This window comes from Schistocerca cancellata, chromosome 2, assembly GCF_023864275.1.
Source record: "Schistocerca cancellata isolate TAMUIC-IGC-003103 chromosome 2, iqSchCanc2.1, whole genome shotgun sequence".
NCBI lineage: Eukaryota > Metazoa > Arthropoda > Insecta > Orthoptera > Acrididae > Schistocerca > Schistocerca cancellata.
Genome location: NC_064627.1, coordinates 672,865,280 through 673,009,458, shown reverse-complemented (window position 1 = coordinate 673,009,458; position 144,179 = coordinate 672,865,280). Strand labels below are relative to the sequence as shown.

General features: G+C 40.0%; 1 protein-coding gene across 2 annotated transcripts; it reads left to right on the top strand.

The window, feature by feature from the left end:
* Positions 1 to 26,491: 26,491 nt before the first annotated feature.
* On the top strand, positions 26,492 to 136,237 carry LOC126162395 (dolichyl-diphosphooligosaccharide--protein glycosyltransferase subunit STT3A). 2 transcript variants are annotated; one of them, XM_049918873.1, is made up of 14 exons: positions 26,492 to 26,611; positions 37,771 to 37,883; positions 40,990 to 41,157; positions 46,290 to 46,450; positions 68,133 to 68,223; positions 81,866 to 81,972; positions 82,219 to 82,410; positions 93,609 to 93,762; positions 106,147 to 106,385; positions 118,910 to 119,074; positions 127,847 to 128,035; positions 128,506 to 128,725; positions 128,922 to 129,110; positions 135,491 to 136,237. In XM_049918873.1, exons 2-14 carry the CDS (start codon positions 37,787 to 37,789, stop codon positions 135,634 to 135,636), a joined length of 2,118 nt encoding a protein of 705 aa, XP_049774830.1. In that variant the 5' UTR covers positions 26,492 to 26,611; positions 37,771 to 37,786; the 3' UTR covers positions 135,637 to 136,237. The 2 variants fall into 2 exon arrangements, with proteins under 2 accessions (XP_049774830.1, XP_049774831.1); XM_049918874.1 differs by lacking the exon at positions 26,492 to 26,611 and adding an exon at positions 37,242 to 37,260.
* The last annotated feature ends 7,942 nt before the right edge of the window (positions 136,238 to 144,179 follow it).

The following is a 144,179-nucleotide window of genomic DNA, read 5'->3' as shown; positions in this document are numbered from 1 at the left end:
TATTTGACACATTTAAAATTTCTACTATTAATTATGCAATCTTGTACTGTTTATTATGTCTATTTCTGTATTTATTTATGAAATAATAATCAAAACTAATAGAAATCCATTTGTCAAGAAAAACTGTAAACTCTCTGGAATATTGTTATTATTGCAGAGTGAAGTAGTAGTAAGCTTGCCTATGGAGTGATCAGATGTAGTTTTGTCTTTTGGGTGAACAATGTAATTTCGGCTTTGGCAATGTGAAAATTCAAAAGACTGTGTGATATACTAAAATGTGACAAAATAAAGTAATGTAAGAACAAAAATTCTGCAACAACAATCTTCAAAATTATTTAGATCAATTAAACCATGAGGACCTAAAATGTGACAATTTCACTTTCAAGAATCAGACCCCTAGACAAGAAGTGCTGGATGCAACTCCACAAGAAAAGATAAGAAAACTAAAAGTTTGATGTAATCTTGCTCTTCTCAAATTTTCAGAAAAGACTTTTCACATTATTGACAATAGCTGAAACTAGGAAGGAGGTGGTAGATTACAGGTATGGGTGTCGTCCGGGATTAATTGACTAATAATGAAATTTTGTCTGTTGCAAAAAGTGCTTGATTTTGTTAATTTTTGATCACATGGAGCAAAAAACCAAAGGCTGCCTAACAAAGCAAATCATACCAACAGTGACCATGTACTACCGATAATGATGGGCCGGTTCGAATTAAAGTGAAGGGGACTTTACAGCTACAACTAGGGACATCAAAGAGGAAAGATAAGTACAAACTATTTGTTAAGTTAATTCTTTGTGGACTCCTGTGCTTGTTAACAAAATGAATAGGGATGAAAGCAAAAGTGAGGTAGAAATGAAAGCTGTAGAATCCAGTCAGGACATGACTGAGCCAAGGGAAATGATAGTCAATAAAGAAACTGTAAAAACTGATATTTTGCAGTTAATTTTGGCAAAAATAGATTAAATGAAGTCAGATAACAATAGCATATTGGACTGAGTACAAGACCGGATAGAACTATCAAGTTCTAGAGCTAAAAGGTGGGTTGTCAGAGGAATTAAAAAGTGTGAATGAAAAAGTTGATGTTTTAGAAAATAAATTTATTGTTTTGGAAAATGAGTTTGTAGTTGAGTCAGCAAAACAATCAAAGAATGTTGATGACATCAGAGTTGGCAGAAGGCTGTAGGAGAAAAAACCCAACAAAATAGCAACACTTTAAACAAAAAAATTTGAAATGTAGAAAACAATACGAAACTAATGTAACCGTTTTACATCAAAAAATTTCAGCAGTTCAGGAAATTTGTCTGAACCTAAGTCTGTGTGCAAACAATGGTATTGCATGGTCCAAAACTCCTATCAAAAGTATCCCATCAGATAATTTACATCCAGTGGGTTTTCTGCGCCACTGCAGAGATAGTTTTGGGTCGGGCATGAATTACAATCAAAAAATTAAATTTGTTAAAAGATTTTGTGAAGGTGAAGCTCTGTCATGGGTAAATTTAAATTTAAGTCAGTGGGGAACATACCAAAGTCTCGAGAAAAGTTTTTAAAATAAATTTTGGTCAGAAGAAAAAAAGGAGACCATCAAAAGTGAAATTTTGAATGGTGTTAATTATAGGAACAGGGACGGCATTTTGAAAGAGTTTTGTAAGAACCAACTTAAAACCATTTGACAAAATGACCTTGACTGATGTACTTAAAGTGAGATTACCAGAAAGATTGCAGTGGGATTTAGTACACGGGCCTCATCATTGTCTTGAACGATTTTCACAATATGTTGACAGGCACAGTTATGTGAAATTGAACAGAAGGACTATCAGATTTCTCATTTATACTTTGATCAAAAGTTTTGGAGTACTATGTTTAATTATGGTGATGTAAATGCTAATCATAAAGCAGAATGTGAGAGGAATGAGAATTTTGATGTAGTATGTACTAACCATTTCTTCTCTTGGTCAGAAAACAGTGTTAGTGATGTATGTAAATCAGGTGATAACTGTACTGGATCTGATCTAGGTGGCATTTTTTATATAGATGTGAATGAGAGCTGTGAAGTAACTGAGGTTGATAAGTCTAAGACTGGTGGCTTAGTGCAAATAAATGTAGGTGAGGTCAGTGACTCTAATGGAGATGAGACTTATCTTGTTAGTGATGTTGTTGATGAAGTAATTTTGGAAGAATATGATGATGAGTATCAGGTATTTGTGGAGTTAAAGAATAATGAAGTTTGAGAGATATTTGTAAATGATGTTGACAATACAGTTAATGTACGTGATATTGTAAGTGAGAGTCATGGAATACCAAGTTCAGTCAAAACAGTTTTTCTTTATTCTCAGGCAGAGTAATGATCCAAACAATAAAGTTGAGGCATCTGTGAGTCTGGAGAATAAAGATGAGAACTTTTTGATGTTTTTTTTGGGACCAGATTGATGATAACATAGATAAATGTGCATTTTGTAATAAGTTAGCTGCGGTTAGTCAAAATTTGTATCCAAATTAATGGAATGAAATGAAAGAAGATCTAAGTAGGAAATGGAACTTTGACAGTAATATATTTTGTGTTCCTTCTGAAATAAGTGATGTTAGTTGTGCTATGGAATCCATTTGTTGTGTTCAGTCTTTACCTGACAACATGAGTAACCAAAGTAATGGTATGATACCTGTAAAGTTGATAAAACCTTGTGAAGACAGTGTAGATGTAGCATTTGATTAAATTGAAAGTGATCTTTTACATGAAGTGTGAGACAACAGAGAGGAAAATTCAAATTTTGTGTGTCCTTACATTAATCTTAAGATTGATCATTGGGAAAGTAGCTGTTTGATTGATAAAGGTAGCCTGATTTGTGGCATATCTGAACCATTTAGAGACAAAGTCAAGTGTAGTAAGAATTTTGTGGAAGTGCCCATTGTAGGTGTAAAGATAAGAGGAGCTACTGGTAAGCGAAGCTAATTGGTAAAATTTCAGGTGCTGTTAACTTTTAGTATAGAAGACTTCTTTGAACGTGTATGCATAGTGATCCTTAGTCTGGAAGAAAATATACACTATTTTCGCAGGTTCATATAACTATATAATTCTGTTTTGTAATGGATTTGTGCTTTAGAATTTGATACATATATGTCATGTTGTGGTGAAACAAGCACTGTATCATTTGAGAGATACAGAGGTGAGCAAGTGTGCTGGTACTTACCCCAGTTCACTACTACTAGTGCCACGTCACCATAATGCGTCTGTGCGTAGCATGAAAGTTTGCACCATAATTTAAGAATGAAATTAAAAGTTAAAGTTGCTTTTCTAAACTTTGTCAGCATTTGCTTTAGTATATTAATGTTAAACTGTCAAATCGCAGCTTGATAAGAAGAATATCTTTCCCTAACTATACGGTTTTAAGAAAAAAACAAGTGGCACTAAGTAACAAAGCTAAAAAGCCAAAAATTGATCATAATGTGCAGATGTATGTCAAAATTAACTGGTACAAGTCTCAAACTGAACAGAGTAGTATTTTGGTCAGAATCCATATTTTTAAGAAAAATTAAAGACATTAAATATTAGACTTAGAAATGTGAAAACTTGTATGATGCTTCAGTTCAACATAAAAGTAGTAACTACATGCCCCATTGAGCTACCTCTAATAGTTTTCAAGTAATTTACTGAAAATTAAATTTGGAACAGAAACATCCTTATTTGTAGTAGATTAAATATCTGTTATAAAATGCTAGAAAGTTCTGATTACAGCATGTAATGAAACCTATTAAATAATAGAGCTGTAACGAGTTTCAAGGCCATGATGTTAATAACAACCAAAACAAGGTCTGCTAGCCAGGGTGGCCGAGCGTTTCTAGGTGCTACAGTCTGGAAACGCGCGACCGCTATGGCCACAGGTTTGAATCCTGCCTCGGGCATGGAGGTGTGTGCTGTCCTTAGGTTAGTTAGGTTTAAGTAATTCTAAGTTATAGGGGATTGATGACCTTAGAAGTTATGTACCATAGTGCTCAGAGCCATTTTTGAAAACAAGGTCTTTTAAAGTTATAGTTCAGAGGTCATGTTCTACTGTCAGATCCATTTTAAAAATTCTGGATGGCAAAGTTAATATGTAGGTGAGCTAAATCATTTTCTGTGACTACAACCATCACAATTGCACTCAGACAAAAATTATGAATATTCTAAATTAACACGCAACAGTGTTATAAAATATTATGTGTCCAAAAAAGTGGCCATTTAGAGGCTACTACCATGGGTACAGAGCAGATAACAGCCATCCCCTGCACCCATTTATAAAAATGGCCGAGAGGGAATACTTCACTTCACTTCACACCCAGCTGCTGTATGGTCCATGTCAGTCAAACACCAGGGTATGTGATGCCTTGGATAACATCACAGCCAGACTGCAAGTAAACTCATGTTTTCGGAACAAACTGGAAGTGAAATCACAAGGACGGTACACCATCCTGGATCACTTAGATTTCGCAGAAGTAACTGTTAGTGTGCCGCCTGTGACGTTAAGTCTGTGTGGCAAGTGGTGACAATTATTTTCCACTTTTGTGATGGGCAATTATTTAGATTATCAGAAGTCACGCCGAAAGACCATTTAATGGGAACTTACCATAGAGGTCACCTCTGAACTGCTCATAGTGCTGTTTAGGATAGAGACATTTATTATTAGTCTTATCATCAGGAATATTACTATGTTGTGTATGTGAAAGTTGATCAAATATAGCTATTAATTAGGATTCAAAATCCCTAATCCTGCTGAGTAAAAAGAGAATATAAATATTTCTTTCAGTGGGCTGGACAAGAATGTGGACTTGCAGATTGGAAACAATGGTCAGTATATTCTCCATCACTTTCTGGCTGACTGCAGAAATAGTTTTCAGGAGCTGATAAAAGATGGTGCTGATGCCACAAATACAATGGGTATTGGACAGCAAACTGAGCAGTGAAAGTGATCAGTAGAGAACAACGAACTCAGTAGGCACTAACAGGATACCGATGGAGCTGCATGAACCTGCGAGCCACCTGCAAGCTGCTACACATGCTCACCGGTGCCCAGCCCCCCCCCCCCCCCTGGAGCTACAGCAGTAGGTGATACTCACTGCCATTCTCACCACTACAGCTGCTCCTGCTGCCTGCATTATGTCATGATGCATCACATCATGTTTGCTGGTACATTGTGCTGGCATCATTCGTCGAGGTCAAGCAGTTAAGTCAAAAATATTTAAAGTATTTCTAATTGTTGCTAATAGGCTACTAAACATGGATTATTGATGAGAACAATGTGAAAATTAAGATGGACTAGTCTCTAAAAATGAATCCTCAGAATCAGAAACTGAAAATAATGAGGATGGTTCTGTTGAAGCAATAAATCAAAAATTGGATTGTGATTTGTCAAAAATAGCATCTGATTTGAATTTCAATGATACTGTAAAGTTAGAACCATTTTATGATGAAAAAGTGATTGAAGTTGAGTTCAAAAAGGAGAAGGAGGAATTAATAAAGTTGTCAGATTGTGAAACTGAGCTCAATAAGTCTGAAATTCAACCAAGTCAGGGTATGCTAGAATCTCCTTTAAAGTCAGTGGAGATGCCAAGTGGCAATGTGGAGGCTCCAAATTGGATGCAATTACTGTTTGCTAAACTTGAATCACATCATAAATAACTGAGGGATAGTAATAAAGAACTAAAAAGTAGGATTCAATGCAGTAATAAAGAACTGAGGGATAGTAATAAAGAACTAAACAGTAAGATTGATTGGTGGGGTCAATAGGTCATATCGACAATCATTAACACCATCTTTGGACTCTTATTGCTCTACCAAGCCTCCATGTTAGTTTTTAGTTCTGTTCTATATCTCAAGCTGTGTACACGTTTATGACTAACTACAAAATATATCTCTATGTGGAATTTAATGGGGATAGTTATTGCATTCGACCAATAATACACTCCTGGAAATGGAAAAAAGAACACATTGACACCGGTGTGTCAGACCCACCATACTTGCTCCGGACACTGCGAGAGGGCTGTACAAGCAATGATCACACGCACGGCACAGCGGACACACCAGGAACCGCGGTGTTGGCCGTCGAATGGCGCTAGCTGCGCAGCATTTGTGCACCGCCGCCGTCAGTGTCAGCCAGTTTGCCGTGGCATACGGAGCTCCATCGCAGTCTTTAACACTGGTAGCATGCCGCGACAGCGTGGACGTAAACCGTACGTGCAGTTGACGGACTTTGAGCGAGGGCGTATAGTGGGCATGCGGGGGCCGGGTGGACGTACCGCTGAATTGCTCAACACGTGGGGCGTGAGGTCTCCACAGTACATCGATGTTGTCGCCAGTGGTCGGCGGAAGGTGCACGTGCCCGTCGACCTGGGACCGGACCGCAGCAACGCACGGATGCACGCCAAGACCGTAGGATCCTACGCAGTGTCGTAGGGGACCGCACCGCCACTTCCCAGCAAATTAGGGACACTGTTGCTCCTGGGGTATCGGCGAGGACCATTCGCAACCATCTCCATGAAGCTGGGCTACGGTCCTGCACACCGTTAGGCCGTCTTCCGCTCACGCCCCAACATCGTGCAGCCCGCCTCCAGTGGTGTCACGACAGGCGTGAATGGAGAGACGAATGGAGACGTGTCGTCTTCAGTGATGATAGTCGCTTCTGCCTTGGTGCCAATGATGGTCGTATGCGTGTTTGGCGCCGTGCAGGTGAGCGCCACAATCAGGACTGCATACGACCGAGGCACACAGGGCCAATACCCGGCATCATGGTGTGGGGAGCGATCTCCTACACTGGCCGTACACCACTGGTGATCGTCGAGGGGACACTGAATAGTGCACGGTACATCCAAACCGTCATCGAAGCCATCGTTCTACCATTCCTAGACCGGCAAGGGAACTTGCTGTTCCAACAGGACAATGCACGTCCGCATGTATCCCGTGCCACCCAACGTGCTCTAGAAGGTGTAAGTCAACTACCCTGGCCAGCAAGATCTCCGGATCTGTCCCCCATTGAGCATGTTTGGGACTGGATGAAGCGTCGTCTCACGCGGTCTGCACGTCCTGCACGAACGCTGGTCCAACTGAGGCGCCAGGTGGAAATGGCATGGCAAGCCGTTCCACAGGACTACATCCAGCATCTCTACGATCGTCTCCATGGGAGAATAGCAGCCTGCATTGCTGCGAAAGGTGGATATACACTGTACTAGTGCCGACATTGTGCATGCTCTGTTGCCTGTGTCTATGTGCCTGTGGTTCTGCCAGTGTGATCATGTGATGTATCTGACCCCAGGAATGTGTCAATAAAGTTTCCCCTTCCTGGGACAATGAATTCACGGTGTTCTTATTTCAATTTCCAGGAGTGTAGTATCCCTTTCCCATACTGGTGGCCACAAAGTTTCTACATCTTCCGCAATTTCCACGCCAGGTGTTGTAAATCAACAGGTTATGCTCACAACGCCATGGCTACCTCAGCCAACACTTTGTTCAACGATTTGGAGGCCCAACTACGACAACCAGGCCACTCCAATCCTTTGACAACAGCCGGCTCTCCACTAATCGACAGTGATTCATGATCTCCAACCAAGTTAACCTCAAACTTTGTTCTACAATGGTCGAGTGCTACACCGTTAAGTCAAACGATGAACTCAGGTCTCGTGTCACTGGACTGTGCTCGCCAACACATGAAATGTGAAGTGGATAATTTTCAGACTGTGTAACTACCAATCGATCATGTAATGTTCAAAGTGATCTACATTCACACATTTATTTTGTCTCTCAATGGGCCACAATGTTGGTTACAGTTGTGCCATGTGCAACGGCGCCATTTGTGCAAAATGCACATGCTATCAACCTATTCCGGTTTTGCCTCACTCACAAGCTAACAATGGACATTTTTATACACCAAATTCCCCTTTCTCACCTACCAGACCTTTTTCTCAGTTTTTCGACCACATGGGCTCGAGCACATCTTATGGTGCTTCGCCTTCCAGGAACCTTTTGGCGCAACAATGTTATCTTCAGCAAGTTTCACCAGTAATTTATAGTCTGACCACACGAGGTGTGTTCCCAATGTGTACAGAAAACTCAAACTGTTGTCACACAAAGTACCCCCTGCCCTACCAACCCCCCCTCCCCTCCCCCCACATCCATGGGGGGCCCCGATTCCGACCATTCAGACACTCGCCTCTCCCACAGTTCCACCTGTGTCTGTCGCACTGGCCTTTCGCATCATTTCCAAGGTGGACAATTTCAAATCTGTACCTCTAACCTCCAGTCTAGTTTATGGGGCCACAATGCATGTTGCACAACCGCTCGTTCCCACGGTACCAACCGTGCCAGCTGCGTCGTGTTTTCGTGACACGTCAAGGACAATAACAAACCTATGCCTATGGTGCCAGGGTGCAGTAATGCTGCTCCTACCACAGACCAGCAGGCCTTCCAAGATACACCAAAGCCAATTTTGTCCCAACCCACTGGCCGTCTGCTGAAGCAGGAGGACAACCCCGTATCATGGTTTGCACTTGTGGAGTATCTGTTCAAGTTACATCATGTGTCTGACGAGAACTCTAAATTCCTATGTCTCGTCACGCACCTCCATGATCACTCAGACTTAATTTGTAATCTACTCCTCTCACCACTGCCTCCACTGAAGTACAAGTTTGCAAAGATAACAATATTGAACCGACTCGCCTGCTCACCACAAGAATTAATCATCAAGATCTTGTACGAGGAGCACCTGGGAGACCGAACTCCATCACAACTCTGGCGCCGCCTTCAATTACTTGTGAGTGAACATACAATGCTGGAAATTACTCTGTGGGCACTATAGTCCGCCAAGTTACCTACTGACCTACAGAATCACCTGCTACTGCACTCCTTTGAGTCAATCAGCTCTCATCTTCAAATTGCAGACCAGCTGTATGCACTGCTACAACAACACCAACCAGCACACCACTCACCACTGGTTGGCACAACTGCTCCTGTTTGCTGGCCGTCTGAGGGCAGAAGCAGAGCTCTCTCCACCTCCGAGCCATGTACACCGCCTGGCAGTATCCGCTCACTGTCTCCTCTATCCGAGCACTCAAGAATCGCCCATGCACCATACGTGGCAATATACATCCCAGAACAAATCAATGAGGACAAGCCTCCTCCATTGCCGCAATCGCCATCACCACCACCTCTGACTCATCCGTAGTGTTGGTACCACAAGATTTTCTGCAATGATGCCAAGAAGTGTCGATTACCTTGCCACCACCCAAATGCTGACCGCAGGATCTAAAAGACACCGAGCCCTTTGGGGAACCTCACAGGTGTCTTCACACATTGCGCTCTGTCCACTCATCCACCCACCCGAGTGGTCATTTATACGTGACCGAAATTTTGTCATGGCTCATCTTCGTAGTTAACACAGGCGCTGACATGTCTATCATACCCTCATCGTTGGCTCCTCTCACCTTTTCACCGATGAGGTCACTTCTACGAGCTGTCAATGCATCAATGTTACAAACCTCAGGCTCTGTCAAAGTTACGGTGCACCTATCTCCTTCTCTGTGTTTTCTGTGGACTTTCTACATTGCTGACATCGATGAATCAATCCTCGGTATGAATTTTTTGTCACATTACAAACTCTCTCTGAACATAGTTCAGGGCTCAGTGCTATATCATCCCACTAACATTCAGATATTGTGCTCCCGCACTTATGTTCCACATTCTGTTTCTCTTGTGACATGTGAGTTAGTATGCGAGTGCTCCGCTCTTGCGGGTGACATTGTGACCTGCATCACTAACCTACTGTCAGAATATGACTCAGTGACACAACTCTGCTGGGAAAACGACGAGCTGAAACAATGACTAGCACACACACTTACAACGAGCTCGTCGCAGCTCGTACATCGCTGCTGAAACTGCAATCCACAGTGCCACCACCTAATCATGTTTCTCCAGCAGACACCAACTTGGACACTCAGCAGGTTAGTCCAAAAACATTAGTTGTGTGTGACGATTCGCATCCGCTGATGCGCTCGCCACATTCAGTGCCATGTGTTTTAAACAGTGTGTCTAATGACAGTCGCGCGCATGATATGACCATGCCCACTACGCAGGCAGCTGCCCCGTATGTTGATAAACATTCCCCCTCTCTTGCGCACCGGCCACGTGACTCGGCAGCCATCGCTGTTCCCCGCACGACACCAACACCTCTCTCGCCCGCACCGGTTACCCAAGGCAAGGCTGAAGACAGACATTTGCTGCATGTCCTGACCACTCCACGCTGCGCATGCACCCAACCTCTCCAAAGAAGCACACGCCACACTCACGTAATTGGCATGTGACTTTCGTGGTGCATTTTCCCACTTGCGCTAACGGTTACACCTCATCACACCCCACTCGTGCAAAAACCTCATGTAAGGACGTTGCTCAGGCTCATGTGCAATTCTCAGTTTCTTCTGTCACTGATGGAATGATGCACAAGATAGTTAACACTGCTGGCCCTCCTATTAGGCACAAGGTTAGATGCCTCAACCTCATTAAGTTGCGCATGGCCCAGCAGCAAATTAACGATCTTTAGGAAGCAAGTATCCTGAAACCGTCGGACAGCGACTGGTCTTCACTGATTCACCTCATCACTAAACACGATGGTTTTTTTCCGAATGTGCGGTGACTAGAGATGCTTAAATGCTTGTACCGTCATGGACAATTACCCAGTGCCGAACATAAACAATTTCTCTCGTATGTTACCGGGCGCCGCAGTCTTCAGTGTTATTGACTGTAAACGTGCCTATCATCAGATTCCCATAGCACCGGAAGACATTCCAAAGACAGCAATTATCACGCCGCACGGTTTGTTCCAATACAACTTCATGCCATTTGGCCTGAAAACCGCAGCACAAACATGGCAACGTTTCATTGACTCAATCTGATGACAGTTTGAGTTATGCTTTGCATATCTGGATGACATACTCATTTTCAGCAACTTGGCTGAGGAACACTAAAATCATTTATCCAAGGTCCTCCAGACCTTCAACTCCAACGGCGTCAAGGTCAACAAGGACAAATTGCAATTGCGCCAGTCTTCTGTCACATTTTTGAGTTCCACCGTCTCCACAGATGGAATACAGCCTCCCAAATCCTGCATGCAGGCCAGCACATCACTGCCACCTCCAGCTACTTACAAAGAACTCCAACGTTTCTTGGGTACAATAAATTACTACCAACGGCATCTGCCTTGTGCCGCCACCGTGCAGGCCCCACTGACTGACTTGCTGTCAAGCAAACAGACTTCAGGCCTTAAACCAGTTCGCTGGACTGAACCCATGCTGGAGGCCTTCAAGGCCCTTAGCTCATGCTGTGACACTCTCCCATCCTGACCTGTCGCCTGAGTTGTTCATCACTACGGACGCCAGTGACATTGCGGTGGTGCCAGTACTACGGCAACGCAAAGCCAACATGGTTTCTGCCTTTCATTTCTTCTCTAAAAAACTGTCTACAGCTCAGAAGAAACATTTGATAGGGCTCCTTTGGTGGTCTATGAATCCATCAAACACTTTCGCCCCAGCGTCGAGGGCCATTCTTACTTCATCTTTACCAATCACAAACCACTAGCAGACCTCGTCTGCAACCCTCCCAAGGACCCACCCCCTCAGCATTTCTGCCACTTTGATTTAGTATCTCAATTCACAACAGATGTTTGCTACATCAGAGGCACAGAAAACGTCCCTGCTGATTTTTTTCTCACATCAATACTGTGTCACGCATCATCGACTTATCCAACCTGGCCACTCCCCAGGCCTGTGACAAGGAATCTGAAGCTCTCCTCGCAGATCCTCAAACATCTCTTGTGCTTACCAAAGCCAAGTTCCCTGGCGTTTGGACAAGGTGTGGTGTGATTCTTCTACTGGCACCCTGCGGCCATTGCTCCCGCCCACATTGTGCCGGCAAGCCTTCAGCGCCTTGCATAACCTCGCTCACCTTGCCATCCATGTCAGCACATGGCTCGTATTTGAGCATTTCATTTGGAAAAATATTAAACGGGACTGTCAGACCTGGGCATGCAATTTCATCTCCTGTCAAAGCAACAAAATCGGCTGCTACACCTCCCCTCCACTAGGCAAGTTCGACATTCTGCAAGGAAGATTTCATCATGTACATATCGACCTTATCAGTCCACTACCACCATTGGAGGGCCACAAATATATTCTCTCCACAACTGACTGCATGTCTCACTGAGTGGAAGCTGTTGCTTTACCCAACATCACCACTGAAACCATGGCCGAGGGTTTCATCTCCTCATGGATTGCCAGGTTCAGTTGCTGACCATCATCACCATTGACCAAGGTCAGCAGTTTGAGTCTGCTCTGTTCACCATTTTATGTAACATCTGTGGTCTTAAAAAAATTCATACAATAGCCTACCACCTGCAAAGCAATGGGTTACTTGAACGGTGGCACTGCACCCTCTAAACTGCCCTCAGGTACCATGACTTTCTTTGGTCTGAGGTGCTTCCATGCATGTTACTCAGTCTCCGTTTGACCTTCAAACCATCTCTGAATTCGTTTTCGGGGAGAACCCAGTCCTCCCAGGGGAACTTATCCTGCCTCAAACACCTGAGGATTCCCCCCCTCCCCAGATTTCATTAGTTGCATGCACACTCACTTCAAACATTAAACATGCATGGCTACACCCGCCTATCAGCCATTCCCTGCCGGATACTTACTTGCCAACCGCCCTCAACACTTGCTCCCACGTTATGCTCAGGGATGATTCTGTTAGACAACCCCTGCAATCACCCTACTTCGGCCCCTTTAAAGTACTCTGGCGGGGCGAGACAACATTCAACAGTATGGTTAAAGATTGTCCTCAAACTGTTTCATTGCACAGGACAGCCTCAAACCTGCTTTCGTGGACTCCGACACCCCTCTGCTGTCTCAATCGGACCCTCCTGACAACTTTTCCGCCACAGAGCCTCAAAATACTTTGTCTCATCCCATGGTGCTATTTTCTCCAACCCATGATTCATTGTTGCCATTTGCAGGTTTTCCAGGCACGTCGCCATCCACCTCATGGGCGGGTTTCGCCACCACTTAACCGAGTGCGGAGACTCGCTCTCCCACATTCAACCTGTGCTGCAATGTGCCACCACACCGCTTGGATGATGTGTCAATCATCACATTTGATGACTGTGCGCTCGGGCTTCTAACAGACACCACATCCTCGCCCACCAACGGGCAGTTAAATGTCAGTGTAGTGCATAGCCTGCCCCTCCCCCGTGAGTGCAACCCGTCAGAAATTCGCGTGTTCATCTCCTTGGACGTCTTGATCTGCATTTGGGGCGGGCACACCTGCACCATGCTGCAGGCCATTCCACATACCTGCTCTCAGGCCAGCCGACACATCATCCAGCCCCGCTGGTTGACTGACAATGAGGTGGACCTGCCGCCAATCACTCCGCCTCCGCACTCCGCCTCGACCGAGATGGAAATCCCGGTCGTGCACCTGCCGCCTCGCACGATTACTACCAATGCTGATGCCCACATGACCTCCACTCAAGCCTCACTCCGAATGCAGGGGAGGGGACGGGAGGTGAAGGGCTGTGTGGTGTCGATAGGTTGTATCGACGATGATTAACACCATCTTTGGACTCTTATTGCTCTGCTGAGCTTCCATGTTAGTTTTTAGTTCTGTTCTGTATCTCAAGCTGTATACATGTTTATGGCTAACTATGAAATTATCTCTATGTGGAATTTAATGGGGATAGTTATTGCATTCGGCCAAAAATCATATCCCGTTCCCATAGAGTCTAGTAGCAAAGAACTAAAGGATAGTAACAAAGAACTGAAGGATAGTAACAGAGCATTAAAGGACAATATGACCTCAAAACTGAGTAGTTTAAATTATAAAAATTGATGCTAATCACGATGATCTGCAAATCAAAGTTGGGCAACAACTAAATATATTGTATATTATTTCCAAAAGCGAAATTAACAAAGTTTGCAAAGATTTCAAAGATGCAGATGAACTTCTGCAAGGGAGGTTGTAATAAAGAGTAGGCAATGAATCCAAACTTCATTTTAATTGATTTGAAGAAGTAACTTTTAGAGTAAATGCTTGTCAGAAAGATATTAAGAAAGTAAAATCTGACTGTGTAAAATTTTGTGAACATGTTGATAAAAAGACTCTCTGACAGGGTGGAAGCAGTAGAATTACAAGTTGAAGAACTAAATACTAATATTATTAACATAGAAAATAGAGTAACTTCTGTTACTTCCTGTAATACTACTGCATGTGACTTCAGTTGACACCGCTTTCATTGGATGTTGTCAGTTTTTACATTTTGATCCTGACAAACAAATTCACCCATTAGAGTTCTGGAATGATTTTGAGGATGTTTTGCCTAATACATGGTCAGAGAAAAAGAAAATTTCTTTCATAAGGAGTCATTTGTCAGGTGATGCTACGTGATGGCCAGCTGACATTATGAGAAGATGCAAAATTCTTTCCGAATTTAAAAATTAATTTCTTAATGAATACCAATCACACAACAAACAAAACGATGTTTTAAGAGAATTTTGGAGTGGCAAAAAGTTTGCTCCAGGGTGTCAGTCAGTAAAAGAATTATCTAGGAAGTGGGTTTCATGGCTGTCACAGAGCTAAGTTTACATGTATTTGAGGCATTTGTTATCTCAGCTCTTTATACCCTATCTGCTAGGTATGATCAGGGCCAGTTATTACCTGTGCTTCTTATTAGAAATCAATCATTTTGTGTGTGTCTTGATTGCCCAGTGGTAATACAGACACTTTTGCCAATAAATCAACAGAAGTACTAGGTAAAGTCTCAAGTACAAATTTCGGCATAGTTTTATGTGGAGGCATAAACACAAATTTCATGAATAAAATGAGTAACACTTTCATTAATATCCTTTAGAGTTTTGGCATGCCCCTATTGGTTAATAGTGTGACAAGGGTTACTATAATGACTGCATAAATAATGACCATGTGGTCACAAATATGGACAGGGAAAAGAATGGTTTAGTTACAAAAGATCTTGGACTGTCAGACCATTTCTGCCAAATAATAACACTAAAATAAGGTATGGAAAAAATTCGTTAACTGCATGCTCAGATTTATCAGAAAACAAAATCCAAGATTTTTTAAGAGACACCAAAGGTGGGATTGAGGTATATAGAAAGACCAATGTAAATCCAAAATTATCTAAATTCTCAATGATATTTAAATTGAACTTTGTCAATAAGCTTTATTTTCATATAAGAAGTAATAACAAACCAGTCATAAAACATTTAAATGTTACTGCTGGTCATTTGAGATAAAGACACCAAGGAGGACTGCAAATAACAGAATTTTACCCATTGTAACAATATTACAGAAAGGATAGTTGCTACTCACCATATAGCGGAGGTGCTGAGTTGCAGATAGGCACAACAAAAAGACTGTCATAAAATAAGCTTTCAACCAACAAAGCTTTTGTCAAATACAGAAAACACACACACACACACACACACACACACACACACACACACACACACAAGTTGTACACACACACACACACAAACACAACTTGTGTGCAGTGTTGTAGAGTATCAGGAGTGATGCAAGAAGTATTGACCACCACAGAGATACTGCACAGCAAAGCAGCATCCCAAGGTGCCATTGATATTCTAGGAAGAAGCCATGCTTCCTGTAGTTCCAAGGTACCACTGCCATGTCTCTGCCCTGAAATAGCATCAGAAGAGGCCAGGAGGACAACTCTGTTTCATGTTGGATCCTGCCCACTTCCAGGAAGTTCCTCTCAAAGTAACGTATTGTACTGCCTACTCACCATGACACAGCCCATACCAACCATTGGGGAGTGAAGAGACTTCCATCTCCTGTGAACTGTGCCTATGTGTCAAGGCTATCAGAATGGTGTCAACAAGTGTCTATGGATGTGTGTTTTCTAGTGAATGTAGTGAAGTCACAGTACAGGCCATTGTGAACTTGATTCAATTCAGTAATTGTGGTTCGTTTAGTGTTCTGAACTGCAAGTCCATGTGTGGTGTTGCATTGTTACAGCTGAACCTGGTGAGAAAATATAAGTTTCATTGTAATTAATAAAGTAGTACTTTTTTAGAGTGTTCTAATTAACTGTATTATTACTAGCCACCTCATTGTCAAAGAAGTCAAACACAACAGTGTGTAAGCTATGGCAAATACAATCTGTCAATATCTGTTAGCCTCCCAGCCTCCACAGACAGGTAGATCCATCATGATACTATACACGGAACTAGATCTTGTCTGAAAAGATGACAAGGTGCCACTCATGTATTCATTATTATCATTGGTTTACCACTGTTTAAAATATATGTCTTCATGGCAGTTTTTCATATCAACATCAAGGAACCCATACTTGAGGCTGACCTTCTAAGACATTTCCACCTCACCCCTTATCTGGCACTTAGAACTCTTCTACATTATGGTAATGGATGTTGTGTAACTAGGATCACTGGCAGTCCACTGCCATCCTTGCTTTCCATCTTCCACAAACTCCAATGACAAACCCTTCTTTCTGCCAACACACAAATAGGATCAACAAATACTCTGAGACTGCATGGCATCATCATTAAAATTGCAATAAATCTTTCAAGACTAATTCTCCATCAAACAACAAACACTTTGCCTACATGAAGAAAACCACTCTATATGTGATAAAATTTGTGCATCTTTGGACAAGCTCATGGATGCATGTGTATACTTGGAGCAGTTCACTAGAGAACAACCTCATCATTCTGACATCATCACCATGAATGAGTCAGTGATTGTGGGGGACCTAGCAAGTTAGATGTCCACCATCAGAGCAACCTGCACCATCTATACTAGCCACAACACAGGGCAGTCCAATGTACCCTTCTGCAGGTGCCTGTGCACCTACTGTCCTCCACTCCCCAACCTAAACAGATTTGCTTGTGCATACAACATGCTATCCACAGTGGAACTCTTCATACAATCAACACTATGCAGGTCTCTCCAGTCAGACATAAGGTGCATTTTATGAACTCCAGATAAACTTTGCTTGGACAAGTTGGTTATAGAGGAATTATTACAAGCCAGTATCATCAGACAGTCCAATAGTCCTTGGGCCTCACCCTTTTATCTTGTAGCTAAGAAAGATGACACATAAGGAGTGTGTGATGTCAGTCGGGCTCTCAACACCCACACTAACCCACACAGTTATCCATTTCCAAATATTCATGACTTTAGTTATAGTTTAGCAGGCACCTCTGTAAAAAAGCTCATTTGGATTTTACAAACTTCCTTACATCTACATCAACATAGACACTCCGCAAGCCACCATACAGCAAGTGGTGGAGGATACCCTGTGCCACTACTAGTCATTTCTTTCCCTGTTCCTCTTGCAGATAGAGTAAGGGAATAATGACTGTCTATATCCCACTGTAAGAGCCCTAATTTCTCACATTTTACCTTTGTGGTCCTTATGCACACTGTATGTTGAGGGCAGTAGAATCATTTGGCAGTCAGCTTTATGTGCTATATGGGCTCAAAAATGCAGCACAGACTTGGCAGAGGTTCACAGACACAGTTCTTTCAAGTTTTCCTTTTGCTATACCTACTTACAATTAGATGATATTTTAGTTCTCTCTACATCTCAGTATGAACATGGCGAGATCTCAAACTAGTTTTCAGTGCCTTATACAAACTCGGTGTTGTAGTCAGTAACAATAAATGCCAATTGCTACAGTTAGTAGTTACCTTCCTTGGACATTCAATGAAGGCATATGACTTATAACACAATGGACTGAGATCATTAGTCAAATACCATGACCATGGAATTTTCAGGATGGGCTGGTAAATTTTTATCATAAACATCTACCTTGGGCAGGTGCCATCTATACACCACTGCTAAATGTATTAGCAGGCAAGCACACAATGAGCAAAAGAGACATTCAATGTACTTCTCAGTTGCAACAGGCATTTGAGAAAATTATAGGCTTCCTTTCTCAGTCTGTGGCGTTAGTACACCCACTACCCATTGCAGACCTGTCCGTTACCTCAGATGTGAGTGATTCCATGATTGGAGCTGTTCTCCCACAGTTAATAACAGGAATAAAACAACCACTATACTTTTTCCAGTAATTTTTGGGTCTGCAGCTGGGTTCCATCAACATTCTGCCACAATATTTCAACCCAGAGACGTCAGGCCATCCTCAGGTGAATAGACAAAATACTGAAGAGACCTGATGCAGTCATGGTATTTATAGCAAATTCCATGCATGCGAATCATACTGGCGATTTACGGTGCATGTTTTAGGATGTGACATGCATGAGGCAGCCAAGTTGAGCAGTCCACAAACGCTGTGTAGAACACGAAAGACACACCAATCTGCGACAACCTTTAAAATCAGCAGTGGCAGAAAATTGCATTTCCATAGGACTTTCAATGGAATACAACAACACCAAAAATTTAGCACCAGTTTCCAGCTTCTGGGACTCTGTAATTAAAGAATCCATGGAAATACATCTTTCTGATAATTTAATGATTTGTAACAATAGCTTTCAACTTGATAAAAATTGGAATCCTATTATTAAAATGATGTGGTCACAACATAATCGGCATGCTCAGTCAATACTTAGTGATTAATTTGTTCTTACTTCACCACTGAGGGCAACACACACAACTTGGCTGCCTTGTGCATGTCACCTTCTAACGCATGCACCATAAACTGCCAGTACAATTTGCATGCACAAAATTTGCTATAAACACCATGACTGCATCAGGTCTCTTCAGTACTTCGTCTACTCACCAGAGGGTGGCCAGATGTCTCTGGACCGAAATATCATGGTAGAATGTTGATGGGATCCGGCTGCAGACCTGAAAATTACTGGAAGAAGACATATGCCAGGAAAATTTCAGAAACCACCATACTTCTTTCCCAAAAAGCTGACTTACACCCAATGTATGTGATCTTTCACAGAGCCCAAAGAAATACTGGTCATATGTAAACGCTGGTTAGCAGCACCAAAGTTAGTGTCCAGTCCCTAGCGAATCAGACAGGAACTGGAACTGAGGATAGCAAAGAAAAAGCTGAAATACTTCACTCCATTTTCAAATGTTCCTTTACAAAGAAAGACCCAGGAGAATTACCCCAATTTAATCCACATACCACTGAAAAGATGAATGAAATAAGTATTAACGTCAGTGGTGTTGAGAAACAGCTGCAATTGTTAAAACTGAACAAAGCTCCAGGTCCCAATGGAATCCCTGTCAGATTCTGTACTGAATTTGTGGCTGAGTTAGCTCCTCTTCTAACTACAATCTATCACAGATCCCCTGAACAAAAAACTGAGCCCAGTTCTTGGAAAAATGCACAGGTCACACCTGTCTACAAGAAGGGTACTGGAAGAGAGCCACAAAACTACCATCCAATATCCTTGACATTGACTTGTTGCAGAATCATAGAACATATTCCAAGGTCAAACATAATGAGGTATCTTAAACAAAATGACCTCCTCAATGCCAACCAGCTTGGATTCTGAAAACATCGATCACGTTAAACCCAACTGACACTTTTCTCATGTGACTCAGAAAGCTTTGGATCAAGGCAGTGAGGTACATGCAGCATTTCTTGATTTACAAAAAGCATTTGACTCAGTACCACACCTGCACTTATTGTCAAAAGTATGTTCATACGGGATATCAAGTGCAATTTGAGACTGGATTGAGGACTTTTCAGTAGGGAAGACACAGCATATTATCTTAGATGGGGAGTCATCGTCAGATGTAGAAGTAACTTTGGGTGTGCTGCAGAGAAGTTAACAGTAAAATCAAGCTTTTTGCAGGTGATGCAGTTATCTGTAATGAAATGCTATCTGAAAGGAGCTGCATAAATATTCAGTCAAATCTTGATAAGATTTCAACATAGTGCAGAGATTGGCAACTTGCTCTAAATCTTCAGAGATGTAAAATTATGTACTTCACAAAATGAAAAAACATAGTGTCCTATGACTATAATATCAAAAAGTCACTGTTGGGATCGGCCAACTTATACAAATGCCTGGGTGTAACACTTTGTATGGATATGAAATTGAATGATAACATAGGTCAAGTGATGGGTAAAGTGGGTGGTAGACTTCACTTTATTGGTAGAATACTGGGGAAGTGCAATCAGTCTACAAAGGAGATTGCTTACAAATCTCTCATGCAACTGGTTCTAGAATATTTCTCATGTGTGTGGGACTCGCACCAGATAGGACTAACAGGGTATATTGAACATATACAGAGAAGGGCAGCACAAATGGTCACAGGTTTGTTTAATCCTTGGGAGAGTGTAACAGAGACACTGAAGGAACTGAACTGGAAGACTGTTGAAGATAGACATAAGCTATCCTGAGAAAGTCTATTTACTAAGTTTAAAGAACCAGCTTTAAATGATTATTCAAGGAATATACTGCAATCCTTTATGTATCGCTCACATAGGGATCGTGATGATAAGATCAGAATAATCACTGCGTGTACAGTGGCATTCAAACAATCATTCTTCCTGCACTTCATACGTGAATGGAATAGGAAGAAACCCTAATAAATGGCACAATGGGACGTACCTTCTGCCATGCACCTCACAGTGGTTTGCAGAGTATAGATGTAGATGTAAGTGGATGGCAGGGATTTTTTGGTACTGTGCAAAGCAGTATGGCACTTTAACAATATTGTGGAAGGCAAGCCTTTGGGAGAATCCATTTGCAATACTGTGAAAGTAGATTATATTGTGCAGTTCACAACAGATGTTCGACAGCTTCATTGCACAGACACAGCCATGCCTCCTTACCTCTGCAGGATCAACACACTCACAATGGATAATGACTATGACAAACTAGCAGAAGCACAATAACAGGACACGCAATTATACAAACTCTTACTTGAAACTAAAACCAGGTTACACAGACAATGCCACACTATCCACAGCTCCTCAAACCAACTACTATGTGATCTTTCACAGAACTGTCTTTGAGCCCTGGTACCTCCCAACAAGTGGACACTCATCTTCAATAAACTGCAGGGGTTGCCATGTCCACTGATCTGTCCGACAATGAAACTTATCAAATTAGCACTTTATGGGAGCAAATGTCAAAAGAGATTATAAAACCAGGATGTAAGCATGTGCTGCTTGTCAACAGCTTAAAATAGGATGGCACATGTAACCATAACAGAGTTATTATTCAATCCCTAAGTGCTGCTTTCAGTATGTCCGCCTAGACCTCAATGGACCCCTCCCTGCCTCAGGTAGTTTTCGCTTAAGTAACCGGCCACAACGTGGCTTGTCATGCACACCCTCGTGAAGCAGAGGTCAATGGATGCTGTCATCTTTCTCCTCCCCCCCCTTCCTCCCCTCACCCCTTACCCTCCCCCCTTCCACCAGTGCTCCACACTACCAGGAGAAGGGGGGGGGGGGGGGGGGGGGGCTAATCTAGTGACTCAGCAGCAATGTCATAAGTTACAACTTGGTTTGTTCACTGTCACATTTAAAAAAAAAAGAGACTCTGTTCACCCACAAAGTAATTTGTGCTATGCAGAAAGCTTTATCTTCCAGTCATTATTCTACCACCATTTGAAATTGATTTCCATGCAATTCCCTTGAGGCATATGACGTACTACTGCAAAATATTCAACTAACATGTAAAAAATTGTTTTTGCCTATAATTGAGTCCAAGGACTAGCCAGTAAATTTCTGTTCCAGGCTCCATGTGGGTTATATACAATTATATACAACATAACTTCTTCAACTTCTTCCAACCTCAGGTACGCGGATGGTACGATCCTGTTGGCAAAAAGTGAAGAAGAATTGAAAACACTCTTGCTGAAGGTGAAAGATAAAAGTGAAAAGGCCGGTCATAGACTGAATGTGAAGAAAACGAAAATTATGGCAACTGCACCTACCAATTCTTGAGATATAGCAGGAGAAACCATGGAGGTAGTGACCACATTCAGTTATCTCGGTTCCCAGATCTCTGTTGATGGCGACTGCAGCCATGAAATCCGGAGACGCCTGTTGCTCGGTAGACAGGCGATGTTAAACCTTGACAAGGTTATAAGGTCCAGAGATATAACACTAGCAACAAAGATCCCTATTGTGAGGGCTATGGTCTTTCCAGTTGTGATGTACGGATGTGAGACCTGGACCATTAGAAAGGCAGAATGGTGAAGAATTGACTCCTTTGAATTGTGGTGTTGGAGGAAACTTCTTAGAGTTCCATGGACTGCAAAGAAAACCAACAGACCAATATTGGAGCAAATAAAACCAGATTTCTCCCTGGAAGGTCTAATGTTAAAACAAAAGCTGACCTACTTTGGACACACAATGCGAAGGCATGCCTCGCTGGAAAAAACATTAATGCTGGGGAAGATTGAAGGAACTAGAAGAAGAGGACATCACAGGATGAGATGAATCGATGGCATCACAGAAGCAATGTGTTCCAACCTGGAAGGTCTGCGGGAGAAAGTGCAAGACAGGAAAAAGTTGCGTGATTTGGTTCATGGGGTCACGAAGAGGCGGAAGCGACTAAACGAATAGAGAGAGATAGAGAGAGAGAGAGAGAGCTTCTTCACAATTTCAGTGCAGTAATGTGTTCATTGTAAATAAGTATTATAGTAGCTATATTACATGTTTGTTACCTTATAAATAAATAAAAACTTTTTTTAATTTTAAATTCAGTGCATTAGTGTTTGTAAAATGATTCTTTCACATAGTGTTCATCAAGAAAGTTACATTCATTCCACTTGGGACCTGTGGAAGGTACATTAGCTTATTTGTTTCAGCTGTAAATATTTGTCATGTATTATTGTTTTTCTGACATGTTCTACATCCTGGAGGACCTCCTCACTATGGATCAATTGCAACGAAAGTAAATCTAATCTAATATACATTCATACATGTGGGCATTTTGTTTGATGTGGATAAGTACTATGAGTATGTGCAGCCTGGAGGCTACATATTTTGTGCACAACAAAATATTTTCAGCAAAAAGTTGAGTTACTTAAGCCAAAAATCCACCCAGTACCTTTTCTTACAGAGGACAACTTCCTTTGCCCCAGCAGCTTTTCTGCCAAGTGTAAGTCTGTATAGAAAGGGGATAGAATGCCATAAGCATTAAATATTTACTCGCACAATCCTTCAGTTTCCAAAGGAAATATAGAACTCTTACCAATTTACTGCAGAGTATTTTTGTATGGGTATTCCAGCATAATTTTCTGCCCATGTAGATGCCAAAATTTTTTACAAAAGGCTTGAGTTCATTTTGTCCATTATTAATATATTTAATATTAAAGAGGATTTTTTTGTTATTTCATGCCAACCTATTTTTGTGGGACCAATGAGCAGCCTTTTCCATAATGGAGCTGTTCAGTTGTTCTGCATCTTCCACGTCATTCTGTGATGTGATAAAAGTTGTATCATCAGTGTGATCACGGATTTTTATGGCATTATGTTAATTAGTTAATCAATCAGTTAGCTAGTTAGTTTCATGTTCCATGGATCATTTGCACGATAAATTGTAATGATGTGGTACGAGTCATTTTACGTACATATTGCAGCTTAATTTTTAAATATGGCTACATGCAGAGCATTTATAAAGTTTTTTTTATTTAAATTTGTACAGATGTGAGCTTTAGTTTGATTTCAAATTTTACTTTGCTGTCTGTTCAACATTTTATATCTTTGGATAAGTGATCAAATATTTTTTGTTACACTATTGTGCACCCCTTTTTGAGCTAAAGACAACCTTAATGTGGGGTAATTAATATCATTTTTCCTTCTGATATTGTAATTACATGCCTTACAACAAGCTTTGTGAGGAAATAAATACACTTTAAAGCAGTAGTCAGAATACCCAACTCCTTAAACAGATGTGTACAAGATGATGGTAAGTGAGCATCACATATTATTCTTATGGCACATTTTTGAACAACGAACACTTTCTTTCTTAAAGACGAGTTACCCCGAACATTATTCCAATAATATTATTGAATGAAAATATGCAAAATATGTCAACTTACTGGTTTGCATCTCTCCAAGGTTTGTAATGATTCTAAGTGCAAATGTGGCTGTACTAAGATTTTTAGGAATTCCTAAATGTGTGTTTTTTTAATTTTAAATTCTCATCAATATAAACACCTGAGAATTTTGAATTTTCCACCATATTTATTATTCCGTCACTATGTGTTACACTTATCACTGCTATAATACTTCTAGATGTGCAGAACTGAATACATTGTGTCTTCTTAAAACTGAGGCTGAGAATATTCACAGAAAACCAGTCAATGATACTTATAAGAACTTTGTTTACTATTTCTCCTGTTTCTATATATGTATGCTTGGATTGATCACAATACTAGCGTCATCTGCAAGCTTGTTGTTTATTATATGGAAAGTCGTTTACATATGAGGAACAGTAGTGGACCTAAGATTAAACCTTGGGGAACCCCATGTGTTATTTCTCCCCAGACAGAATTATGTCCCTGGACTATATTGCTCGAATAATCATTCTTTTGGTTAGACACGGCATTATAAGTTTGCTGGATATACAATTATCTTCATAAAACCTCAATTTATCTAGGAGAATATTGTGATTTACACAGTAAAACGCGTTAGATAGTTTGCAGAAAATATCAGCCGGAGCTATTTTATTATTTAATGCTCGTAAAATTTGGTGAGGGAACATACAAATGGCATTATCAATAGAATAACTCTTCTGAAATCCAAACTATGGAGGATATGATTGTTTTCCAAGGTGAGATCCTGTTCTAGAATACATCATCATCTCAAAAATTTTGGACAATTATGTCAACAGTGATACAGTTTGGTATTTATTTATTTTTTATTGATTTATTTATTTGGTCCTGTTGATTACATATTATACAGGTAGTGTACAAGTAATATAGGACAAGTCAATTGATGCAATTACAGTAGTATATTGACATTTATATATCACATTGCACAGACATTGGTTTATTTTACAAGAACAATTACTTGCATGCCGTATTAAAGCCTGCATTATGCCAAAAACAGTTTAAGTGATCGTTTAAAATAGTAGAATAAGTGACAGTGCATATTTTTATGCTACTGATATATATAAGGAAGTAAATTTTATTCATGGTCATGGTTTGAATGAATACATGTTTTAACTGCATTCCTTAAGAAGAGACTTAAGTGAATGCTCAAGAGAGTCAGATACATGGGAGTTCACATTTTCTCATAATGAAACAGATAAATTTACATTTTATCACCACAATTTCAGTTAAACTACAAGTAACAGCATCACACTTTATCTTTAAGGGAGTGCTTTTCTTAGGCCGTTTCCCTCACTCTTGTACATCATAACTCTAAGTATTCATTCATTTTATAAAAAGTTTGTTCGATGAGAAATAATTTTAGTTTCCTTTTGAAAACCTGTACATTATTTATTTCCTTTTTTATATTGACATCTCTCTTCTCACCCTTCCTAAAGAGGGGTTTAACAGCCGCATATTTCTCTGGATAAATACCTTGAGTTAGAGATTCATTACATGTTTCAGATAAGACTGTGCTTACTACATGGTAACAAATTTTTAGTAATGTATTGGAAACATCCAATCCAGATGAACTTTTATTTTTGAGAGAATGTATAGTCTTATTAATTTCAGAGGGATAAGTTGGTAATACATTCATTTGGGCAGGCCATTCACTTAAATAATAAATGAGAAACGTGAGAGTCCATATTATATTGAAAGTCAATTGGTTTATTTAATTTAACAACAACCGTTTGGTATCTGTTCGTCAAATACGACCCAAGTAGTGCTATTTTTGTTTTAATTATTCCATATCTTTCAAGTTTCTCAATTACAATGCTATGTGAGACAGTGTCAAAGACCTTCATTTTATTAGTGTATAATTTTCTATTCTATATAACTCAGAAGAAAATATGTATTCTTATAGCTATATAAAAATTGAAACTTCCTGGCAGATTAAAACTGTGTGCCGGACCGAGACTCGAACTCGGGACCTTTGCCTTTCGCGAGCAAGTGCTCTACCACGAAAGGCAAAGATCCCGAGTTCGAGTCTCGGTCCGGCACACAGTTTTAATCTGCCAGGAAGTTTCATATCAGCGCACACTCCGCTGCAGAGTGAAAATCTCATTCTGGTATATAAAATTGATTGAAGTTTTAACAGTGTTTTAAGGCCATACATTGTTGGTTGTAATGTTGCTGTCTTAAATGAACGGAGTGGCATCATCGCGTTCGTGTATTCGATGCATACTGTTTTTGAGTTCCATACCCAACACTTGTTTTACAATTTTTTAAGTATTCTTTAATAATGGTACCTGCTGCATATCGCTTTCATCTTCACTGAATACCTGAAAATCGAATGCCCAAATGTGTAGATCTCTGAAATTCATGTTATCGATTCTAAACAAACCTACTTTGTGTTGAATATCTTTGAAATATTGTTGTTTCTCTTTCTGGGGAAGTTGATAAACGCTGCCAACTGCTGATGTGGTGAAACGTGTGCAAGTACTTAATTTTTCCATGAGTTGAAGTACACATTCCTTGAAGTGCAATTATTGGTGTTGCGAGCTATCGTAAGTGTTGTGATGATTAGTATTAGTATAAAGCGATGAAAGCGGTTAGAAAAGTTAAATATATCTACGTGTTAGGTGGATGTGCATGTGTTCCGACTACCGGCTTGCCAATTGCCTTGTATGTTGTTAGTACGTGTCATACCGGGTTGTTGTAATGGGTTAATTTCATGGTTGTACATGCGTTTTGTAATTCTGCAAGCTACCTGCTGTGGGGAATTCCAATTTGATTATATGCGTGTGTTTGTACATTGTTTGCAGCTGTCCACTTACACAGCATTTCTTTGTGAAATTCGAACATCTGGCAAGCCCAGGGTTGGAATATAATTCTGAAATATAGCGTGTACGGTGCAGGATTATTGCACGTTACCAGAAAAACATCACTACCTACTAGAAGGGGAGAGTGAGTGAGAAGTGGAATGAGATACCCCTCAAAGTTTTGGAGAAACCAAGTAACAATTCAGGTCTACATTTTCGGTGCACGACAGTGACGATGTCTGAGGCTGATTGTATGGCCTTATGGGTTTTTGGTTTGGTACCAACATCCGGACTTGTATACCTGGTTGATCTGCAGATACTATACATTGTTAGATATAAATTCACCGATTTATGGTGTTTTGGAAACACTGTTTTTGTCACTTGTTGGTTGGTTATTGCATTGATTACAAGAAGTCCATTCAGGGTGAATTGTTGACCCATTATATACATGCTGTCTTTAGTCACCCTTACTGAGTGCCCAGTCTTACTATACTTCTTTTGAGCTGAAAGATATAGCCAACAAAATTATATCATGTCTCTCTTACGCATTATAAAAATAATGGGAGATTTGTCAGTATGGTTATTTATTGGAATTTCTTATAACTTTGTGGTGCACTGACAGACATAGTTTGAAAAGGACAATGGGGCAATGAAAGATTTTGAAATATGAACAGAAAGCAGATTTTTTTTTAACGTTAAGTATCTGCTTTGCGCCAGTGTATTTGTAATGACCATTCCTATGGTGTTTTGCTGGAAATCAAACATTTGTACTGAATCAAAATGTTTTAACTCCTTGCAACAGATATGCTACAAAGGGAAAGTAAGAGCTCTTCTGTGGTTTGCTACATAGTGCCTATTAATTGAGATGAAGCAGTTGTCTCATGAACAATGCAAGCCATCATTCTATTCTTCAAGTTGTGATGTCATTGGTATCTGGAATGTTTTTGTTTGTATGTTTCAATTGTTGATCTCCGTTTGTGTGTGTGTGTGTGTGTGTGTGTGTGTGTGTGTGTGTGTGTGGCTTCTTTTTTTTCCCTACAATGTCACTTGATGGTTCTTGTTGAAAGTGCATTTTTCAAAAGGCCAATAGTGTATAGGTAGGCCTGCAGTTGGCGTTTCATTGAGGGGAATGATGTCTTTGTTTTGTGTATTATAGATATAGGCTAAAAGTTTTTTTTAAAATGTGTCATTTATTTCATCCAGAGGTTATTCACAGTAAGATTTCCTATCTCAATAGTTGAGTAAAACTCAATAGTTCAAAGCTGAACACTTAAGTATATTAGGCCTATATAAGGGTAGTTATATTTGTGTCCCTGATAAAAACCCGTATTTCCTCACTGTGATCCCATATTTTCAACTAGTGTTGTGAACTAAACCGCATTGGTTAAATTTTTTTAGTGTTAAAATTTAATGTTAGAATTTGTATCTATCCATCTGTTTAACGAAGAGCATAATTCTCACTGTGGTTGTTAAAGGAGCTTATATGCTTGTGCGCATTGTTTCAGCGTGTTCATTGGTACTTTGTATAGGCCTGCAGACTTTACATTGTTTCGTGTTTCTACAGTTTTACCAACTTTGTGATCTGTGGTTGATAATAAGATCAATGTACTTGCTGTATAATTACATAAAGGTGTTGTTTGTAGTTGTTGTGGTCTTCAGTCCTGAGACTGGTTTGATGCAGCTCTCCATGCTAATCTATCCTGTGCAAGCTCCTTCATCTCCCAGTACCTACTGCAACCTACATCCTTCTGAATCTGCTTAGTGTATTCATCTCTTGGTCTCCCTCTACGATTTTTACCCTCCACACTGCCCTCCAATGCTAAATTTGTGATCCCTTGATGCCTCAGGACATGTCCTACCAACCGATCCCTTCTTCTAGTCAAGTTGGGCCACAAACTTCTCTTCTCCCCAATCCTATTTAATACCTGCTGTACTGTTGTAATTTCTCTGCAGTACGTGGAAAAATGGTCAAAACTTACAAAATGGGTATTTTATATTAGGGTTAACTCCATTACTTATATGTATGTTCTTATGTAATTGTCTGTCCCTGTTTTGTGGTAGTATCCTGTAGCTTCGCCCCTCAGCAGTTAGCACCGTGCTATAAATAATTTGTGCCTGAGATATAAATTTAAGAGTTATTGCTTATTCTCACTATTCTTCATGAAATTGAGGATTTTGAGGGTCTGTGATGACTACTACTCATTGTGGTGTGCTAGTGAGAACTAAGATGTTTGATGTATTCTGCACAGAGGGTGCCTAGTGTACTTTGTGGAATTGCCAGAGTGTTCTCTGCCTGTCTCACATCCAATGCTTTATTTCTTGTGGAATTGCCAGAGTGTTCTCTGCCTGTCTCACATCCAATGCTCTATTTCTTGTCTGCATACTGGTGTTTGGTGATCGTGTGGTGTGTGCCATATTGGATACTGTTAATGCTTTGATGACTCCACCTTGTAAAGTATTACATTTGCATTAAACCATCATTATCACTTGTTAGAGTAATATGTGTCTCTTTCTTATAAGTCTTCCACAGTGAACACTACGGTAGTCAAATATCCTGACCATAGCCTAATTAATATCAAAACGCATAGTAAGGCTGAATGTTATACATGCATCCTGAAGTGAATCAACATCAGTTCAGTGACTGAACTGTTGTACAGGTTATTTAATATTCATCAGTGACTCAATCGTTCCACATGTGTGGACTTTTTTGTTTGGCTCATTTTCTTTCTTGTCATGGAAAAGGGATGAGGATTAAGGTTTAACCTCTTATCATAGAGCTGTCTCATCTGGAATATCTTGTTGAGAAGGAAAGTGGATGAAATGCCTGTCTGACAGTCACACTTTAATTTTTCTGTGGTTTCCTTGAATCTCTGGGGGCATATTTATGGATGTTTTTTCTGAAAGAGCTGTACCTCTAATGACTTTTTGTCTAAGAAACATTAAATCCTAATCTTCATTCCTTGATCTGGAATAATGTGTTGCTGCTAAATGGGCCCATATTATCCCACAAAACACGATTTATTTATTTTTTAGATTAATACTCTGTAATAAAATTAGCATTTAATGTAGATATCCACATAGCAGCAGTCAAGCTGTATTTATTGAACCCAGTCACTGATGCAAATTATAATTATATATTGAATATTTGTTTCAGATTTCCATGTACATTGCTTCAGCACACACCGAATTGCCCAGCAATCTGCTGCAAAATCTCAGCTTCAATATCACTCCATTGTACAATCATATACAATCTCTCTCTCTCTCTCTCTCTCTCTCTCTCTCTCTCCTTTTTTACACAATGCAGATTGTGATAACACTTTTATACACCGTTATTGCACATACTGCTGCTGTAGTACAGCATACCGAACCAAAAACAATGTGTCTTGGAGTTACCTTTAATGTGGTTAATCATTGAAACTATAGATTTTTCTTAATTCAGAAATATTAATAATGATGGCTGCCAAATATGGCATGTTAGCTTTTAAGGGGTGATATCAAGATGACAGCTGCTAGATTGGCTGAAAGAAGCAAATCGCAGTGGGCACAAGGGACACGAGTCAGCCAGTCACCGCTAACAAAGGACATATGATCTGGTCAGCCAATCACAAATTGACTTCTTTGTTGGATCAGCATGTAAATTAATATACATACAGCATGGGAACTAGTAATGCTACCTTAAAGGTGACGTATCACTGAAACAACATATTTATATAATACACAAATATAAATACAAAATCCACCCAATATGGGGATTAAGCTGGGAGCTAAGACCACAGTTTAAATTGCTGTGGGTGAAGTAATGACATTTCTATTCTTGGTTGTGAGAAATGTTTGGCCATTTTTTTTCCAAATATGTTGCTGTTTACAAAATCTCGATTTCTGAGGGTGTGATCAGGTTCGGAAGTAATGGCACAGGTTAAATTGTTATGAGTGCAGCGGTCACATAGACATTTTTCACTGTCGCAAATATTTGTATGTTTTTTTCTGAATATATCATGCTTTCTGAGATTGTGGCAAGGCAGGCACCAAAGAGAACAGCTTCAGTTGTCACAAAAAATCTGGTTTTGGTGACTGATTGAGCTGCAGCCTAGCAAAGTGTAGGATACATTGGGAAGGTAACAGTTTTGTTGTGAATTGATGAAACTAACAGATTTGAATGTTTGTGGAGACAGATTGATGGTAGATTAGACTGCACTAGTGAAATTTATAATATTGCTTGTAACATATATTTGACAATTTTTTCCCTGAATATGTATGTGGTTGACTGTGAGCCAAGAACACAGCTTAAATTGCCCCAGTCGAATATTTGTGACGACCAATATTATAATATTGTTTCTTATAAATATTTGGTATTTCTCCCCAGAATAATTGTGCTTGCTGGGGGTGTGTATAGACAAAAACCTTTGAGCACAGCCTAAATTGCTGTGCGTGAAATGAGCAGCAATGATATTTGGGAAATATGGAAGCGTCTGATCTCGCCCGTCTGCTTTGACCCATGACGTCACAAATATGGCAGAACCGACCATAAACCACGATTCCAATATGGCGCATATAAAGTCATTACCTACACATTATGAGGATGAAAATACATCGAAAAACAAACACACACACGTTCTACAAAAAGCCTAATGACACCAACGGGACAACTGCGGGAAATGGGGGTTTTTTGGGTGGGGACAAACTAAATATAAACAAATTTAGACACCCACCCCCATACAAAATGACGAAAAAAACAGACATCACAAAACTCCCCAAATACCACTAAACACAATATCATCTGGAATCTGACACTTCCCTTGACCTATATAGCTCAACAGCAGCTCCCGATCCCATTAATTGGGACCTAACACTTCCCTTGACCTATATAGCTCAAAAACATCTCCCGATACCAATACCAACATTCACAGCCACACATTAGGATCGAACACTTCCCTTGACCTGTTATCCTTGCGGCATCTCCACATACAGCCGTCCATGGTCGAGACGCCGGAACTTTAAGTAAGCCTCATTTCTTCACGACATACTGAACACTTCACGACTTCATCCAAAAATCCGAATAGTTGAAGAAATTTTATTAGAGACAATGCACTGTCCCCTATCATAGCCGACAACCGAAAACTGTTGACCCTGTCAGTCATATCCATACCTCCCAAAGACGTAAAAAAAAAAAAAGATTTATCAAAATTCACACACGACGCTACACTCGCGAACTAAACCAAAAACATCACCTAACACACCACTTGAGAGCACCACCGATCACATCAAAACGACACCTACAAACACGCCACTCTCACAAACTAAATTCCGTGCCGTCGTGATGTCACACACCACAACAGCCTTACGTCGCGGGTCAAAGCCGACGGATGGGATCGGATGCTTCGGTCGAACCCAATATTAGTGTTGTTGCTTGTCACAAATATTTGGCACTTTTTAACTTCTGCCATCCTGTTATTCCCAGTTGCTTGTAATACTTTATTGTTATTATTATTATTATTTTACACTAAATCATGTGTCCTGTGCTCTGATTGACTGACAGAAACAAATTGAGTCTGCAAATATTATTTAAGTGCCTTAAAAGCTAATGTGCCATATTGGGTGGATTTTGTATTTATATTTGTGTATTATATAAATATGCTGTTTCAGTGATACATCACCTTTAAGGTATCTCCAAAACACATTGTTTGCAGTGAGGTTTGTTGGGCTACAGTGGTGGGAAGACTGATAATAGTACATAAAACAATACACAGAATACATTTATATTTTATGAGTAAAACCAAGAATAAGTGCAAACACTTGATTGAAATGGGAATAGAACACAGTAAAAGTTGAAAAGGCAGCTGTGAGAGATGAAATATTGAACGTAGCCTAGAAGATCAAATGTGTAAAGAGACAAGATCTAGTAGAAATTCTTGGAAAATACAAGGGATATTGAATTCAACTGATGAAAGGAGGAAATATGAAAATGCAGTGGACAGTACATATGTCTAAAACATGAAATTAACCGAAACATTGACAGAAAAGAGAAGAAGCTGTATGAATATCAAAATCTCACCTGACAAGCCAGTACTGAACGAAGACTGAAAGGTGAAACAAGTATTGGGCCAGTTTAAAGCACAAGCATCACAGGCGACTGCTTGCAGTGCCAGATTGAGAGGGGCATCAGAGGCGCCACTACTGTAAAATTTCTGTGCAGGGGGGGGGGGGATCATTTGCAGTGGTCACTTGGGCACCAATCAGAGAAGTGTGCCAGCACCACTCGTATGCAAGATTTGTACACAGCGTGTATCACAATTAATTGTGAAACCCAGTATGAGTGAAAATGTGCGAAATAATAGGAGGGAGACGGCAGGGGTGTCAGATAAGTTGCTTGTGCAGACAAATGTTTTTGAATCGGAATTGAATATATACTGAAGAGCCAAAGGAACTTGTACACTTGCCTAATATTGTGTAGAGCCCTCCCGAACATGCAAAAGTGCCAATGTAGCATGGACTCAACTAATGTCTGAAGTAGTGCTGAAGGGAAATGACACCATGAATCCTGCAGGGCTGTCCATAAATCCATAAGAGAACAAGAGGGTGGAGATCTCTTCTGAACAGCATGTTGCAAGGCATCACAGATATGCTCAATAATGTTCATATCTGGGGAATTTTGTGGCCAGTGGAAGTGTTCAAATGCACAAGAGAGTGTCTATGTAGCAATTCTGGACACATGGTGTGTCGCATTGACCTGCTGGAATTGCCCAAGTCCATCGGAATGAACAATGGACATGAATGGATGCAGGTGATCAAGACAGGATGCTTACATACGTGTCACCTATCAGACATATCAGATTTCCCATATCACTCCAACTGCACAAGCCCCCCACAATTACAGAGCTGCCTCCAGCTTGAACTGTTCTCCGCTGACATGCAGGGTCCATGGATTCGTGAGGTTGTCTCCATACCCACACATGTCCATCTGCTTTATACAATTTGAAATGAGACTCGACCGACCAGAAAACAAGTTTCCAGTCATCAGCAATCACTGTCGTCGTTGACAGACCTAGGCGAGGCATAAAGCTTTGAGTCATGCAGTCATCAAGGCTACACGAACGGGCCTTCGGCTCCAAAAGCCCAAATCAATGATTTTGTGTTGAATGGTTTGCATGAGAGACTTGTTGATGGCTCAGCATTGAAATCTGCAGCAATTTTTGGAAGGGTTGCACTTCTGTCACATCGAACGATACTCTTCAGTTGTCATTGGTCCCATTATTGCAGGATCTTTTTGTGCTCGCTGTGACGTCGGAGATTTGATGTTTTACCGGATTCTTGATATTCATGGTACACTTGTGAAATGGTTGTATGGGAAAATCCCCACTTCATTGCTACCTTGTAGATGCTGTGTCCCATAGCTCATGTGCCGACTGTAACACCACGTTCAAACCATTTAAATCTTGATAACCTGCCATAGCGGGAGTAATCGATATAACAACTGCACCAGACGTTTTTTGTTATATGTGGGGGTTGCTGGCTGCAGTGCCGTATTCTGCCTGTTTAGATATCTCTGTATTTGAATACACATGCCTATACCAGTTTCCTTGGCACTTTAGTGTACATATGGACTATACAAAGGAAAGAAACTTAGCAGTGCTATGGCAAGAGAAAATAGATGAAGAAATGCGATACTGCAGTAAGTGTTTGACTGAGCATTGAAACACCTAAGCCAAAACAAGGCAGCTGTCTAAATGAAATTCTCTTTTGTGAATCTTGGTAGAGCAAGATATATGAGAAAATACACTCACACATTCAAGAAGAGTGTACTAATTCCAGTTTCAAAGGAGACAGATGTGAGTATGTCCAAACTATCAGTTTAAGAATTCATTGTTGCTAAATGCTGACAAATTATTTATAGAAAAATGGAGAGATGGTAGAAGGCAGCCAAGGCCGTTTGAGTTCCGTTGAAGTACTGGAACACATGAGGCAGTACTGACCGTACGACTTACCTTCGATGTTAAATTGAAGAAAGGCAAACTATGTTAATAGTATTTGTAGATTTAAAGCTTTGGACACTGTTGACTAGAATATACTCTCAAATTCTGAAGGTATAAAATACAGGAAGTGAAATGTTATATAAAGCTTGTTCAGGAACCAGACTGCATTTTTAAGAGTTGAAGGACATAAGAGGGGAAACAGTATTTGAGAAAGGAAGGATCCTTTATTGTATGATTATATGATAGCGGAACAAACACTGGTAGCAGTTACTTCTGTAAAATGTCTGGGAGTATGCGTGCGAAATGATTTGAAGTGGAATGATCATATAAAATTAGTTGTTGGTAAGGCGGGTACCAGGTTGAGATTCATTGGGAGAGTCCTTAGAAAATGTAGTCCATCAACAAAGGAGTTGGCTTACAAAACACTCGTTCGACCTATACTTGAGTATTGCTCATCAGTGTGGGATCCGTACCAGACCGCGTTGATGGAGGAGATAGAGAAGATCCAAAGAAGAGCGGCGCGTTTTGTCACAGGGTTATTTGGTAAGCGTGATAGCGTTACGGAGATGTTTAGCAAACTGAAGTGGCAGACTCTGCAAGAGAGGCGCTCTACATCGCGGTGTAGCTTGCTCGCCAGGTTTCGAGAGGGTGCATTTCTGGACAAGGTATCGAATATATTGCTTCCCCCTACTTATACCTCCCGAGGAGATCATGAATGTAAAATTAGAGAGATTCGAGCGCGCACGGAGGCTTTCAGACAGTCGTTCTTCCCGCGAACCATACGCGACTGGAACAGTAAAGGGAGGTAATGACAGTGGCACGTAAAGTGCCCTCCGCCACACACGGTTGGGTGGCTTGCGGAGTATAAATGTAGATGTAGAGGGACAGGGTTGTAACTTTCTCCCAATGTCATTCAGTCTGCACTTTGAGAAATCTGTGAAGGAAGCCAAGGAGAAATTCAGAAAGGGAATTAAAGTTCAGGAAGAGGAAAAGAGATTTTTTTTTTTTTTTTTTTTTTTACTTTTGCCAGTGACTTGGTAATTTTGCAACAGATGGCAAAGGATATGAGAGATCAACTGATCCAATTGTGTAGTGGCTTGTGAAGAGGTTATTAAATGAACGAATGAGGCCAAATTTATCTAAGTGATGCCAAGAGAATTAGATTACGAAGCAAGACCCTGAAAATAGTATATACGTTTTGGTGTTCGGGTAGCACAATAATTGCTATAAAATTCAGATTGCCAATAGCAAAAAAGTATTTCTGGAGAAAAAAAAAATTGTTGAGCAAAAAATGGTTAACATTAACACATTCCATTCACATAACAGTGACTGCTGTGTTCTACAAAAATCTGTTAACTTTTTTGGCTTCTTAGTGTGGTCCTGCTTATAACATGAAGAAAAAAAAGTAGATTAATGTTTGTTTCGGAAAGACTAATTGGTTTCAAAACCATCATTCTCAGTTTCAGAATCATATTCTTCAAGCAGCACCGGAATTTTTACTTCTGTCAGATTGTATTCCATTTTATGACAAACTTTTGCAATCAAGATTACTACAGAAGCACACTGTTATCAGCAAATGTGTGTAAACTGACGACATCTGTAATATGTTTTTCAAGTTTGGTATCACTTTGTGGAAACCGGAACATCCATCTAACAACTCTCTGAAGCACTGAAAGACAACTGTCTTCTATCCATCACTGCTCAGAGAGTCTTCGAGCACTGGCATGTTAGGGAAATCATAACATGCTCTTTATTGCTTAAAATTAGACGGGTAGACTGGATGATTAATGAAGTGGTTCTGAATCAAATCAGAGAGAAATTAATTCATGCAAAATCTTGACTAAAAGAAGTGATAACATAATAGGGCACATCTTCAAGAATCAATAATTTTGTCAGTTTGGTAATGGAGGAAAGTGGCAGTGAATTATGGAGGGAGACCAAGACTTGAATATAACAAGTGAGTTCATGTGGATGTAGATTTTGGCAGTTAAGCAGAGATGATGAGACTCTCACAGGACTGACTAGAGTGTAGAGCTGCAGCAAACCAGTCTTTGGATTGAAATCTGCAGCAGTGGCATCAACAGTGGCAACAACCACCACAGACATAGTTGCAAAGTGTCGACACAAATTATATATTATTGGCAAGAGTCATTGCCCCCACCCAAAAAAAATTCATTCCATAAATTAACATTGAAGCAAAATAAACAATGTTCTGTTCTCTCTCTGTTCACTTTCAAACATTTGTTCACAGACAGACAAAAGTATTCGTAAATTAGCTCATGTTGATTGCTCTTTGTTTATTTTTCCTTATAGGACAGTATGTGATGGCTGCACATGCTGAAACATGTCACAATAAGGAGAAACAAACACATCGTATATTTCTGTGTAACACAAGGGTCTATCACAAATAAACCATCTGTGCTGGTTAGTACAGTTTCTGTAAGAGGTACCTATTGTACTCCTAAATAGTTGACAATTTTTCTTCTTGTCCTTAATAATAATCAAGTGTAACCATTTAAAAAAAATTAGATACGCAATAGTGCCTGTGAACATAATGTTCACAGAAAAGGAACTAGAGGTTGGATACAACACAGAGTATGTTTGTATTGTTAACAACCAGTTTGATGTAGAATGGTGTAATGTTATCAGTCACATTACAGATAATCAGTGTAACTAAAGAAGCTGCTCAAGATCTACCCACAAATATGCTGGGAAATTTTCAATCATCAAAATGAAAGGTTTTGTAATATGTTAGCTGTTACAAAAGCTTTAGAAGCACGAATTTGTTTGCGAATCAATTGGTCATCCGTTGATTCATCCCACATTGGTAGAATTATTTGTGTTGAATTTTTTGCTGTGAAATGCTTCAGTTTTCAGACATGTTGTGTGCACAAGTAGCAATTATAATGACGTTAATGTGTTCCTTTTTTACAGGTCACCTTATAGCACAATGGGGCTACTTGTCAAGTCTCGTGCTTTTCGTATGTCTACGGATAAGCAGGAGACATTGTTGAAGCTGAGTATTTTATCTCTAGCAGCCATTCTATGTAAGTTTCAACAGTATACTCACATTAATTTTATTTTGATTTTTTAATTTTGCACTTTTGTGGAAACTTTGCAGTGAATTCGTGTTTGTTTTTCATGTTTAAAAGAGCTTCATGTCTGTTTGGAAAATTTAGAGAGCTCTGAAATGATAAACGTCCTGTGCCTGTATGAGCACAACATAACCACAGGGTTAGATAAGTTATGTATGAAAGATTACACTATTGCAGCTTACTCATGCAGAAATAACATGGGGAAAGGAGTTGCTACATACATTTAAGACAGAAGTGAAATTCAAAAACACTGAGACTATTAGATTTGTAATGATCAGCACATAGATGTGTGCACTTGTAAATTAATGCTGAAGATCCCCACTGGGAAATTTTGAACTATTTATGAGGAATCTGGATTCCTTACTGTGCTGTCCATCGTAGAGCAGGAAGCAGTTACTAGTTTGGTCACTTCAGTGTATATTTGCTGAAGGATACTGATAGCAAAAATGATCTGGAAACCTTATTTGGGCCCTACAATTTGATCTCAGTAATTAACTTTCCATCATGGGTGGATAAAGACAGTAGGGCCCTAATCAATAATATTTTCTTTGATGAAGCTCAAAGCAAGAAACTAACTGTTTACTTAATAACAAATACTGTCTCTGATAATGATGCACAGTTAGCGTAAATAACATAGCACCTTCCTGTGTCGATAGTCCTCACTGGAAATCAGTTAGAATAATTAATGACTCCAGGACAAATGTTTTTTAAGAATAATTTACGGGCGATAACATGGGATGTAATTTATAATGAACCAAATACTGCCATTAAATTCAATCTATTCCATGATAAATTCATATCATTATTTGAAAATAGCTTTCTGCCTAAGCTAATCAGAAAGGACATTAAATGGCCATGTAAAAAAGCATGGGTCACTAGAGGGGTTAAAGTATTATGTGAAAGGAAAAGGGAAATGTATCTTTTGGCAAGAAAAAGTAGGGATCCTGCAGTAGTTGCACACTACTCAAAATTACTAAGAAAGGTTATTTTTTAAAAATCAATAAACTTGCACCTAATGTGAGAAATCAGTACTTCTGACAGCTGACTTAAGGACACACGGAATATATTGAAACGAGAACCAGGACAACCAGCCACAGATTAGGACAACATCACTATTGATCTGAATGGAAGGGCTATAAATGATACTCACAAGTAGCAAATGTGTTTAAGAACAAGCAAAATAAGTTCTTTTTGTAGATGACACTAGTATTGTGATCAATCCAAGCATACGTATAGAAACAGAAGAAATGGTAAACAGAGTTCTTAAAAGTATCATTGACTGGTTTTCTGTGAATATTCTCACCCTCAGTTTTAAGAAGACACAATGTATTCAGTTCTGCACATCTAGAAGTATTACAGCAGTGATAAGTGTAGCACATAATGAGGGAATAATAAATATGGTGGAAACTTAAAAAAATTCTCAGGGGTCTATATTGATGAGAATTTAACTTGGAGGAGTTATTAAAACCTCTTAGTACAGTGACATTTGCACTTAGAATCATTGCAAATCTTGGAGAGGTTCAAATCAGTAAGTTGACATATTTAGCATATTTTCATTCAACAATAATGGAATAATGTTCAGGGTAACTCATCTTTAAGAAAGAAAGTGTTCATTGTTCAAAAATGTGCCGTAAGAATAATGTGTGATGCTCACCCATCATCATCTTGTACACATCTGTTTAAGATTGGGCATTCTGACTACCGCTTCACAGTATATTTATTTCCTCGCAAAGCTTGTTGTAAATAATCCACTACAGTTCAAAAGGAACAATGAGGAACTTAATTACAATATCAGAAGGGGAAATGACATTAATTACTCCATATTAAGGTTGTCTTTAGCACAAAAAGGAATACACAATGCTGCAACAAAAATGTTTGATCATTTGCCAAAGTGATATGAACTCATTTTTCTTTAAAAAAAAGAGAGAGAAAGAAAAAACTTGGAAATGTTCAGAATGTAACCGCATGTACAAATTAATTTGCAATGTGAATGTCAAATGACTTGTTCCACGTCTTTAAGATCTACCGTGCAAAATGATTCATGCAACATGTAACTAACCAAACCTTTCACAAGGTGTGTATCTACACATGATTAACTTCCAAAACTGTCATTTGTTGACATTTTAATTTGGAGGACTGTTAGGGCAGTACCCTAACAAACACAGTAGCGGTTGTATTCTGTCTGGAAATTCCTGAAGCTGATGAAACAGTGCACTAATCTATCTATTCCTGCTACTTGCTATGTAATTAAAAGACGGAAAGCATGCTCTCATTTTGTTTGCTTTGGTGGTGTTTTGTTGTTGACCAGGAATCAAAGTTAAAACTGTCGATTTCTAAATATTTAGCATAAGAAATAGCTTCTGGTTCATCAGCTTTCACTACTTTTGATAAAAAGCAGTGGTCAGGATAGTGCAGTAGGCATGAAAATGTCTGAAAACTGCGTAGGTGCTAATGGAGCTGTTAAGGTGTAATCTCACTTTTACTGCTGTTTGAAATGCAAATTGTATTGTGTGTCAATAAGAGAGCTGTTTGTTTTCTTTGTTCATCATGTTCCACCGTGTCACCATTTAAACCAAATATAAGGTAACACACAAAGAACTTGTATAAGGACTTTAATCTTGGTTCTTTTGGACAGTAGTAGACTATGCCTCAGCATTGACTTTAATCCTGTTTTCTCTCTCTCTCTCTCTCTCTCTCTCTCTCTCTCTCCCTCCCACACACACACACACACACACACACACACACACACACACACAGCTGATACATTGTTACAGAAAGATTCTTCTATGTATGTGAAAGAAAACCTACTCAATTAGTCTGCTAAACTTGCTCCTTTGGGTTTAAAAAGTAAGTATTTGTAGCTAACATGGATGACATTCCACAGAGTATACTCTTTCAGCACAGTAGGTGATCTTGTAATATGTTTTTAATTTTATGTTTATGTAATGTACACAAATGATAGAACATGAAAGCACAATATCACAATATATATGCTAATTTACAGCATCAAAATTTTAAGGTATTATTCTATAAAATTGTAATAATTCTGTTTTTACAGCATTTGCAACTAGATTGTTCTCAGTATTGAGGTTTGAAAGTGTCATACATGAGTTTGATCCATATTTCAACTACAGAACAACAAAATATTTAGCTGAGGAAGGCTTTTACAAGTTTCACAATTGGTTTGATGATCGAGCATGGTATCCTCTGGGGAGGATAATTGGAGGTAAGCAATATTAGCCCCTCCGGGCCAATCATTATGGATATTTGCTTTTCAGAGGCAATACTGTTTGTGATAGCCTTTATCCTTCATTTCCAAATCTGGAATCTGCTTCAAATCTAGAATAATATCTTGCTGAATTTGTACATTTCATCGTGCCCTGCTATTCGGTCTGTCAGTGTTGTGTGTTTCTCAAGATCTCAAGTGAAAATTGCCATGTGAGTTTGCAACTAATTGTAAAACTTGATAGTTTTTGTAATAAAATTGGAACTATTAAGGGTAGATTTTACAAACATTTTACTTGAGTTCAATTTTGACCTTAGTTCAAGAAACTGAACTGTGATCAGGACTTAAGTTCTATTGTATAACACTAAACTTTGACACACTGAAAGAATGATCAATGTTGATCTAAATTGGCACAAAACATGCTTGGCAACTCCCATAAAATCAGCTATTGATACAATTACCACACTTTGACTGCAGGTATTACCCATGCATCGTAAATACAAAGCAACGAAATGGCCTGAAAATAAGTTGCTGTTGACTTTAATTCACAGAATGTACAGACAAATTGTGACTGGAAATGTTTGAAAATTCATTATGGCAATATTAATAAAAGAAGCAAGAAAGCATCCACAAATAACAAGGTGTAATTTTAAGATGCACTTCCCACTTGCTATATTTCATCCCTATGTAATTAATGTACTGTGTAAACTGGGGAAAAAACAGTATCATAATGCATAAAACTAGAAGTGGTAATTTCATCACGCTTATTGTTATGGAAAATGAGCAGAAGCTAATTACAGGCCTGAAGCCACAATTTATTGTTATTTCCAATGCTACGATGACAATCCGGAAGTTATATGTGGTGGTTTGTGTGCATTTAATATTAACAGATAAATTTTTTGAATCAATTTGCTGTGTAAAATGAATTCAAGATATTATTTTTTATATTCTTGTTCATTTCTTGTTTTTAATGCGGATGCAAATAAACACTGAATGTTGCAGTTCATTCAGAACACCAGTAAATGAGCAGATGAATTTTTCATTTGTGTAACCTTATTGCACATAGTTGCCTTTGAATTCCTGAAGTTATTTTTGTTCTGTCGCCGCAACTACAAGAAAATGTGTGTTTTGTCATCAGATGCATTTCGCTTTATTGAGATAAAACATCATGAGTGGTCTGTAATTAAAGATATTTGCAATTAGATTTTTTTTAAGTACTTCCAGAAATTAGTAGAAGACAGTAACTTCAAATTAAAATATTGTTCTCATTGATGACAGTGGAAATGAAGACAATAGGAAAGAGTGTTTTCATTGAGTTGGAAAGAATGATAGTGTAACACAACTGACAGTAATACGACACATTTTGAATTAAAAATAACTGAACCTCTAATTACAGGCAGATGCACAACACACAAACTTTCGCTCTGCTATAGAACATACAACATCAAAACTGTGTCCCGGAATCATAAAGAAAAATGTTCTCCCAGTGCAATATCAAAGCTACAACAGAAGATTACAGTGCATAGAGAATGAACTTAAAATAAAAACACGGTGGTGCTTGGGAAACATGAAATGAGAATAACAACACTGAAAGTGTATAGAGAAATGAAAGAACTGGAACTGAAAGAAATAAAAAGAAAATTGTGCTGTTCAAGCCTCGAGTTTTGAAAGAAGTGTTCCATTGATTATAGCTACTGTTGAACTTCTTGTACTTAACTTTTCACTGCAAATATTTTTGAATAATAGAGAATTAATGTGAAGGAGGTTCAATGTACCCTCTGCCAGACAATTAAATGTGATTTGCGGAGTATTGATGTAGATAGATGAATCACCTCCAAGAATTGTTATGAGATAAGTTGTTATCTGCACTCACTACTCACATAGCTGATAATTTCTTAACCTAACCTTACAGATCAAAAACAAAAAATAGTGTTTCAGTAGTGTGAAAGTTGTGTATTCAGATATATACATAACATTGTTTGTTTTAATAACAACTTCTTTATTGTTTTTTGACTTGTAGTTGCACGAAACAAAAGCATTGTTTAGTAGTGGCACTGATAATTGCAGCTGAACTAGACACAATCCTTGAAATTTTCCCAAAGTTGACACTACTTAATGGCAATATAATCTTAGACTTATGTTTAACATTGAGCGTGGTGAGTAATATAAGTGAAACACTAAGATTTAATTCACTCAAATGTTATGTATTACAGATGGGACGTAACCTACGTTTACTATAATGACACAATATTCTTGAGCATTGCATTTGTTGCTTTACAGAACAAATACTCCATAACCATGACTTTCTCCCAGTTGCTACTCCACACGTTCATGGCAGATGTGTACTGACGCATTGGACAATAGATTTTTTTATATATAAAACTATTCGTAGGAAGGTTTTGGGTGACAATACTTTCGGTATCAACCAGATCAGTAGTTTCTCTCATGGTTGGCTTTCATCGCACAAGACGTAAATTTTCAGTAACTTCCTGCAAATATCGGTAAAGGGTACTTTCTTATACATGTTTATATTCCTTTAAGTTAGATAACATGCCATAGGTGAAGAAAGACTGCCACTCATTTACTTATAGAAGTTGTTTTGTTATTGGCTTTTGGTGATGAAGTAGAGGCTTCTCAGTCTAGTAAAGTAAGAGAGAGAATTAATTGGAAGAATCAAATCTGTCTGTGGCTTATTTAGTTTTAAAACTACTGATGAAAATAAAGACATACCTAAAATTTTATCTGACTAACAACATATTTGAATAGGAGACTGTTTAGGAGAAATTCAGATTTCTTCAAATTTTCCCAATGAGGTACATGTTGGAAACTTCCCGCAACACAGATAACGATTAAGTTTTTTACATAACATTTGGAAATTTTATGCATATAATTATTAAAGGTAAGTAATTTTATGCTCTCTCAGTATGAAATTGTTCCATCCATTTTGGTATTGATTATGCGGCCAATTTTTAATTATTTCTGCCATTCCATATTTCTCAGTCATTTTGGTAATCAACAAACAGCTTCTACTCTTTTGTGGAATAAATGCTGTATTACAATGCTGTATTACTTTTGGATACATTGTGGGAGTGAACAGTAATCGATGTGTTACAAATATGTGATTTACCACCAGGAGGAGGTTCTTGCTCATTGGTCTGAAGATGACCACAGTAGTGGTCAAAACCGGTCACCGTAATAAATAAATTGTGACCAAGTTGTATTGCTTGTATGTGCTAGTTCTTTCCTTAAAAAACTAGTTTTTCTTCTGAAAGTATTTGACATATATTGAATAGCTACATCATACTGCATGCATTGTTGTTGTGGTCTTCAGTCCTGAGACTGGTTTGATGCAGCTCTCCATGCTACTCTATCCTGTGCAAGCTTCTTCATCTCCCAGTACCTACTGCAACCTACATCCTTCTGAATCTGCTTAGTGTATTCATCTCTTGGTCTCCCCCTACGATTTTTACCCTCCACTCTGCCCTCCAATACTAAATTGGTGATCCCTTGATGCCTCAGAACATGTCCTACCAACCGATCCCTTCTTCTGGTCAAGTTGTGCCACAAACTTCTCTTCTCCCCAATCCTATTCAATACTTCCTCATTAGTTATGTGATCTACCCATCTAATCTTCAGCATTCTTCTGTAGCACCACATTTCGAAAGCTTCTATTCTCTTCTTGTCCAAACTATTTACCGTCCATGTTTCACTTCCATACATGGCTACACTCCACACAAATACTTTCAGAAATGACTTCCTGACACTTAAATCTATACTCGATGTTAACAAATTTCTCTTCTTCAGAAACGCTTTCCTTGCCATTGCCAGACTACATTTGATATCCTCTCTACTTTGACCATCATCAGTTATTTTGCTAACCAAATAGCAAAACTCCTTTACTACTTTAAGTGCCTCATTTCCTAATCTAATTCCCTCAGCATCACCCGACTTAATTCGACTACATTCCATTATCCTTGTTTTGCTTTTGTTGATGTTCATCTTATATCCTCCTTTCAAGACACTGTCCATTCCATTCAACTGTTCTTCCAAGTCCTTTGCTGTCGCTGACAGAATTACAATGTCATCGGCGAACCTCAAAGTTTTTATTTCTTCTCCATGGATTTTAATACCTACTCCGAAATTTTCTTTTGTTTCCTTTACTGCTTGCTCAATATACAGATTGAATAACATCGGGGAGAGGCTACAACCCTGTCTTACTCCCTTCCCAACCACTGCTTCCCTTTCATGTCCCTCGACTCTTATAACTGCCATCTGGTTTCTGTACAAATTGTAAATAGCCTTTCGCTCCCTGTATTTTACCCCTGCCACCTTTAGAATTTGAAAGAGAGTATTCCAGTCAACGTTGTCAAAAGCTTTCTCTAAGTCTACAAATGCTAGAAACGTAGGTTTGTCTTTCCTTAATCTTTCTTCTAAGATAAGTCGTAAGGTCAATATTGTCTCACGTGTTCCAGTATTTCTACGGAATCCAAACTGATCTTCCCCGAGATCGACTTCTACTAGTTTTTCCATTCGTCTGTAAAGAATTCGTGTTAGTATTTTGCAACTGTGGTTTATTAAACTTATTGTTCGGTAATTTTCACATCTGTCAACACCTGCTTTCTTTGGGATTGGAATTATTATATTCTTCTTGAAGTCTGAGGGTATTTCGCCTGTTTCATACATCTTGCTCACCAGATGGTAGAGTTGCATGCATGTGAAGTTTAATTTCCTCCTCATCTTACTCAACTGCCTTATTGTGGGAAGATTTAAGTAGTAGACTCGCCTTTGTTAGGCCATCCAGATGCTGATTTTACGTGTTTTATCAAATCTTTAAAGTGATTGCCATTGTAATTCCTTTAAAAATGACTTGGCAAATTTCCCCTGCATCCTTGTATTTCTAAGCTTGTGCACTGTCTAATGACCTCGTTGTTGGTGGTATGTTAAAACCTATCTTTGCCTTTTGTAAATGTAAGATGATGAAAGAGGTATTTCTTCACAATAGATTTCTTTATGTTGGTAATTAGTCTTATCAACCCTTCAGCATAGTAATGACATTGTGTTAAAGTATAGTGTAAAAAAAGTTGAAAATATCCTGGTACTTACAGATGAATTCTGTTTTCATTCTGCTATAGGAACCATATATCCTGGGCTGATGGTGACTTCTGCTGTCCTGTACCACTTAGCTCAGCTAATAAATGTCACCATTGACATAAGGAATGTTTGTGTGTTTCTTGCACCATTCTTCTCAAGTCTTACTACAATAGTCACTTACCTGCTTACAAAGGAACTTAGGGTAAGTAATGCTTGATCGTATGGTTTTTCTAATTAGTAGTGCTGATTTTTTTCCCATAAGGAAGTTATTCATTGACTAAAAAAAGTAAGCTCAGGTGTCATATTTCTGTGTTGTTTGTTCCTTTGGCCTCTCAAATTACATCAAACAATACATATTTATGACACTTTGTGAGGATCAGTTCCTGTAGTTTAAGGAGCTATAGCCTAAGAATAATAGTTTGTCGGTTCACGTTTGTTGTAGATTCATTATAGTGATCCTGTGTGTGTGTGTGTGTGGGGGGGGGGGGGGGGGGTGTTGCAGACAATACATCAGACAGGGAATTAACATATATTGACAGTTGGGTGACATAGTGATTTTATTACACAACTAATACTATAAAAATGACCTTCAGGCGCAAGTACATGACATGTGGACAGCTGAAATGTAGAAATCAATGGAAACTGTATGTACCTGCAACCTAAATTAGTAGTTTATTTCACCTCCATAATGTTGTTAACTTTTTGGCAGTTACTCCGAATGTTTCCATGTGCTACACAGTGTTGTTATGCACTATGTTAATCTTCTTTTCTCTAATCATTATAAGCATTGGAGAATATGAGAGATTGAATAGAGCATTAAGAATTTAAGCTATATCTTTAAGATATGCAATAACCTAAAATATTACAGTTCGCTTACACTTATATTATTATAAAGTAACTGTGGCAGTTAATTGCAAATATATGTATTGATAAATTCACATAAATTGCTTTGTTGTGTGTCACGGCCATTGCACCCTAGGCGCAAAGTAGTATCATCTACTTTATAATGTGAAAAAAGCTGTCTGTTAAAAGAAAAATTTCAATTTGTATCATATTTGTTGATCTGTTTCTGCAAACCACTAAATCCTTGTACCTACCTTTCTTTTTGTTTAAATAGAACTGTAAGTATTCTAGTAGTTATTAGCAACTTACTACCCGAGATCAGTAATTTAATATGATGGGTAAACAAACCCACTTAAATAAGAGTAAAAAATGACAAAACAGTAGAAGGTTAAAATGGTGTTGTTATGGAAAGATAATAATGAAGGATATCAATGGGCTAACAAAGGAGAATAATGGGAATTCTAACACAGTGTATTGGGTGGTATGGTTTTTTGTTTGTTGTTTAAGCTTAGGTAGTGATTTGAACACAAAAGTAAGAAAGCAACTATTGAAGTGCCTGATATAGTGTGTGGCCTGTACGGAGCAGACACGTGAATGTTGAGAAAGTGGGACAAGAGGAAAATTGAAATTTGTGAAACATTAATATCGCTCAGAATAGAGGAAGTCAGCTGGACTGATAGTCAGCTGTGAGGAGGTACCATGGAGAGTTGAAGCAGACAGGATGATGTTGCTAACAGTGAAGCTAAACTGGATAAGACATAATTTGAGATGAGATTGCTGTCTAGTAGAGGCAGTTATAGGTTTTATTCCAAGGGAGAGAGGGAAGAGCGTAAGAAGATACTGGATGCTGAATGAAGTTACTAGACTGCAAGGAGGTTAACAAAGAGGAAAGCGGAGGGCAGAGAAGTGTTGTCCACTCTGAAGTCTAAACCTGCCACAAGGCATGTAACCAAATGATGATATTGTTTTTATCGTTTTTCACCTCTGGAGTGGGGAGGGGGGGGGAGTGGCAGAAAATTGTTTACAAATTGACTGTGGCTTCCTTAAGGCCCCCACAAACAATCAAACATTTTGTCAAACTTAACTTTGCTTGCCCAATATTTGACCATGTATGGTGTTGTTTGACATGCTTGTCAAGCATAGTGTGTGTTTGACGTGTTTTGTTAGAAATTCTGATTAGCGGAAAGTTTGATAAGATGGCGGATATTGTTTGTGTTGGTAATTCACCGCACATGTTTGATTGTTTTATTACAATTTATCTCACTGTATCGTTAGTTTCCCCATTGTGGAAACTATGGCCAAGGATAAAATCAAAACAGCACTGACAGTTCCCAAAATGGTTGAGGTATCACATTTTTTCATGTATTACTCTGGAAGAGGTTACAAACAAAATCAGTTTTACACCAAGCATACAAGTGGTAGTGCAATGAATTAAAAGAAGTTGAAATTCTCTGGTTGTTCCACGGACGATGTGGGCTACAAGTTCCTATGTTGTGGTACATATTTAATGAATTGTCATTAGAGGAGCTGGTAGAAGGGAATATTTTTTCACATACATAAGTCTTCTTTTTCAGTGTGAGGGCTAAGTAACTCTACACAAATTATTAAATGTTTCACTGTTCATCTGCAGGAAGTTGATGTAATCTTGATGTTCTGAGTGTAACATTTCCATTAACAGTTTTTCACATATATATTTCTCTCTCCTTTTAAACCATTCCCTGGACCCGTGTCTTGTTTTCTTCTTCTTTAAACACAGTGTCAAAGTCAGTGCCAGGACTGCTTTGCTTGCGTTTGTTGCCATTCTCATTACTGTTAAAATACTCACATACATGAACAGCATCTGCTTCAAAGTGAGCTGAAACTGACAAACCTTGTTTGTATGTGTATGGACTTTTCTGATAAATCTATGGCTAGACAAGGGCTCATCTGACAAACAGGTTTGCTCATTTATGGAGACCTTTATGAAAAGAACAGATTGCTACTCATCTTATAGCGGAGATGTTGAGTTGCAGGCAGGCACAACAACAAGAATGTAGCAAGTGAGATTTTGGACAAAAAGCCTTCATCCACAGTAGACAACACACACACACACACACACACACACACACACACACAAGCACTGAGGCTGGACTGTGAGCAACAGCACCTGGTGGGAGAAGCAGTCTGGGTGGTGGGGGTAAAGAAGAGGCCGGGGTGAGAAGGGGGAGGGATAGCAGGGTGGGAATAGGGAATGATGAAGTCCTGCTTGTGGAAGCATACAGGAATGTGGTGGGGACAAGTTACTGCAGCTAGGTGCAATATGAGTGTTAGACCGGGAGGGGGGGGGAGGGGTAAGGAGAAGTATAAAGACTGGATCAATAGGGGGAATAAAAGACTGTGTACTGCTGGGGTGGGTGCAGATAAGGGGGTAGGGGGGGGGGGTGAAGGACAGTGACTAACAAATTTTGATGCTGGAACGGGTACAGGAACATGGGATATATCCTCCCCTTCCCTGCTCCCACTACACAGCCTTCTAGTCTACCTAAGCACCCAAAGTCTTTTTTATGTGTCTTGTTTTCCTCTCCCTTCCCCCACCACCGCCCCCACCTCCACCCCTCACCTCCATCTAACTTCCAGACCGCACCTAACTGCCCTATTCTGTCCCCTCTGTCTCTGTATGCTCCCACAAGCAGCATCTTACCTAGGGTTGCCACAGGTTCTGGAAATCGGGGAATTTCAAACATGTCAGGGAAATTGGAAAATCTTCCTACCCTCCCCTCGGCTTGCAGGCAGTACTGCCACCACTTCTTGCCGCTGGACTAGCAGCTGCCAAAGAGAGGCAATGAGGCATGAGGAGTGATTTGTATGGATCTGTTTCTCAGAGATTGTTGACGCCACGGCCGGAGATGGCAGTCATGTGCGCATGAGTTGTGTCTGTATGGTTGTGTGAATACGTGTGCGCTCTCGTTTTCTGGCAAAGGCTGTGGTCAAAAATTTAGTTGTGATATGTGATAGTCTTTTCTAGAAGCCTGTCTGCAGCTCATCGATCATATTTACAGGGAGTTGCTACCTATACTTGTTAATATTGATTCTCAGAGTGTTTGTGCAAGTTATCTGTTGCATGGATTGATCACCGTGCTCTCATCTCATCAACATGGCATCTGTAATGCGTGAATAGCTGTCCAAATGAGTGAATTTCCACAATGGGCCAAAACCGTAGGCAGTTTCTGCTGGTATTTCTAATGGATCGGGCATGCCCATCTGAAGCCCATCAGTCCGTCGAATCAAGTCTCACTGATCTGCCTCCAGGACAGGTCTGCTTGTGTGCGGCATAATGTGGCAGATAGGATTGATGACATCTTTACCATATGGATTCATGGTGAGACAGACCTGCTAAAAATCTTAGAATCTTTGAATACCTTCTCCCAATTAAATTTCACATGGTCCTATTCTGAATCCCATGCCACCTTCCTTGATGTTGATCTCATCTCTCCTGACGGCCAGCTACACATTTCCGTCCATATTAAACCTACCAACAAACAACAGTACTTACATTTTGACAGCTGCCATCCCTTCCATGTCAAACGTTCTCTCCCATGCAGCCTTGACATCTGAGGCATAGCTATTTGTTCGGATGCAGACTCCTTACAGCAATACACCAGCATTCTCACCTCAGCCTTCACAGCACATAATTACCCCACCAGCCTAGTTAAAAAGCAGATTTCCTGGGCCATCACGTCCAATGCTGTTACTGCTGACCCCTCCACAAAACAGCTTTGGAGCACACCATTGGTGACTCAGTATTGTCCTGGTCTGGAGTGAATTAATCAGCTACTTTGAAAGAGCCATGACTTCCTAAAATCATACCCTGAAGTGAGATCCCTTCTGTCTGAAATTTTGCCCACCACACTTAGAATAGCTTTCCGTCGCCCTCCCAATCTCCGCAATATTCTTGTCAGACCCTATGCTCCTTCCGCACCCATCTCCTTACCCTATGGCTCCAACTCCTGTGACCATCCCGCTGCAAGACTTGCCCTATTCACCCTCCTACCACCACCTATAATAGCCCTGTAACTGGCAAAACATACACTATCGAAGAGAGAGCCACCTGCGAAATGACAAGTCATATACCAGCTATTATGTGAACACTATTTGGCCTTCTACATCGACATGACTACCACCAAATTATCAATTAAGATGAATGGTCATAGGCAGAAGGTGTGTAATGGCAACACGCAATAGCCTGTTGTAGAGCATGCTCTACAATATGACATTCTTTACCTCGGCATCTGTTTCACTACACGTGCCATCTGGATTTTTTCCCCCCAGACACCGGTTCCTCAGATCTCTGCAGGTGAGAACTTGCACTACGCCATGTCCTTGGTTCTCGCCACCCAACTGGCCTTAACTTAGGTTAATTTCTTCCATCTCAGCATTTCTTCACTGTAACTACTCTTTGCTTCACTCTGTTTTAGTTTTCTACATCTTTCATTGTTATTCCTATCTATTTTTCACCCCTCCCCCTCCTCCCACCTCTGTTACGTACAATGCCCTTAGCTTTTCACTCTAATTAACTCGTGCAAGATGTTTCAGTAGTAATCTCTGTCTTTCATATTACCCTGTCTTCCACCCTTAAAGCTCTCAGGTTTTCAAATCACATCCAATGCTGTCCCCATCAATCAATCTTTCCTTCTCATCCCGTACAATAAGTCTCCCCTGACCTGTGGTTCTGGATGAATTTCCAGAAATCTACCGCTTTTCCTAGACCTCCCCAGGCCTTTCCCTTAACCTTTCTCCCTTCTCCTTCAATGTTTCTGCCTAAAGAAGGAGCCACTGGCTCTGAAAGCTTGCCAATTACTACAGTCTTTTACATGTGTGTTCTGCCGCCGATTGGCGAGTACATTTTTTATCTGTCCAATTAAATAATTTTGTAAAATCATTATCTGTCATTTCAAGTGGAGAAAGAAAGGTTCCGTTGCATTGCAATCTTGCCATGTTCTATGCACACAGCCTTTCTCACTGATGTGCCAAGGCAGTTAAATAACATAATGTAACTTAAAATTATACTTCATGTGACAGTCAGCTGTTATTGACATCTACAATAAGATTAATGCCTTCATCAACAAACTGCATCTATTTGACAAGCAGCTTAGTATAGGGAACTTAACTTTTTCCCAATGTCTTTCATCTTTACAATTATCTCCAGTGCCTAACTTCATTAGAATATTGAGAAAAGATTTGAGGGCTGCCAGAACTTAGAAAATGAATTGAAATTATTTAGCTCTCCTCTTTAAATTTGACCTGATACTGTACCTTTAGAAAAGCAACTAGAAGTGATTGATTCGCAAGGTTGCCATCAGTTCAGAACAAATTTTTTGTTATGGTATTGTGATTTACATGTGGAAGAGATCCCCAAGCTACACAGAAATGTGTTCCAACTTTACGTCGGGGTCAACATTTTGTTGTGGACAACTTTTTTCCGATGGGGGGAGGGGGGGGGGGGGGGGTGTCTGCAGAAAGGTTCCAGCTTCACATTACATTTCTAAAGAGAATTCTATGTTCTGTGATAGCATGGGATCTGACACCAAACATGTCATCACTTACTAATGAAAAGAAACATTGTGTTTAACAAATTTAGTAAAATGCTACAGTAAAACCCCAAATTAACAAACCTCTTTTTAAGGAAATCTTGCGTTTAGTGAATATTTCTGGTGGGTCCAATAAAACGTCCATAAGAACAGTTTTATTCCTCCCCGCTTTTAATGTACCCCACTTTAAGAAAAAAATTGCTTTTGAAGAGTAAACATGAAAAATTTCTCAAATTAAAATCCAGTTTTTATGCAGTTTCTAACATGTCCAATTGAGTTTCAAATTCCTTTTATTTTTATACTTCATACATTGGTCATGTAATGTTGTAAATGGTAATAGATTCATTCATTTGTCACATACCTAGAGCATAGTCAATAAATTGAGTATCCATGAAGTGTTACTGGCAGATAAATTGAATGAATCAGAATTGATTTCCTCACTGCCTTACATGCGACTTTGGTCACGTGATCTGACATCACATATACTGAGTCTGCAAAGGGCGAGAATTGTAGTTATTTCTTTGTTGGTGTCAAATTTTATCAGTTTTACTTGTTTGTGAGGTTATGGTCTGCAAACATAGAAAGCTTACAATTTACCAAAAGCTTATGACCACCTGTGATGTCAATGACAATCATAACATGGCAAAGAAATATGATTCAGCACAGTCTACATGTGTGGCACTGTCAAAAGTAAGGAGGCATTTTAACTGCATAATCTAACAATTCCAGTGGATACAAAAGGAAGAACATTCAGTAACATATAAAATATTCTTTATAGTGATTTCAGGGAGTGATAAGTGGGAGCAATCCTATTTTTCTACAGACCTTAAGCATTCCTATTAGCAGAAACATACTGCAAGAGAAGGCTAGTGAAATCATTCTGAAGATTTACATTGAAAATTTTAGTGCATCAAACAGCTGGTTGTAATGTTCTAAAAAGTCATAATCTATTGTTTCAAATTGTAAGTGGAGAAGTTGAGACTACAGCCATAGAAAGTGCAAACTGTTGGAAGAACATTACACTCTACTATTGATACATGACTATGAGCCTAGAGACATTTTCAACACTGATGAAATTGGTCTCTCTATAAATTATTTTCTGAAGAAATCAGTCTTGTTAAGGGAGAAAAATGCCATGGACGTTATAAAAAGTAATGCAAGGATGGCTGCACCATTGTGTATAAATAGCAATGAAAGTGAAAAACTGCCTCCTCTAATAATAGGAAAATTTAAAATTCCCAGGTGTTCCAAAAACATAGAAGTGCTACTTTGTACTTTAAGAGTACAAGACCTGTGCCTGGGTGACATCAAAGTCTCTGAGATTTTTCAATCATTTAAATACGAAAGTGGATCCACCAGGAAGGAAACTTGTACTTATTATTAACCAGTGCCCTTTATATCCCAAGGAAACATAATTTCTGAGGAATGTAACTTTTGTGTTCCTTCCTCCAAACTGCTCAAGTTACCTGCAGCCTCTGGACCTGAGCCCAACAGACTCTGTTAAAGCCATGTACAGAGTAGCAATTGTGAGAAGCCAGTTGCATTCCTTGAAAGGAAGTGATTGACTCGACATTTCAGCATTCTACAGACTGTCCATATGTTTGTTGCTGCCTGGAATTCTGTAACGTACCGGACTGTTAAATTGTTTCACAAAGGTTATTGTTAAAGGTGACATTGTTCCAGAAGAAGAATGGAGTAGAATCAATGATTTCTGAAAATGTGACAGTCCAGGATGTTGTTTGTAGTGATGATGATGTCTTTACTTTCACACCTGAAATTGATGCAGCTGAAATGTCTGAAATGTTGTGAAGGAATGCTGACATAGGAGAAGGTGGTGACGATGAAGAATAAGAAGAAGAAGAAGAAGAAGAAGAAGAAGAAAAGGAGGCAATTACACTGAATTCTGCAGGGTAAGAATTGATACTGTCAGGAATTTCTTTTCCTCTTTTAATGCAGATAAATCAGTTCTAACTTTAAATCCATCAAATGGAGCGACAACTTCTTTCACCCTGATATTCTGGAAGAACTAAACAAGTCATCTGCAGTTTTTAAGTAAAGGTTGTGTTATGTGAAAAGTGTAATAATTATATATTTACTTATTTAAACTGGTAGCCCAAGATACTGGTAATATTGTTATTAAATAACACTTACATCATCTAACTTGCTTGAATTAAGATTCTGGGTCACTACTTCCATATACTCTGGCAAAACCCAGCTTCAAGAAGAAGAAAGTCCAGGGTGGTATAACAACAATATAATGAAGGGTAGATAAATACTCACTATATAGAGATAAAGTTGCGCTGCAGACAGGCCTAGCGAAGAGACTGCTATACATTAAAATATGCCAGCAGGCTCTTGTTTGCACACACATGGACACTTGCGTAGGAACAGCCTGGGCTATAGAATCCACAAAGAGTACAACCTTCATGGGGGCACAGCTAAAAGGGGAGTGGCCATATTTATCCCTCTTACCCTCAACACCGACTTGATAGCATTTAACCCTTTCGCTGTTACAGATATGTCCTCTGAATTCCAAGCTGTGCGCAGCTTTGTTGTGGCTGTACTGCTAGCCAAATGCTATTAGTTGGGGAAAAAAAAATATTTTTACACATCGTACAATCTGATATCGTGGCTTGGTAAAGGACTGAATTTCTTTTCGTTGTTCATAATAGGTATTGGACTGCATCAGATTGAACAAAGATTGCATGAAATTTTAAAGAGTTTGCAGAGGTAAAAATGCTTTATGTAAACTTTTCATGTGATTGATTTTAGCGAGGCTTTTTGCATGTGGTAGGAGGCAGAGAGGTGTATGATAAATACTCAGTAAACTTTTTATTCACTAAGATATGGAAGCGGCTCTTCTGCAGTGGTGAGAAGTCGTCAGCTCCAGACACATACAGATGCCAATAGCAGTGGAGGAAAACCCAAGCGGCACATGTATATACGTCCACAGCACCTGGGGATGGCAGAGCAGGACGTGTATACATGCCCACATCAGCAAAAGGGTTAATGCAACAGTGTGTGCAGGGTATTGGGTGACATTGTACTCATTAATAGCCCTTGAATGAAGTTCTCAACAATCATTTGAACTCTATTATGGAGACTTAAATAAAAATTTATGGTACTATAGGGCTTCACTGCTTAATATCCCCACAGGTCTGAAGTGAAGTGCCTAATTACATATATGATGGGGAATTGTTGTAGGAATTTGGTCATGATCGTCCCTTGGCCACTTTGAATTAGTTTCATGTGTGCCTGATTTCAAGGCATAATGAGCCATTTTCAGATACATCATAACCCACTTATCTTTGAACCCAAAATGGTCATTGTTCAGTAATCAACATATTTAGTAAGACTTTATACACAATTTCATATTATGTAGTTAAACTAAATACTGAGTACTTGTCAGTAACCAGGAAGAGTGAAGTCTTGTTAACCCACTTCTAAGTTGGGCATTGCTACATGTATCATGGATTCTTTTACTGGGTGATGTATTAGTATCTGTACTACACATTGAGCTTTTCAGTTGAATTGATTTTGTGCAAGATCTTACCTGTTAACTATTTCAGAATGGGGTACATACATATAGCATGTAAATTTGACTACAAGCGCTATGGGTTATAGTGTAACATCTTCCATAGATCACCTGCTTGCTAGTTTGCTGTGGTGTTTGTGCACAAATGCTAGAGCATTGCTAAGGGAAACAATCTGCTGGTCATAGCCTATTTCTCTTAAACATCTTTTAGAGCTTCACATAGTTTAATTTTCAAATTTCATCTTTCCGCATTCCTTTGTTTCATTTTAATTCTAATGCTTACAGTTCATCATTTGTTGGTAAGCAGTTGAATGATTTCTTCTGTACTCGTCAGAAGACATGATTTCTGATTGAATTGACTTTAGTTCCAACACATTGCTTTTATTTTTTTGTGTTTGATCTGTTAAGGAATTGATCCTCCTTTTTTCATATTCTTATGAAGAATTGATATCTCAGAGATTAATAAAATCATTACTCAGTTATCACAATGGGAGATGTAAGTATAATATTGTTAAACACAGCTGTAATGGAAGTGTTAGATCTGTAGTGTTGCATCTTCTTTAGACCGTCTGCTTGCTGATTTGCTTTGATGGTTACGCAAAGATGCTACAGCATTGCTGAGATATAATCCACTTGTTTGTTGTTATTCAGACATAGTCTAGTACCTCTCATACAAAAATATTCTGCTGAGTAATGCATAACATCCTGTGGTTTGACCTTTTTCAAATTATTTTTTAAGATGTCTGCTCATACAATATCTGATTTCAGTTTTAGAGTTGAAGTATTATTATTATTATTATTATTATTATTTGCTTGTGTTGATTGAAAGACTACTTGTTATGTTTTAATGTCATAACTATAGTGCACTGTCTGCTGCTTTTAATCAGTTTCACAATTTTATCTTTACTTGTTAAAAGACATGATTTCATATTTACTTTTCTTAAATCCCAACCCATTGCTTTCCCACTTTATTTATGATTGATTAAAAGAATTGATGTAGAGTAATAACACTATCCCCCTCATGTTGGGGGCTGAGGGACATGCCCTTTCTTTACAACCTATTGTTTTTTCCTTACCAAGGAAGGATCTATTAGTTTTAAAAGGTAGGATAGTTTGTTTAGTTTTTGTACATGTGTATTGGCTGTTACGACATTTCTCCCGTAAGTAAGAACTGTTCAGTAATTCTCTCACACTCTTATAGATTTATAGTTTCCCCATAATTTTGTGTTTTAATGAAGTCTCTATAGCTCTGAGATTAACCCGTCAAGCCCGTAGTCAAAGTATGTACTGAAGTGCTATGAGCATCTGCACGGACAGTATCTCAACCATGTACTCACCAGTTGCAGTCTTGCAGGTAAAATATATTACTCTGCCATCTGTCGATGATGGGCAATAAATTCTGCAGCTGAAGTGCTCAAGCTGGATTTTGTAGAAACAATTGTGTGCAAAACTAAGTACACTCTTCATCAGCTTTTAGCAACTGCAATTTGTAAACAATGGGGAACTGCATTCATTTGAGGGGGGGGGGCATTGTTTAAGTTTTGGGAAGAAAGGCTGACAATAGAAACCTAAAACCTCTAAAAGTAGTGAAATGTGGAATAAAGTTCGTTTGAGATCTGCGAATAATCTACAAGGTATTGTCAGGTTACTTCTCATGTCAAAATAGCTGGAATTCATGGAGTGTAGCTTCACCCCATTGTAGGCAGCCTCCAAAAATTGCTGTGCCTGAATGGCTCATAGCAAGATATTGCACTGAGAAGATTCTTCCCACGGAGAAGAAGAACAAGCCTACAAATAGATGCACAGTGAACTGCAAGGGTAAACAAAAGGCAGCATTGTTTTGGAGCAAAGTCTGAGGTATAGGACTTTTGATTGTTTCAAGGTATATCCACTGTATGTTTTAATCATAATAAAGTTATGTAGTTAACAGTTCCTGAAAATTTCATTACTTCTGTATAAATTATTCACACAGTAGACCAGTTCTCTAAAATGCTGCATACCTGTACCAACTGACTGCATAAACTGCTAAAGGTGGAGCAGGCATGTGCACAGAAACTACCAACTTCAAGGTTTAATAATTCCTTTACTCACTGGTCACAATGGGAGGCATCTTCTCTGACCATCTTCTTGTTAATTTGCTTTTGCTTCAACACTTTTATTTACATGTTAAAACAGGGTGTATACGACCCGGGAAAAACCCGGGAATTTTTTCATCCGGGAGAAAACCGGGAAAAACCCGGAAATTTTTCGGAATTCCGGGAATTTTTCATTATTTTAGCTTTCAGTTAATTTTTTTAAATTTTGGCTGCAGAATTGATTCTCTAGCAAAGAATGTTTGTAATCTGCTGCTGGAGAATGATACTGCAGCAATAAAATATAAACGAGAGGGGGAAACAATAAAACTTTAGTGACAAAGGAAATGTGCAATTTATAACAACAAAAAACCGTGCACCCACAAGCGTTTGCAAGTAGCAAAAATATGTCAAAGGCCGTAGGGCGCAGACTGTAATTCTTCATAACAATAAACTGCATGCTATGAGCATGACGTCACAACTGTTCACATTAGGTTCGTTTGACCAATTGCCAGCGGTCTGTTGCGCAGGCTCATTTGACTCGCGTCTAAGCAGTACCTTCTCCCGCTACTTGAAGTTTGGCTGTTAGCTATATCGGTAGCAGCAGCAAGCAGCCAGATGCAAACGAGAAAGTTTTTTCTCGCGCGCCCTAGCTGCCAGATTCACGCTTGCACAGAGTTGTAGTGGGGAGGGGGTTAACCTCCACGTGACACGTGTTTACATTAAGTGATTTCGCTGCTTCTCTTCGTGTACAGCTCCCAAGTCAAATGAAAACCAAACGGATTTCCGTGGCCGGGAGCTATCAAGTGAATTAAAATATTCACATAATTACGGAGGGCAGAAATATATTATTAATTTCAGTTTTCTGATTTTATTTTATTTCCAAGTTAGTAGCAGTAAAGCATTAATCGCCTTGCAGAACAGTGAAGTTATTTTTGCAAGTTTGCTAAAGAAATTTAGCTTTATTAATCTTTCCGCTGAGGCAATCATTTTATTTGAAACGAAGTGTTTCATTCTACAGTATTGGCTAGTTCCAACTTTTCGCTGAATTTCAAGTGCACGTTATCTTCTGCCATATATGGCATTATGCCGTAGTAAAGAACCAAAAATGAGATCATAGAGTACTGGTACTCCAAGAAAATTTACATCCCAAAAACCACACTGAAAAGCTTAATATCAGATGGGACCTACTTCATTGTGAATCTGGAAAAAGCCAGTTCACACTTCAAGCCGAATTATGCATTTTAGTATGGTTTACGAAATTCCGATGCTCTTTGGAGCACCCTCTGATGCCCTGTTTCTTTTATGGTGCAATGTAAGCTCTTTCAGTGCTTAATACAAACGAACATACGGGCTTCCTACACCACTGCAGTTGCACACGCACAATAATGCCTGTTTTCTGGCGCTCTCTGGAAACATAAATCGAACCTATTTCTAACAGTCTTCGGATAGTATTGCGAACGGTGGTTAGAAAAGCGTTACTTTCAAAGTAAATTTCTTTTTACGCAAGATGAATTATGTTACGTGTGAGAAAGTGGGATGGATATCTAAATCACAGAGCGTTCGAAAATGAACAGTTTGAGGACTAGCCACTTACAATAATTTCGACCCGAGACATTTATGTCATAGTTTTAAATTTACTGGCACATTTGTGTGATGTATCTTAAAATATAACACACGCAGAAAAGATCAATATTACATGTGAAAGCTTAGCTTCTGTTGTAGCGTATTAATCCTAGAGACTAATATTATATGTGAAAGCTTAGCTTTTCTTGTAGATATACGCAGCGCCGGCTTTAGGGTGGGGCGACCCGGGCCCAAGGGGCGCCACATACTAAACGCATGTATAAAAAAAAAAAAAAAAAAATACAATTTACAATCACCCATTTCGCGAAACTAAAATATTATTCAGTCTCATTCAACATACGTCGCTAATCTCACGAATGCGCGATGAATTCGGGGTAGCAGAAGAGAAATCATGCTGAATGCAATTTTCGTATTGTCTGCAACCATCCATGTTTGACGCGGGCTAGCACGGGCTCTACCAAAGCGCCTCTCTTATTTGTTTCAAGAACTGCAACAAGGAAGAGCCCATGCAGCCGCACCATCTCTTGTTCACAACAGAAACTACCGGTCGCTCCAAATAAAAGAAAATACAGACTGTGAAATATACATTACATTATGATTTAATTAATACGAATGTATTTATAACGAATATATAATGATCTAATAACTGACCCAAAAAAGAAGTTTAAACTAGAGTTTTTCAATGCACTGTTGGACACCATGCACATATCCATGAAAGAAAGATTTGAACAGATGCAAGAATTTTCTGCGACATGGAGTTTCTTGTTTGACATTAAAAAAAAATCAAAATAAAGAAGAACTAATACAATGCTGTTCTAAATTACAAGAAAAGTTAACTGTCAACATGAAGTCAGATATTGATGGAAATTTGCTGTGCGACGAAATTTTAGGCCTGCAACACTATCTCGAAGACAGCCAGGCAACGCCTATTGAAGCCTTAAACTTCATAAAAAAGCATAATCTTCAAGAGTTATATCCCAACATCTGGATAACGTTACGTATTTTGCTAACAATACCAGTGACTGTCGCAAGCGGCGAACGCAGTTTTTCCAAACTGAAGTTGATAAAAACGTACTTGCGGTCTACAATGTCTCAAACAAGACTAACCAGTTTGGCCTCACTGTCCATTGAAAATGAAGTTGCAGAAAACCTGGACTTTGCTAATCTGATCAGAGACTTTGCCGACAGAAAAGCGAGAAAAGTAAAATTTTAGTTGTTTATAATTGTTTTTCATTAGGCGTAATATGTTTTGTGTTCAGATGACTGACTGAAAATATAGGTTTATGGCTTACAGTTCAATAAAAATATGGTACCCAATTCAAAATTAGTGTTTTTTCGTTATACATATTACCTCCTATATATAAAAATCAATTGTTGTGTGTTAGTCTCACCAAAACAAAGAAATGGCTTGACCAATTTGAATAATTTTTGTTTTGTTTTGTTCGCTTTAGTACAGGGGTGCTTCAGAAAAGAAAAGAAATATTTGGGATATATGAGCCTCTTTCAACCACATTTTACGCATCTTTTCTTTGTTTGGAACACACAAAAACAATTTTCTGGAGTTTTTGTAGATGTACAGTGCAGTACTACGCAATATTTTTAGACAATTTCCCAAAACGTGAATGCCCAAACAATATATCACTGCTATACTGACAGTTACGGCAGCGACAGCAGAATGCTGGACTGACGTCACAGGCTACACAAGACTCACATGGAGCGTCTTAGCGGGCTTTCAGATTATTTGGATTTCATTTCCATTTAAAAAAAATAAAATACTCAAATTTACGATGGAAAAAACCATGTTATGATCATAAGATGACGCCATTAACCACTTGAGACGATTTCTAGAAAACAGTCAAATACCGTGTTGCAAAGCACTGCCAGGTTCGCTATTTATACAATAAAGGGCGCCAACTGGACGACTCGCCCGGGGCACCTGGATGGCTAAGGCCGGCCCTGGATATACGGTAATGTGTACATTAATGTAAACCGTTAACTTTTCCTCTTGCGTGTTCGCGCTATGTAACCAGTGATCTTGCTATTGGCTGACTATAACATGTGTCCTATGCTCTGAATAGCTGCTGCCATCGGCTGACGAGATCTCGTGGCTTGAGATATGACTCGCTTACAAAAGGACATAGCAACCTCGGTTTCAACGCTCCGCAAACTAACGCGCTGTGTTTGATGTAATTCGAATTATACTTCCGTAATATGAAAATATGGAACGTATATGTTGCTTCAAATCTTTCCAACACTTCTCTCCTTCTTTTTAAATTAGAAGTCTCTCCAAAACTTCTCTGCCCGTCTTTTCTTTTCTTTTCCGGGAAGTTCTACGTGATTGTATAAAACGTTAACCATTCAAAGAATTGATAGGTTTTACAGTTCTGAGGGAAAATCTACAGAAAACCTACTGTCACTTAGCACAGAAAAAGTGTATTTTCGCCCGGGAAAAAGCGTATTTTTTAAACGGGATATCCGGGAGAAATCCGGGAATTTTTTTTTCCTTGTCCCTGTATACACCCTGTAAAAGATTTATTTTACTTGGAGTTAGACAGGGCAACATAGATTATTGAAGCATTCACTTTTTTATAATATCTTTTACCCAGCCGAGTGAACTGATAACCTGGCTAGGACAGACACAATGTCATGTTTATGCTCTAGAAACAGGGAGGCAGCAACAGTGTGCACTCGTGCATTCTTGCAGGTGGAGCACTATCACACGTTACATGTCTGTACGTTAATGCCTTGCACAGCACAACCAATAAATGTCGACGGGCACTTCTGTTTGATAACACTCTTCGGACAATATCACTTTAACAAAATTAAAATGCAGAATAATATACATAAATCCACATTTTATTTAAACCATTGGCCACTTTAATTCATATGCGTTTTTTTGTAAAATTGTAATGAAGTTTGCCTTTTTAGACTTGTTTGTTCATGGTAACTTGTTTGTTGAGGCACAATTTAAAAACAGATTTCACACTAAGAGCAGTTTTTTCTTAAATTCCGTAAATAGGGATTATATTATTCACTGTGCATTATTAGATTTTGTTTATGTTCTTTCCTAAGATTATTTCCTTAACTTCATTTCAAGGAGGTGACTGCAGTTTAGCACTACTAGACTGAAAATGTTCTCACACTTACACATAAGCTTTACTCTACACGTTGACAGGCATGTTTCATAAATTCCGTCCCATGGGCTGAATAATAGACTAATGACCATCGATGATTAGTCTCTGTAAAACCCATAATGATCATCATAATATACCAGATTGTTATGTTTGCTTTACTTACTCGAGTTTGAAAATTTGAAGCTAACGGCTGTTAAAATTCTTAACTTTGGTGTCAAGATACAACGTACAGAGATAAGACCTTTTCTGCACAAGAAATATCTGATTTTTTTCTATAAATTCTTTTAAATCTTTCAGTTATGAGTAATTTAATGAACAACAAACAGCATCTTGAAATACTGGATGGTGACACTGTTCCTCATAATACACACTAGACCAATTTTTCAAATCTGTACTCATAACCTGTGACACAAATCTCTTGATAAGATTTCTGGAACTGATATCATATTTATGGGACAGTTGCAGTTAATGTTTAATAATTTTAGTAAAATTTCTTGCCCTGGGGTCTTCTCAGCTTGTGGTGGAAGACGTATGTTAGTTCTCTGCTCAAACTAGCAACAAACCATGCAATGCCCAGTATATTTGTTGTATCATCCACACTAACTGCGTAGGAAAAACATAGTAATGTGTTGTCAACTTTCATCTGACCTGGTTACTGATGTGGAATCGGACATGGCACTATTTGGGGCACCCTATCCTCTAACAGCGTCGAGGGATGCCTCCCCGTGATTATTTTGTTCTCCCTCTCAATACAATTATGCTTTGTGGTCTTTGTCTTCCCTCACCCTGTGAGGTGAGTCCATCTCAACCTGGGACTGGATGAACTGTCCCTCCATTCGAACTTGTCCCATTCTCTCTCTCTTTCCTCCCTATGAAAGAACTTAACAGTTCAGAAATCTAGGATTTTCCCCCCTACTTTTATATGTGCTGTAGACAGTACTTAGAATTTCACCCCCCTGAAGGTAGATACCTCTGTTTCCTTGTAATTTGATTGTTTTTCAAAGTGGATTTTCCTTATGATACAATGAACCTGGATATTGTGTATATGACACTTGACAGCAATTACCTTTCCGTAAACTATGTCAGAAGTATATTACGTAGGTGTGGCTGACACTGGATGACTATATTGTTAAATATTTGGAGATATTGTCAGGACTAGACCCAGTACAAGTTATATGTTTAGCATATTAATTCACTAAAAGAATTAATACTATATGAAAGTATTGGGAGAGCCAGTCCTGACAAAACTCTACCATTTGGTGAGCAAGATGTATGACACAGGTGAAATACCCTCAGACTTCAAGAAGAATACAATAACTCCAATCCCAAAGAAAGCAGGTGTTGACAGATGTGAAAATTACCGAACTATCAGTTTAATAAGTCACAGTTGCAAAATACTAACGCGAATTCTTTACAGACGAATGGTAAAACTGGTAGAAGCCGACCTCAGCGAAGATCAGTTTGGATTCCGCAGAAATGTTGGAACATGTGAGGCAATACTGACGCTACGACTTATCTTAGAAAATAGATTAAGGAAAGGCAAACCTACATTTCTAGCATTTGTAGACTTAGAGAAAGCTTTTGACAATGTTGACTGGAATACTCTCTTTCAAATTCTAAAGGTGGCAGGGTAAAATACAGGGAGCGAAAGGCTATTTACAATTTGTACAGAAACCAGATGGCAGTTATAAGAGTCGAGGGACATGAAAGGGAAGCAGCAGTTGGGAAGGGAGTGAGACATGGTTGTAGCCTGTCCCCGATGTTATTCAATCTGTATATTGAGCGAGCAGTAAAGGATACAAAAGAAAAATTCGGAGTAGGTACTAAAGTCCACGGAGAAGAAATAAAAACGTTGAGGTTCGCCGATGACATTGTAATTCTGTCAGAGACAGCAAAGGACTTGGAAGAGCAGTTGAATGGAATGGATAGTGTCTTGAAAGGAGGATATAAGATGAACATCAACAAAAGCAAAACGAGGATAATGGAATGTAGTTGAATTAAGTCGGGTGATGCTGAGGGAATTAGATTAGGAAATGAGACACTTAAAGTAGTAAAGGAGTTTTGCTGTTTGGGGAGCAAAATAACTGATGATGGTCGAAGTAGAGAGGATATCAAATGTAGACTGGCAATGGCAAGGAAAGCGTTTCTGAAGAAGAGAAATTTGTTAACATCGAGTAAGTGTCAGGAAGTCGTTTCTGAAAGTATTTGTATAGAGTGTAGCCATGTATGGAAGTGAAACATGGACGATAAATAGTTTGGACAAGAAGAGAATAGAAGCTTTCGAAATGTGGTGCTACAGAAGAATGCTGAAAAGTAGGTGGGTGGACCACGTAACTAATGAGGAGGTATTGAATAGAATTGGGGAGAAGAGGAGATTGTGGTACAACTTGACAAGAAGAAGGGACCGGTTGGTAGGACATGTTCTGAGGCATCAAGGGATCACAAATTTAGCGTTGGAGGGCAGCATGGAGGGTAAAAATCGTAGAGGGAGACCAAGAGATTAATACGCTAAGCAGATTCAGAAGGATGTAGGTTGCAGTAGGTACTGGGAGATGAAGCAGCTTGCACAGGATAGAGTAGCATGGAGAGCTGCATCAAACCAGTCTCAGGACTGAAGAAAACGACGACAATGAAAGTATATTTCAATACTTTGTGTGTGTGTCAGTCAGCCAGGTTGATTACCTCGTAGACCAACATGTATGATAAGAGGACTGTCTTGATACAGAAGTTGATCATCCATATTGCCAAAAGTTGTTCTGGCCTGCTGCCACTTTCTGTTTGAATAGTTTCACACACTATTTTAAAGGTGGGAACCTTTGAAACAAAGCTTTGGCAACAGTTGTTGGTGTTTGTTAACTCCATTTTTTCTTCTTCTTCTTCTTCTTCTTCTTCTTCTTCTTTTACAAAAAAAGAAAAGAGTACTCCTTTTAAACTAAATCACTACTAAGTAAACATTGCATCATAACTACCATGTAGCATGAATACTAAATGTGCCTGCTAAGTTCATTCAAAAACAGAAAAGAGTAATTGTCTTATTATTTTTGTAAACAGTCACCAGATGTATGTAATGCACCTTCCATACACTTAGCTTTAAAGTTATCACAAACTGAAAAACACGAATTTTTTTTTATCATTGTGAGCTGCTTCTTATGCCATTTGCATCATGCACTTTGAAGTGGTGTTTATTACTCCCATGTCAACATTAAAATTGGAATTACTCGTTAGTAATATCAGAGGCGCTTTCAGTAAGTAATGCTCACAAAGTTTTTACAGCTATTAAAATATGTAGGAAAATGTCCATGTAGGTGCTTCAGCTTTGATGTTTCTTCTGCATGTTTACGAAGTATCGATCAGTTCATACAGGTGGCTGGGCTGTAGTGAGCCATCAAAATTGTCTATACCACAGCATTCATTAGAAACAACATGCTGTAATTGGTAATGTAAAAAGAGACCATGGGGAAGATTTTTGTGCTGTGTTTGGCACAGATGTAAATGAAAGAAGTACTGTTGAGCGATGCATAAAAGGAATTGAAGCACCAGGAATTGCAGAAACTGAGCTCCATGATAGGCTACCTTTAGGCCATTCTGTCACAGCAACTGCTCCCATCATGTTAACTGCATAGATGGCATTACTGTGCAGAATGGCTTATTAAAACTGTACAATTGGCACTACAATTATTGGTGAGCATTGAAATTATGCCTGCAACATGTGAGACTCTTGTTTGGTGGAAAATCCAGGATGGAATAGCGACAATATTATGAAAAATGATAGATTGCTACTCACCATATAGAGGAGACGTTGAGTCACAGACAAGCACAACAAAAAGACTGTGGGTATTCAAAGGTGTATTGGAGATGGGTTCCAGGAATACTCACAACAGATCCCACAATTCAAGTAAAAGTCAGTTCATCTGAACTCTTGGCGAAGTTTGAGGCCACAGGAGAGGCTTTTCTGTCACAGATCATTACAGGTGACTCAACATGGGTGCATCATTTTGAGCCGAACACAAAAAGGCATTCACTGGAGTGTCACCACTCTCAATTACTGGGGAAAAAATAAAGAAGAAGAATTTTGAGTTAACTCCCTCTACTGGTAATGAAATGATGACAGAATTTGGGATAGTGACAGTGTCATTCTTAGCAATGTATTTCCATAAGGGTTAACTGTTAATACAGAGGCATATGTGAAGACTCTGAACAAACTTGAGAACTGTTTCAGGTGTGTCCATTCAGAGAAGAATAAAAAAGAACTATTACTCCAACAAGACAATGCATGCCCACACACAAGTATCGCCAATTTGCATTGGACATCATTGCCTTATCCAACCTATAGCCCTGACCTGGCACCCTCGAACTTCCCTACATGGGATATACGTTGAAAATAAGAGCATGATTCATGCAGTGAAAACATTGTTACAAGCACTGGACTAGAGCTTTTACCGACAGGCATTACATGGTCTTACACTATGCTGGTGTAAGCCATAGAATGTAATGGGGGCTATGTAGAAAAATAATATATATGAAAGAAATGTTGCTTGTGTACAAATTCTAAGAATGGATAGGTTCTGAGGGGGAAAAAATGTGGGACGTTATTTATTGAAGAACCCTCATTTTTAAGTAAATTTTCCCCAACTATATGTATTTGAAAAATGTAATAATGTGTGAAACGGAAAGTTACTACTCACCATATAATAGAGGTGCTGAGTCACAGTTAGGCACAGCAAAAAGACTGTCACAAATAATAGCTTTCGGCCAGTAGCGCCTTCGTCAGAATTAGAAGACACACACACTCACGCAAATGCAACTCGCACACACGGCTGCAGTCACAGGCAACTGAGGCCCAACTGTTTTATATTGTTAGATTTTCCATTGTTTGATATATTTGAAAAAGTTGTGAAGTCACTCACAAAACTCATGTTGTCAGCACAGTTGTTGAGAAACTTGATCGCATTAACATTTCTTGTTTTGTAGATATAACTTCGTATAATTCAGGTTTTTAGGGGTGACACTGGTAGGTATCTCATAGAAAAGATATGGGTACTATGAGAATAACCATTTCCAGAATTGTGGTAATTTATTCATTTTCTCCCTCTTTCCTTTCCTCCTTTTCTGTGTCACTTTAGTCATTTCAGGCTTATTTTTACAGGATTCTGCATCTGGATTGGTGGCTGCAGCCATGATTTCTATTGTACCTGGGTATATCTCAAGGTCTGTTGCTGGATCATATGATAATGAAGGTTTGTGTAGTGATATTTTTAAAATATTTCAAATTATAATATTGAAATATTTGCATGTAAGGATAGGATTTAATACATTTTTGTTTCATTGCAAGCACTGAGAGGGAGTTCAGGATATATACAGGGTGTTACAAAAAAGTACGGCCAAACTTTCAGGAAACATTCCTCACACACAAAGAAAGAAAATATGTTATGTGGACATGTGTCCGGAAACGCTTACTTTCCATGTTAGAGTTCTTTTTATTACTTCTCTTCAAATTACATTAATCATGGAATGGAAACACACATCAACAGAACATACCAGTGGGACATCAAACACTTTGTTACAGGAAATGTTCAAAATGTCCTCCGTTAGCGAGGATACATGCATCCACCCTCCGTCGCATGGAATCCCTGATGCGCTGATGCAGCCCTGGAGAATGGCGTATTGTATCACAGCCGTCCACAATAGGAGCATGAAGAGTCTCTACATTTGGTACCGGGGTTGCGTAGACAAGAGCTTTCAAATGCCCCCGTAAATGAAAGTCAAGAGGGTTGAGGTCAGGAGAGCGTGGAGGCCATGGACTTGGTCTGCCTCTACCAATCCATCAGTCACCGAATCTGTTGTTGAGAAGCGTACGAACATTTCGACTGAAATATGCAGGAGTTCCATCGTGCATGAACCACATGTGTCGTACTTGTAAAGGCGCGTGTTCTAGCAGCACAGGTAGAGTATCCCGTATGAAATCATGATAACGTGTTCCATTGAGCTTAGGTGGGAGAACATGGGGCCCAATCAAGACATCACCAACAATGCCTGCCCAAACGTTCACAGAAAATCTGTGTTGATGACGTGATTGCACAATTGCGTGTGGATTCTTGTCAGCCCACACATGTTGATTGTGAAAATTTACAATTTGGTCATGTTGGAATGAAGCCTCATCCGTAAAGGGAACATTTGCACTGAAATGAGGATTGACACATTGTTGGATGAACCATTCGCAGAAGTGTACCCGTGGAGGCCAATCAGCTGCTGATAGTGCCTGCACACGCAGTACGTGGTACGGAAACAACTGGTTCTCCCGTAGCACTCTCCATACAGTGACGTGGTCAACGTTACCTTGTACAGCAGCAACTTTTCTGATGCTGACATTAGGGTTATCGTCAAGTGCACGAAGAATTGCCTCATCCATGCAGGTGTCCTCGTCGTTCTAGGTCTTCCCCAGTCGCGAGTCATAGGCTGGAATGTTCCGTGCTCCCTAAGAAAGACACTGATCAATTGCTTCGAACGTTTTCCTGTCGGGACACCTTTGTTCTGGAAATTTGTCTCGATACAAACGTACCGCGGCTTGGCTATTGCCCCGTGCTAATCCATACATCAAATGGGCATCTGCCAACTCTGCATTTGTAAACATTGCACTGCAAAACCACGTTCGTGATGAACACTAACCTGTTGATGCTACGTACTGATGTGCTTGATGCTAGTACTGTAGAGCAATGAGTCGCATGTCAACACAAGCACTGAAGTCAACATTACCTTCCTTCAATTGGGCCGACTGGCAGTGAATCGAGGAAGTACGGTACATACTGACGAAACTAAAATGAGCTCTAACATGGAAATTAAGTGTTTCCGGACACATGTCCACATAACATCTTTTCTTTATTTGTGTGTGAGGAATGTTTCCTGAAAGTTTGGCCGTACCTTTTTGTAACACCCCTTTTTTTTTAAAAAAAATGGTAATACCTGAAAATAATTGTGTGAATGAAAGCAAAAGCACAGGGTACATTTAACTTAGTGTACTGACAATAAGTGATAAGGATTGGAGAGAGATGTATTACACCTAAGCTCAGAAGTCTCATTCATTAACTATGTGGTAAGATGAATATTAAAGGCAACTCAGCCAGTGAAATCCTTGTGTTCCTTGTTAATGTCAGAGGGTCCAGTATCACTATGTCAGTGATTGTGAGGCAAAGTGATCATCTCAGGTAAAAGGGTGTATCATGCCACCACCTTTTGGCGTCCGCCGCTCGTGGTCTCGCGGTAGCGTTCTCGCTTCCCGAGCACGGGGTCCCGGGTTCGATTCCCGGCGGGGTCAGGGATTTTCACCTGCCTCGAGATGACTGGGTGTTTGTGTTGTCCTCATCATTTCATCATCATCCAGGAAAGTGGCGAAATTGGACTGAGCAAAGGTTGGGAAATTGTACGGGCGCTGATAACCACGCAGTTGAGCGCCCCACAAACCAAACATCATCATCACCACCACCTTTTGGCTTGTATGGGCATACTGCTTTGGCAATGATGTTTTTGTGACACCAGTGGCTAGAAGAGGGTAATACATGAAGAGAAGCAGGTACTACATCACACAGTGTGGTCAATACATTGAATAATTGTCGTCTAGTATGTATGTTTATAAATGGTTTTACTTTTTAGTGTTGATTATTGTGGATTGCACTAATAGAACACACAGTATTGTATCATCTTCCATTGTCCGGAACTAGAAATGCCTCAGACTGTGGTTGACACATTAACGTTGACATGCAGAAAGGCAAATTGTAGAGCTTTTGCAAGTCAGCCAATCTTTCAGTGATTAGTGTATACATGTTAGGTGCTAGTATGGCAGCCGCAATTTGGCGGCCATCGTTGCTGAGTTGCATAGTGAACAAATGCCAAGTATTGTTTGGATTCAACATAGAACCTTGGTAATCTGAACAACAGGCACAGCAGCAGGGTGGTTTTAGAGCCTAAGGTATTGCCCCTTGTTAAGGCAGATCCAAATATAATATTTCAACAGGGCAATAAGTGCTCAGAAGAGACAAATATCATGTGAACCCTTTTGCACAAACAGCCAGTACCGCTGTTTCCTTTTCTTGCACATTAGTCTCACCTTCTACATTCACACATAAAATTGGAAATACTGTGCTACCTTTTGAATTGTTAGTTTCGTCCCAGAGTAAGAAAGATGTGTAGGTTGGGAAACATTGGAAAGAAGGGGCAGATTTCAGACTACAGATCGAAAGGCCCTCATGTTGGAACAACGAGAAGTGCAGGAGATGAGATATAATACAGTGGTAAACATTGGGTCAGCTTTAGTCCACAGACGCTAGGGCAGAGTGGAACATGACGAGAGATTAAGAGAAACAGGGTAGTGAAATTAAACAAATAGTCCAATTAAGAACTGAGAAGAAAAAAGAAGAGAGTTGGTGAGAGGGGACATTGAAATTAAAAAGCAACAGAGAAAATAATTGAGAAAATAAATAAAGAAATACTACCATAAAAGGGGTGGTGGGGTGTTGCAGCAATGCCGAAGTTGCAGACTCTTGGTGAGGTGTCTAGGGTTTTTAAGTTTTGTGATATGTCTGGACTCGGGCCTAAACTTTTAGGCTGGAGGTTTTAGTGTATTGCAGAGTGGCTGATTCCTCCCTTTTTTCCTTGCAGTCAGCCAGCCACTTCCATCTGCTCCATTGTTTTAGCTCCCTCTACCATTTTCTTTCTGTGTTGTCCATGTTTTACTGCTGATGCCCTGCTTTATCCCACGCTTCGGTGTGAGCGAGCACATATTTTTCAATGATTGTTCCCCGTGTTTTATGTTCCGTTTTATATAACTGTTCTGAGTTTTTTCCTTGACACCCGTCTCACTATGTTACTGAACGGGCGCTGAAGACCTTGCTGTCGTGCGCCCCAAAAAAAAACCTCTTGTTAGAACTTCAAGTTTAACACATATATTTCGGAACGACACAACAACACATATAAGTCACAGAGTAAGTTGACATGTGTACACGTTAGCATTCGAATAAGCACTGAGTCCCAGTCTAGCGGCCGCTTAGGTGGCGCAGCTGCTGCATGGCTGGCAGACAGCACCGCACGTAGAGGACGGGCGTAATTGCGCGGCGGCACTTTGAATGATCGGCGAGTCACAACACTTTTCCCCCCTTTGAAATTGTTGCACTGGTCTTGATGGAGGTGTCCTGGAGATGGCTAATGTCCATAGGCGTTGTTTGACTCGCCGTAAAGTCTCGAGGAGGAGGCTTCCCGTACGGACGGAAGTGTACCTGATGATAACGGGTCAAGATGACAGGAGACGTAGGGGTCGAATCTGCTGGGGCCCCATGCACCAAGTCCAGTTGATATGACAGGAGACATGGGCGATGTGTCGGCGTCCGTTGGAGGAGGAGGCGAGTAGATTTGCTCTGACAGAGGATGGTCCTCCGGTTCCTGCATGGGCACGTCTCCTGGTGGCGTCCGTTCTGGTGCTGGCATCGTGATGACGGTGAGAGGGCTGCGTTGTGAGTATTGAGAGATACCAAGATCCCGAGTGTCAGGTAGAGCCAAAGGTGGTGTGGCGGCATTCGGAACAGGCGTTGCTGGCACCCGAGACCGAAGCTGGTCCGAATGACGCACTGCCACACCCGTGTCCGTCTGGATTTCATACAGGCGTCTGCCGCGGTGTCTTCAGATGTGGCCCGAGCTCCATTTTGGCCGCCTGCCATATCCCCGTACCCAGACGAGGTCGTCGGCGGTGAACCGGCCAAGTGAAGGCACCTGCAGCCGTGAGGTGGGAGGCCGCAGAAGATGAAGTAGTGTGCGGGGTTGTTGGCCATGTAAGAGCTCAGCCAGGCTGTGGTCGCCCATGGGGGTGAAACGGTAAGACGCCAGAAACTGGAGAAGCGCATCATCAGCAGCAGCAGAAGAAGTCAGAAGTTTCTGCATCTGAGCCTTAAATGTGCAGACCAGTCGTTCAGCCTCACCGTTGGATTGTGGATGGAACGGCGGGGCCGTGACATGCGTAACGCCGTGACGAGCACAAAAATCCGCAAATTCGGAAGAGGCAAATTTCGGACCATTATCAGTAACAAGAGTAGAGGGGAGGCCTTCCAAAGAAAAAATGCGGGCGAGAGCACTGGTGGTTGCCGCGGTGGTAGGTGACGTGCAACGGACAATGAAAGGAAAGTTAGAGTAGGCGTCAATTACGAGGAGCCAATAATTACCTAAAAAGGGTCCCGCAAAGTCAGCATGAATGCGCTCCCAGGGCTTCTCAGGCGAAGGCCACAGTGACAAAGATGACTTCGGGGCAGCGGCCTGTGACGCACAAGGGCCGCAGGCAGCGACCATGTGTGCTATTTCAGAGTCGATGCCAGGCCAGTACACATGACGGTGCGCCAGAGATTTTGTGTGAGACACACCCCAGTGCCCTTGGTGAAGGAGGCACAAGACCGAAGCACGCAAAGACGCAGGTACCACAACAGGCGGCGAAGCATTGTCAGTGGAGAGGAGGATAACACCATCCCTAGCCTTGAGGCGGTAGCGCAAAGTGTAGTAGCTCCGCAACGGATCAGAAGTCTTAGCGGACGGGCGATCTAGCCAACCCTTCTGAATACAGCGTAAAACCCGGGAGAGGGTAGGGTCAGAACCCATAGCAGCCGCCAGCCTGTCCCCAGTGATAGGGAACCCGTCCACAACCCGCTGCTCGGCAACATCCAGGTGGAAACACAAAAGTTCGTCCCTATCGAATGCCTGATCAGGACCCATGGGAAGGTGAGACAGAGCATCAGCATTCGCATGTTGAGCCGTTGGCCGGAAATGAATCTCATAATTGAAACGGGACAAGTAAAGAGCCCAATGCTGGAGGCGGTGTGCAGCCTTGTCGGGAAGTGACATTGATGGATGAAACAAGGAAACAAGTGGTTTGTGATCCATAACAAGATGAAATTTTGTGCCATAGAGAAAAACACCAAACTTATGAAGAGCATAAATGATGGCCAAAGCTTCTTTTTCAATTTGAAAATACTTTTGTTGGGCATCCGTGAGCGTTTTGGAGGCATAAGCAATGGGTTTTTCCGAACCGTCAGAAAAATGGTGCGCAAGAACTGCACCGACCCCGTGGTGAGAGGCGTCTGTGGCAAGAACAAGATGTTGGCCAGGTCGATAAGTAGCCAGGCACGGGGCCTGTTTCAGCATAGTCTTTAATTTTTGGAAAGCCGCTTCACATGACGTGGACCAGTGAAAAGGCACGTTTTTATGCAACAGGCGATGCAACGGCTGAGCCACCGAAGCCGCAGACGGTAAAAACTTGTAATAGTATGCTATTTTCCCCAAGAAGGCCTGCAGTTCCTTAACAGATGTAGGGCGAGGAAGGGCATCGATCGCAGCGACAGTTTGTTGAAGCGGACGAATACCATCCCGAGAGAGTTGAAACCCCAAGTACGTGGTAGATGCCTGAAAAAATTGTGATTTCTGAAGATTACACTTAAGACCGGCAGTCTGTAAGACATGAAAAAGTGTGCGGAGATTTTGAAGATGTTCTTCAGTGGTGGAGCCAGTGACAACAATGTCGTCCATGTAATTGATACACCCAGGGACAGGGAGCAATAATTGTTCCAAGAATCGCTGAAAGAGAGCAGGGGCACTAGCAACCCCGAATGGCAAGGGTTGGTATTGATAGAGGCCGAAAGGCGTGTTAAGGACCAGAAACTGCGGGGAAGCAGCGTCGAGAGGAAGTTGATGATAAGCTTCTGACAGGTCAATTTTAGAAAAATACTGGCCTCCACCAAGTTTAGTGAACAGTTCTTCAGGACGGGGCATAGGGTAAGTGTCGATGAGGCATTGAGCATTTACAGTGGCTTTGAAATCGCCACAGAGACGAATATCACCATTTGGCTTAGCAACTACAACAGGAGAGGACCACTCACTGGAAGTGACAGGAAGCAAGACCTCTGAAGCAGTGAGACTATCCAACTCCCGTTTTACCCGATCACGAAGGGCCACAGGAATGGGCCGAGCCCGAAAAAACTTAGGCCGAGCAGTGGGTTTGAGCGTGATATGAGCTTCAAAGTCGTTTGCACGGCCTAACCCAGGAGAAAAAAGGGACGAAAATGTCGTCGACAAGGAATCCAGTTGAGCATAAGGAATAGTGTCAGAGACAATATTGACAGAGTCATCTATGGAGAACCCAAAAACGCGAAAGGCATAGAAACAAAAAGATTTTCTGCGTTGCTCTGGTCGACCACAAATATGGGAACAGTGCGAACAACGGATTTGTAGGATACCTCAGCATTAAACTGTCCCAAGAGAGAAATCTTTTGTTTATTGTACGTCCGTAATTGCCGAGTGACAGGGCACAGGAGTGGAGAACCCAGCTGCAGATACATCTGAGAATTAATTGTAGTGGCAGCAGAACCGGTATCCACTTGCATGCGAACATCTCGACCAAGGATTTGGACAGTGAGGAATAACTTCCCTGAAAGGGAAGAAGTGCAATTGGCAGACAACACAGAATCAGAATCAGCGTCATGTTCATGAACATCATGTATGCGGTTGGATTTACAAACGGAAGACACATGACATTTCTTTTTGCAATTGTGACACACAGTCCAACGTTGGGGACAATCCTCGCGTGAATGTTTCGTAAAACACCGCGGACATGAAGGAAGTTGCCGGGGGTTTTGCTGCAGTTTCTTAGCGGGTTGTTTACAGCTAGGCCGAGGCTGCGCTTGGGAGCGCACTGCGGCCTCGTCGGCCGGCGGGGACGCGCCGCACGCGTCGTCAACAGCGCACAGAGGTTGTATTTCCCCGACATCACCCCACGCTTCAATTTGCGCCCCAGCGGTGCGAGAAATTTCAAAAGACTGCGCAATGGAGAGAACTTCATCTAGAGTCGGAATCGCCAACTGAAGGGCACGTTGCCGGACTTCTTTGTCGGGCGCCGACCGGATAATAGCATCCCGTACCATGGAATCGGCAGAGTATTCTTTGTGAACGTCAGTAACAAATTGACACTTTCGACTGAGGCCGTGAAGTTCAGCAGCCCAAGTGCGATAGGATCGATGTGGCTGTTTTTGACAACGATAAAAGGCAACACGAGAGGCTACCACATGCGTTTGCTTTTGAAAATAGACAGACAGAAGTGAGCACATTTCAGCAAAGGACCAAGACGCAGGATCCTTCAAAGGAGCCAATTGCGACAACAACCGATACATTTGAGGTGAAATCCAGGAAAGGAACAGAGACTTACATGGTTGTTCGTCCGTGACATGGAATGCCAAGAAGTGCTGTCGAAGACGTTTTTCATAATGAGACCAGTCTTCCGCCGTCTCTTCGTAAGGAGGAAAAGGAGGTATAACCAACGACGAGAAACGCGCCGCATTTGACGCCGCGACGAAATCGCGAATCACCGCTGTGAGAAGCGTTTGCTGTTCAAGGAGATTTTGCAATAGTTGCTCGACAGTAGCCATGGAACCTTGTGAGTCAACGGTGAAAAGGAAAAATCCACTACCTCGTCGCCAATTGTTAGAACTTCAAGTTTAACACATATATTTCAGAACGACACAACACATATAAGTCAGAGTAAGTTGACATGTGTACACGTTAGCATTCGAATAAGCACTGAGTCCCAGTCTAGCGGCCGCTGCTCGGCTGGCCGCTTAGGTGGCGCAGCTACTGCATGGCTGACAGACAGCGCCGCGCGTAATTGCGCGGCGGCACTTTGAATGATCAGCGAGTCACAACACCTCTACTACTACTACTACTCTTGGTGAGAACTAAAATTATTTTAGGTCTTTATTATTTTTATAGTCCAAAGCTTGGGATGAGATTATAGCTACAAGTTCCCATGCCTTTGATTCCTTTATGTTTTACTTGGTTAGGTATATTTATTAAATACTATCTTACTTAATTGTTGTGATAAACAAAATGTTTTTGTAATTTTTTTCACAGATCTTAATCTGTAGAAACATATTCTTTGATGGAGCAGTGTGAGGATGTAGTAGAAATGCCAAGAAAGGAAATTGTAAAGTGGCTAATTCTGGCGGTTACTATCCATGTACGAAATTATAAAAAAATGTTCAAATTATATGTTAAGTGTTGAAAATGTTATCCTTGTTTTATTCTATGTATTGTACATCGTTTTTTCATTGTTCCAAATACGGAGGCAAGTGATAAAAGTATATTTGTCACAGATTATTACGAGAGCTACAGTGTGCATTGTTTTAAAACTTCCTGGAAGATTAAAATGATATACCAGTCTAGGAATTGAATTTGGAACCTCACCTTTCACAGGCAGTACCCTGAATTGTCTATCCAGCTATGACTTGTGTCCTCACAACTTCAATTCTGCCCGAACCCCTTGCCTACTTTTTAGATTCAACAGAAAATTTCCTGGGAACCTCACTGCACTAGCATTCTCGAATAAAAGAATACAAGCCACAGCCTAAGGGTTGTTCCTAGAATCAGTCTGTAGTCTGTCAGGAAGTGTCAGACCAGTGCACAGGCTATTGTGTAACTAAAAGGCAAAGTTCGGTGTTTGGATATAGGCCCAGCACATAGTTTAACCTGCCAACTTTTTTCAAATGTAGAGGGAATCCATGATAGCTGGAAATGTGGCTATTATACATTATACAGGGTGATTCAGGAGGAATGTCACATAATTTTTGAGGTCATGTTACACGTGAACATAAACAGAAAAAGTCCTATGAACATGTGTCCAATTTTTGATCATTACAGAACTGGAGCAGGTTAAAGAGTTCACATGTCCATGGACAATTATGAAGGCAAGTGTGAGTATTACTTACCAAAATGCTATGTAAGCACTGTGGTGAACAGAATAATGATGGAACAGGTGACTGATCCATTCTACAGGATGTGTTCAAAAAATTCCCCCTCAATGCACTTGTCATCCTCATTGGAGGATGTGTTGTGTTGCACATCAGTCATCATCTTGGTGAGCTTAATGTCGGTGACGCAAACAATAAGTTTTTCACATGTGTCCACCTTGGTAGTGTACACATCCCTGTTTAACCAACCCCATAAATAGGAGTCTTAATGGGATTAGCTGAGTGATCTGGCAGTCCAGTTAACTGGTCTTCCATGGCCAATGCACTTTTAAGGAAATGTGTTGTTCAGATTCTAGGATACTTGTCTGGTACAGTGAATCTGTAATCCATCGTGTTGCAGGTACATTTGCCATTCCTGCTCTAATTTCACGTCTTCCAAAAGTGGAAATAGGTCTTCTATTAAGAAATGTGTGTATGTTGTGGCTGTCATACAATTGGCAGCAACAAATTATCAATCATACCACACCAGATGTTCACTGAGAAAATAACTTGGAATCTTGTTCCCCTAGTGTCAAGTGGATTCTCTACCCTTGTATGACAATTGTGGGTGTTTGTGATACCATTGGGTGTAAGTGTAGCCACATGTGTAAATAAAGTGTATTGTACAATGTCTGTGTGTACAGATAACCAGTCACAAAATTGTCTGCTTACTGAGTCACCTGGATGCAGATGTTGCATGGACTGCACATGAAATTGGTACAAGCTCCCAAATGTAATGTACGCCTATTCGCTTTTCTGAAATATCAAGCTGACAGCTAAAGCACAGTGTACTGGTGATAGGACTCTATTGTACCATTGCAATAATGTCTTCCCTTTGCTCAACTGACTGGGCAGCCTCATGTTTCCAACATCACGTGTATAGTGGGTACCACTCCAGATTCACATAATGTTCGAAAAACTTTGGGAAATACCCTGGCACAGTGGGTGTGTCAATCAGGGAAACGTCTCTGGTATTCTGTCACAGCTGCACTGCCATTACAGAACCTGAACAAAAACATGTCTGCGTACCCTGCATGGGTGAATGTATGTGGCATGTTGGTTTTCATGGACACAATGGACTTTCTCAATTAAACAACGTTTGAGCACGACATGCACATAGCCTCATGACTGCTCACTGATTCAATTCATGATTGATTGCGCAATGGGTACGCTTCCAGCTGTTGCCTCAGTGTGACATCACAGTGCTGCCATCTGTTTGTGGAACCCTCACACCTCTTGTAGGCTGGATCAGTCATCTGTACCACCATTATTCTGTCCACCACTGCACCTACACAACATTTTACTAAGTAATATTCACACTTTTCTTCATATTCACTCATGAATGCGTATAGTCTTCAAACCCCCCCAGTTCTATAATGATAAAAATTCAGACACATGTTCATAAGGCCTTCACATGTAGAATCAGCTCACAAATTCATTCCTCGTGAATCACACTGTGTGTGTGTGTGTGTGTGTGTGTGTGTGTGTGTGTGTGTGTGTGTGTGTGTGTGTGAATAGTGATGAAAAAATAGGTAACATAAAATCTGCATTTTGTTGAGAGCCTGTTACATCTTGTACAAGAATCTTGTAGCATAGTTGTGTATACTTGCCTTATTTACACATGTAATGTCAATCAGAAAATTTATGTTGGTTTAGTTACATTAACGTTTTGTTTTTTGTTGAAACAAATTATTTTATAATTATTTGGCATAAATACCAACACAGCTGCTTAGACATCTGTGCATTAGTTGTACTGTAATTTTCTTCTGGAGCATGGACCTCTTAAATAGTGATTTGTCAATTATGAAAGTTTCTGATGTAAGTGTAACATTTTTATCATAGTTGCACGAAGATCTATTTGATGTACGGTGTTTGCATCTTCTTTAGACCATCTGCATGCTAATTTGCTTTGTGGTTACGCAAAGATGCTAAAGTATTGCTGAGATCAAATCCGCTTGTTTGTTGTTATTCAGATATAGCCTAGCACCTCTCATACACAAGCGCCATTGCTGAGTAGTGCAAAATTTTCTTTATAGCTATGTGCTTATTTATTTTTCTGTGATATGCTTTCAATGTCTGATTTTAGTTTTAACTGGAAAATCATTTGTATTGACTGTAAGAAAAGTTGTGTATTTTGAAACCTAGGACACTTGCTATTGGTGGAACAAACAAATTCATACAAGTGTGATACAGGTACAAGATATATTCTTATGTCACAGTGTTTTTGGGCAACTGTGAGATCCTACCTATCCATCCAACACCATAAATCCTTAGTCTGATATGTCCCATGAATAACTGCATGATCTAGATGTATGGCAAGGACAGCTTCTGCTCTTCCATTCAGAACCAAACCACTTAGTCTGAAAGAGAAAAGAAAACATAAACTCTGATTTGAAAAATGTATGTTTGACATTTTAATGTGATGAATGGAGTAGTTTTCTATCCATACTTGTTTGCAGTATTATCAATATTGTACTGTTAGAGATTTGCTGACATATTAAATGTTTGGATTGTTCTTTGGTGTAAAGTCTAATGCTGCTGTGGAAACTGTGCAGTATTTCAGTGATGCAGCTGCTTGTCATATTGAGATGTAATGGAAGGTAATGTGTCAATGGTGATACAGTTTATATGCTCGCTTGTGAAGCTGTACAGTATGTGTATATCTTGACTTTTTTTCAATAACCAGTATTTTGAAGTAAGTAATGATTTTATTGGTAGTTCTGTGTATTCCATAGTAGCTAATATTTTATGGAATAATAAATCACTTCAGTCAGCAGTTTTGAAACCAATTTGTTTTTGTAGATATGTAGACAATATCTTTGTGGTGTGCCCACATGGAAACAGAACACATTTTTCGTCTTCAGACCATCTTAGCACTTGTTTCACTACTCAAATGGAATAAAATTCAGAACTTCCTTTTATGGATGTCACGGCTCATAGAAAAGATAATGTCCTCTTAAGTCACAATGTGTGACGCAAATCAACAAATTTTGTACTTTATTTGTGAGCCACTTTTTGTCACAAGTCTTCTCAATACAGTCGTGAAGTATGGACACCTGTTGAGCTGTATAGGTATCGTGTGCATTTGCGAGCTGCTCTTAGCCTTGTCTGCTCTGTGTTTTTTCAAAATGGGTAGTCTGAGAAGCAGCAAAAAGATGTGAAAAATTCAGTTAGCATCATTTTCCTGTTTTATCATAGTTGTGTGGTACTCAGGATTGGCAGGATTTTCAAGAAACACTCAATTAAATCTGTCTTCCGTCTCCAGCATGAGCACAAAGAATACTGTGTCCCATGAAAGCCGACCTCGGCTTAAATAGTCAAGAAATATCCAAGATCCCATGTTGGTGTGGCATATAATAAATTGAGCAAACATGTCACTCAAAAATCTTTTATTGCTCACAAGAGTCTAGATAGGAGACATGGCCTTGAACTACAGAGATCCCAAGCTCCATGTCGACTTCCGAGAAGTAGGGTTCAAAAAACATTTGGTGAACTACTTAATCAGTATATAGTGAGCAAAATAGTATTACCAGCAATGGCTGTGCTAAGATATCAGCAGCTGTAGGGAAATTAATCTGGCAAGAACACCCTAATGAGAGCGTGAAACGACGCCAGGTAGATGAGGACCAACTTACAAGAGGACATACACTGAAGTCATGGCTTTTGGCAGAGCTGCCTACAGTGCATGTTCTGTGGTCTACTTTTTTCGGCAGGTGACAGTTGAGGGCTTCTTCTTGGATGATGGTGAAGTCCCTCCCCTTCCCTTCCCCTGGTGTGTGCAGTGTTCTAGCCAGCAATTCCACGTATTGGATCACCATTACAGCTTCCTCAAGTCGCATTATAAGATTACAGATGAGAACTATTCAATCATCTTATGCTTTATCAATATTATTGTGTGTGTGTGTGTGTGTGTGTGTGTGTGTGTGTGTGTGTGTGTGTGTGTGTGGGGGGGGGGGGGGGGGAAGATGTTAGGTACAACATACTTAACACATTTAACAGCTTCTGCACACCATTGTTTTTTTATTTCATTATTGGTAGTGCCTTATGGATATTGTTCAGTCAGATTTATGTTACACAGGCATTGCCATTTTCTGTATGCTGTTGACGTACTACATGTGGATTAAAGCTGTAAAAACTGGAACAATACTGTGGGCAACATTAACGGCGTTAGCTTACTTTTACATGGTAAGTATAGCACTCGCTAATTTTGATCACCGTATTAAAGAATGAGCATATATTTTGTGTTGTGTTACTCAAGAAAAATGAATTGCATAAGTAATATTCTTGGTGTTTCCTGATTTTTGCTTGCAAATATTTTGTGAATTATTGTCTGAATTTCTTAAGTGTGAACAATAACTTAAATATGTGTGATGTCAGGATTTCCGAGTTTTTATCAGTCTTTACTCAAAATGCACTTTTTTTACCCCTTAGGTGTCATCTTGGGGTGGTTATGTGTTCCTCATCAATCTTATACCACTCCATGTCCTTACTCTGATGGCCACGGGACGCTTTTCTCATAGGATCTATGTGGCCTACAGCACACTTTACTGTGTGGGCACAATACTGTCAATGCAGATTAGTTTTGTTGGTTTCCAGCCAGTGCAGAGTTCAGAACATATGTTGGTAAGTTGCTGCAGTATTAGCCTTTTTACATTGTAGTTAATTGTGAAATTTGGTTCCAGTGGGGTGTAGGCTATTACTAAAGATTTTGGTGGCACACAGTAGCAGAGTTAATCAGCTATAAACCACCTAAATTGGGTGCTTTGTGTAGGAGGCAAATCAGATGAGAACAGGTGTTTGAAAGGGGACATCATGGCCTTTGTATGATCATTAGCCATCATGATGAAAGAAGGCAAGACGAGGCTGAAAATTGCTGTGTTTTAATAAATACTCTTGTTCAGAAATGTCTTCAGCGCTAAAGTGCAACTGAAGTTCTATGTCATTTACTTTGTCAGTTATCTACAGATATTTATATTGGTAGATTGTAGTATCTTTGAAATAATCCTAAGGAAGTATGTAAATATATTGAAAGTATGGCGTGTTAATGTCCTTTCATCACAGTTAGAAAACTTAAACCATTACAGAAAGTGTCAGCACTAATTGCACTTTCAATCACTTTAGAACTTATGATCAACCTGGAAATATCTGGTATATAAAGGATTTAGTTCAGGATTAGCACTGGTGGAGTATGGGGATCGTGTAGGTTAAGCAGGAAATGCATACTAATAGTCTTAGTCAAGTTAACTGCATATGTCTATTATTTCCCCAACATACACAGATACAAGCATGTGGTCAAGACCCTGACTGTTCTCTAACTTAAAACTGGCAAGGATGTCATGGGTGTCACTGACAACTCAACTGGCAACTTTGATCCTGGGCCAACTTTTATTTGCTGCCAGTGACCTCACGTTGGAGTTAGTTGATGCTGCAATGTGCATACTGTGGTGCTGCGAGGTGATGGCTCTGGCACCGTAATTACTTACATGAGCACTTACAGATAAATTTTTTGGAAGGACCTTTGATTCCAGAATGGATCAGCTTGTAATTTTCCAGTTTCAGAGTCTATAACTACCTTTATTGAAATTCATTGAAAGTTTAAGAGGGAGAAGTTTTTGACAAAAAATGTTAAAAATCTAACACTAGTTATGCATGTCGTAGATCTATCTATAAAGAGAAATGGTCAGTATTAAGGATGACAGCAATAATCATTTGAATGAAAGAAACTGCTAAATTCCAAATGTTTCTCAAGATAGAACACACTTAAAATACATTTTATTTATTTTCTGTATTATTTAATACATTGTCCAGTTTAAACATGTATTAGTATGCATGTACAAGAGTACAAGAGTTACATTTTGGACATGCTGTATGTGAAATGGTTAAGAGTTTTCTACATGTAATGTACGCCGTACATGAGTTCGTGGCTGGGACACTGGTACATGCATAAAGTCTCTGTGTGCTGGTTGTAATACTACACTGCACCATTTCAACAATATGTTGCCGTTTCTGCACAGGTTGTTGAACTATATGTTCTGTAGAAAAATGGGAGCTTGAAAGAATATCTGCTTCACACAATGTGCTGAAAACGATGGTAAAATATCTTCAATCAGGGATTAAATGTGTTTGAAAGCACTGATGGTATTTGTGAGCAGCAGCAAGAGCATTACCATCACAGAAGCCGTAAACATACACCGTATCTGTGTGTGCTTCATTAGTGTAAATGTGTGGCATTCTAGCCAGGCCAAGTAGAAACACAGTTAACCAATGCTTTCTAGGATACACTCTCAGTCCCTCACACTAATTTGCTCACAACATGTTATGGACAACTGCGCCTTCAGTGGGCCAGTTTGATGGCAGAAAGGCATCCTGAGCAATGAGGTCGAAAGGGACAAGATAGGTTATGCTAGAATAAACAGTCAAAGAGGTTGGATGGGTAGGACACAAACATACACGCCACTAGCCCAAAAACAAATGCGCATTAAATGTGTTCTACCTCGGAAACCATTTAGAATAGGGCATATGTCCATATGAAGTTTTTCTGCTTCAGATGAGTGTTCTTGTCCTGTCATATCTCCAAATATTGGCCATTCCTCCTGGGAAACCCTGTATATAGTGGCATAGTTAAGAGATACCACCAAATGCCTGGACATCAACTGTCATGTGCTGTTCGCATTGTTTTGCAGTTTCAAAAGTGTTCCGGTAATTGATTGCTTCCAGGAATGTATCACTATTAATACTGCTGTCTTTCTTACCAATCTCACCTGTTCATTAGGCAGAGAATGGTGACACACACATCCTCATAAGAACTGTGTGCTCCCACCTTGACAGTGTTGTTTCTCTCAGTATATAGTGACTGGGAGAGAGATAATGTGGATTTTCCAGAGCTGCAGTAATTGTCATTGAGCTACACCAAAAATTGTTTGTTCAGAAATGTGTGCAGGCATAGATGCATGGGTGTTAAGAGTGTTGTGGCAATTCTGGAACACTGAATAAATGTAATTCCTTTTAGTTTTGGTGTGTGGCTCAGTATTTACCTTTTCTCCCCAATGATGCACAACAGTGATGACGTGGCTGCAGCAGTTGTTCTCGTGTATGTCGACTCTGTCTCCCAAAAGCACTATTTAAAAATACAAGTCCTCATCCAATTGGGAGAAGGAAATTGGGACATAGCTCAGTAGTAGAATTAAAACTTATGACTTCTGCATATTATAACTTTTACTTAACAGTACTGAGACAGCGCTGTTACAGATGTCTTTCTCGCACCATCTCAAGAGACCGACAGACACAAAGATCAGTGAAATAAACAAATGAGGTACATAAAAATCTTGCTATTTTAACCATCAATTTTCAGTTAACTTATTGAGAGGATCATATCTTTGTACGATATCTTTGCCACATAGGGAGGACACACACATTCATTTATATGTGTAGGGCATTTAAGTACCTTAACCCTGTCCAAAAAGGCCTTGGAAGGCCCAACAGCACCGACCGGCCGCCATGTCATCCTCAGCCCACAGGTGTCAATGGATGTGGATATGGAGGGGCATGTAGTCAGCACACTGCTCTCCTGGCTGTATGTCAGTTTACGAAAACGGAGCTTCTACTCCTCAATCAGTTTGCCTCACAAGGGCTGAGTGCATCCCACTTGCCAGTAGCTGTCGGCAGACCGGATGGTCACTCATCCAACCGCTAGCCCAGCCTGACACACTTAACATTGGTGATCTGATGGGAACTGGTGTTAATACTGCAGCAAGGCTGTTGGCATTTAAAGAATCTACACAACTAGAAAGTATGTAAGTACTGGCTGTTACCAACAGCTGTACTCACATATTGGTAGCTTCGTTACAATGAGTGATGGTGAGAAAATTAAATAGCGTTAAACTGACAAAAGAAGATAAACAATTTGTAGTTTAGTGCAGCGCAAATTTTATAATATTTGTAGGTGCAATAATGAAGCTGCCCTCACATGTTTATTCCGACAAGTGTAGCTTGTGATATGCCCCCTCCTCCTCCTCCCCCCAAGTGCCCCAATAAATGGTGATGTGGCACACACAGCATCGCCACCAAGCAGTGAATGCGCATAAACGCGCATCTATACATTGTGCTATTGAAGTAATTGTTCATCATCCAACAGATTATAATAATTTTTAATGTGGTTTATGTTCAGTCAGCTAGCAGCTACAGCAGTTAGTTCACCACTAGCATAATACCTGGCATTTTACTCTACTTGGAAATGGCTTTAAAGTATAATCTACCCAAAGGATTTTTTTAAAGTAAGATTGGTGAGCATGTAAAAAAAATGTTGACTTGGATCATTGTTTGAGAGATGTAAATTAGTTGTTTCCATAAGATCTGCTCTCGTGTAATTGCTGTTCTAATTCCTTTTAAAAAAAATTGTCCTACAAAAACATTTTTTAAGCTAGTTTTCTGTTTAGCTGCATGTTTGTGGTAATTTAAGTTTGTTCAGTGAGGTTCCAGTATTCTTGTACCTCTCTGATAACTGTTTCCTATGAATATTTGAAATAACTGTGCTACAGCCCTATTGTTTTTGTTGAAGGTATTTGTCACTAACCAACTAATTCATTAAGAAGTGAAGGTGAAGTAATTGACGAATGTGGCAGAAGTATTCTATTGAGCAGTGCCAGCTGTAGAAATATAATGAATTGTTCTTGGAAATTTTTACCTATGTCTAGAAATGTATTATGGCAATCAGATGGAAGTAGCAATTATGTCTCTACCTGTCAAGGCCATCAGTTGTTTTCACGAGAACAACTTTGTTATTTTGTTTTTGTGGTGAATGTGACTTCCCGTGCTTTGGTTTGAATGGTAGTTTTGATTAGTGTAGTTTGTATCTCATAAGGACAAAAATTAAATCAAATTGCTTTGTAACTATTTAAAGTAACTATTTATAATAGTTATAACATTTATTCTCATTTCAACATTATTACCACACTTTATTTTCTTCAATAAACAGGATGCTTTGCGCTTTTAACATTTTCTGTTTGTAGTGTGACATAATTTTATTAATAATAATTTGACCTTTTATACATACAGTTGCTTGAGAAAGATGATTACACTTATTAATTATGTGGAAGTTCATAAATCCCCCTCAAGTGAAAGTTGTTATAAAGCTAAATTTTTATGTTTTGCATGTACAAAGCACTTACTCAGTGTACCTAACTTAGTAGGCAGTGTGCTCTGAGGGTGTGCGAAAGAATCAATGAGGAAAGATCTCCTTGTTTCCTGTTAATAGAAAACTAGGTTGAACATTTCTCATACAGTTGTTTAGAATTGTTAGAATTTGCAAACTTTAACAATAGTTAGTATTGAACGGGTAAAATTAGTGTTATTTGAAAAGCTTATGACTGCCTGAAAACAGGTGGATTGTTAAATGCATCTCTCGAAATTTTCATTTAATATGTGCTTAATTTCAGCTATAAGGATTTATCCTGTTTTGTGATATTCTGATTTTCTACATATCAATATCTAGCTGATGTTTCCAATAACCTAGCAATTGTCTTAGATACATGCTAAGAAAATCTAATTTTGTGCATACCGTGTATACTAATAATTTCATTATTAATCATGTCATTCTTGCGAGAAAGGGTATCTCACATTTTTAAAGCTGTGGGAGTTTTCTAATATTTTTTGTGCTTCATAATTTCAAAGCACTCTCTCCATGCAGCCTCAGTTAGTATGCAGGGTGCTTTGAGTGTGTGCAAAAGGATTTGTGAGTAAAGATCTCCTTGTTTCCTGCTCATAGAAAATAAGGTTGAACATTCCTCATACAATTATTTGAAACTATTAAAATTTCCAAACAATTATTGAAGACATAAAATAAGTGTCATTCTAAGAGCTTATGACTGCCTGAAAACAGGTGGATAGTTGTTAATTGAATCTTATTTCTCAATTTTCATTTAACACATACTGTAAGTTTTATGAGCCCAGTTCTTACTTTTAGCTAAAAAAGTTCTTTGCCTTTTTGTAGATGTGGGTTTTTTTTTTTTTTTTTCAGCTCCTTGCATTTATTTAAAAGGAACCATCTAGTCATTATAAAGATACAATTTCCTATAGCCTAATAATTGTTCCAATTATGTAGAGATGGTTTCAACTTGTCACTGAAGTCATGTTACAATGATGACACTATCTCGAAACATTTATTACGGGTGCCTTTGTATTGCTTTCTTAATACTGTTACACTGCATTTGCATGGCTGAGGTTAGCCCCACATATTAATTCTTTGTAAATTATCGTGAATGCCATGACAGAGATCTTATGAGAGACCACTTTAAATAGCAGTAAGAAAAGGGGGGGCGGGGGGATGCCTCTCGCAACCTGGTTCCATTGTGTCAGTTCACACTTCTTTGTTCTCCACATCCATGCTACAGGAGTAGGCAGCAGAAGCTAACAATGATTCCATGTTAGCATATTACAAATTTAAGAGCCAACTTCCTCTTTCAAAACTAAAGAAAGGGATGTAGCCAGACGACAGACATGCCACAGCAGGGATGACCATTACTTTTGTTACGCTTCTAGCATGTTGGACTTCAGAGAAAGCAGTATATGTAGTGTGCCCCTCTAACATTAAAGAAATGCTTATGTCTTCAGAAGAGAACCTAAATAAATTTTATGTCTACAGAACAACAGAATTTTATATGTCAAAATTTGAAGATAGTGACAGGTTTCTTACTTTCTCTACCAGGAGAACTGCTAAACCTAGTGTCATTATACACCAAAGTTATAAAGCGAGTATTTACCCTCTTCCCCACTTTGTTTCATACTTTATCCCTTCATTCTATGCAATCAGAAAACTCCTGTGCCTAGAAAATGAGTTGATTGATTCTTTTTAATCATGTTATCTGCTCCTGTCTTCGTTGAAGTCATCCTGCTAGAATCCCCCCAGGGGGCTCGCCACTCTTCGGCGAGTTCATGCTTGGCTACCATGGGGCCCCAATGTCTATCCTCTTGCTAGGGTATCATTGGGAATGTTCTGCATTGTCTGTGTGCTAACATAAGAACAGTCTCACAGCTGTTTCTTGTTTCCTTTTCCTTTCTTTGTTTCCCTTCTCCTCTCCTCTGCTTCGTCATTTGAGGTTTCTCTTTTTCTTCTTCCTCCCTGTGCGCTCCTGAAGGACAGCCCAAATGTCTGATGTGTAACTTGTGACTGGGTAACATGTAATTCCCAGCCCTTTGTCGATAGGTAGGGTTCACACATACTCCCTGGTACAGGCCAGGCCCAGGGACAGGTGATCGCCTGAGCTGCGTCCTTCCCAAATTGCCGATTGGCCCCTCTGTCTGGTGTTCTGGACGTGTGACCTGAGGTGTGAACAATCACCTAAGGCTGGTGCGCTCCCTTTTGAAGGGAGTCCCCAGTTCGAAGGGACGCGCTATCGGAGACGCTGGCAATCATGTGGGATTTTCTCGCAATGAGCCAATCATCTTCCCAGTCAACATCTACGAAATGTAAACATAATGAGGCTAACTATTCAAAGACCCTTCCCACTGCCCTACAGTTCCTTGTGCTCTCATGTACTGAATTCAGCCAGTCCTTCGCCACAGTAAATCCGTTTATTATTCCGAAAGGTGTTGATGCAATTGCCGCCCTATGAAATCTTGCTCTCGTTTACGGAATGGCACTTTGCTTTTGGAGACTACTTCTGACTCTCAAGCCCAACAACTGCTTGCTGCTTCGCTTCTCCACGGCTACCCTGTTCGTGTCGAGGCTCATAGAACTCTGAATTCTTCCTGTGGTGTTATTTACACTAGGCTGCTCGACAGTCTAACTGAGGCCGAAATCCAATCTTACCTATCTGATCAGCGTGTCATTGCCATTCATTGGGTGATGAAAAAGGTAGATTCCTCCTCAGTGCCCATCTGCACTCTTCTTCCCACCTTTGATAGAGTGGTGCTTCCGTCCAGGATCAAAGCAGGCTATGAAATTATCACAGTCCAACGTTGCAACAAGCCATCAAACTCTCACCTCGAAAGGCGAAACCATGAGCTACACAACCGGGAGGCTGGAAAGGACAGGAGGAGGACTCCCATGAAGAGTTCCTACGTCCCTCCAGCCAAACAACACCCAAGTCTTCCTCTGCTAACCAGAAAGGCTCAAAGAAGTCCACCAATGGCCAACAGTCTTCTCCTTCACTGACTTGAAGATCATCTTCGATGGTGTTGCCACATGATACCTTAGCCTGGCTGGCCTCCGTGTTGCCGGTGTGCGCCACCAACCGTTTTTCAGAATTGGACTACACAGACCAACAGCATGCACAAGCTGATGCTTCTGTGGATCCCATGGAGCAGGATCCTCCTGCTTCTGTGCTCTGTGGCAGCGACTCTACACAGGCTGTCACTCAGCAGCCACTGAGATGAAATCCCTTCATTTTTTCCTCATCATGACTCTCCTCTAATGGAAGGTTCGTGGCCTTTGGTCCTGCAAAGCGAATTTACGGCTGCTTTTAGGATCACAGCGTCCTCTTGTACTCTGCCTCACAGCCGCTTTGAGCTTTCGCATTTATTCCTGGTTCGGTTTTACCATCCTCCTGTGGTCGGCATTCCATCTCATGGGGGCATCATGCTGCTCATATGGGACCTGCATAGTCAACCCATTTCCCTGACTACCCATCTTGCAGCTGTTGCAGTTCGCCTTCTCCTTCCCCACCTGACTTTTTCCCTCTGTGCCATTTATGTCCCTCCCGTCATTCGATGTCATCAGGGCAGACTTCCTTCAGCTTATTAGGTGGCTACCTCCCTCATTTTTGCTACTCAGTGACTTTAATGTGCATTATCCCCTTTGGGATTCTCGCTGGACCTGTCAGAGAGGTGCCCTCTTGGTTGATCTTCTTAACCAACTTAACCTCTTATACCTTAACACTGGAGCACCCACTTTCCTTTCCGACTCCTTGCACACCTATTCCCAATTGGACCTATCCTTCTGCACTGCCCAGCTTGTCCATCGTCTTGAGTGGTCCGTTCTTTCTGACACCTACTTGAGTGACCATTTCCTGTGTGCTGTCCATTCGCTGACTCCTACCCCACCTGCATACACACCCAAATGGCAGCTTTCTAAGGCTGACTGGCAGCTTTACTCCTCCCTGGCGACCTTCGAAGGACAAGATTTCCCCAATTGTGATGACCAGGTGGAATATCTCACAAACGTTATTCTTACTGTTGCAGAATGTTCCATTCCTCGCACTTCCCCTTTACCTCATTGTGTCCTAGTCCCAAGGCAATTTGCGCACATGAGATGTGCTGTCCAAGGAGTTTTTAACTGTCATCCTGCGATGGCGAACTGCATTCATTATAAACAGGTGCATACAAAGTGTTGTTGCATTCTTTGGGATAGCAAAAGAGCTAGCTGGATTTCATTCATTAGTTCTTTTAACAGTTCCACCCCTTCCTCTGTGTCCAGTCGCTAGCTAATGAGACAGGAATTGAAACTGAGGATAGCAGAAATGCTTAACTCTATTTTCAGATCTCAGGAGAGTTGCCCCAATTTAATCCTTGTTCCACTGAAAAGGTGAATTAAATAAATATTAATGTCAGTGGTGTTGAGAAACAGCTGTAATCATTGAAACTGAACAAAACTCCCTATCAGATGCTATTCTGAATTTGCCGCTGAGTTTGCCCCTCTTCTAACTATAATCTATTGTAGAGCCATCAGATAGAAAACTGTGCCCAGTTCTTGGAAAAAGGCACAGGTCACACACTTCTAGAAGAAGGGTAGTAGAAGTGATTCACAAAACAACCGTCCAGTATCCTTGACATCGATTTGTTGTAGAATCTTAGAGCATATTCTGAGCTCAAACAGAATGACCTCAGTGCTAACCAGCATGGATTTTGAAAACATCAATCATGTGAAATCCAACTCGCATATTTCACTCATGATATAATGAAAGCTTTGGATCAAGGCAACCAGATAGATGCAGTACTTCTTGATTGCAAATAACATTTGACTCCGCACCGCCCCTATGCGTATTGTCAAAAGGATGATTATATGGGGTATCAAGTGAAGTTAGCCATTGGACTGAGCTTTTTTTGGTAGGGAAAACACAGTATGTTATCTTGGATGGAGAGTCATCGTCAGATGTAGAAGTAACTTTGGATGTGCCCCAGGGAAGTGTATTGGGACCCTTGCTGTTCATGTTGTATATTAATGGTCTTGCAGATGATATTAATTGTAAAATAAGGTCTCTTGCAGATGATGCAGTTATTTGTGAGGAAGTACTATCTGAAAGAAGCTGCATAAATATTCAGAAATGTAAAGTTTTGCACTTCACAAAACAAAAAAAAGTATCCTATGGCTATAATATCAGTGAGTCACTGTTGGAATCGGACTACTCGCAAATATCTGGGTGTAACACTTTGTAGGGATATGAAATGGAATGATCACTAGGCTCAGTCGTGGCTAAAGCAGGTGATAGACTTCAGTTTATACTGGGGAAGTGCAATCAGTCTACAAAGGAGATTGCTTACAAATCACTTGTGTGACCAGTTATGGAATATTGCTTGTGTGAGGGACCCGTACCAGATAGGACTAACAAGGGATATTGAATGTATACATAGAGGGGCAGCACAAGTGATTACAGATTTGTTTAATCCATGGGAGAGTGTCGCAGAGGTACTGAAGGAACTGAACTGGAAGAATCTTAAAGATTTACGTGAACTACCCCGAGAAAGTCTGTTAACAAAGATTCAAGATACGGCTTTACATGACTACTCTAGGTATATACAACAACCCCCTACGTATCGCTCGCATTGGGGTCATGAGGATAAGATTAATTACTGCACGCACACAAAGGCATTCTTTCTGCACTCCATATGTGAATGGAACAGGAAGAAATCCTACATGAAATGTAATGGAAGGCTCATTTGGAGAGTATAACATGCCTAGTCTTCTCATAGAAATGTTTGAAAGAAGCAGTATGAATTTCGAGAGGGCTTGTACATTTTGAGACACTGACCACCTACCACTACAGAAGTTTGTTAACTTTCCTTTGGGGAACTTGTGCAGGTGATATTGTGTCTCTTTACTGTCTCTCACTGTGAATATAAAATAAAAAAGAAATACAGAAATTTACTGTCAGTTGATTACCATATCTTTTATTTATTCTAGAGCAGGTGGTTGTGTAAAATGCACTTCACAGAGAGAGGTGGGCAATATTTTGTGGCATCATCACTGCAGTTTGTTGCATGTGAAGCACTCCAGTTGTTCTCTTTTTGTCCCACGGTGGAATGAATGTATTAACAGTTACGGTGATTAATTTTTAAATAATAACAGTTTACCTACTTTTTTCCGTCTCTCTTGATTCCATTTGACTGCACCTTATATATATTACTCAGAAAACTGTATTGAACAGTTTCTTACTTAACACTTAACTTTAGTTTTATATCATCCACATTGGATACATAGCCTGACTGTATCTACACTAACATAAAAATCTGTGTCAAATGTTTTATGCTCATCCCTGAGCATATGCCACTGGTAGGATGATGATATTGGAAGGTCCATTGCATGATATACTGCCCATGAATGCTTTCCATTACATCACCACATGCCTTCATATGTGCACATTTCAGTAAATTGTGTCCATGCATTGACGATGTCATATCTGTACTGATACTTAACTTTTTCCATCTATATTTTGTTCTTCTTGGTCACTTCTTATTACTTCGGTGATCTCATTAGAATCATAATTACAGTGCTCATTTATGTGATATACCCACACTATGTCCCATGCTATGGGAGTAATAAAATACACACATACTAAGTGGTAAATGATAAAACGTCTTATTATGTTTTTTTTTATTGTGTTTCATAGGCTTTAGGTGTGTTTGGGCTGTGTCAGCTACATAGTTTTGTGGACTACCTTCGCAGTCGCATGTCTAAAGAAGACTTTGAGACTCTTTTTAAGGCTATGGTTGTGACCACTGTAGGAATCAGTGCTGTTGTTGGTGGAGCACTTACACTTACAGGTAAGGCCAGTTTTCATTCAGTGTTGTGTGATTTGACTTTTTATGACACTTTCAGGGCATGTAGTTTTCAGCCAGTTAATCCTCTTCCCTGTCTTTCTCTTGCAATCAAGAAATAAATTATATACTTGAAAATATACTAAGGGAAGATGTGGCAGGATGTAAATACTTTAAAAGTGAAGGAGAGGCCACTGATCAAATAGCAGAAGCGTTGAGTAATCAACACACACACACACACACACACACACACACACACACACACACACAGAGAGAGAGAGAGAGAGAGAGAGAGAGAGAGGGGGGGGGGGGGTACTGTTCATGTGATGTGCAGCAGAATTGGAAGCACTGCCGTAAGGTATAGTGGAAACATGAGATGCTCTGTCCACAGTTGATTTTAAGTGACTGGTGACTGAACTGTGGCAGATGAGAAATTTTGTAGCCCTGAATGTACGCCTGTGTCCTAACTTACCTGGAATCTCTTGATGTTCAATGTATCCAAGAACATGGTGTTCAGTAACCTGCGGCTGAACTATTAGCCACACTCACTCTGTTCCTTGTGATTAAAGCTGAACTCTGCAAGCAAACTTTAGGTAGAAAATTTTCAGTTCCAGTACTGAAAGCAAACTGTAACTTCTTGCTTTCATTGGTTACCTAAAACTGTCCTCGTGCTGATTACAAAAGCTAATGTGATACCAACCGACAAGCCGTCCTGGTTGGCACTCGGTTACAGGCTGTAGGCGACAAAGATGGATTCCAAACAAAAAAAAGAATGATAGGAAGAAAAATGACAGTAAATAAAAAATTCAATGGGATGATTAAAAGGTGTGACAAATGATGAAAAATAAAAGATTACACCTAAACCAGGTAACTGAAAATAATAGTAGTCATTCTGATGAAGACTTATAAATAAAAAAAAATATTGTATCACCTGATGACATTTGAACCCACGATCTTCTGCACGTTAGAACATAACTTAACCCAGTACAGTACCACTTCATGTCATTGTGTTATATTTATTCCACTATAGAACCAATTGCAACGATGGTTTGCTGCCTTCAAGAAGTACAGCCTCAAGGAATGTCATATGATGCTTATCTACTCTAGAATAATCTCTGTGGTGTGGTGGTGGTGGTGGTGGTGGTGGTGAACTAAATATCAGGTTTTTTGTGAAAGGATCCAGTAGTGTTTTGCTAGTGCTGTGTATGAAATGTTTGTGTTTCATTACCAGCATTTTGTGTGTTGTTTTTGATTTGGTTATCATGTCCGATGAAATGCGAAATAAAAGGGTCAGACCCAGGGTTCGGGTTCCAAACACCTAGAGAAAACAAGTCGGACAAGGAATTAGAGGTGAACAAATGAGTAGTTGTGGCTGTTTGGGAATGGAGAACAGTTTTGGGTATGACATTGAACACTCTGATTGGAGGAAGACAGCTCCAAAACGTGAACTGTCAACTATCAAGTAATTTTAATCGAATGCAAGAGGGAGGGGTGGCTGATACACAAGCTAGGCATGTGGTACACAGGTACAGGGTATGCGGGTAGTGGGTTAATGGAAGCTGAGGCCATGAATGTTATGGGAGTGAAGGATGTGTTGCAAAGATAACCCCCATCTGTGAAGTTCAGAAAAGCTGGTACTGGAGGGAAGGATAATCAGCTATAAAGGAGTACCCCCTTCCCACCCAGTATCACCGTGGACCGGACCAACTGAACCTATCTTTCACCAGAGTTTTGATTATCCATCATCATGCCCAGAAATGAGGAACATCATACCCGAGATGTTCCCACCCTCCTACAGTGGTATTCGATCTCCCATCCAACCTACAAAAGACCTTTGTCTATCCCTATGCCACTCTGACTCCAAACCCCTTTGCCACAGGGATCATATCCCTGTAGAAGATTCGGGTGCAAGACTTACGGACCCAGTTCTTCCACCTAGCACTTACTATTCCACTCTTGTCACTTGCTTATCCTACCAGATGCAGGGACACGTGACAACAGCAATGTCATATACCAACTCAGCTGCAATCACTGCACAGCTTTTTATGTCAGTATGACAACCAAACAGCTGTTCACTGGAATGAATGTCCACTGCCAAACTGTGGACAAGAAAAAAGTTGACTACACAGTAACACAATATGCTCATGTTCAATTGCTGCTTTACAGCCTGGGCCATCTGGATACCTCCCCTCACCAGCATCTTTTCTGAACTACACAGGTAGCAATACATCCTTTGCTCCCATAACCATTCTGGCCTCAATCTCCCAATGTCCCCACACCCTCTACCCAACAGTTTCCTCTTCCTTTGTCCTGTCACCCTCTCTCAATGCACATCTTCATGTTACCTATATTGTGCACTGCACCCCACAGGCTCTGGTACCTGTTTATCACATGCCTAGCCTGTGCATCTACCATCCATCCCTCCCTCCCTACATTCATAGGCAGCAAACCTGCTGCCCCCTCCAACCCGCTAGCTACCAATCCCCAATCCCTATCCCTATCCCTCCCCTATTTGCCCCACCCTAATCCACCTGCCAAAATGCAGTCCCTGCATTGGGCATCCAACTGCATGCATGAGCACATTATTTCTACTGTAGCTTGACAAATTTATTCCGAAAGCTAGTAAGTTTTCTCTCTTTCTATATGTGCATGTTGATGACAACACTTATTTTGTTGTCTGAGTGGTCTCCTTTCCTTCTATTATATTTGATAAAGAAAGACGTAGTTGCTGAGAAGTTTCAGTGAGACTCCGTTTTATCGGTGACTAGTTTTTGAAAGGTACTATACACTTAAAAAGAAACTGTCATTTGTGCAATGAATACATTGTGTAATATTTCATTTATCTCAATTATTAGTGATAGATTGGTTGAATTGGCATTAAATCTGTGAAAATTGCAGTACAGCTTAAAAGTGCAGAATACATTTTGTAAGTACTTATTTTGTCAGATTCAGTTACAGTAATTGTATGTACATCAAGATAACTGTGATTTTTATTTGTGTTGTCCTCAATTTATAGGCATACCCATATTTATTGTGATCAAACACTGAAATTGTGGTGTTCTTCTTGAGAGAGGTTATAGCAGTCAGTCCCTAGCTAACTTTTATAACTGAGGTTTTATATATATATATATATATATATATATATATATATATATATATATATATATATATATATATATCTAAAAACAAAGATGATGTGACTTACCAAATGAAAGTGCTGGCAGGTCGACAGACACACAGACGAACACAAACATACACACAAAATTCAAGCTTTCGCAACAAACTGTTGCCTCATCAGGAAAGAGGGAAGGAGAGGGAAAGACGAAAGGATGTGGGTTTTAAGGGAGAGGGGAAGGAGTCATTCCAGTCCCGGGAGCGGAAAGACTTACCTTAGGGGGAAAAAAGGACGGGTACACACTCGCACACGCACACATATCCATCCACACATATACAGACACAAGCGCTTGTGTCTGTATATGTGTGGATGGATATGTGTGCGTGTGCGAGTGTGTACCCGTCCTTTTTTCCCCCTAAGGTAAGTCTTTCCGCTCCCGGGACTGGAATGACTCCTTCCCCTCTCCCTTAAAACCCACATCCTTTCGTCTTTCCCTCTCCTTCCCTCTTTCCTGATGAGGCAACAGTTTGTTGCGAAAGCTTGAATTTTGTGTGTATGTTTGTGTTCGTCTGTGTGTCTGTCGACCTGCCAGCACTTTCATTTGGTAAGTCACATCATCTTTGTTTTTAGATATATTTTTCCTTCGTGGAATGTTTCCTTCTATTATAACTATATATATATATATATATATATATATATATATATATATATATATATATATATATATATATATATATATATATTTTGATTGTTTCATATGATTCTAACAGTATTTGAGGGATTCATATACCATATTTACCCAGTTATAAGAAAAGGCATTTTCCCATATTTGTCATTCAGTAAACACAGAATTGTCTTACAGTTACTGATTAAGCACTTGCTGCTGAGATCATTTCTATGTTGTGCAATAAACTAATATGGGAGTTGTCTTACATTTACATGTGAAGCTTTGACAGATGAGGTCTCATACAGCTTTATTTTGAAGAATTTTAATGGTTTTGTGGAGAAACAGTGTCACCAGCTTGGGGAATTTAAAGAAGGAAGCAGCAAGAGCAGGCAGGAAATTTTGTATTGCTCCCAACCATCGGAAATATACCACATACCTTAGTTTTTTTATGAATATCTTGCACGTTTAAACTCCAGATTGCCAGATTCAGAATGCAGTCAGAATTGGATTGACTTTAAAATTGGACAACAATTGTATATATTTTTACAAAGGACAATAAAAATCTAGATGGGGCCAGTTGGGCACTAAGAATCAGTCGGATAGTAGCTTTTTGTGCTTTAATGTAGTCAGTGCTGTCTGTGAGGTACGATAGCAAGAAAAGGGTGAGTGCCAGCTGCTGGTTCTACATAGACAGTGAGTGAGCAGCAGGCAGATGTTATGTTTGAGAGCAAGAGAAGAAGGAAAATTGTCACATTCTCACATCAGTAAAGCTAAGGACTCTATATATTTGAAGGGGAACGCCTGTGTTCTCATGTCCCACTGTAATCACAACCTCTGAAATAGCAACATATTCGGAAGAAACAGCCAAATACAGTAAGACCACGATAATCCAGTAGACATGATTAGTCCGGAAAACATCACAAATTTGTCTGTAATTTTAGCCCAATGCTGTTGGCAGCTCTGAGAAGCATATGACCTGTTTGGTGAGCACCTTGTCACTAAAAATTGTCTGCCTAACTGAGCTGTAATATACTTGCCAAAATGAGCCGGTTGCATTGTTAGCTTTGTGCCAGTATCGCTGATTCTTTGTTCAGTTTATCTAAAGTTACAGTACTTGCATTTGCATTAGAGTTGTGTGATTTTATTTAATGATTATTTAATCAAATCATTTGAACTTTATCAATATTCAGCTACTTGTACATAGACTACAGCACAGGAAAAAATTCATACATACAGTGAATATGTTTTCCGAACAGAAAAAATTGCACCTAAAATGGCCAAATGCAAACACATTACATATTAAAAAACCCAATTCAACAGCTGGAATAATTTGTGTTACAGTTGCTTCAGTTAAATCTTAGACGCTGGGCAAACTTAAGAAAAAAATTGTAGATAAAGTTCGAATAAGTAGTTCAGTGCTAAGAGAGGCAAAGGAAAAGCCATAACTGGGCCCACATTAGTTGAAAATGCCAATTTTTTTCACAAGGGATTATATCTGCCCATAGATGAAGTTCGTTCATTTTCAAAAGGGCAATAAATTCTGTGTTCACTAATGAATTGAGTGCATTGTCAGCAGAAGAAGTTGATGAATGCTTTATATTGACAGAAATTCAGCTATTGAAGAAGAGCTGATATTAAAAAGTGTTTTCAACCCCCAGGAGGTACCAGAAACTGAATGACAAAGCAGAAATACCTACACTTCACATCTCTGAGGCTGACTTTCAGAAGCCTTAAACACATTTGTGAAATTTGCTGACAAGGGGAGACCGCCAATTGTGAAATTCAGATTCGATTCATACTGCGCATAATAAAAGCTCATGGCCAGAGGTGTCATGTGGCAAAGCACCAAGATGCACTTCTCAGCGGTTGTCGAGAAAATCGACAGTTAAAAGAAACTGTTGCGGTGAAATACTCTCTACGATTAACGGTTTTCTACAGCGTCGTGGCGCAGCGGTAAGCGCTGGAGTTCGTAATCCTAAGGTCGCCGGATCGAATCTCGCCCCATGCAATTTTTTAATTATTATTTTTTGTGATTATTATTATTATTATTATTATTATTATTATTAATTATATATATATATATATATATATATATACCAAACAAAAGCGCTGTCAGGTCGATAGACACACACACAAACACAAACATACACACAAAATCTAGCTTTCGCAACCAATGGTTGCCTCGTCAGGAAAGAGGGAAGGAGAGGGAAAGACAAAAGGATTTGGGTTTTAAGGGAGAGGGTAAGGAGTCATTCCAATCCCGGGAGCGGAAAGACTTACCTTAGGGGGAAAAAAGGACAGGTATACACTCGCACACACACACACATATCCATCCTCATATACACAGACACAAGCAGACATTTGTAAAGGCAAAGAGTTTGGGCAGAGATGTCAGTCGGGGCGGATGTACAAAGGCAAAGATGATGTTGAAAGACAGGTGAGGTACGAGCGGCGGCAAATTGAAATTAGAAATTAGCGGAGATTGAGGCCTGGCGGATAGCGAGAAGAGAGGATATGCTGAAGGGCAAGTTCCCATCTCCGGAGTTCTGACAGGTTGGTGTTAGTGGGAAGTATCCAGATAACCCGGACGGTGTAACACTGTGCCAAGATGTGCTGGCCGTGCACCAAGGCATGTTTAGCCACAGGATGATCCTCATTACCAACAAACACTGTCTGCCTGTGTCCATTCATGCGAATGGACAGTTTGTTGCTGGTCATTCCCACATAGAACGCTTCACAGTGTAGGCAGGTCAGTTGGTAAATCACGTGGGTGCTTTCACACGTGGCTCTGCCTTTGATCGTGTACACCTTCCGGGTTACAGGACTGGAATAGGTGGTGGTGGGAGGGTGCATGGGACAGGTTTTACACCGGGGGCGGTTACAGGGGTAGGAGCCAGAGGGTAGAGAAGGTGGTCTGGGGATTTCATAGGGATGAACTAAGAGGTTGCGAAGGTTAGGTGGACGGCGGAAAGACACTCTTGGTGGAGTGGGGAGGATTTCATGAAGGATGGATCTCATTTCAGGGCAGGATTTGAGGAAGTCGTATCCCTGCTGGAGAGCCACATTCAGAATCTGATCCAGTCCCGGAAAGTATCCTGTCACAAGTGGGGCACTTTTGGGGTTCTTCTGTGGAAGGTTCCGGGTTTGAGGAGATGAGGAAGTGGCTCTGGTTATTTGCTTCTGTACCAGGTCGGGAGGGTAGTTACGGGATGCAAAAGTGGTTTTCAGGTTGTTGGTGTAATGGTTCAAGGATTCCGGACTGGAGCAGATTCGTTTGCCACGAAGACCTAGGCTGTAGGGAAGGGACCGTTTGATGTGGAATGGGTGGCAGCTGTCATAATGGAGGTACTGTTGCTTGTTGGTGGGTTTGATGTGGACGGACGTGTGAAGCTGGCCATTGGACATGTGGAGGTCAACGTCAAGGAAAGTGGCATGGGATTTGGAGTAGGACCAGGTGAATCTGATGGAACCAAAGGAGTTGAGGTTGGAGAGGAAATTCTGGAGTTCTTCTTCACTGTGAGTCCAGATCATGAAAATGTCATCAATAAATCTGTACCAAACTTCGGGTTGGCAGGCCTGGGTGACCAAGAAGGCTTCCTCTAAGCGACCCATGAATAGGTTGGCATACGAGGGGGCCATCCTGGTACCCATGGCTGTTCCCTTTAATTGTTGGTATGTCTGGCCTTCAAAAGTGAAGAAGTTGTGGGTCAGGATGAAGCTGGCTAAGGTAATGAGGAAAGAGGTTTTAGGTAGGGCGGCAGGTGATCGGCGTGAAAGGAAGTGCTCCATCGCAGCGAGGCCCTGGACATGCGGAATATTTGTGTATAAGGAAGTGGCATCAATGGTTACAAGGATGGTTTCCGGGGGTAACAGACTGGGTAGGGATTCCAGGCTTTCGAGAAAGTGGTTGGTGTCTTTGATGAAGGATGGGAGACTGCATGTAATGGGTTGAAGGTGTTGATCTACGTAGGCAGAGATGCGTTCGGTGGGGGCTTGGTAACCAGCTACAATGGGACGGCCGGGATGATTGGGTTTGTGAATTTTGGGAAGAAGGTAGAAGGTAGGGGTGCGGGGTGTTGGTGGGGTCAGGAGGTTGATGGAGTCGGGTGAAAGGTTTTGTAGGGGGCCTAAGGTTCTGAGGATTCCTTGAAGCTCCGTCTGGACATCAGGAATGGGATTGCCTTGGCAAACTTTGTAAGTAGTGTTGTCTGAAAGCTGACGCAGTCCCTCAGTCACATACTCCCGACGATCAAGTACCACAGTTGTGGAACCCTTGTCCGCCGGAAGAATGACGATGGATCGGTCAGCCTTCAGATCACGGATAGCCTGGGCTTCAGCAGTGGTGATGTTGGGAGTAGGATTAAGGTTTTTTAAGAAGGATTGAGAGGCAAGGCTGGAAGTCAGAAATTCCTGGAAGGTGTACACGATCAAAGGCAGAGCCACGTGTGAAAGCACCCACGTGATTTACCAACTGACCTGCCTACACTGTGAAGCGTTCTATGTGGGAATGACCAGCAACAAACTGTCCATTCGCATGAATGGACACAGGCAGACAGTGTTTGTTGGTAATGAGGATCACCCTGTGGCTAAACATGCCTTGGTGCACGGCCAGCACATCTTGGCACAGTGTTACACCGTCCGGGTTATCTGGATACTTCCCACTAACACCAACCTGTCAGAACTCCGGAGATGGGAACTTGCCCTTCAGCATATCCTCTCTTCTCGCTATCCGCCAGGCCTCAATCTCCGCTAATTTCTAATTTCAATTTGCCGCCGCTCGTACCTCACCTGTCTTTCAACATCATCTTTGCCTTTGTACATCCGCCCCGACTGACATCTCTGCCCAAACTCTTTGCCTTTACAAATGTCTGCTTGTGTCTGTGTATATGAGGATGGATATGTGTGTGTGTGTGCGAGTGTATACCTGTCCTTTTTTCCCCCTAAGGTAAGTCTTTCCGCTCCCGGGATTGGAATGACTCCTTACCCTCTCCCTTAAAACCCAAATCCTTTTGTCTTTCCCTCTCCTTCCCTCTTTCCTGACGAGGCAACCATTGGTTGCGAAAGCTAGATTTTGTGTGTATGTTTGTGTTTGTGTGTGTGTCTATCGACCTGACAGCGCTTTTGTTTGGTAAGTCTCATCATCTTTCTTTTTAAATATATTTTTCCCACGTGGAATGTTTCCCTCTAATATTTTTATATATATATATATATATATATATATATATATATATATATATATATATATATATATATATATATATATATATATATATATATATATTTAAAAACAAAGATGATGTGACTTACCAAATGAAAGTGCTGGCAGGTCGACAGACACACAAACATACACACAAAATTCAAGCTTTCGCAACCAACGGTTGCCTCGTCAGGAAAGAGGGAAGGAGAAGGAAAGACAAAAGGATATGGGTTTTAAGGGAGAGGGTAAGGAGTCATTCCAATCCCGGGAGCGGAAAGACTTACCTTAGGGGGGAAAAAAGGACAGGTATACACTCGCACACACACACATATCCATCCACACATACACAGACACAAGCAGACATTTGTAAAGGCAAAGAGTTTGGGCAGAGATGTCAGTCGGGACGGAAGTACAGAGGCAAAGATGATGTTGAAAGACAGGTGAGGTATGAGCGGCGGCAGATTGAAATTAGAAATTAGTGGAGATTGAGGCCTGGCGGATAGCGAGAAGAGAGGATATGCTGAAGGGCAAGTTCCCATCTCCGGAGTTCTGACAGGTTGGTGTTAGTGGGAAGTATCCAGATAACCCGGACGGTGTAACACTGTGCCAAGATGTGCTGGCCGTGCACCAAGGCATGTTTAGCCACAGGGTGATCCTCATTACCAACAAACACTGTCTGCCTGTGTCCATTCATGCGAATGGACAGTTTGTTGCTGGTCATTCCCACATAGAATGCATCACAGTGTAGGCAGGTCAGTTGGTAGATCACGTGGGTGCTTTCACACGTGGCTCTGCCTTTGATTGTGTACACCTTCCGGGTTACAGGACTGGAGTAGGTGGTGGTGGGAGGGTGCATGGGACAGGTTTTACACCGGGGGCGGTTACAAGGGTAGGAGCCAGAGGGAAGGGAAGGTGGTTTGGGGATTTCGTAGGGATCCTTCGTAACCTCTTGGTTCATCCCTATGAAATCCCCAAACCACCTTCCCTTCCCTCTGGCTCCTACCCTTGTAACCGCCCCCGGTGTAAAACCTGTCCCATGCACCCTCCCACCACCACCTACTCCAGTCCTGTAACCCGGAAGGTGTACACAATCAAAGGCAGAGCCACGTGTGAAAGCACCCACGTGATCTACCAACTGACCTGCCTACACTGTGATGCATTCTATGTGGGAATGACCAGCAACAAACTGTCCATTCGCATGAATGGACACAGGCAGACAGTGTTTGTTGGTAATGAGGATCACCCTGTGGCTAAACATGCCTTGGTGCACGGCCAGCACATCTTGGCACAGTGTTACACCGTCCGGGTTATCTGGATACTTCCCACTAACACCAACCTGTCAGAACTCCGGAGATGGGAACTTGCCCTTCAGCATATCCTCTCTTCTCGCTATCCGCCAGGCCTCAATCTCCGCTAATTTCTAATTTCAATCTGCCGCCGCTCATACCTCACCTGTCTTTCAACATCATCTTTGCCTCTGTACTTCCGTCCCGACTGACATCTCTGCCCAAACTCTTTGCCTTTACAAATGTCTGCTTGTGTCTGTGTATGTGTGGATGGATATGTGTGTGTGTGCGAGTGTATACCTGTCCTTTTTTCCCCCTAAGGTAAGTCTTTCCGCTCCCGGGATTGGAATGACTCCTTACCCTCTCCCTTAAAACCCATATCCTTTTGTCTTTCCTTCTCCTTCCCTCTTTCCTGACGAGGCAACCGTTGGTTGCGAAAGCTTGAATTTTGTGTGTATGTTTGTGTTTGTTTGTGTGTCTGTCGACCTGCCAGCACTTTCATTTGGTAAGTCACATCATCTTTGTTTTTAAATATATTTTTCCTTCGTGGAATGTTTCCTTCTATTATAACCATATATATATAAACTATTAATGAATTGCTTATGCATGTTGGTGGTGAATGCGGATCGCTCTCCAATTGTACCGCCTCCATTTTTCCGTTTGTTTAACAGGGTATACCAAAGGTCTCCCGTCCGCACTGATTTTCGACGATGTTATAAGTTTCGCTAGGGACCGCATCTACCTTCTTTCGAAGTTAGCACGCAACTGCGCTGTTATGCGGCGGCTCGTTTTGGCCCATTCAACGTCTGTCCTTCAAGTGTAACGAGCGAGTAACGGAGTTTATATTTCATGCCTGCCACAGCAAGTTTGTGTCCGTGGGGCCTCTATTCTAATTCGAACGTTTGACTTACGCTATACGTATTCGTTTCGGAATATCGTTTCTACGTCTTCCGTTAACTATACGGGGTTAACGTTATGAAGACAATTAATAACCTTTGTGAAATACAACTTTGTTTGGGGAAAACATAATGATGTTCGAAGTCGCCAGTTTTTCCACGACAAACGACTTTCAACAACTTATTATATGCATAATTGTTGCAACTGATGGCCGGGAATTTTTTATATATATATATATATATATATATATATATATATATATATATATATATATATTTTTGAATTACAAAAAGGAAATACTAAAAAAAATTGTTAAATGGTTCAGGATTCGATCCGGCGACCTTAGGATTACGAACCCCAGCGCTTACCACTGCACCAAACGCTGCAGAAAACTTTTACTCTTAGAGAGTATTTCACCGCAACGGTTTCTTTTAACTGTCGATTTTCTCGACAACGTCTGAGAAGTGCATCTTGGTGCTTTGCCACATTACACCTCTGGCCATGAGCTTTTATTATGCGCAGTATGAATCGAATCTGAATTTCACAATTGCCGGCCTCCCCTTGTGAGAGTAGCCATCAATACAGTGCTCCTGAAGTTATGAATTTATTCTTCAAACAAAATAATTTTTGTCAAAAAAGAGCTCTTTTCAAGGAACAAGTTATCATTTATCCAATTTTCCAGAGGACTCTGAATAAAATTTCAGTTAAACCATCGGTGGTAGATACCAGTGCGCCACATGCCATGCCCTCAATGTCAGATATTTGTGCTATTTCTAAAGACAGATCTTTTGAAATCTGTGGTGCTTATTTTGTAACTGGTATACAAAAAATTATTTATGTATATAGACCTTTTCTAAAACTTCGAAACTTAAACTGATACCTAAATCAATTGTTTAAAAATTACATTTATAATCTGATATATTTGATAATCCAGCATTGACAGATCCCTGCATGCCAGATTAACAAGGTCCTACTGTATTTGTTACGACTACAAAGGTTATGTTGGCACATAAAAGCTTATATTCAATTCTGGTGTGTGTGTTAGCTGCAATAATGTGCCAGAATCATTCAGAATACTACTCCATATTTTCACTCAAAGCACCTTTGAACATATTTTGGTTTCGAGATTTAAAATATTTTGTGCATATTTCTTATCTATGTTAGTCTTAATGACCATGCCAATACAAATAAAAAAGTGTGCTGCACATAATGTTTGTTTTTGTTTTAGGAAAGATTTCTCCATGGACTGGACGTTTCTATTCACTCCTTGATCCTTCATATGCCAAGAACCACATACCCATAATTGCGTCAGTATCTGAGCACCAGCCGACCTCTTGGTCCTCTTTCTATTTTGATCTGCAAATATTGGTGTTCTTGTTTCCTGCTGGACTTTATTTCTGTTTCTCCAAACTTTCTGATGCTAACATCTTTCTGGTGCTCTATGGTGTCACTAGTATTTACTTTGCGGTAAGTAATTGTAAGAAAAAAGGATTGCCTAGATTTTATGTAACTCTTTTTTTTTTTTAACTTACCGTATTTACTCGAATCTTAAGCCGCACTTTTTTTCCGGTTTTCGTAATCCAAAAAACCGCCTGCGGCTTAGAATCGAGTGCAAAGCAAGCGGAAGTCATGAAAAATTTTGGTACGTGCCGCCACAACTAACTTCTGCCGTCGAATATATGTAGCGCTACGCAGGCATGCTTTGTAGGCACAAAGATAAATACTGGCGCCAAAACCTCTGTGTCAGTAAATAAATTTTTTTAAAAAAAGTGGAAGATGAGCTTTTTTTCTCCACCGCGAGTTTCGACCACTGCATTTTCATACATTATCCAACGAAGTAAATACAAATTCCGTATTGTTCATCTTCGAATGTAGCACAATTTCAGTGTACTACGAAAATCTGACTGGCAAGAGTGTTCGGGATGTTTGTCAATATGGCCAACTCTACGTTCTGAATTTTTTCCTATCTGTGAGAAGAAATGGTTGCTAATAGGAACCTGATGAAATTTGAATCACATACAGTATTCTCTTCACCATAAGAATAATACGAATATAAACATTTTGCCATGTATTCTTTCGTGTTTGCTGCTATCATTTAAATCCTGTCTGCCTAATAAACTACGAAACTAGAGTGAGACAACAGCAAACGCGGAAGAATATACGTATCGTGTCATGTTTATATTCGTATTATTCTTATGCCTAATAGTGATACAGTCAGAAATGAAGCACGGCAAGTGACTAGATTTTTAAATCTAAGATGACTCTAATTTCTGTGCAGAATTTGATGTAATAAAGAAGCGGCCGCAAAGATTTTCAAACGGAGAAAAATTTTCGCCTAACTCTCGTTCAGAACATGTTCTATCATACGCAGTCTATTATTTGATTCTTTTTGATCATTATCAAAGAAAGCAGCAGTGTAAGTAACAACAAATAGCAGTCTCTTGCCATTGTTTCGCTAATGAGACGATTCCACTTTTTTTTAAAATTGTACGCGGCGGTAGCGCACACAAAAGCAAGCCATGCCGCGAGCCGCGACAGGCCGTAAACACGCACTATCAGAATGCGACAAACAATGCATGACACAGTGAGTGCAGTAATGCATTTTCAGCTTAAGAGTGACGCAAACACCTATAACAAAGAAAACGGCATTTATCAGATCAAAGCAAAATAAGCAATCGATTCAAACCAGACGAAGCACGTGAAAAAGGAAGGGTACCCGTATAAATACGGACGGAGCGCCTGACGCATAGCAATGGCTACGTGGTAAAGCTTAACTGCTAAGCTTACAACTCGAACCAAACTACTGTAGCTGTATCGTCATTCATTCGACCTAAATTGTGTCTCATATTACAATGGACCAACTTTGTTTAGATTTGGAGGTGCGGCCTAAAACTTTTCTCTCCCCTTGAATTTCGAGTCTCAAATTTCAGGTGCGGCTTAGATTCGGGAATTTTTTTTTTTTCCTTTACTTCGAGTCTCATTTTTCAGGTGCGGCTTAGATTCGAGTGCGGCTTAGATTCGAGTAAATACGGTATTGATGATTTGTATGTAAACTTTCAGAAATATAGAGGCTGCTGAGAAATGATTTGTGATTTCATCATTTTTTTTAAATTCAATTATGTAATACTATTAATGTCAGAAGCTAATTAATCTGTTCTTTGTAGAACAGCTTTTATCACTATACAATACATTTTATTGCAAGTTACATCCTAAAAGTTGCTCATTTCATAAGATACTCCATACCCAAATATTTTTAAATTTGAAGAATTTACTTGATAAATAGAAGATATGTGAATGTTTATTGGAAAAGTATTAAGATAGTTGTGCATTATCTTAAATTCAGTAGTGAATAGGTACTGAAAGTATAAACGAGCATTGCTGCTTGAAGTTTATGGCGTCGAAAATATCAAGTTCTGTTACAATACACGTAGATTTTATAAGACATAGCATGTAGAAAGAGTGATTGAATGAAGAGGAGTAACCACATACTGTAAAATCTTCAGTAAATGTGGGAGGTCGCTTATTATTATTTGCACTTAAGAGACTGTTACTATATATGATTTATCTACTGGAGGCCTATGGTCCAGGAACTGTATACCGAAGTCAGCGTTGCTTATCAATAAGCTTCTGGCTCTTTGTGTCACCAGGATGTTAACTGGAATAGGAAATAAAAGAAGGCACCCATAACAAGGTATTCTGAAAGAAAGGTGTCGGAGCAAAATATAGTTTGTGTGTGGTGGCCTAGAAGCCATTAAGATTTCAGCTGGTTTGTGTAAATAGTTACATTCTCTGTACTGTGTAAGAGATGAATTTGCTTCACTTGTCCACACAAAAATGTATATTTGGTGGACACAGGCTTGCTTCATATTGCAGCAGAGATTTTAGTTACTGGAAGTTTGTGAGTACACGTTCTCGAATAAAACTGTTACTGCTGCTGCTTTGTTATGACGTCCCTTTTAACAGAAATCAAAATGGGACAAAATAAGTGTGATTGCAAACCCAACGAAGGAGACAATGACAAGGACTTGGTAATTTTCAAATCACTCACCATTTTCAGCTACTCTTGTTGCTTTGTGCTTTTCAACAGTAGTCCCTCTGTTTATTGGGGAAATGTTAGGTGCAGTGGTCTCCTCACTATTGCAAGGCAGCAGTGTCATGAAAGAACATTAACAAATGTTGAGTAGAGGCTTAATGTTTCCTCGTAGTACTTCGTATTCCCCTGCAGTCTTCCCTTCAGCTAAATGAACAGTTGTTTGTGTACAATACTTGGGTAGGTGTGATAAATTTCCTACCTTTCCAGTTTCTAGAAGAAATGTCTCAAGAGATATGGTTACTTGAATGCACACATTGGTGGTGATGTGAGTCATTTGTTTTTCCATAGCAGAAACTATTCATTGTCATTATTTCATTATCTGTCTGATGTATTAAATAAATGAGTACTTGTAAATATCCATGTTATAAAAGTAAGGCTGTTCTGTGAAGAGTATCTTAATTTGATGACTCCTTACATAGAATTACTGCTTAAAAAGTAGAATCATACACACTGAAAAATTAATGATTGCTGTTCCGCCTGAAAGTCATCTTACATAATTCTAATTACTGCATCTGCTATCTACTGCCATGTTGGATACTTGTCAACGTGACAGAATTCTAAAATAGAGGGACATCTCTCTCTCTCTGGAATTTGTCCAAATTAGTGACAGATATTCTTTCCTGAAGACTGAAACTTTCTAGATCATAAATTTGACTACTTACACATAACTGCTTTTCGTTTATGCTTTTGGCTTTGGACTGAGGTATTTTAATGTGATAAGGAAGCTGCAGGGCATCAGTAAATGCACAACAAAAATCAAATCCCTCAGTAAATGAATACCACCAGCAAATATTAAATTTGTCAATGATAAGATTGGTCACAACAGAGAAGCAAAATGGTACTATAGTCCGTGAGACGAGTGATTGGTAATGACAGTTCCGATGGGCAGACGGCGCTGTTGCCGAACGTGGCTCACAGCACACGGCGCCCTGTCTGCTACACACATTCTCTAGCAGCAGAAATAAAAGCGAGACAAAATACAAGTCGTATTGGTACGCGTTAATTTATTTAAAGTTGATGCTTGAAATATATTAACTCGGAAACTGATAAGAGCTATTTAGTACAAGTATCTAAGATGCTGAAACATAATAAAGTTATTTGTTAAACTTCACAACTGAAATGAAAACTATTTTCGCAAGTTGTTGAACATTAGCAGTTTTGGTTTCCATTGTTAAGTATTAGCATTATTAATTTGTTCTACTACAAGCTACAGAATAATTGGTCAGTGTATTAAGAGTTACAATCTGAAGAAAGTACTCACAATATGATGATCTGGTTGTAGATCGATAGCAAACTCCCTCCTTACATTCCTGAATATGTTGTAGTTAGTGCAATGGAAAACCACCACTCACATCACTGTCAGAATCTGATTTGACATTTGTCTTCCTCAGCACTACTCGAACTATCACTGCTCTCTCCCAGATGTATAATTCAATTTTCGATGCATTCTTCCACAACCCCTTCGGTTTTGGCCCTTCTGATGGCACTGGCAGTGCTGTTTACAATTTTAGCCCACGTCTTGCTTGTCACTTTATTGATAGCTGCTGGAAGGAGAGTTTCCACTTCAGAGATCGTGAATTTTTTATTGTTTGCAGCAATGTAATTTTTTATCTGCGCCCACACTCCTTCAATTGCATTGAAGTGACAGTGGTATGGAGGAAGCCGAACGATTTCATGCCCGTGCCTTTTAGCAATCTCGTCAATTACATATGTTGGAAATTGGGGTTTCTTTTGTGCCACAATTTCGAGCAGTTCCGCCTTCCTTAAATCTTCTCTGAAATCTACTTTTCGCCGTTTCAACCACTGAATGATATCGTCTTTTTTTGTTGCCAAGGCTGCTGCCTTATCGTGAACAACGGAATGATAAGGCGCATTGTCCATAACAATCACTGATGGACTTGTCAGATTCGTCATAAGCGATGTCTCGAACCATTCTTGAAATACTACACTGTTCATTTCTTCATGGTAATCTCCCGTCTTTTTTGACCGAAACATTTTCAAGCTGTTTGGTACAAAACCTTTCGATGTTCCTGCATGTAAGACAATAATACGCCCTCCTTTGCCAACAGGCACTGCCATTGTCCCCTCGGGCGTGCCATCATTCCAGCCTCTATGTAAAGAATGGCTGGCTTTGACCCAAGTTTCATCTAACCACACTATACTTTCGAATTCCACACCCATGATCCTGCGCAGAAATCTGCACCGCCACGCAACTACATCTGTCCTTTCCATTAATATTTTGCGTACGTTAAACAGTGAATAGCTGAAGCCTATGTCTTTCAACACTGTACGCAATGAAAATTTGCTCCCTTTAAAAAGATCGTCTTTCTGAAGCGATACCAGTAATTTAGACAGAGTGGGATGTTCCCTTCTCTTATAATAGCTGTATATATGACGACGAATAGCGTCTTTCTGAAAATCGTCCAAAGCTGTCACCTGCTTATTTCTCGGTCGCTTCTTTCCTGGTGTGTGCAGCTTTGTTGTGCCACTCTCGTCACAATCTACACTATACTGTTCTTTCCCTAACTTTACAACAGTGTTCTTACTTATTTTCAATGCTGCTTCAGTTCTCTTCACAACCTGAACAACAGGAATTAAGGGCCCACCTTTGTCCCTTCCTTTCTCAAAGTAATCCCTCACAGAGCACACAAATTCACGGGCCTGGGTGTGTAGCACACTTTTCTTCCTCCGTTTCACTTCTTGTGTTGGGCTGGTACTACCCGCCGCACTAGACATTGTTTACAAAGAAACACTAAAAACAACAAAAACGAAATAAACTGCGAATTCAACTTCAGACAAACGACGAACGACCGCACCGCCAGCACGCGAGACACTGGTAAGTTTCATAAGCGCGCGCGACCGGGTTTCAGAGCGGCAACGTGGCCCTTGCTACCCGCTCAAAGTCAGGCCGTCATTGGCTGCCTGCCTGCGGTCGCTAGGCAACGGAAAAACGCTACCGAGCTGTCAATATCAAATACTCGTCTCCCAGACTATAGTGATAGTTGTGTTGCCACAAACATCATGTTGTTTTGTAGTGATTGTTTCTTTATGATGCCACTTGGGCAATGGGCATAGTAGAGATGGTGTTGCAGCAACTGTTTGTGTTTACAGTCATGGGATTATCAAAATCCTCATTTCCAGTTGCAAAAGAAGTGAATGCAGTAAGTGAGACAACTGACGCTCCCCTCCTGTTCGCCACTTTTGCTGCTTCCTTCTGTAACTCAGTTGGAGGTGGATAGGGGAGGGAAGAGAGAATTGAATTGCAAATGATGTTTGCAAATGACCCATCCTCATACTCAGCTTAAATGATCTTTAAAGGAACTACAGAAATTCGAAAATATGAATTCTTTTCTTCCGGAGTGTAATTCCAGTAGCTTAATTGTTGCCACATAGGTCAGCAAAAACACGTTAAATTTATGACTCTTGCTGACACACATGAGGCTATTCAGAAAGAAGGGAATGTTTTGGCATTTTAAAAAACTAAGTACAAGAAATACATTTTACTATATGCACCTGAAAGAGCGAATGACATACTACTTTTCCACATAGTCACCAAACATATTGAGGCACTTATCATAGTGCTGGAAAAGCTTTGAAAGACCGTCGTCATAAATTCTGCCGCCTGATACTTCAGCCAGTGAGTCATGCCTGCCTGGAGTTCCGCATCGTCATGAAAGCGCTGCGTTGCAACCCAATTCTTTATCTTGGGAAACAAGTGTAAGTAACTTGGTGCAAGATCGGGGCTTATAGGGTGGATGAGGGAAAATTTCCCATTTGAATGGATTTAGGAGTTTTTTAGTGCAGTTCGCCATGTTAGGCCGGCCATTGTCGTGCAAAAACAATATTTTGGATGTCAGCTTTCCTCGGTGTTTATTTTGTTCTGCTCTTCTAAGGCTGTGCAAAGTTTGGCAGTACCAGACAGAATTTGGGGTTGCTTCACGTTCGAGAAAATCAGTGAGAAGCACACCTTGCCTATCCCAAAACACTATCACCATCAACTTTCTTGCTGACAAGGTTTGCAAACATTTTCTTGGTTTTTGGGAGACCTTATGTGCCTCCAATCCATGGACTGCAATTTTGTCTCGCAATTAACGTGTTTCACTCAAGTCTCGTCACCGGTTACAATTTGATCCAGTAATGAATCACCATGTTTGTGGTAGGCCTCCAGAAATGTCAATGTTGCACCCATTCGCTGTTGTTTATGGTGCTCTGTCAGCATTTTGGGCACACGTCATGCACAAAATTTGTGGTAGCCTAGCTTTTGAGTGAGAATTTCAAACATAGTCCATGCAACTTGTGGAAAATAAAGCAAAAGCGGCATTATTGTGAAGCGGCGGTTTTCACGAATTGTTTCATCAACTTTAGCAACAAAATTGTCAGTCACAGTGGTCAGGCGTCCACTTTTCTCTTCATCATGAACATTGGTACATCCATTTTTAAACCAAATGCACCATTTGCACACGGAACAGTCAATCATTACGTTGTTTCCGAACACTTCACACAGTTCACAATAAATTTCTGTGCGTTTTAGGTTTTTTGCCAACAAAACTGTATCACATAACTCACCTCCCAACTGGCGGGATTTTCGATTGCAGCGCACATTTCAGATTTGAATATCGAAGAAACCAGATACACAGAGACGTTCCCACTGTCACAAATGGATGCCGACTGAGCTGCCAAGCACGCACATACCAAAATATACGCAATCAGTATGTGCCTAGCGACGTCAGATGGAAATGTTCCCTATTTTCTGAGTAGTCCTTGTATGTCAGCCAATTCACTTCTCTCCGTGCCATTGTGGTATGCTCCATCCACTGAAATTTTGTAATTTCACTATAGTAGTGCTTATTTGAAAGTTTTAGTTTGTCTCCCCCTTACAATATCAATCTGCACATAAGAAGGTGGGTGGGGAAATATGCAGTGGCAATGAGCAGTGTACCACATGACACTTCAGCACAATAGCATCATTGTGCCACGTTTGTGTGGAGCACTTGCTTATGGGTTCATGCAGAACATTCAGTGTTGATTTCATGTTAGTTGAGGTATGATGGGGTTACTTAGCAACTGTAGTGCTCATTATGGGTGACATAAAGCAAACACGACAAGTATTACATTAAGAAAGTGACAGTAACAGTTTACCAAGCATATAAATTCTGTTAGGGATAGTCAGAAGAGAGAGAGAGAGCAATGCAATGCATAACACTGTCACCTTTCTACATCCATGCGACTTTGAATAACGATGATTCTTTCTCGTCAGAGTTCAGTGTCAATTTCTGCTGGGTTTCACAGTTGCTGACAAGCACAGCAGCTCGCATGAACTATCAAGACTCAATAACTCAGAGTAGAGAAAAGGTGAAACACTTTATTTTTCTTTAGAAAGGTAGCATCTGTATTGCAGGCAACATATGCTTTCTTTGGCTATGCTTGTCACTTTCCCTTTCAAATAATATATACACTCCTGGAAATTGAAATAAGAACACCGTGAATTCATTGTCCCAGGAAGGGGATACTTTATTGACACATTCCTGGGGTCAGATACATCACATGATCACACTGACAGAACCACAGGCACATAGACACAGGCAACAGAGCATGCACAATGTCGGCACTAGTACAGTGTATATCCACCTTTCGCAGCAATGCAGGCTGCTATTCTCCCATGGAGACGATCGTAGAGATGCTGGATGTAGTCCTGTGGAACGGCTTGCCATGCCATTTCCACCTGGCGCCTCAGTTGGACCAGCGTTCGTGCTGGACGTGCAGACCGCATGAGACGACGCTTCATCCAGTCCCAAACATGCTCAATGGGGGACAGACCCGGAGATCTTGCTGGCCAGGGTAGTTGACTTACACCTTCTAGAGCACATTGGGTGGCACGGGATACATGCGGACATGCATTGTCCTGTTGGAACAGCAAGTTCCCTTGCCGGTCTAGGAATGGTAGAATGATGGGTTCGATGACGGTTTGGATGTACCGTGCACTATTCCGTGTCCCCTCGACGATCACCAGTGGTGTACGGCCAGTGTAGGAGATCGCTCCCCACACCATGATGCCGGGTGTTGGCCCTGTGTGCCTCGGTCGTATGCAGTCCTGATTGTGGCGCTCACCTGCACGGCGCCAAACACGCATACGACCATCATTGGCACCAAGGCAGAAGCGACTCTCATCGCTGAAGACGACACGTCTCCATTCGTCCCTCCATTCACGCCTGTCGCGACACCACGGGCTGCACGATGTTGGGGCATGAGCGGAAGACGGCCTAACGGTGTGCGGGACCGTAGCCCAGCTTCATGGAGACGGTTGCGAATGGTCCTCGCCGATACCCCAGGAGCAACAGTGTCCCTAATTTGCTGGGAAGTGGCGGTGCGGTCCCCTACGGCACTGCGTAGGATCCTACGGTCTTGGCGTGCATCCGTGCGTCGCTGCGGTCCGGTCCCAGGTCGACGGGCACGTGCACCTTCCGCCGACCACTGGCGACAACATCGATGTACTGTGGAGACCTCACGTCCCACGTGTTGAGCAATTCGGCGGTATGTCCACCCGGCCTCCCGCATGCCCACTATACGCCCTCGCTCAAAGTCCGTCAACTGCACATACGGTTCACGTCCACGCTGTCGCGGCATGCTACCAGTGTTAAAGACTGCGATGGAGCTCCGTATGCCACGGCAAACTGGCTGACACTGACGGCGGCGGTGCACAAATGCTGCGCAGCTAGCGCCATTCGACGGCCAACACCGCGGTTCCTGGTGTGTCCGCTGTGCCGTGCGTGTGATCATTGCTTGTACAGCCCTCTCGCAGTGTCCGGAGCAAGTATGGTGGGTCTGACACACCGGTGTCAATGTGTTCTGAGTCATTCCGGTATACACTCGCACACACACACATATCCATCCACAGATATGTGTGGATGGATATGTGTGTGTGTGCGAGTGTATACCCGTCCTTTTTTCCCCCTAAGGTATGTCTTTCCGCTCCCGGGACTGGAATGACTCCTTACCCTCTCCCTTAAAACCCACATCCTTTCGTCTTTCCCTCTCCTTCCCTCTTTCCTGATGAGGCAACAGTTTGTTGCGAAAGCTTGAATTTTGTGTGTATGTTTGTGTTCGTTTGTGTGTCTGTCGACCTGCCAGCACTTTCATTTGGTAAGTCACATCATCTTTGTTTTTAGGTATATTTTTCCTTCGTGGAATGTTTCCTTCTATTAAACCATATATATATATGAAAGAAAGCAAAAGGTATGCTAATTATAACACCATTTTCAGAAGGTGAAATGATACGTGATTCGTCTATATGCAGCGTAATCCAGGTAGTTCATTAAATATAATCTGTGTAAAGCTGGAAAAACTGAAACAGCAGGAGGCAGTAATTGTATGTCTGCTTCATTTCTTGTCAAATTTAACAGACCATAGATATCCATCCAGTCAGTCTTAAAGCTACTGACTTGGAATTTGACTCCTTGTGGAACAAAACACATTCAAATCAAATTACACAATTTCAGAGAGTTTCCTGATCACATGCAGATACTATTTTGTTGATAGGTGTGAAAATTACAGATCTATCTGTTTAATAAGTCAGCTGCAAAATACTAATGCGAATTCCTTAGAGACAAATGGAAAAACTGGTGGAAGCAGACGTCGGGGAAGATCAGTTTGGATTCCATAGAAAGTTTGGAACACTCGAGGCTATACTGACCCTACAACTATCTTAGAAGATAAATTAAGGAAAGACAAACCTACATTTCTAGCATTTGTAGACTTAAAGAAAGCTTTGGATATGTTGATTGGAATACTCTTTCAAATTCTGAAGGTGTCATTGGTCAAATACAGGACGAAAAAGGCTATGTATAATTTGTACAGAAACTGCATGGCATTTATAAGAGTCAAGGGGCATGAAAGGGAAGCAGTGGTTGGGAAGGGAGTGAGACAGTGTTGTAGCGTATCCCCGATGTTATTGAACTTGACTAAAATAAGCAATCGGTTGGTAGGACACATTCTGAGGTATCAAGGGATCACCAATTTAGTATTGGAGGGAAGTGTGGAGGGTAAAAATCGTAGAGGGAGACCAAAGAATGAATACACTTAACAGACTCAGATCGTTTCATAGCTTTGGTTACTGGTAATAAGTTGACACCAGTACCTATGAGTTTAATTTGTACACTACAACACTGAAGATGATCACTGTGATTGAAAATCGATTTTGCTGTCAGTAAACCATCAAAATTATGACCAACGCTGACCTTCCTTCTAGATTCAGAAGGATGTATGTTGCAGTAGTTACTCGGAGATGAAAATGCTTGCACAGGATAGAGTAGCATGGAGAGCTGCACCAAACCAGTCTCTGGACTGAGGGCAACAACAAAAACAACATATAGATTGAAGTGGTGAGTGAAAATTTGTACACTGGTCGGAGAATTGAACCCGAGTCTCCTGTTTACTGGATAGGTGCGGTAGCCACTAAACCAGCTTGACACAGCGGTTTGCACAACTACATGAATTATCTTGGCATGCCTCCCTCCTTGATCCAAATTCTCACTCTCACTGCAGTCTACTTTAAACTCCCCTTCACATATGAACAGAATTTCTGATGCTCTCCATGTTCTGGAATAGCACCTTAGCATATTTGTATAAGTACCTGTACCTGGGTTTTTGGCTGGATCCCTCATTTACGTTCGATGCTGAGGTGCTGTTCCAGAACATGAGCCTTTGCAATTCTGTTCATGTATAATGGGGAATTTAAAATAGGTTGGGGTGATAGTGAGAATTTGGATCAAGGAGGGAGGCGTGCCAGAGTAATCTGTGCAGTTGTGCAAACAACTGTGCCGAGGCGGCTTAGTGACCACGACATCTGTTTCGTAAGCAAGAGACCCGGGTTTGATTCCCAGCGTTTATACAAATTTTCACTCACTGTTTCAGTGTATATACATAAAGACATTCATAAAAAAAAAGTTTGATGTGATAAAGTGATACTCTTAAGCTTTAGACTGTTTGCTGTTGCTTCAGAGAATCAATCTAAAGTCTCAAATAAACGGTCACATTGGTGGTAGTGAGACAGAACTAGTTAAATGAAAATACAATATCATAGTATCACACTTCAACATTTTAAGGTTAAATTTACTCTATGTTTGACTTGACAAGTCCATTTAAAAACCATTTTATCTTATTTGTTCACTGTAGGCTAAAGGAGTTTAAACTGAAGTATGTACACGTATTAAGCAGAGAAATTCATCTTATTAGGAAGATTACGTGATTGCTGAGAGCCATTGCTAAATTTGATTGCTGAGAGCCATTGCTAAATTTGATTGCTGAGAGCCGTTGCTAAATTATTGTGAATAGAGAATGAAAATTTGTAGTGTGCATATTTAAATAATTTTATCAAAACTGCAGTGAGAAAAAGATTTTCGCCCGCATCTCGTGGTCGTGCGGTAGCATTCTCGCTTCCCACGCCCGGGTTCCCGGGTTCGATTCCCAGCGGGGTCAGGGATTTTCTCTGCCTCGTGATGGCTGGGTGTTGTGTGCTGTCCTTAGGTTAGTTAGGTTTAAGTAGTTCTAAGTTCTAGGGGACTTATGACCACAGCAGTTGAGTCCCTTAGTGCTCAGAGCCATTTGAGCCAGAAAAAGATTTTCATTGTTGCAATTGCTTGGAGTTTGTGCATGATGTTAATGTGGGGAAGAGCCTAATTAAATGATTTGTGAGCTTAAATGAGATGGACATCATTGTGAGCTGTTAATTTATTTTGGCATTAAAATAATGCCATAAGCCAGGAAACAATATTATTTATTTATTTATTAACTGTCCACTTATTTTGTACTATCTGTGATCTATGAAAAACAGTTTTTGACTGTGAGACATAGAGTATGCAAAGTTATTAATTTTACAGAATACTTTTCCTTTTTTTACCAGGGTGTTATGGTTCGTCTAATGCTGGTTCTTGCACCTGTGATGTGCATACTCTCTGGTATAGCTGTCTCTGCCATGCTAACGACATACATGAAGCAGATAGATGCCTCTAAGAATGTGGATAAGAAAAGCAAAAAATTTGAAAGCAACTATGTCATGAAGAGTGAGGTAAGAAAAAAGTTCATTATTAAACCATCAGTATGCTGTGTTATTAATTCCTCATTAATTCCTCTCAACATTTAAGTTTGATTCTCTCATAGGCTTTTGCTACAGATGATCCTTATTTTAGCAGTGGAGAATACTGGAGATTATGTTATTCGTAAAGTTGATTAAATTAATTTTCTGACACAAATGAAAATAATGTAAAATTCTAGCTTTTGAGATAAACTAATAAAAATGATCTTAAAAGAAAAATGTGTGTTTTCCTCTGTCTTACAGACAAATACTGAAGAAAATTATTTGTGTCACTAAAATTCTTGATCGATACTGTGAAAGTTTTCGTTGACTGAGATGTTGACTTATTATGTTCTTATGGCACTGCATTCTGACAGTGTTTCCAGTAATACATCTCTGTGTGCCCCCCCCCCCCCCTCCCTCCCTCCCTCCAACCCTCCCTCTCTCTCTCTCTCTCTCTCTCTCTCTCTCTCACACACACACACACACACACACACACACACACACACACACACACACACCTGAGTTTTCCATGCCACTTATTGTACAATACATAGGAACATAATGGGGAGCAATACCTTTTGAGTTAACACTTAAAACGAACATGGTTTATTTTAATCAAGAAGTAAACATGCCAAGTATCGACTATAGAAGTGTCAAAAGTTATATGAACAAATAATTACAGGAAAACTGCAATGAGAGTAGGTTGCAAAGGAGGTGAAACATTTTCGTAAGGAACAAACAGCTGTTCTGTTAAGAGTACACATTGATAAGGAAACAAATAGCACTATCTAGTCACAAAAAAATCACACTTTTTACAAAGAGGTCTCAGAATAAAATTGAAATAAAAGTTGTACAAAACAATTATAGAAGGAATAGTAACAGACTAGACATACACATTAAACTTTTAAATGAACTGATAGAGCTACGTATTCAATCTGAGAAAGTTCTTTCTCAGTGCTTTTCATGGGTTTTGTTTTCTGACTTTGTGCCTCTTATAGCTGATTTGCTCTAATCTGTTTCTCTTCTCTCATTTCTTTCCAAGAACTTTTCGTTGCTAATGATTCACTGTACCCACAATGTGCAGTGGAGTGTGCACTGATTTGAAACTCCATGGCAGATTAAAATCTACAGAGTGAAAATATTATACTGGAAACAATCTTCCAGTCTATGGCTAGACCATGTAACTGCAATTTCTTTTTCCTAGGAAGTGAAATGAAATGATCATGTGGTGTTTTTGGCAGGGAGACATCATCTGTGATTGTTCAGCCACCTAGTGCAAATCTTTTTATTTGACACCACTTCGGCAGCGTGCACCATTTCCCGGGTGGATAAAATCTCCAATCCTGCCAGGAATCGAACTGCACTGACCACTCAGCTTCGTAGCTGGATTTCCAGGAGTGTTAGTTCCCCAGGGTTTCAGGGGGACTTCTGAGAAGTTTGAAACCTAGGAGATGAGGTACTAGTTGTAATCTTCCAGGAGATTGATGCTGCTATCCTCACTCATTGCAGGAGCCGAGGAAGAACTTAGTGATCTGTTCTCCAGAGTGAAAACTGTTAAGTTTGGATCTGGGAGATAAACATGAAAAAGACCAAACTAATTATTAGTAACTGACAAGGTCTAGATGAGGTATTTAAAGGATCTGGAGGTAGTGAATGATGGTGTATATCTAGGATTTCTGATGAGTGACTTAAGATAGTGTGATATATAAATAAAACAGCGAATCATCTTACGTCAAGCTGCAATGGTTAACCTCACTACCATCTTGCAGAAATAGCAATATCCAAACAATGAAGATGTGCTTGGCGGAATCATTGGTGTTCTTGTATGATTGCAAGACTTGGGCCTTGAAAGCTTAGTGATAGGAGCCGAATTGATGCCTTTGGGGTATGTTGGAGGAAGATGTTAAATGCACCATGGACAAAAAGAACCAATATTTCCATTATAGCAAGACATAGCATCAGCAGAAGTTTGCTACTTCATTGGGCATATTTTGAAAAGAGAAGAGATAATGTAGGAAAGACCATCTTGCAAGACAATATCTAAGGCTGAAGACAATGAAGAAGAGCAGCAGGCAGATAGTTGGATTAAGCAAAGAAGATTAATGACCTTCTTCGCATTATATTAAGAAGGGCAGAAGATTGCAGTGGATGATGACGTGTATTTGAAGATTAAGTTACGTAATACATGAATAAAGAAATTAGGTCACAAGTCAGCAGTGAGTAGACAGATATGATGAAGTCAATGACAATGATTAAATCATAATTCTCTGACTGTGGATTGGAGGGAAGTATAGCGAAGGGAGATAATTGGATATCTGACTGAAATTTTGTCAGAAAGGGTGCTACCTGAGCAAGCACAGTCTCTTGTGCACTGCTTGGTAGCTGTGACTCTTAGGAATTTCAGTAGTAACCTTAGGTTTCGGTTTTATCTCCTTTTGTAACTTCTTTACCTTTCTTACTTTCTTCACATACTTTTTAACAACCATTAATATTTGCTGTACCCCAACTGCCACTATGTTATTTCCACTCACAGAACAGCATGGAACTTATGTGGGAAGACAGAGGTGCCTGTAATATTGTTGAAATCGGCTCTGCAGAAGGGAACTTCTTAAATAAATTGCATAAATCTCTCAGAAACTGGGCAAGGTTCCAATCATCAATAGTACAACCCTTCTTAAAGACACCATGCATAGTGTGTAAGTCACATGCCCATAAGTTCAAGAACACAGGATCCTCAAGATTACCCTCAACTTTGAGCTTGCTTTTCAGTTCTTTCAGGAATGAGTTATTACCATTAAAGCTTGACACTTGAACAACAACTTACCTTTTCAGATTAACATTATATTGGAATGCACCTGGCACAAATCCTTTAACTAAATCTTTTGCAACACTTTTTCCCAAAAATGCTGAAGTCGGGTACCTGCTAGATACCTGGACCAACGCGCTATCCCAGAAACATACAGATCCATCTGCTGGTTCTGCTAGTGCTATTCAAACTCTCATCAAAACAAAGTGCAACAATGTCACGGGGAATAACAGTAGGCTGTAGCTGTTGAATGAAACATGGACTCGTACTGAATGCAATGTTAAAATTGACATTTAACTTCTCGAGCTGCACTTTGAAGACAGTTCATTGCCTGAAAACATATCCAGTAAGATATTATGAAGGCTACCACTGTCGGGAAGATTGGTGTCTCAGCAGGCAACAGACACAAACAGATTTGTGCCTTCATCACGGCATCTCTCTGCACATAATCCAGCTTCATTGGCCATTGTCCAGTTATTGCAATAGGTGGCTGATGCAATTGTGTAGGGTTAGGAGCTGTTGCTGGAACACATCGTGACTGCATGATGCACTCCCCATGTGTGCCCTGCAGCAGACTAAAAATATAAGGAGACTAATTAGAAATAGTATGTTTCTTCATTGAAATTAGTAATTCTATTTGCCATTGCCTCAAGGCACAGTCAGGATTGTTCTTTTCATTACCGGAGTTGTTGATCAACTGGTTGCATCCAGCAGTAGTAAACAGCACCGCAAGGGCTATGCACGATGTAATAGTATTGTGGCAGCAGCCGTTTGTAGCAGTTAGCATGGATATAGGCACTGTCACCTTCCTAGTAGCCGTGAGCCCAACGTGCTTCTTTTCACTTGCATGACCCGACAAGAGCTGCTTGCTCATGTTGCTGATACAGAGGTTTGTTTTACAGAGCGTGCAGCTGAACACTGAATTTTTCAGTAGTCCATGAACTCCCCTATGACACTTGTCTTTTGTGCACAACACCAAATAAGGGAAGCATGGCCCGCACAGTTTGGCTCAGTCGGCTGCAGCCAGATCCAACTGGGTAGCTGGCTGGCTGCTGCAGTGGATTGAGCAAAGGAGGGGGCTAGGGCTGCCGAATCACTGGTGGCGGAAAGTCACACAGCACCTGGTGGTAGATGAACAGTGATGACAGTGCTACATTGAGCCAAACAGAAGGCAAGCAAGTTCTTCTGCTCAAAAGCAAATTGTGTACCATCCTTTTCCAGGGTTTATAGGCAAAAATGCAATAATTCTGAGTTTTCCAGGACATTGGACATCCTGCCAGGTTAAGAAATCTGTACTATGCTGCCCATCTTTTTTCTCTTCATTTAAAATAGAAAGCATTAACACACACACACACACACACACACACAGAGAGAGAGAGAGAGAGAGAGAGAGAGAGAGAGAGAGAGCCTTAGTCTCCCATAAAAAAGAACCACCACTGGAGCAAGCGAAATGCAGTTACTTTCAGGTGAGGATTGTCAGAGCCTTTGTTTGTTACATTAGTTACATAAAGTAATGACTCGGCACAATTCAAATTTATGACGTGTTGTTGTTGGCCTCCGTCCATAGACTGGTTTGATGCAGCTCTCCATCCCTACTCTATCCTGTGCAAGCTTCTACATCTCAGAATAACTACTGCAGCATACATCCTTCTGAATCTGCTTAGCGTATTCATCTCTTGGTCTCCCTCTACAATTTTTACCCTCCATACTTCTCTCCAGTATTAAATTGGTGATCCCTTGATGCCTCAGAATGTGTCCTATCAATCGATACCTTCTTTTAGTCAAGTTGTGCCACAAATTCCTCTTCTCCCCAATGCTATTCAGCAACTCCTCATTAGTTACGTGATCTACCCATCTAATCTTCAGCATTCTTCTGTAGCACCACATTTTGGAAGCTTCTACTCTCTTCTTGTTTATTTATCATCCATGTTTCACATCTATACATGGGTACACTCCATACAAATACTTTTAGAAAAGACTTCCTGACAGTTAAATCTACCGTATTTACTTGAATCTAAGCCGCACCTGAAAAATGAGACTCGAAATCAAGGAAAAAAAAATTCCCGAATCTAAGCCGCACCTGAAATTTGAGACTCTAAATTCAAGGGAGAGAAAAGTTTTAGGCCGCACCTCCAAATCGAAACAAAGTTGGTCCATTGTAATATGAGACACAATTTAGGTCGAATGAATGACGATACAGCTACAGTAGTTTGGTTCGAGTCGTGAGCTTAGCAGTTAAGCTTTACCAGGTAGCCATTGGTATGCGTCAGGCCCGTATTTATACGGGTACCCTTCCTTTTTCACGTGCTTCGTCTGTTTTGAATCGATTGCTTATTTTTCTTTGATCTGATAAGTGCTGTTCTCTTTGTTATAGGTGTTAACGTCACTCTAAGCTGAAAATGCGTTGCTGTACTGTGTCGTGCATTGTTTGTCGCATTCTGATAATGTGTGTTCACGACCTGTCGCCGATCGCGGGATGGCTTGCTTTTGTGCGCGCTACCGCCGCTTACGATAAAAAAAAAGAGAGAGGAATTGTCTCATTAGCGAAACAATCGCAAGAGACTGGTATTTGTTGTTACTTACACTGCTGCTTTCTTTGATAATGATCAACAAGAACCAAATAATAGACTGCATATGATGATGATCTGAACGAGAGTTTAGCTAAAATTTTTCGCCATTTGAAAATCTTTGCAGACGCCTCTTTTGTACATTACATTCTGCACAGAAATTAGTCATCTTAGATTTAAAAATCTAGTAAATTGCCGTGCTTCATTTCTGACCGTATCACTATTAGGCATAAGAATAATACGAATATAAACATGACATGATATGTCTATTCTTCCGGGTTTGCTGTTGTCTCACTCTAGTTTCGAACTTTATTAGGTAGACAGGATTTAAATGAGATAGCAGCAAACACAAAAGAATACATGACAAAATGTTTATCTTCGTATTATTCTTATGGTGAAGAGAATACTGCATGTGATTCTCAATTCATAAAAGTTCCTATTAGCAACCATATCTTCTCACAGGTAGGAAAAAATTCAGAACGTAGAGTTGGCCATATTGACAAACATCCCAAACAGTCTTGCCAGTCGGATTTTCATAGTACATTGAAATGCTGCTACATTCGAAGATTAACAATACGGAATTTGTATTTACTTCGTTGGATAATATATGAAAATGCAGTGGTCGAAACTCGGGGCGGAGAAAAAAACTCATCTTCCACCTTTTTTTAATTTATTTACTGACTCAGAGGTTTTGGCGCCAGTATTTATCTTTGTGCCTGCAAAGCGTGCCTGTGTAGCGCTACATATATTCGACGGCAGAAGTTAGTTGTGGCGGCACCTACCACCATTTTTCAGAACTTGCGCTTATTTTGCACTCGATTCTAAGCCACAGGTGGTTTTTTGGATTACAAAAACCGGAAAAAAAAGTGCAGCTTAGATTCGAGTAAATCCGGTATACGCAATGTTAACAAATTTCTCTTCTTCAGAAATGCTTTTCTTGCCATAGCCAGTCTACATCCGACCACCACGTTGTTTTGCTCCCCAAATAGCAAAACTCATTTACTACTTTGTCTTATTTCCTAATCTAATATCCACATCATCATCTGATTTAATTCAACTACATTCCATTATCTTTGTTTTGTTTTTGTTGATCTTCATCTTATTTCCTCCTTTCAAGGCACTGTCCATTCTGTTCAGTTGCTCTTCCAGGTCCATTGCTGTCTCTGGCAGAATTACAATGTCATCCGGAAACCTCAAAGTTTTTATTTCTTCTTTGTGGATTTTAATTTGTACTCCAAATTTTTCTTTTGTTCCCTTTACTTCATGCTCAATATACAGATTGAATAACATTGGGCATAGGCTAGAACCCTTTCTCATTCCCTTCTCAACCACTGCTTCCCTTTCATGCCCCTCAACTCTTATGACTGACGTTTAGTTTCTGTAGAAATCGTAGATAGCCTTTCGCTCACTGTATTTTACACCTGCTGTCTTTGTCATTCGAAAGTGAGTATTCCAGTCAACATTGTAAAAACCTTTCTCTGTCGTATAGGATTAGTCATAGGGTCAGTATTGCCTCGTGTGTTCCAACATCTCCACGGAATTCAAACTTATCTTTCCTAAGGTCGGCTTCTACCACTTTTTCCATTGGTCTGTAAAGAATGTGTGTTAGTGTTTTGCAACCATGAGTTATTGAACAGATAGTTTGATAATTCTCATACCTCTGAACACCTGCTTTCTTTGGGATTGGAATTATTACATTCTTCTTGAAGTCTGAGGGTATTTCGCCCGTCTATACATCTTGCTCACCAGGTGATAGAGTTTTGTCAGGGCTGGCTCTCCCAAGCCTATCAGTAATTCTAATGGAATGTTGTCTGCTCCCGGGGCCTTGTTTCAACTTAGGTCTTTCAGTGCTCTTCCATTTCCATAGTATTGCCCTGAAGTACATCACCCTTGTATAGACCTTCTATAACTCCTTCGACCTTTCTGCTTTCCCTTCTTTGCTTTGGACTGGTTTTTCATTTGAGCTCTTGATATTCATACAAGTGTTTCTCTTTTCTCCGAAGGTATCTTTAATTTTCCTGTAGGCAGTATCTATCTTACCGCTATTGATATATGCCTCTACATCTTTACATTTGTCCTCTAGCCATCCCTGCTTAGCCATTTTGCGCTTCCTGTCGATCTCATTTTTACGACGTTTGTATTCCTTTTTGCCTGCTTCATTTACTGCATTTTTATATTTTCTCCTTTCATCAATTTAATTAAATATCTCTTCTTTTACACAAGGATTTTACAAACTCTCATCTTTTTACCTACTTGATCCTATGCTGCCTTCACTATTTCATCTCTCTACACTATCCATTCTTCTTCTATTGTATTTCTTCGCCCTGTTCTTGTCAGTCACTAATACTCTCTCTGAAACTCTCTATAACCTCTGGTTCTTTCAGTTTATCCAGGTCCCATCTCCTTAAATTCCTACCTTTTTGCAATTTCTTCAGTTTTAATCTACAGTTCATAACCAATAGATAGCGGTCAGAGTCCACATCTCCCCCTGAAAATGTCTTACGTAAATCGTAAGACATTTTCAGTGGGAGATGTGGACTCTGACCGCTATCTATTGGTTATGAACTGTAGATTAAAACTGAAGAAATTTCAAAAACCTGGTTGCTTTTCATGACATATCAAGAAGAATTTTTTAATTTGTCAGCTGATATAAATTGTGGCTACAGTTCTGAGCAGTTTCCCTTTTTTTTTCCACGTAATTTTGGTGCAAACATTTCTGAATTCAGTTGGTGTCTGTTTGGTAGTGATAAGTTTATTTTGGAAGTAACGAAATCAGCATTTGTTTTCTTGTTTTCCCTTTCCTTGGCAGAGTTGTAACATTTTGACAAATATTGTTGCCAATTTTCGAGTTGAATTGTCAAGAAAATGTAGTAATATTAACTGAAAACTGAACTTTGTGCTAACACTTTGTAAATATATTCAGTGTGCGACAGTTGTGTGTGTAATATCAAGTTTAAAGAGATCTCTGTGAAATGCAGCAGTAGAAGAAAATTATGTTAGGAATGTTAGTCACATATCTTGTTAGGCTGAATTCATGCAATAATTTTGAGATTGGAGTTATATAAGATTTACAGTACCATAGGTACCATAGTAATTAAGCAGTTGGTAAGTTGATCACACTGCCTTTTATCAAGTTTCACTTCTTCGCGTGGTTCAGATTTCACTTCTTCGCATGGTTCAGATTTATAGTCTCCAATTCTACTTCAAAATAGTTAATGAGACGCTCATACAAACAATTTGTCACACATCTATTATAGTTGTAATGTAGTGTGTCAGTATTTTGGTTCTTTTATGATAATTGTTAATGAAATACAATTCATAAACCAATAAACTTAGGAAGCTGTACCTACCCCTTTAATAGAACAAAGTGTTGTTTATTCTCCTTTACAGATCGCCACTGTTTTCGTTTGTGTGATGTCATTTCTGCTTGTTTCCTATACATTTCACTGTACATGGGTGACATCTGAGGCATATAGCAGCCCAAGTATTGTGTTGTCAGCACGATCACATGATGGCTCACGCATAATATTTGATGACTTCAGAGAGGCATACTATTGGTTGAGGATGAATACTCCAGAGGTTAGGTCATATCTATACAAACATTGCTTAATTTTTATTGTTTATTACTTTAGATTACCACTTAATAAATGTTACAGGTATTTATCCTGACACTTCATATAAAGATGAAATTAGTGAAACTGAAGATATCATTTTATATTTTATTGATATTTATATTTTGCCAATTTTTATTTCCACTTGATATTTCTTCAGTGAAAAAAGAGAGGTTAGCTTTTAATTTTTTCACTTTTGTTTCTACCACTTCTTAAATAAGTGATGGAATGAATGTCAAATAGGTCAGTTGTTATACTTGATGATGGTATTCTAAGTTGTTTTTGAACTGTTTGTTTTTTGGATCATTGTGTTTTACCACTCAAAAAAATCACACAAAAGTTACTTTAATACTTCAGTTCCTTTTTTTAAGCCCGTAAGTGTTACAGAGTAAGAGGCACATATTGAACAAGTATATATGTTGTGTTAAACAATTTTAGGATGCACGAGTTATGTCCTGGTGGGATTATGGATATCAGATTACAGCAATGGCTAACAGAACAATCTTAGTAGATAACAATACATGGAACAATACACACATTTCAAGAGTTGGTCAAGCCATGGCCTCATCGGAAGATAAGGCATATGAAATTATGAGGGAATTAGATGTGGATTATGTTTTAGTTATATTTGGAGGACTCACTGGATACTCTTCAGACGGTTAGTATTGTAGCACTTATTTTCACGTATGACTTTTCACCAGTTGTCGAGTACATTGGTAACTACACAATGAATTTCTGGCTTCAGGCTAAAAATTTGCATTGTTGAGAATTGCTGAATTGAGTGCTCTTATTTTTAAATGGTATGTCAGTGCTGCTTTGCGAATCACCTGTACATTCTTGATATTACTTTGCAGATATAAATAAATTTCTGTGGATGGTTCGTATTGGTGGCAGTACAGATCGTGGCAGTCACATTAAAGAATGGGATTATTATTCACCTGCAGGAGAGTTCAGAGTTGACAAAGAAGGCTCACCCACTCTGCTCAATTGCCTCATGTACAAGATGTGTTATTACCGCTTTGGACAAGTTTACACAGAAGGAGGTAGGTGGTGGTATTCTGCATTGTTGATGGCTGTGAATCTGTTACATTGGGGTGTAAGAATGTGTTTGTTTTTAGTATCACATGGAGAAAATATATGTTGGACCATTACACAATATACTGTTTCATTTGGTTCTCATTAACTTGTTAACAAAAACATGAGTGGGTTGATACGTGACATTCTTATGCTCTTTAAATGTATGGATAATTCAAATTATGAGTTTTAAAAATATATTACATTGTATCCAAACCACGACAAGTTCAAAAAAATTCTTGAACTTTTATAATTTTCACCTAGTGGGCACATTCTGATGAACTAGGTGCTTTTCGGCTCCAACCAACAAGTTTTGTCATGTAAGTTATCAATGTTAGACCCCAGTCGGCACTAATGAGTAAAATTCTCCTTTAAATTTGGCAGAAATACTACAGGAACGCATTATATTAAATATGTAGTGATGTGAGGAATGTACCAAGAACTGAGGGACTTATTCCAAAAAAAAATTCACAGTTTAACTAGGCTGAATAATTGGAAGATTAGCATTTTTTTTATTGATGGTCGTGTTGATGAAGAGTGTCAATTACTTGTTAGATAATTTGTGGGGAATGCATCTGGTGGTATAGCAAAAGTTTCTTCCACAACTAATAATGAAGGCCTTTTGTAGAGTGTAAGTGTCTGAAAGACAGAACTGCCAAATAACTATAGTCACAGTAGCAGCAATTAGTGAAGAAGCAAAACTTATTAGTTTGGATAGCACAAAGGATGACAAATAAAATGTATTTGGGCATATTTGTCACAACTTAAAGAAGCATGGTAAATAAGAAGTGTAAGTACATCAACAGGGTGTATATGACCTGGGAGATCCAGGAAAAACCTGGGAGTTTTTCATAGTTCCAGTTTTCAGTTCAATTTTTGTAATTTTCAAAGGTAACAACCGATACTCTAACAAAGGCTATTACTGTATCCTGCTACTGCAGAATAATACTGCAGTAATAAAACGTGTAAGAGAAAAAACGAAAATAAAACTTAAATTGCAAGGAAATACGCCATATTCAAGAACAAAACACAGTGTTCGTAAAAGTGTCTGCCACCAGCAAAATGTGTCAAACGCTTTAGGAAGACTGTGCAATGCTTCATAACAACAAACTGCTTCCGATGAGCGTGACGTCACAACTGTTTACGTTAGATTCGTTTTAGCAGTTACGAGTGGGCTCATGCGCATGTACAGTTGAGTCACGTGTAAGTAGTACCTTTTCCCGTTTCTGGCTGCAGAAATGGGGCTGTTGGTTGTGTAAGCAGTCCCAGCGAGCAGCTAGATGCTACTGGAAAAATTTTACTGGCGCATCCAAGCTGCCAGATTCACGCATGCGCATCAGGCCCAGATCTTGGAGGGCGGCATTCTCGGAGGGTGAGGGGGGGGGGGGGGGGGGGCTTGTTTCACAAAGCGCCTAGCATTCAGCACACGTTGGTCTATCGATTATTCATATGATTTTGAAATGCATCCCTGTTGGTTTTTGAACTCATTCGAAGTTGATTTCTGAATGAATCACGAGTTGATTTTTGAATGCGTGTATAGTGTACTTGATGTCTCCGTCAGGAGAATCCTCATCGTATCTAGAAATAAACTTTCCTGAAGACAAAAAGGGTATGAGCTGAGCGGAGTAAAGCCGGACGGATGAATGTTAATCGCTGTCTGATTACACAGTTGATTGGGTTTGCGTATGATCAGCCTAAAATCTGTAGATTTAGACTAGCAGAGTGGAAATAACGACTAACAGTAGTAACAGGTAAGAAATATTACGTATTATATTCTCGGTCTATCCAAGAAAAATGAAATTTTGACAAAATTATTGGCCAGATCATAACACTAATGAGGGCCAGTTGTACAGTCCCCGGCTAGTAGCCGCTAAGTTCTGCTCTGGAAGCAGCGTGGGAAACACGTTGTACGAACATGCACCAAGTCCGAACTGGAGAATAATCGTGGGATAACTAAACCGGTGTTTCTGGCAGGGTTAGTGAAGTTAACCTGCGAATATTTACAGAATTAGTGATGACAAGATTGTTCGTTAGAATGAGGACGGAAAAGAAATGGGGATATCACACAAATTATTGGAGAATGTGACTATTCTGAATTTATATAAAAATTTTGTACTACTACTTTTCCATCTCGTGCTTGAGAAACTGGAGCATATGAATGAAATGTGAAACTATTTCATAATATAAAGCTTTTTGCTTGTACTAGGCCTAGTAGACATTTGATATCGGTACTTCGTGAATTATATTCTGTCGAGATATAACAATGAACATTTGTGCCAAAACAGTCTCATTTATTTGGTGTGTGTTAAAATTGCTGCAATATTAGAAAGGCCTATTTTGTTTTATCTAGCAAACAGCGACAAAATAGACATAATCAGATCGAGAAACCACACCAGTTTTGGGTACTATATGTATTAACAGCTTTTTGTGTATTAGACGACGACATTTCGATTTTGCATGTAGCAAAATGTTTGACGAACTTTGATGGGGTAATAGATCCTTTCGCTTAAAGGGAAGCATCCCATGCAAAGCTGTAGTACGATTAGAGAGGAAAAATGGAAGGAGCTGAGGATTGAAGAAATATGTACCGTCTTGCTTGTCTCTTGTCTTTACTGGTTTTATGTACCCTATACTTAATTTTACGTCACCCAAAACTGCAAGTTGTTAGCTAATAGACAATAAAGACTGAAAATTTTTTTAAGAGTTCTTTTCTCCCGGTTACAAATAATCCCATCTAATTACGAGGTTTTTTTTTTTTTAAGAGGGGGAGGCTGTCAAACCAGCTGACCGGCAGGAGGAGAGGCACCACACGACAGTTTAAATATAGTTTGATGGCATCCATTACAAAATATACACATTTCAATTCCACAAAGCGAAATACAGTGATGTGCGATAGAGGAATGCTGTGTGAAGAGGTGTGGCACCTCACTTTGGCACACTTAAGACCAAGTAACATGTCTTCCATTTCTTCGAACACATATGTTAAATGTAAAGTGTGCGCTACGAAATAAAAATAATGTTGAAAATTCAATTGTTTTGATGACCTATCTCAAATGCTTGGGAGGGGGGATAGTCTCCACGTGTCCCACATTTACATTTAGTGATTTTGCTGTTTCCTCTTTGTTTACTGGTCTCACTTCAAATGAAAATGGATTTCTGTGGCCGGGAGCTATCAAATGAATTAAAATACATTCATATAACTACGGCGAGCTGAAATATTTTATTAGTTTCAGATTTGATTTTACTCTCACCTTTCTGACAGTTAAGTATTAATCGCTTTGCCGAACAATGAAGTAATTTTTGTCGGTTTGCTAAAGAAATTTCGCTTTTATTAATCTTTTCCGCAGAGGCAATCAACTTATTTGAAACAAAGTGTTTAATTCCACACAGTTGGCTAGCTTCAACTGTTTGCTGCATTTCAAGTGCACAATTTCATCTTCTAGCACATATGGCATTATCCCTTAATAAAGAACCAACATGAAATAATACAGTACTGGCGTTCCAAGAAAATTTACATCCCGAAAAACACACTCAAAAGCATATCATCAGGTGGAGGCCTACTTCATTGGGAATTTGGACGTACAAATGTGTTCTTTAAGTATGCACTTTAACTAGGCACATTTTAGTATTGCTCATGAAATTCTGATGTCTGATGTCTTGTTTCTTTTATGACATAATGTAAGATCATCTAATGTTCTACACGTACAAACATACGGGCTTCCTACGTCATTGTAGCTGCACAAGCAGTGCAGTGCCTGTCATCTAGCAACTGCTGAAACAAACCTATTTGTAAAAGGTTGCAGGAAAATATTGTGAATGGTGGTTTGAAAAAGTTACTTTCAAATTAAATTTCCTTTTATGAAAGTTGAACTATGTGCGAGAATATACGGTGAATTTCTTAAATCACAGATCGGGTGACTCTAATTGAAAAATTAACTCTTTGATGACGAGCCATTTATATGAATTTTTAGCCCAGAGGATCAGACGTTTCTATGTTGTTATTAAAAATTTTCCTGGCACATTTGTGTGATATATCTTAAAGTGTAACACGCGCAAAAATGATCAGCATTATATGTGAAAGCTTAGCTTCTTTTGCAGACCTTAGAGACCAATATTATATGTGAAAACTTTGCTTTTCTTGTAGCAACACTATTTATATTAATTTAAATCATTAACTTTTCCTGTTTGTGTGTTTGCGCTACTCAACAGTGATGTTGCTATTGACTGACTACATCACATGTTCTATGCTCTGAATATCCACTGTCATCGGGTGGCGAGATCACATGACATGAGCTGACTGGCTGCTGTTACTTGGAAAGTAACTTTCAGTGTTTGGTAGAATTTGTATTTATACTTTTGTAATATGAAAATATGCAGTGCACGGGTTGCTGCACTTAAAAAAATCGTTTCAAAACCTGTTTTTTTTTTTTAATTCCTCTCCCCCCGCCCAACGTCCGCCCCCCCCCCCCCCCCCCATTTTATTTTCTAAAGTGCTGGGAAATTATACACCCATGTATAAAACCATATCTATCTAAGGATTGATAAGTTTTAAAGTTTGAAGGTAAAATATACTGTCCTCTGCGGTACACAAACACCTGCGTTGCAGTGAGAGAGAAAAATCTTATGTTCTGTTAACAGGAGAAAATTATAACCATAGATATAGTCATGGAACCTTTTTAAAGCCAAAAAAGAAAAAAAAAAAAGCTTCCTTTTCAAATTGACTGTAGTTTCATTGTCAGAGTCTTGGACACAACAGCAGTTGGTCATTCCACATCATTAACTTTATGGGAGATAACTGCTCCCAGCCCGTAGTCTGATGCATCCACTGCTACAATGGGCAACTTATGAGGGTAGTAGGTGATTGAACAAGTGATTTTAGTAAGTGCCTGCTTCAGTTTGTGAAATGAACTGTTATCCATCATATTTCCAGTGCCACTTCACATTCGTGCCTAATAAACAGTGCAACAGTTCCGTAGTGGGTTCAGCGTAAGGAATAGATTTATATAATAGTATAATTTATAATGATATTATATATTATTTGGATGAGAACTGATTTGAGTTGCTTCACATCCATGAGGGGTTTAAAGGTTTGAATGGCCTTGACAAACTTTGCTGTGGACTTGATAACTGCAACACTTAGGATAACTAAATCTGTCTGCTTCAGTATTGTGTGAGAGATCTACTGGAGCCATCCCCATGTCAGTGGTGTCATCCAGATAACTACTGGTCCAGGGACACCGCTTAGTAAGTGCTCCAAATACCATTGAAATACCGCAGAGGAACTGGAGGTCCCATACAGTAAACAGTTGTGTGAAGCTAAGCCAAATGGTGTGATGATCACCAAATCGTGTTTTGCCTGTTTATCCTAGAGTAACTACAGATATGCTTCTTTGAGATATTTTTTGCAAAAATCAAGTGTGGCTTTATCCTTCACTTCGGGGACTGGGTATGTATCCACAACCATTTGTACATTGGCAGTGGATTTAAAATCATGGTAGACACGGAGAGACCCATCTGGTATTTCTACCAGCACAATTGATCTTCTCACTTTGACAAATTTTGCTGCTGCTGAAGAATTCAGTGTAATGTGCACTTCGTAGTCCCTGACACGTGTTGTCTTGCCATCAAACATAGTTGCATATTTCTGTAAGAAGCTCATAAGGTGCATGTGGGGTACTATGATACCCTCACCTAATTGACTGAGTTGTATATCTGCAGACCCATCTAGGAGAATAGATGAGGATCCAAAATATTACTTGCATCCTGTGATTGGACTACCAACAACTTTTTGTGACCATATCCTTATACCAAACAGTACAGAGTTGACCATGACAGCTATCCAATCTTTATTTTAACGGGTCAGCTTATATGGAATGGTCGGAACAGTGGTATGTCTAACCATCAGTATCTTTGAAAAGTGATAATCGTTGCAAAAGATGCTGTACCAATCTGGAAAGTGATGGCTGCTCAATTGATTGACACCTCCACATTTGAAGTTCATATGAAACAGGGTAAAATTGCATGAACCTGAAAGTCGTTAGAACCCGAACCTTCCTGTTCAGGTTCAAAGTCCAGACCATCATCAGTAAAATCTGTGCCATTCACTTTTCAAAAAGAACAATTCTCATGCTAAACTGTCTGCGGCTATGTCATTTGATAATTCTTGTAAGAAGATGATGATGATGATAAAATGTAGAATGGAAAGTATCTTTTAAGTCATTTCAGTGACTAATTCAAAAATGTTCTTTCTGATAAACTTACCTGTACTTCGGTTAAAATGTGTATTCATTGTGTTATTTATTAATATCTTATACCAAAAAAATAAATGATTTTCATTTGTATTTCACAGGAAAGCCACCTGGATATGACCGGGTAAGGAGTGCAGAAATTGGCAACAAAGACTTTGAACTAGATGTTTTAGAAGAAGCCTACACAACAGAGCATTGGCTAGTGCGAATATATAAAGTGAAAGACTTGCGTAACAGAGGAGTGTAAATAGGTCAACTATGAACTGTAATTTGTGCCAATTACTGATAACAGATTACCTTCAGAAATACACCTCCTGTACGTCCTCAGGCCTGATTTCCTGTCACAAAGAGACTGCCGCAGACGAGTACAAATTGCTCTGCAAATGTAGCTTTAATATATGTTCCTATGTGGAATTACTGATGTGTGAGATAACCAACTGTAGTAACATTTCATATCATTAGTGAGGTTGTCTTTCTTAATACTGTGTGTATTTGTTTAACATCAGTTTGTCAGGTCATCAAATTAGCATGTGTACTTTGTTTACATTCCATTTTCAGGTTAAGTGTGGTAGTACATGGAAAAAGGCATGTGTTTTTACTTGATAGTATGTACAGGCTTGATGTGTGCTGGGCAATTGGTATTTCTGTTGTAACTCTGGTTTGTTGGATGCTTGTCAGTCACCTTTATTTAAGGTGAATAGAATTAAATACTGGGGGTTACTGTCAGTGATTTTGTGAATAAAGCTGTAATAAATTCATTGGCCAAAGTGGTAAATCACTGGTAGGTTAACAATGCACAAGTTTATACGTTATGTTAACATCACAAATAAATTAAAAACTACATTTTATTTTTACAGTAAGCTATTTCTTGTGTAGAACTGAGACCCTATCTAAGCACCTGAAAATATTAACATGTTCTTGCTGATGCATACCACCAAAGGCTTTTGCTCAACTCCTCCATTGAGTGGTATGTAACACCAGTGGCTCACACTGGAGTCCTCCTCCAAGCAGCAAGTACCACGAGTAGCTCAGCTGGAGTCGCCCATCAGGTGGCTCATACTGGAGTCTTTCATCGGGCTGTGTGTACCACAGGAGACTCTCATCAGATGTTAAAGGGAAAAAGAGAAACTAGAAAAAATTGTCATATAGTTGAACATATAAATAATGAAAATTTAACATATATTACCCGAAAAAATATGAAAGTTATTTTATTTAATCTGAATATTATAAACATAACTAACAGAAATTCGATTGTAGACACACAATACTTCAATATTATAAGCGTAACTTATTGTTTATGTTTTCTACGCAATTTTTGAAAGCATTTCAGACTGCCGGTTGGCTGCAACAACCGTTGCAATAAGTTGTTTCACTCTTAGCTTTCCTCATGGCATAATATCTAACCCTTTTTTTATGAATAACAATATGTAACATTTTGCTTGGCATTTTTGCAGACTCTTCATTTGATACAAGAAAATGTGAAACATGTTTGAAGGTATTTGCTTTTCAATATCTAATTTTTCATTGTGGTACCCTGCTTTGATTTATATACCACACATTTGTTAATTATATAGTAATTTTTCTACACCATTTAATGGTTTCCGACATCGCACAAAGTTGTTTACTCAGTTGTCATTGCATTTTTACAAGCATAAATGTCAATATTATGATTGTAATCTTCAGACCGAGATGCTTAGTCGCATATAGGCAAGAGAGAGAGAGAGATAGAGAGAGAGAGAGAGAGAGAGAGAGAGAGAGAGACGGCAATCTCAGGCAACTGAAACTATACTAAGAGCAGCAGCACCACTGCATGATGAAAGTGGCGACTGGGTAGGTTGAGGAGGAGGATGGGGCGGGGAGGGGGAAGGATAGTGGTGGTTGCTGTGGCAGAGGCGGACAGTGAAGTGCAGCAGGTTAGACCGAGTGTGGGGTAGAGGATGGGGGGGGGGGGGGGGGGCGGAGTATTGGAAAAGGAGAGAAGTAGAAAGACTGGGTGTGATTATGGTTTGACTGCTGTATAGTGCTGGAATGGGAACAGGGAAGGGGCTGGATGGATGAGGACAGTGACTAACAAAGGTTGAGGCCAGGAGGGTTACGGGAACATAGGATGTATTGCAGTGAAAGTTCCCACCTGCGCAATTCAGAAAAGCTGTCGTCTATTGTTGCCAAAGGCCTTAATGGTCGAAAGCTTTATTTGTGACAGTCTTTTTGTTGTGCCTACCTGCGACTCAGCATCTCCACTATATGATAAGTAGCAACTTTCCTTTCCATAATATTGCTACATTCCATACTGGATTTTCCATTGTTTGAGTGTAACCTTCAGGAAGACTCAGGTTATATACACTTACACTGTACTTACATTTGCATGATATATACACACCAAAAAAAGTTCCCAGAACTCCTGAAGACAGATGTTGACTGTGGATTTGTATCACAGACACAGTCCCTTTGACTGTTCAGAGATGTCACTAAACCTGCCCAAAGATGTAAACAACCATGCATGAGCATCACCTTTTAGACGGAGGGGGTCCGACAGCTGATCAGGCTCGTGTTGTCTGTAGTTCTTGCGTCCACATTGTTACTTTCTGCCAGGAAGGGCTCTCAACAAGGGAAGACACCAGGCATCTCTGAGTGATCCAAAGCGATGTCGTTCGGACATGGGGGAGGTACAGAGAGACAGGAACTGTTGATGACATGCCTCACTCATAGGCCGTCACGTATTGGTTATGGCTCGGAGGAACCTTGACTGCAATGCCACCATGTTGAATAATGCTTTTCGTGCAACCACAGGACGTCGTGTTAAGACTCAAGCTGTGCGAAATAGGCTGCATGATGCTCAACTTCACCCCCAACGTCCATGGCGAGTCCATCTTTGCAACCACAACACCATGGAGCACGGTACAGTTGGCAACATGCCAAATGGACCGCTTAGGATTGGCGTCAAGTTCTCTTCACCGATAGTGTCGCATATGCCCTCAACCAGACAGTCGTCGGAGACGTGTTTGGAGACAACGCAGTTAGGCTGAATGACTTAGACACACTGTCCAATGAGTGCAGCAAGCTGGAGGTTCCCTTCAGTTTTGGGGTGGCATTATGTGGGGCCAACATGCACTGCTGGTGGTCATGGAAGGCACCGTAACAGCTGTAAGATACGTGAATGCCATCCTCCAACCGATAGTGCAACCATATTGGCAGCATATTGGCGAGGTATTCGTCTTCATGGACGACAATTCGCACCCCCATCATGCACATCTTGTGAATGACTTCCTTCAGGATAACGACATCGCTCGACTAGAGTGGCCAGCATGTTCTCCAGACATGAATCCTATCGAACATGCCTTGGATAGATTAAAAAGAGCTGTTTATGGACGACGTGACCCACCAACCGCTCTGAGGGATCTACGCCGAATCGCCATTGAGGAGTCAGACAATGTGGACCAACAGTGCTATGATGAACTTGTGGATAGTACCAGTGTGTACAGCAATCTGGACCACAGCCTCTGAAGGTCTCGCTGTATGGTGGTACAACATGCAATGTGTGGTTTTCATGATCAATAAAAAGTGCGGAAATGATGTTTATGTTGATCTCTATTCCAGTTTTCTGTACAGGTTCCGGTGCTCTCGGAATCGAGGTGATGCAAAGCTTTTTTTTTTTTTTTTTTTTTTTTTTTATGTGTGTATATTGGCAAAAACCAAGACATCCTCGCTTTCGTGGAAAATAAGTTTTCCAGCTTTAACAGCATTTTTGAAAGTGTCAACAGTTGCTCCTACAGTACTTCGAATTTTGTTCAATTGAGTTTCAATATTAGTTGTAGTATTATTCAAAAATGTAAAAATTTCAATATGGGTCATTTTTTGTGCATGTTTCCCTTCTGGAATAATATAGTGTAAATTTCCTGTAGTTGCATTGTGTCCATGATAAGCAGTATCCCTATAAAACCACCCATTTTGCCTCTTGTAACAGGCAGTTTGCCTCTTGGCATCTTCTTTGATTAGGTAAAGAATTTATATTGTACAGCATATTTGTTTCTTCATTTGTCATTCCCAATATATGAAGCAGTGATTAATATTTTGTATTTAAAGAAACAGAATCATTGTTATACACGTTTTCAATTAACAATTTGTCCTCTTCCAAATACTCATTTACTTCTGGACTTCTTATTTTCTGCCATTCCATTTCACCGTCATCTTATTCTAACAATGAATCAGACTTGGAATCTTCTTCCTTGTCAGTAGATTCGTTCACTTCATTAAGTAATGACTCACCTTCATTCTGCACATGAACAAAATCCGTGTCTCAAGAAGATGAGAATATTCTTTGTCTTAAGTTGTTTTCTGCTTCTGTTTACAGATTTGTCAGACAAATCACTTATTTCCATATCCATGTTACCTATTATTTAGAAAAATTAAAACAAGACAAACGCCAACCAACATTAGGCAAAGATAATAAAGAAAAAGACTATTAGCTTAGGGTAACCAGACTTCCAAAATCAAAATATGGGACACAAATTAGAAGTTAAAATGAATCAACATATTTATGGAAAGTTTCATTAATACTATATCCGTTGTGTCAAAATACTTGCTTTGTGCTAAAACTACATATATCATTGTACTTTTTTTGTTAAAACTAGCACTAAGAAAATACCTTGCATTACTAATAGGATAAGCTTTTTATATTGCGTCCACAGCTCGTGGTCTAGTGGCTAGTGTTGCTGCCTCTGAATCACAGGGTTCCGGGTTGGATTCCTGGCCAGGTTGGGGATTTTCTGTGCCTGAGGACAGAGAGTTTGCGTTGTCCACATCATTTCATCATCATCAATTGTGACAGCGGCTAGATTCTACTGTGGAAAAAAAATTGGAAATTTTTACAGGCGCTGATGACCGCGCAGTTGAGGGCCACACAAACCAGTCATCATCATCATTATTTTGTATTGCGTTGTCGTTGCCAGTGCACAAATGCAGAAAATAATTTCTTGCTTTGCAATTCGAATTTCAGAAATGAAAACTCATCTTCAGTTTTGCCATTAAATACAAACGTCCCTTTTTGAATTTCAGTGAAAAGTTTGGCTGTATCACATCAAGTAATGTGACTCGTGACTCTAATGGTCTAAAATGACATTTCTAAGTCCGGTGACCTGAATCCACAGAGAATTGTGCCTTATTCAGTTTGGCTTAACCAAAGAGTGTGTTTTCTTTATTCTGTGGGTGTGACCACATTTCTCCTACATTTGCTTATGTTACATGTTGTTTAAAAACGTTTTGTATGTATTTTGTCGGGACAGCAGGAGAGACAATATAAATAAGGGATGAGCCCCTAAAATATGGGATATTTGGTAACTCTCCAGTAAGCAGAAATATTGCAGTTTTCAGAATTGGCAAATAAGATCAGATCTGCTGTCCAGTGAGCATACTTTCCTCCCCTTGCACCATGGATGTAAGATCATGCAAGCTTTTTTATCAGTAATCAGTAAATAACTGTTTTATTTCATTTGCAGCAGTTGGTACAATATAGAGATACATAAAAAATGCCACACGTTAACAATAAATTAACACAGCTTCTTTAGGTTGCGGTTTACAAATCTATGCTGCAATGAATGAGCCTCTGGTTCATTGAAATGTTTACTGGAAGAATTTCAGACTTAGTCCATTCTGCATTATTTCTGCTTGTGTTTTGTAAGGCAAACAACTCAGTCTCAGTGCATACAAGTTACACATTATCGAGTGCCAACAGGTTCGCTACAAAGGCAGAGTTCAAACTGATGCGTCCCAGGAATAAATATTGTACAGTACTATTTTGCTGTTTTTGGCCTTGCTCTTTCGCGCAGTGTATTGACACAACATTATTTCGCAATAAATATTGAGCATGTGAGGGCCACTTTAGTGTGCTTAAGTAGAGGCACCAGTTTTTGTTGCTACACGAATGTAGAAGTGGACAAACAAGACAACCATAAATTTGATAAGTGTGATGCCTGCATTTACAACCAGAGGTACGGATGTACAGGGCATCGTGGAACAAACTACTGCTGTGTCTGCCAGTGGCCTCTTGGTGGTCAGTATGTTATGAGGTCACCATTTCTTTTATATAACGATGTTTTTTGTCATTACTTTCATGTATAATGAACTCTGGTCTTGAGATTTACCAAATTAATAGTTCTCTCACTGGGCTGGTGAACCTCAATAAAATATTAACATAAACATTTGATTGTTGTTTCAAACTACGGTAATGAATTATTTGAGACCTCCGTCCACCTGCACAGACGCATATCGATGAGAAGTGCAGTTTAAAAAGATACATTTAATTTCTGTATGAATTACCACTAGCCAAAAACTAAAGAGTGATCTGCAACCTGGTTGTAATAGATGTACAGCCATTCATATGGGTGTTGGTCTTACTAATTCTCGTTCAGATTGCTATTAAATGATGTATTCATACTTGTGTGTCAGCATCCTGGAAAAGATCTTTATGGTGTGCAGTTGTAGTTCACGGGTTAAAGTTGTCATGAAACAGTGAGTAGTAATCTGAGCAGTCCGAGAAGCCACCTGAGTATGGGAATGTCTGAAAATGCGTTAATATCACCTTGCCTTATATGTGTGATTCATTCAATCAAACGCCAGGCAAAATCAGATATCATTCAACAGAGGAATTGGCAACTGTGTCACCAGAGTTATTCAGGCAGACACCAGTGAATATCAGAACAACTAAATCAGCAGTAGACTTGCTGTTCCTCACCACAAGCTGTTTTTCTTTTTTCCCCCCATCTAATGTTGCATACATACGTAGTGTGTACAGGTGCTAACGAATACTGTAAAAGATGTATGCAGTTTCATGGGAATTACAGTAAACTGGCAGTTGAAATGAGACAGGTTCATCGCTGAGCAATGAATGCCACAGTTGTTACTCAAAGGTGGCCTTAATAATATCAGTTCCCTGCCTCTAATCGCAATAGATATGTAAGGTCGAGCTACCACTGCCCAGTTAATGATTTCCTCTTGTGAGTAAGAGGCAAGGTTGGCATTTCATAGATAAAATGTTAGGACCCTGAGTTAGGTTGTAGTGCACTACCATGATGCTTTCCCAATGTGCAATCAATGGCATGACCTCAGATTTATGTATAGATGCAAAATTTGTATCTAGCGTATCAGGTCGCTGGTGGCGTACGATATGTGTATCAAATGGTGCCAAGAGAGCGTTATTTTATTTAAGAAATACCACTCTGGTCAGTTATAACACTGCTAGTGAGTCATATCAGACCACGTTATTTGCATCAGAACGCCCTCAGCATTCTTTAGAGTTCCTATGATTTTAATTAATACGTATGTAGGGAGGGGGGAAGAAGAAAGGGTATACAGGAGAACCTGCAGTCAAGTGCAGGCAGGGTTAAGGTTTCAAAAGTTGTACATGTTGATTAGCATCAACCGTTCATGTTGTTGTACCCGATCATGTAGCGAGCTTCTCCATACAGTATGTAGGAGCACACACATACTAACTGTAATCTTTTTCAGACTGCAGCTCCCTACACTCTCTGCCATATGATAAAGTTATGCCTCAGTTCCAACTGCTGCTACTTTCAGGAAGGCAGTTTCTTTTTTTTCTCTCCTTTGTCTGTGACGTGACGTTCAGTTACTCATAGCCACAGAACAACAAGAAAAGAGAATCGCAACTCCCATGTTAAAAGAGGGGAAACACAGACCAATAGCAGTGCCTCTAGTGGTTTGGAAATAACTAAAAAAGGATAAACATTGGGGGTTGCATCCCTCCTAGCTTATGTATGTTGTAGTTTTCTTCTTCTTTTTTATCTCAGTTTTCTGGATGTGCTATGTAATTATTTTGGCTAGCATCATAAGAAAATAATTTAAACATTGCAATACAGCAGTGACAAACCTATTATTCAGGAATATTTGTAGTCCAATTTAGCTGCAACAATTTTATCTAGCTTCAGTTATTTACACTGTAAGCTTGTTTCAACTTAACTGTCGGCTTCAAGTGTTGCACCTAGTTCTTGTGATGCACAAAACATCCTGGAGCTTGTTTGTATCAGTATAAGTGTGTCAGTTTGCAAGTCTATTTTTGACATTTGCGTCAGACAGTCCAGCTCCTATTAAGTTTTCTTGAGTACTGTCTGTCAGATGCAAATGTCTAAAATAGACTTGCAAGCTAACTCACTTATATCAATTTCTATCAATACATAAAAGCTCCAGGACATTTTGTGTGTCATAAGAACTAGATGCAACACTTGAGACTGACAGTAAGTCAAAACTAGCTTGTAGTCTAAGTAAGTGTCTAAATAAGCTAAATAAAAATTGTAGTAGCTAAATTGTACTACAAATATTCCTGAATAATGTCATACTTTTACGCCTTACAAGCTGCGGGGTTAATGGAGAGGGGGAAAAAACTACTCTTAAGAGAATAATCAGCAGTTAAAGAGGTCCAGTTAAGAAATCTACATCAGTGTTAATTAATGAAGAATTCTAAAATCTGTTACAACAATGTTTCAGGACTGTAATTTCTGAGTAAGTGCCCAGGAGGCTTGCACTACTGACTATTAATTTCTTAAAAAATGTTCGTATACCTTATGATTGTAAATGCTTCAACACAAAAAAGAATACATTAATATTAAGTACCAAAAATAGCAAAAGGTGGATAAAAACAGTGAAATAAAAAAAACTTACTTTTTATTCCTCGAGCACAGAATTAAAATTTTCTTTTAACTATCATACAGCTTTAAACCTTTTACTAATTTTGTTTTTAACAACATTAAGTCTCTTATTACTGATGGTGTGTTTCCAATC

Excerpts from the sequence above, each read along its gene's own strand:
- LOC126162395 (XM_049918873.1), top strand. The coding sequence starts at position 37,787 with ATGGGGCTACTTGTCAAGTCTCGTGCTTTTCGTATGTCTACGGATAAG. Across the intron at positions 68,224-81,865 it reads TGGATCATATGATAATGAAG|GCATTGCCATTTTCTGTATG; the intron begins GTTTGTGTAGTG and ends TATGTTACACAG. Across the intron at positions 119,075-127,846 it reads ACTATGTCATGAAGAGTGAG|ATCGCCACTGTTTTCGTTTG; the intron begins GTAAGAAAAAAG and ends TCTCCTTTACAG.